Source organism: Anastrepha ludens, chromosome 5 (assembly GCF_028408465.1).
Source record: "Anastrepha ludens isolate Willacy chromosome 5, idAnaLude1.1, whole genome shotgun sequence".
NCBI lineage: Eukaryota > Metazoa > Arthropoda > Insecta > Diptera > Tephritidae > Anastrepha > Anastrepha ludens.
The window spans coordinates 102,351,943-102,468,347 of NC_071501.1; the positions used below are offsets into that span (position 1 = coordinate 102,351,943).

The window sequence follows — 116,405 nt, forward strand, 5'->3', positions numbered from 1 at the left end:
AAATTCGCAGAAATCCCCTTAGAAAGCAGAAAATCAGGTACAGGGAAATGAATGTATCGGCCAGAGCCATGTCAAGACTAATTACAGATGATCTCCACATGCAAGCCTTCCGTCGCTCAACTGGTTATCTTGAGAAGAAAATTAGGCTCGACAGATGCAAGCAGCTTCTTCGGTGGCACGCGGTCAACGGCTATGAAAATATTCCTTTCACAGATGAGCCAATTTTCACTGGTGAATAATTTTTTAATAAGCAAAACAACAAAATCTATGCTAAAACTTCTAAGGACGCAAGCCTTTATAATGGTTTGATGGGGAGTGTCTTGTAAAGGCGTTACATCTCCGAAAAAGAGGTGAAGGCCGAAGCAAAAGTGTACCTGGAGGATGTCTTAAAAAGCGTGAAGCGTACTATCTTCAAGCGTTGGATCTTCCAGCAAGATCACGCTTGAGCCCATAAGGCAAAAACCACCCCGCAGTGGCTAAAAAAACAATATTCCTGGGTTCACAGCCGGCGAATATTGGCCGTCTAGAAGTCCAGATCTGAATCCATTGGACTACAGTTTGTGGCCAGTATTGGAGAACACAGCCTATCGAAGACCTCAAAGAAATTTAGAGTGTCTCAAACAATCTTTGGTTAAGCAGCGACGTCAATATCCATGGAAATCGTGAGTGCTGCAATAGCTGAATGACTTAATATTCTGGAGCCTTGTGTAAAAGCAAATATGGGGATCATTTCGAATGAAAATTTAAATTTCTTTTTTTTAATATTTTCACGATTAAATAAAACCAACTTCATTAAAAAATGTATTATAATTTCATATATTGTAACCGAACTTATGGCCGGCCTAAGTATATACATTATAACAATAAAAAATAACAAATGACAAGTACTAGAGCGAATGGCAAGTCGTTGGCGATTCGTTCATATGTCGTATGTAATACAAACATGTAGAAACCTGCCAGCAGCACTCGGATTGGTGCGTTAGAGTATGACCACCGCACGCGAGCGCTGTTCAAAATCATTAAGGGGGCAGCTCCTCCAGACATATATCAATAAATAAAAAAAACAAAAAAAAATAAAAAATAAAAATAGTAACGCTACAGCTGCTCAAACGTAGCTCCTTTAATTTCACCGTGGAATGTACAGCCTCTTGCAATCAACTGAAATCAACCAGCAAAAATTTTTCATCAAAATAAGTTATTCCGTTTTGCACTTACCTATTTTTAACGAAAAAAATGAAAATGTGTAGTGAAAAAAAAATTACATTGTTTTTTATAAACAAATTGATTAAAACAATATTTTTAGCGATAATTAATATAAAATTTGAGGAAAGGCCAATATGTTAAAAAATAACTCAGTAAAATTTTAAGTGGTTATCTTGATTACTTTTTGAGTTATATTCGAAAGCGCGGAAAAAACGTATTTCGAGAAAAAACGCGATTTAAGTTTCGTTTCGTTCGACGCTCATCACTTCACTGACTTTATAGTGACTTTTTAGACTTTCTATTAAGCTTAAAACATTGAAAAGATATTCTTTAGATCGTAAATGAAATTTTAAAGCTAAGGTGAAAGTGCTGGAGGAACTGCCCCCCTTAAGCAGTTAATGAAAAATTTTTGAATTTTTGTACAATGTTTGAAACTTTGAGTTATATTGTTTTTATTGTTGTATGAACTATAAATACAGTCGAACTTCGATAACTCGAACTATGACATGCCACAAAAAAAAATCGAGCTATCAAGATTTCGAGTTAGCAAATATAATATACATATGTACATACATACATAAAAATCCATAAACAAAATAAAACCTGATGGAAAAATAAACAATCCATAAAACTCAAGGGTTAGCAAACAATTTTATTGATAAAACAGTACATGCTTCAAATTATGTATAGTTGCTATATAATATTGTATGTGTATATTTTAAAATTATATATATGTACATAATTAAGAACATTGGATGAATAGATGTATAGCTTTCACTCGTTTAAAGTAAAAAAGTCAGTTATTTGGGATTGACGAGAGGATTTTTTATTATGATCTTCAAAAAAAGCTTCAATATTATTTAAACCATTGCACAGAGAATCGGTTGTATGTTCATTGGTTTTTAAATATGACCGCAAAATCTTGAACTTTGCAACTAGCTCGTTTGAAACTGGTTGCAGCATATCATCTTGCAAATCATCTTCTATATCACTTTCGCTATCATGCTCAAATTCGGATTTAGATCCCAATTGCTCCACAATATCTTCATCTGTGGGAAACTCTGAAGTAACAATATCGTCATCCACATGCATAAAATCATTAAAGGTCACACCTTCTGTACTTTGATATTTTGCCAAGCTTCATATTCATTCTGCAGTTGAATTTCTTCCTTACTCCTTTCTTTTATGCGTTCGTTTATGAAAACCAAAGGAATGTCATCTTCTTCCTCCCATTCAGAATATTGACCGAAGCCGGCTTTTCTAAAACAATTAGAGATGGTTTCAGGCTTAACATCAATATTCCAAGCATTTTATTATATTATATTGCGGCAATCATCAACGTAACTCTTTATTTATTGTGCTTTCCCCCATGGCATTTCTGGTTTTTAAAAGTTAAGGTGTTATCTGGAAGACATTTAAAGAATAAGCCCGTCTCGTCTGTATTGAATATGTCCCGGGCTTGATAACCTTCTAATAAATGAGGTAAAACATCACGTTGCCATTTCATACAGTCTTCTTCGCTTACATCATTACTCTCACCACATGCCTTTTTATGACATATACCAGATCTTAGAAAAAAAAATAACTTTAGGTGCCAGCTTGCACATTTATTTTATGAATGCCTTCGTTTCCAATTATCGAGCTAACCAGTGCTTGCCTTGAAATTCGGTTGTTCTAAGTTTTGACTAAATTCCAATGCTTTTTCTTCAAGTAATCCTCCGGATATAGGCAAATTCCGTGTTCTTGCCGATTTAAACCATTCTAAAACTGATTTGTCCACATTTACGTATGTTGGGTTTTTTAGTCTCTTTGAACTCCCACTTGCACCACCACTTTCGATTGCAGTAATAACCGTTTGTTTATTTTTTAAAATAGTTGACACTGTATTTGCCAGAATAGCATACTTACAGCTACATCTTTTTTTCGCGCACCCATTTCTACTTCATTTATTAGTTTAAATTTTTCATCAATAGATAAAGTTTTTAAACAACGTTTTGATGGCATGTCAACAGAGTTTATTTTCGCGTAAGAACTACTAATGAAATACCTGTGGACTTAAACAGTGCAGCGACCCAACTGCTGACATCTGTTTGCTATAAAATAAGCAACACGTAATAAGGGGATTCCTCCGGAAATTCGACTTATCAAAGCTGGCGCCAAATATTCTGTTCGAGTTATCAAGATATTCGAGTAATAGAAGTTCGAGTTATCAAGTAAAATTACACACAATTCTCACTCTAAACGCCATTGCCAAGCAATTTGATTCGAGATATCAAATATTCGAGATATCGAAGTTCGACTTATTGAGGTTCGACTGTAGTTTTAAACAATTCTAATTTTATAAAAAATAAATATGAAGTCAAAAGTTTGCAATATGTCGCGCTGCTTTTTTGTGAACACAGGTGTATAAGTATTAACACATACGTCAAATTCGTTCTTCTATCTGTTTTGCAAAGACGTAAAAAAAATGTTTAACTTTCCTTCTACGAAATAAAGTATACGCAGTGGATACCGCTTTTTTACGATTCCCCCTTGAAATTTTAAAACCTTTAAAAAATTTAATTGAAAATCCGAGTATTCAGCATTACTACATAAAATCTATAGTTTCACCTATGAAATTTTTGCTGGCCAACAAGAAGAGTCGATATTTGTCGCACGGTGTAATAAGAAAAGTTTATAACAAAATAAAAAATATATTATTTATTTTTATATTTATTGTATTATTTAAATAAAAATAAAATTTGTGTTGCTTTCAATAGCTATACCTTGTATATGCCATTATATCGGGTGTGTTTTTAAGAGCTTGAGAACTTAAAATGATAGTACAAAACAGAAATATTTCTGGAATGATTTTTTTTATTATAATCTGGAAGATAATTTCATGGCATTTATTTTTTGACATATGTATGTCCGCCGCGGCTACGATTATTCCAATTTCCCATTCGATCAGTCCAATTGTTGACTACTTTTCCAATAAATCTGCCATATGGCATCAATAGTGGCTGGAATTTTGCAATAAATTGATTGTTCAGCGCGCTGTAGGGTCAGTTGCGCCGTCTTGTTGGAACCAAATATCGTGGCTGCTTAGCTTATTTGTTGGAAACAGAATTTCAATCAGCATGGCTCGATAGCGCTCGCCATTCAGCGTAACGACAGCTCCTTCCCCATTTCGAAAGAAATAAGGACCAATGATGCCGCCAGTCTCTATGAACTCTGCGAAAAGATTAATATTTATTTTATTTTAATTTTTATTTTTTTCAAAGTAAATTTCCACAATTTGGAAGCGTTTTTCTGCCATTAAACGATTCATAATGACTTGCCAAACCTTACTGAACAGAAATTTCTACACAGTTTGCCAATTTCAGCTATCAAACCAAAGTTATCGATATCGATAGCTCTTATGCAGCTAAAAAGAAAGCACCCGATACATGATCCTCTTAACCTAACGCGGAAGTAAAAATTAATTATTAATTAAATTAATTTTTAAATCCTTCTATTTATTATTACTTTCCCTTTGTGCGGGGGTGTTCTAAATGCGTTACAAATTCAATCAATAGTATAAACGAGCCTCACCACCACTCGAATTGCATTTCAAAAAGCGGCAATCGGCTTTACGCTATAAAAGCGCACAAAAGTAAAGTGCACATACATACATACGCATATTCCCAAAAACGTCACATACAATTGTAATTGCAATTGTAATGAAGAAAAAGCAAAGTAATGATTTGAACTATCAAGCCAGCGCTGACAGTGACTCATTAATTTGACGCACTACTTCCTTGGCGGAGGCCAAAACACAAGCCAAACACAACAAGCCACAAACATATGCACATATATTTACATACATACATAAGTACTCGCGTGTCTTACTACTTGTACATGCGGCCATAAAGTTTACGCTATAAACCTCAGTGGTTTGCCTGAGCGGCGGTTGTGTCATTAGCAGGCCAGGCGCAGCCGCTGTCTTGTGGGCTACTACATCAGCCACCACTCGTCCAGCCCACACACGTTTGACCACATGTGTTAATTTTTTTCTAATTTCTTTTTATTATATTTATTATTACTCTTTTTTAATTTGCAAAGTTTTTTGTCATTGCCTGATGGTGAGACTCTTCAGCGCAAGCCATGCGCCGTGATCAACAATAATGGGCACTGCGTAATTGGTTGGTGGCTGCATTTATTTAATGTTTTTACTGCTGCGAGGCTTTTTCCAGCAAATAATCGCTATTAAAATGACAACGAGGTTTTTAAAGTTTTTTTTACGTTACATATAACTTAGAGCTTTGATTGATGGTAGTCTTTGAATGATTTGATTTTTTGTTTCACTTTTGGTTACCTGCAGTCTCATTCACTTGTGGGTAGGCTTTGCTAACATAAGTATATAAATTTTTCAATTTAGTTAAATGCTCATAGGGAATACGACGAATTTTTCTATCTTCGAAACGATTCCAAAACTTATGGGGCAAAGAGAGTTTTCTCCATGAATATTATGAAGAGATGAAGAAGAAGAAGAAACAGTAGAGCACTTACATACTTTGCAATTGTCCAGCCTTAAATGAAATCAGAGCAGGTTGTCTAGGAAAAAATGTTTTCAAATCTCTCGACCAATCCTGCGCTTCATCAGGGCCACAAATTGGTTCCACGAGGAAAAATATATATAATTCACAACGGACCCGTAAGGTCTAAGTGAGTTGGACGTACATATCGACTACCACCATACCCTAAGCTGACCTAGTTCAATGTTTACGATTATTCACGTAAGTGCTTCTTACTTCACATCAGTCTACACTATTTGCAGAAACTATAAATATTATAACCCCTACACTAGTGACATTTGGTCTCGTATCAGACACAAAAATATATATTTTTATTCTTTATTAGCAGTTCAACCGAAGAAAAGGCCTAGAAAATATATTTGAATTCGATACCCTCGAACGGTCAAAAAATATCCAAGAACTTTCTTCAGTCACATACTGACATTTAAAAGTAGGCAGTAACTTGCTTAGTTGTAGGTTCTGCACTTCCTCCAATGCCAAGTGGCACACCCGAGGGCCATTTAAAAAGTCCATGCAAAAATAAACACTACCTAATTGTTTGGAGTAAACCTTTTTTATATTTCGTAGTCCTTCATAGTCGCCTTTTAGCCTTATAGACTTCATCCAACGCTGTTCTAGTTTGTTGATTCCTTCAGAATAATAGGATCTGAGAAATAGTCATTCGTTTCTGCCAGCACCTATTCGTTTGAATAAAATCGCTCTTCCGCCAGCCATTTCTCCAAATAAGGGAACAGATAGTAAGTCGTCTTAGGGATCCAAGAGAGCCAAGTCTGGAGAACAGGGGCCATGTGAAATGAGTTGGAACCCTATTTTCTTTAATTTTTTTACCTCAACTGCTGAGGCATAAGCTGGTGCGTTGTCGTGATGGAAAAAGAAAATAACTCAACTTCCTCAATTAAAACGAATGCCAACACACAAATAAATATACCGATCTGGCCAAAACTTAGAGCGTAATCTTCAAAGAGATGCTACTAACTAAACATAACCTCAATAAGCGCCTATAGTGCTAATCTCTCTGACTTTGCGCGAGCTTTTCAAACGACCCACGCACGTCATCCAATATGTGGGAAAACAGGCGAACGCCGCACAGTTGTATTTTGTTGGTCAAAATCAATATTTCGACCACTGAATTTAAAAAATCTAAACATGCAGTTTTAAAGAGAAATGTCTGACTAAGCTCTTTCACAATTTTTTGCTTTCAAAAACGGTATCTTATTTTTTATTAAAAAAATGTCAGTGAAGTTACTAAAAGATTGTACAGCGAAAACAAATGACATTTTTCATGCATTCCAGTGGCGTAAAATATTTTTTTTACCAAATTTGTTATGGCATTTTTATTACAAACACCCTTTTTGGGTGTTTGGCCGAGCTCCTCCTCCAAGTTGTAGTGTGCTCCTTGGTGGTGTTCCACAAAATGAAGGAATCTACAGTTTATGCGGAGGAAGATAAGATTTTTATAAGAGGTTTTCATAGCAAGAATTCCGCTGTTAAAAAAAATTTAGATATCAATTGGTGTGCGCCGTTAGAATGGAACCTGAACACTTCCAAATGGTAGTCACGCACCGACTATTTACGCTACGGCGCCCGCGAATTAAAATAGCATTACAAAATATAGCAATTCCAATTTTGTTAGGAAAAAAGTTGGCTCGGTCGGAACTAAATGAGAGGTTAGAGGCTGTTCTTTCGACTTAAGACATAAAAATCGTCATCTTTCGTCGGTCTCTGGACAAACTTATAACTCTTCTGACAAGAGTCACAAAAATTTGAATTCAAATTTGTTTTAAAAAATGTTGCATACTTTGAGGCTTGGACTTTTTCATTAAAGATAATATGGGCATTTTCACGGTAACGGACGCGACATTTGTACGCTTTTAAGTGCGTCCAAAACAATGAAGACAAAGTAAAAGTTTATATATATTGATATTGTTTTAACCCTTAACTGGTATCGTAAATTTGACTAACGAAACTAGTATCGTGGGGGCCGCGCGGCCCCCTATTAAAATTAGATTCTAGGATACAAATGTCTACAATTTTTTTCAAGAATTATTTTGATAGGACAAATAACAAGCTTGTTTTATGAAATTAATAAGTTTTTATTCATATACTTATTTTAACTTATTTACTACAAGAGATCACAAAATTTGGACAATTTTTTGGTATTTTTTTCTTACCACTATAAAAATAAAAAAAAATATTATTTCGAAAGTCTTTAGCTAACATATGTATGTTTTCTTACTTCTTATAAAAACAACTTTGAAAAAATAAACTAAAACATAAGTATTTCAACGTATAGTGGGGGTATAGTGGGGTCAGCACGGCCCCCGCAACGTACGTAGCTCCGCTCTGGTAAAAGCTTCAGCGCCGAACGTCCGACACCCGCCGCGTGTCGCGACGTAATGAGATTACCCAAAATGGCAGCCGCGTACTATGCGTAGTTTTTAAGAAATTCAAAAAAATAAAACGCGTGGGGCCTGCGCGGCCCCCACGATACCAGTTAAGGGTTAAATGGCTGACGGAGTGCTAGATTTTAATATATACGGGAAAGATCTCTTACAAATAAGTACGTAGTTATAAGCAATTATAAAGTGATACGGACGCGACAAAAAATAGAAGTTTTTTTGAGGCGCATTCAGAAATATACAAAATTCAGCAAATTAAGGATTTTTATATATATACAATATATATGTTAATAAATGCGAACAGATGACTGTTATTCGTAGGTTTATGAAATATGATAATTTTCTCTTCGTTTTTTTTAATTGAGTATAGAAGAAATACGGACGCGACATAGCGGACGCGACAAAATTTTCCATGAGCTAGGAAATAGAATTTTTTTCATTATAACACTTCAATTTTATTGAAAATAAAAACTCAAGTAATATTACAGTAAAAACGACTTAAAAAATTAAGAAGAAAGTTACTAGTTTTTATGATGGTCTATTTTAATTATTTTCTTTAATGAATAGACCGTCCGAGCAACTTCAATACATTTACTGTCGAAATATGAAAACCAATGCATGCTTTTAACTCCTTTGATATTTGGAACATTTTGCCATAACTCTGACAGTTGATTAGAAAAACTATCAATTTGTGTTCCAGAGATATACAAAATTTTAACTCCATCAATGTTGTTCTTAGCACATTCATAGAAGCATAAGGCATCACCGAGAATGATATTTCTTGCTTTAACGATTTGCCAAACTTTTCGTTTAACTAAGGCACCTATTCCGTGTACAGCACCTTTGCCATGTGAAGTGGTGAAAAAATTCCACTCTAAGATTCCGCAATGAAATTCAGCTGCAAGTCTTGAAATACTAGAAAGAATAAATTTATTTTTGAATTGGGAAGTGCTTCCATCAGAGAAAATATAAATGCTGGTAACTCCTTTGTACTGGTTTTGTAAGATATTGATAACTTTGGAAATAAAGCAGTAAATGTCGAATTTACTGTGAGTCATTCTATCACTGATAACAGCATAGGACTTGGTTTCACCAAGAACCTAAGCTACGCACGTAAACACTGTTACTTGGTTATAATTAAAGTGGGCATCTTGAATTTTGTTTTGGCATGTCAAGCGATAATTTTCAGCAAAATCAACTTGAATAACAATTTCATTAGCTGCTAAATTTTTCTTTTTAATCTTGTGCAATCTCTACGACTTTATTTAAAATTTAAGGTTCGCGGTAACGGACGCGACGAATTTCAAACACCAATAAATTTTATTAATCGTTTTTGTCGAGAGTCAATGGCTACTTTTCTTAAGTGAAATAAGTTATTTGCTTAAAGTCTGAAAGCAATTTATACTTCAACACTTTTTGCACTAATGAGAACAATAAATATTTTTCGGTAACGGACGCGACATACGAATATAAGCAGAAGTAATCAAAAAAAAACTACCGTTATTCGATCTCCACTAAGTCTCCCTGCTTGTTAAACAGTATGTTACTATCAGTAGAAGATTTTTAAATTATAAAAACATCATAGTATTGCTTTGAATAAGGGAATACTACAAGGAAAAAAGTTGGTATATTTGGTCAAAAGAGTTCGATTTTTGTAAATTTTGTATATTCGTTGTATATTTCGGCTCAAAATTAAAAGAAAAGAAAAATTCTTTTATATTTATAAAGTAAACACATTTGAGATTTATTATTCATCAACAAAAAGTTTTCAGGAACAGTTTGAGTTTTGCACTCGTGGTTGACCTTTTTGTGAAAATGCCCATATGTACAATAACACTGTGTGACAAAAAGAAAATTAAATATACCTTTATGGAGACCTAGCACAACTTGTGGGTATAGAAAAACTAAAAAAATGGTATAGGAGAAATTTCCAATACACCCCCAAAATCTCATTTTATGCCCATAAAACCGTTTTTCAGTAGGTTCATGTGAACAATTACTCCTAACTTCGCGAATTTTCACCCGATTTCGAATTTGTTTTTTTAGTTCGAAAGAACAAAAACAAACCTTTTTAACAGTGTGTTAACAATTTTTCTGAAATGACAAGTGACGAGACTGTAAACGGAAGTATTTGGAATTTATTTATTTTTTCTCTATTTTGTCAACTTTGACATAATTTTTACGATATTATCCGTTATTTGAGGATTTTTTTTAGTACACTAGTGTTATAGAAAATTTAATTTTGCGTCGAATGAGCTATATCTGACTGTAATTGAATTAAAATTAATAGAGTTGTGTGAGTTTTAAGATTTTATTTTTTTTTTTACTAATTTGGTATGTAGGTATAACTTACGCTAAATGGGAATAAGGACGTGTTTTGATGCGTTATTATATTGTAGATACGTAATATTTATTGGAGTATATATGTATACATAAGAGTAAAAGCATTGTTTGAAGTTACAGAGTAATAAAGCTCTGGTTGATGGCTACAACGATTTCTTTAAGCTTACATTTAATACTTCGGATCGCTGGTATGAACCGGAATTTGCTTGTACTGAGTGTTCATTGAAATTCAAGAGAAATAAATCAAAACGTTGCCAGAAAAGTCGAATTTCTTTATATTCTTCGATGATGTGGCATCATCAGCCTTATCATAAACCAGATGATTGTTATTTTTTTTGTACGGACGTAAACGGTCATCATTATAAAACTCGAAAGCACATAAAGTATGCTGATGTTGCAACTGTTAAGAACCCCGTCGTCTTGGACGATATGATTGACTCATCTGCAGGTCATGAACTGAAGGAAGTTAAACTCATTGCTGATGATGATCAAACTGATAACAATAAACCTGATGATGAAGAGTACTTTCCGTCTGGTTCTAAGTCTTCAGAACGACACTTTGTATCAAATTCAGATTTTCAGGATCTTTCTCGTGATTTACTTCTATGGGGAAGACAATCTGAAACGCTCGCTTCTCGATCTAAACAATGGAATTTAGTTGATGTCGACTTCAGATGAATGATGATGATCGAATTTCTTACAGAGAATTATTCAAAACTGTTGAAGAGAATGCCAAATGTACCGTACCATACTAAACTCCAAAGGGCCGTTTCCAATGCATTTTTAAGTTTGGAACCAGTTCCGTTGAGTACTGCACCGTACCGCACCGTACCGTACCGTACAGTGCTGCACTGCACAATACTCTAATAAATTGTATGTGTTTATAATGACACTTGTTATCATTTTCATGCTTCGAAACGCGCCCTGATTCCCATTTAGCATAAGTTATACCTACATACCACATTAGTAAAAACAAAAAAAAAAATCTTAAAACTCACACAACTCTATTAATTTTAATTCAATTACAGCTCATTCGACGCAAAATTAAATTTTCTGTAACAGTAGTGTACTAAAAAAAATCCTCAATAACGAATAATATCGTAAAAATTATGTCAAAGTTGAAAAAATAGAGAAAAAATAAATAAATTCCAAATACTTCCGTCTACAGTCTCGTCAGTTGTCATTTCAGAAAAATTGTCAACACACTGTCAAAAAGGTTTGGTTTTGTTCTTTCGAACTAAAAAAACAAATCCGAAATCGGATGGAAATTGGCGAATTTAGGAGTAATTGTTCACATGAACCTACTGAAAAACGGTTTAATGGTCATAAAATGAGAATTTGGGGTGTATTGGAAATTTCTCCTATACCATTTTTCTTAGTTTTACTATACCCACAAGTTGTGCTAGGTCTCCATAAAAGTATAATATCACTGTCGCACAGTGTAATTTATTAACAAACAATTTGCAGCAAGATTTGCAAAAGAATGCAATAAAACTTGAACCAATACTGATATTTTGAATCATCTGTGTGCAACATTTGATTTTTATGGTACATAAGAAATATAGGGCGTCAACCTCGAAAATATAACTGGAAATAAATAGAACCGCATTATGTAGTTTAAAGAAATGCTAGCTGATTAATAAAATGTTTCAATATTTTGAACTTTTTTCTTGTTTACTCGTATCAGTGTACGGTGCCAAATTTTGATACAGTCCTCAAAAGCCAATACAAGCATCGAATTTGTGCAATTTCTCCTTTTTAACCACTGATATTTCTCATATTTGTGTTTCTGAGAAATACTGCAATATGAGAAGAAGGCCTGGTTGTTGCCCGATTTCGCCCACTTTTAATATCGTCGTTATCTTTCATAACACTTTATGTTGAATTTCGTTCAGATATCTGCCTTATATTATTACAATATAATATATAATTAAAATATATGCTTAAAAAAATGATTATAGCTCCATGGGATGGGCCCTAGGGAGTGACCGATTTTAACCATTTCTGGAATTTCTGACGCTAAACTAAAGCATACAAAATTGTATTATCTTCAGAGAAATTCTTAAATTTTTTGCCAAAAAATGCCATTGTGCGCCGTAGCGCTAGATATTTACAAATTTTTCTCAATTCTTTCACCGAATTGAAACTATTCACCAATCGACCGTCGATATCCAGGCAAATAATTACTTTAAAAGGCTTTCTTCTGCTGGTTAACCATCCGAATATGGGGGAATTTTAAAGGGTCTCTTAGTAGAATTAATATCGCTTTCAGTCAAGCTACTTACAACAAAAATTGCTATCCACAATAGGATTCATGGTAATGCTGAGACCTACGTATTAGCAAAGTAAATTGCGTACTATTTTTATTTAATTTTTTTAATTACAGTTTTTTGTAGCTTTTGGCGAAATTCGCGAAAAGCTGGTTGATGAGTTAATTACTTTTTTATTAAATAAATAGCAACTTTTTTACACTACGCGCATTATTTTTATTACTTAAGTAGGCTTCAAAAAACGGCTTTGGTTGTGTGCCGTCAAGTTGTTTTATTATTTTTTTTCCCAAATGACAGGCAACGGGGAAGAAGGCGGCGTCGTTAAAAGAAAGGGGAGGCGGTGCACCTGCGTCAAAAGGTTTAGTTGTGGTTAGTTTTCTTATACGCATTTTGTCTATTTGTTATCTTTTTTCAGCATTTTATTGTCACAGCGCCGTTTATTGCATTTTGCACATTTCCCCCTTCCCGAAAAAAGTAAATAGTTTTCGTTTTTGCGACGCTCTTCTCGCAACACTCGTGAATTTTCCAATATTTTCTCCACTCTATCGCACACTTTTGCCACCTTTATGCTCATTTTACTCTCTCATATTTCCATCAGCGCGCTCTCGTTTCACTCTCGCCTACTCTTCGGGGTCTAACCACAATACTTGGCATCGCTGCTGAGCGCTCTTCTGCACATATTTTGCAACAACTTTTGCCGCCGTTACGGCCGCTACTACCGCCGCTGTGCATAGTGTTGGCGGCAAGGCGGCAGCAAATCAGTTGCAGTTCGTGCTGTTGCTGTTGCAGCTGCAGCCAGATAACCAACTAACCAGCCAGTCAGCCACTTTGGCATGGTGATTGTTGTACATGCATGCTAGTAGACTTATAGGCATTGTTATTGTTATGCATATGTCTGTATGTATGTAGGCATGTGGTTTTCTGTTTGTTTGGCTTTTTGTTGTTGTCCTTTCAGCTGCTTCAGTTATTGCTTTTGTATCCACTCACTCAAAAATTTATCGACTACTCGGTTGATATTTTTTATTTGTGTTTTTATTTTGCTGTTGCGTTTTGTTTTTGTTTGTTCAGTATTCGTCTCGGCTTTGAATTTTCCTTGTATCTCGCACTTTTCAGCCATAGCAACTCTTCACCTACCGCACACCTCCTCGTGCTGTACCATATGTCAAGTGTTGCTACTCACTCGCACGCTGCCAGCAATTTGCACACTTGTGGCGCGCCGCACTTCATAATTATTACAATTTCATTGGATTATCGTTCAGTTTCCACTGAGTTTTCCACGCGTTCGTATCGAGCGGCGCTCTGGTGTCGCGTTGACCCGCGTGACGCGCGCGCTGCCTTACACCATACGCCTCCTTTTTTTGATACACAAGTGCCATTCGAGTGACAAGCGGACGCATTGAAGTCCTTGAAAAATACATTTCAGGATTTTTAGTTTATGTTTTGGTTTTTTCAGTAAAATAAATCTGAATTATAATAAATTGTTGGGAATTACAAGTGTTCTCGCATTGGCTTTGTTTAAAGTGCGCATGTTTAAGTTTTTTCGCGCGCGTGCATCCTTTTTGCGGATAGTTTTTGTTTTAATCCTTTGTTAAGTGATAAATAGTGCCAGCAGTGCACTTTCACGAAAGCGTAATGGAAATATAAATTTTAGTTTTAGTTGTTTAAAAAAGGATCAAGCAGTTACATATGTTTTACAATTTTCAAAAAGGACAAATGAAATTAAAATTAAAATAAAAAAATAAATCTTGTGATTTCGGTTTTTTTTTTTTGGAGTTGGAATTAAAGAACAGAAAAATTTTAATATATATAAAAAAAAATTACGTATCAAATAAGAAACTGTTGCAACAAAGATTTTTAAATGCGTTAAAAAATGAAAAAACTTTAAATGAAATTAAAAATATGCAAGCAATAAATATAATATATACATTAGGGTGGATCTATAGTAGCACACAAAAAATATAGGTACTGTTTTTCCAGCGGAATTATAAAATTGATTATATTTTCAGGCTTCCGCCTTTGGAAAATATTAAGGTTTCTGCTTTTTGGAAAAATATGAAGAATTACGTGAGCTGTACAAATTTGAAAGTGTCTCCAAAAATTTCATTTTTTTCTACTCCGTTGATGGAATTTTTAAACCTCCTTTTGCAGACCTGTTAAGCTTAAACTCTTCTATCATCTGAGGTGATTTTTTGGAAAAAATGTAATTTGGAAAAATATTAAAATTTACGTGAAGCGTGCCGATTTGAAAATGCTTCCGAAAATTTCATTGTTTTGAATTCGTTGATAGAATTTTGATTTTTGGAAGTATTTTCAAATCAGTGTAGCTCACGTAAATCTTAATAATTCCTTATAATTCTGGTGGAGCAACCGCAACTTTTTTGTGGCTAACCCTAATGTATATACAAATGTAATTAAATGTTAGAACAAAATTTAATTTTAAAAATAATAAAAAAATATAATAATATAAAATAAAATAAAAAAGTACGGTACTTAAAATGATATGAAATAATTCAAGCAAAACCCGATAATTAAATAAAAATAAAAATATAAATATTTCATAAAACACTTCTCTTCAAGTACATGCAAACACTTTTATTCAAGTACATGTTATTGCTGCATTGTTTTTCTTTTCTGAATTTAAAACTTACAATAAATGAAAATATAAAACAGAATATAATGAAAAACAAGATACGCAATAGGAAACCGAAAATTAAATAGAAATAAATAATATAAATATTTGATTAAAGCAATAATATATATGGTCATACGAGTATTTTAGTTTATTTAATATATAAATTTTTTTTTTTTTTTTTTTATAAAATTTTTTATAAGTATTTTATTTTTTTATTTATTAATTGCTTTTATTTGATTATTTATTTTTATTTTTTTATTTTACAATATATAAAGCTTGAAACAAATAATCATTTAAAATATAATAAAAACAAAATAAAAATATGGAAATGAAATACAAATTTAAATTTAACTTAAAGAGATTAATAAATATAAAATAAGAAAATAAAACTAATAATAATTTAAAACGAAATTACAGAATTAAGGAAAAAATTATTACGAAGTTAAAAATTAAAACTAATATAATACACATTTATTAAAAATTAAAAAAAAAAATTTTTTCAACTTCTTATTAAAAAGAATAACAGCAAGCATTCACAAAAACTTGATACTAAATATGTATATTAAGAAAGTATTTAATTTGAATACCTTTGTTAAGGTAAACGAAATTTTAAAAATAGTAGTTTTAAATAACTACTGAGTTTCAGAATTTTTTTAAAACCAATAAATGCTGTGCAAACAAATAAGTCCATTAAAAGTTTGCAGATATGTGACCTGATAACTCGTTAACATTTTTCGAGCTAGAAATAATGATTCAGTTAACAAGTGTGAATCACGCTTGCACATTATAAAATAATGCACGTACATATATATTAGGGTGGTCCAAAAAAAAATTTGTATGCTGCCGCCCCCCAAAATAGTAAAGAATGAAAAATAAAAAGACCCGTATTTTTTTTTTTTTTAATCAGACCATATTTAATGGTGCCGCCGGGGCTTTGAAATATCCCATGTATTTTGCATGGGAAAAAATACTTTTTCGTAGATTTCATGTAAAAACCTGGAAAATGAATATATTTTAACCGGATAACTCAGTTTCTCTTCATAATTGGTCAGGGAATAACAACCAATTATGAAATAATTAATTTTTTTTGTATTAACTATTTTTTATAGAACCCCAAAAAGCCCCCATAAAACGAAAATCTAAGAAAAAATCGAAAAACAATATTTTATATTACTTTTATGATATTTTTTTGTGAGATTTGGTTGTTATTCCCTGACCAATTATGAAGAGAAACTGAGGTATCCGGTTAAAATATATTCATTTTCCAGGTTTTTACATGAAATCTACGAAAAAGTATTTTTTTCCCATGCAAAATACATGGGATATTTCAAAGCCCCGGCGGCACCATTAAATATGGTCTGATTAAAAAAAAAAAAAATACGGGTCTTTTTATTTTTCATTCTTTACCATTATGGGGGGTGGCAGCATAAAAATTTTAATATAAATTTTTTCCCATGCATTTTTGGACCACCCTAATATATATACATACATACACACGTGCTGGATGGCACATAAAAAAATGGTTTTCCTTGATTTGCTCATTGAACAAAAAAGTAAGGCTTGATTAAAAATGTTTCTGAGGCCCCCTGAATATTTTTTTTTAATATATATTTATTTTTTACATATTTTTTTTTGTAATTTAGGTTGGCCTTCAGGGCCTACAAAGGATCGCTCAAAAAAATTTTGTTTTAAATAAAGCATAGTGTATCATGTATTTTGACGTTTGTGAAGGAAATTAGAAGAGTAGATTAAATAATATCAACCTGTAAACATTTTCCCCGTGAGAATTAGGAACTTAGCCTATCTAGAAAACATTTCCAGCCCTCTCTGTTACGAGCCATGTATCGTATTTCGCTAAAGAATTTGGATGTTTCATTATTAACTGCACGCATCAATGTAGTTTTTGGTCGCCCTCTGCTTCTAGTACCGATCGGGTTCCATTCCAAAGCTGAATGTGCAATGTTGTTTGCATTTTATGTTAAGGGGTGGCCGATCCACCCGTATTTCTTGCGCTTAATGTCGTTATCTATGCCTTTTTGCTTCGTGATTCCCCATAGTCTTTGATTAGAAATTGTTGAAAGGGTTGGCTTAGCTGTCTGCCGTGAAGCACCCTGTAGGTAACTCTGTTGTACAAGTTTTAGTTAGCTTTAATGGGATACCGCGTGCTTCAAGTGTGGCTCATATCGCGTTCCTCCTAAGGGCATCAAAGGCCTTAAAATAGTCGACAAAGGTCATGTATGATACATTTTGTCAAAAAAATATCGGGAATTGTTCATTTAAAAAGCGCGCATAACACATATGTCTAATTTTTTTTTTGCTGGAATGTTGGTACAACTGTCCTCTGTAGTGTCGCAGAGTTGGAGCGTGATCAGTCAATTGCCTTGTTTTTGCCATTTAATTACATATATCAGTCAATCGCAGGTGTACTCTGTGATTTTCAGTATGGATAAAAATATGGAACAAAGAATTTGTCTTAAATTTTGTGTTTTGAATGGGATTTCGTTTGCCGAATCGTTGTAAATGTTGCAGAAAGCCTATGGCGAGTGTGCTTTATCAAAAACAGGGGTCTGCGAGTGGTATAAGGCTTTTGGGGCCGAGAAGTCGTGGAACATTTGCCATCTGGTCGCCATCAATGTCTTCAACGGATGAAAACGTCGACAAAGTCAAGGAAATGGTGTTGGAAAACCATCATTTAAGTTTGAAGATGTTAGCTTGTGACCTTAGCCAGTCTTACGAATCAGTTCGCAACATTTTACACCATCAATTGGGCATGAGACGAGTGGCTGCTCAACTCGTTCCAAGAGAGTTGAATTTATTTCAAAAAATTCATCGGAAGAAGGTGGCTGAAGACATGCTTGAGCAAGTGAATTCGGGCCCAACATTTATCCAGCGCTTCATAACAGGTGACGAGACGTGGGTATATGAGTTTGACTTGCAAACCAGTCAACAGGCGGCTGAATGGCGCTATCCACATGAGCCGAAACCCAAAAAACCACGTCAAAGCCGGTCGAAAGTGAAATTCATGCTACTCGCTTTCTTTAATTATCCTGTAGTTGTTCGGTAAATAAAGAAGATTATTTGAAAGTTATGCGTCATTTGATGAGAGAGTGTGCGTAGGAAACGGTCCAATTTGTGGAAAGAAAACTCATGGGTATCGCAACATGATAACGCACATGACCAAAAACTCGACAAATATCATTGAACAACCACCGGATTTAGCTCCATGTGACTTTTTCCTTTTCCCAAAACTTAAATTGCCACTCCGTGGACGCTGCTTTGATGACTGGAATACTCATTCGAATGAAGCCTATTTTTAAGGCGACAAAATAAATTTTGATGATTAAACAATGATTTTGCGTTTTATTGAACAATTCCCCGTACTTTTTTGACAAAATGTATGTATAGCGTAGCGTTGAGGTCACCAGTTTGTTTGATGATGAAGTCAATTGTACTAATATGAGTGATTACCTAATTGTACACGAGTGATTACGACGAAAGCCGAATTGATTTTTTGCAAAAGTGACATCAAGTGTATCTACTACCCGAACAAGTGTGAGGAGATTAAGAATTTTAGTTACAAGTGGTAGGATCGATATTCCACGTCAGTTCTAACATTTCTGTTTGTTACCCTCTTTAGAGACATTTACAGTTATTGATTCTTTCCACTCTGCTGGCAGGTTTTCCTCTTCCCAAATTCATTGAAATAGTGGAAGAAGTAAATCGGCCATACGTGGAATTTGCACTCTGAAATTCCATCGATTCCGGCGGCTTCGCCTGGTTTTGATAGTTAAATAGCGGTGCATATTTTTTGGCTGTATCCGGATAGTCAGAGCTGATTCGCCCGTGAGGCGGCACGGCGTAAAATTAAACATCCAATTTAGTTTTTGAATACCTTTTTTACTCAATAAATAAAAATGATTTTGAGTTTTGAGTGATGGAAATCTTTATTTTGACCTTTACGCGCTCCATTGCTTGTCTGTTTGTATACTGCAGCTGTCTAGTTGAGAAGTGTCAAATATGATTGACGCACAACGCCATTTGCAAAAATTAGAAATCTTCCGATAGGGTGACTATTTTTGCGCCACCTTGTGGTAAATAAAAAACATTTGTTGGGGTAGCATCAAATTTCATTTTTTCATCATCATCACCATTTTTTGGGGTAGCATCAAGAAACAATTTTTTTGTTTTGTTTGGACCATCCTAATATGAATCTCAACAATTAAAAAATTATCTAAAGGAAATATTAAAAAAATACATATTTAAACTAATAAACCTTTCAAGATGCATTGTAAAATATAATTCCCAACACGTTTACAAGCAATTCACTTGTGCACTTATAAGCTCAAGTAAAAGGAAAAATAATAGGAAAAACATATCAATTACTATAAAACTTAACATCTTCAACAATTAATTTGGTTTATCCTTTTAATCAACCCCATGTACACACGATGGCCTTCAAATCTGCTCATTAACCGGCTTGCAATTTATTTATTGTTGATTTTGTTGTTGCTTTGTTATTACTTTTGCTCTTGTTATTGCCCCATTCGTTCGTTCAGTTGCCTTTGCATTAGCCGCAGTCTCCAAATGTTGCCACTTGTTGCATGACTGCACAGCACGCCGCATTGCAGCATTTTTGCCACACATATATACACACATATTTACATACATGCATGGAAAAACAAAACACATGCCGCACTTAAACTCATCTGCACTCTTGGCTTACCTCAATTACGTACAATAAAAAGCCTTAAAGCTACATTTCTTTATGACACTTCATGAGCGGATTTATTATAGACTAACTACTGAAAACTCGTTTTGGCTAAATAATTTAGCTGAGCGAATGTTTTACCAATTACCAAGTTAGCTCTATAAAATCATCGCTTTATTTTTAAGCACGAAACATTTTTTACCCTTTAAAATATTTTTTTATTTATGTCTACAATTACTGTAAATTTATTGCCGAGAGACAATGCTTTTAGTTCCGTGATTAATGTTTTATAAAGGAAGTTTGTCGAGGGGTATGGATTATATAAAATATACGTTTAAATAAATGTCACGAGTCTTAAGATGAGTTAATATTTGCGTGCCACACTTACCTAAGGACTCTTCCGTTTAAAAGACATTGTCTATCCCCATATTATGTCTTGCACTCCTAATACCCAAGGCACCTTTAGAATCCATTAAGTGAAGGCTAAGTAAGAGATTCTTGGTATCTTCATTTCTAACTATCTTTAAAAATATTAATGTAGTTTCAGCCAACACCGGATGGCTTCACATAAAATGTGTTCAGACGTCCCATAGTCTTCCAGACATGCTTGGCATTCTGTTTCTGTAGACAGAGACCCATCCGCTGCAGATGCAGACGAAGTCGTTTATGATGAAGAAAAACACCAAGTGAACACTTCTACGTCAGCCCTACTCAAATAGTTTAATCATTCCTGCTAAAAAAGAATCTCACACAAGAATGTGACATACCAAAGTTGCTTTTTCTATTTTGCGGCCAATAATGAAAACACAGCGAAACAATAATGAAAAGAACTGTATTGTTTTTTAAAATATTCTCCTTGAAAGTCAATACACTTCGGGATGCGTTTGAACTTTCAAAGCACTTTTGCCACTCTGTAGTACCTCCAGAAAACGAACTGCCTAAGGGCTTCAACAGCTTCTTCAGGCGTTGAAAAACGTTGTTCTCGCATTTAAAAACTTCCGCCAAACAAACAGTTGCTCACCACTCAGAACTGACTGTTTTAACTCCCCGTTGGACACCTTTTTTAAAACCTTCGGTTGGGGTGTTTATACTTTTTTCGTCTTGTTCGAGGATCCTTTTTAAAACTTTATGTCCATAAATCGATACAAATATGTCAAAGCTGAAAAATCCAGTCTACCCAACGGAGGCCTAAGGTTTTCTAGAGGTACAGTTGCGATTTGACCAGATTTCTCGAAAAAACAGGCGAAGTGCAAATTCCGGTGAGGTGTGAATTCCGCGAACTACTTTTGTTGAATTAAGCTCGGCATGGAACACCCATACTGTAGATTGCTGTTTTGTTTTTGGATCATATGCATAGATCTAAAATACGTTACCTGTTACAATGTAACAGACGTGAACCAAGGGGCTGAATTTCTTCAACATTTACACCAGTTCACACGAGTCTTGCCGCTTTTTCTGGGCAATTGTCAAATTATGCAGTATCCAAAGAGTTCAAAGCTCTTTGATGACCAAATTTGTATGCAATATTGAATGTATGCTTATCCCACTAATGTCTAAAGATGCTTCGATCTCGCGATTTGTCACATGACGATATTGCGTTATCAGCACTCAGCCTTCATGAAATTCATCTTACAAGAATCAACGACCATGTTGGATGTCATTGTACCAGCGTTTCACAGTGGCTAAATGTGGTACATCGAAGCCGATGTAAGTTGATCAATGAGCTCCCTTCATGATAATCCACATCAAAAATCGTAAAAAATCATCGCACGAAATATTTCACTAATTAATTCCAACTTTTGGGCGAGATGAATTTTTCAACTCACTGAAAAAAAAACAAATGAAGCTAGTAAGTGAAAATATAGATAAATTTATGCTAAAACATACCAAGTACCGAAAAGCTAATGCCGGAGAAAAATATAACGGCGTCGAATATAATTAAAATTCGAAATAACTATGTTCGAAATTGACTCTTAAATTCATTCTCGACATATTTGTGTAGAGGTATGATCTGCAAGTTTATGCCAAACATTTGTGGACTACATATATTTTATGCGATTTCCATCTCTTTTCCCTTAAATAGTGGAACAAGTTTCATATTCGAAGCAGGAAGTTCCTAAAAGTATTTTTTTTTCTTGTAGTATTTCACATAAAATTATATATACTTTTGAATATCTTTTAGATCATTTATCCGGTGGCTCAAAATTATTCATCCTATCAGAATGGGTAGCCGAATAGGTTGTTGCGCACTACCATACGGAAGTGTTCAGGTTCGACTCCCGGAGCATGAAATACGAAATCAAAAAAAGTGTTTTCTAATAGCAGTCGCCCCTCGACAGGTAATGGCAAAGTTTGGAGTGTCATTTTGCCAGTAAAAAAACTCCTCGAGATTGAAAGCTCAGATTGAATTTTAAAAAATTGTACAATTTTTATGCACAATACCGTTATACCTTACTGCCTAGAGAATAGGAGCTAAAGGTGTCAAGGTACTCTAATCTGGATTGTCCAATGTGGGGAAGTTCCAGTAGATTACTAGTAAAATTTTGCCTAAAAGGAAAGAGTTAATGGTGGTATTAGACTTTTGGGCAGTCGGCTTTGGCATTAATGAAACCAAGTTTTTCCCAAAGGCTCGGTTATATGTACAAGGTGGGACATATAGCGTTTGCTTTTTGAACCACATATTTTTTTGAGAATGGTAACACAAATGACATGTCAAATGTGTTCATAGTTTACTTAAAGGTTTGACATTTACGAAATGGGACGCTATACGCTTGAACAAAATTGGGAAATATTGAAAACCTATTTCCAAAGTGGTGAGTCTTCTTCTTCTTTTCTGATGAAGCTCATTTTCACATCGGTGGATACGCCAATAAGCAAAATTGTCGGATTTGGGGCTCAGAAAATCCACACGTTACTGTAGAGAAGCAAATGCATCCACAACGTGTCACTGTTTGGTGCGGTTTTTGGTCTGGCGGCATCATCGGGCCATTTTTTTTCGAAAATGAGCGAGGAGCCGCGGTCACAGTAAATGGCGAGCGTTACCGTGACATGCTCAACGAGTTGTTTCCAAAAATTGAAGAGGATGACATGGACAACATTTGGTTTCAACAGGACGGTGCAACTTGTCACACTGCCAAAGTTTCAATCGAACTTTTGGCTACCGTTTTTGAAAACCGAATAATCAGCCGAAATTCCGATATCAATTGGCCGCCTCGGAGCTGTGATTTAAGCCCGTTGGACTAGTTTTTGTGGGGAGCCGTTAAGGACAAATGCTATGCGAACCATCCAGAGACTATTGATGCTTTAAAACACGAAATCGAAGTTGCCATTCATGAAATTGGAAATCGAAAATGTGCTTGAAAATTGGGTTGATCGAATGGCCTACTGTAAAGGCCGTCGTGGTAGTCATTTGAACGATATTATTTTTCATTCATAAATGGCAATGTTCAATCTTCAAAATAAAAAAAAAAAGTTTGAAAAAATATTGATTAGTTTGTTTTTATAGCCGATTCCAAAAGCAAATTTTACATGGCCCACCCTATATATCGGGTGTTTTTTAACAGCTTAAGAACTTAAAATGATAATACAAAACAAAAATATATATTTTTTTTATTATTATTATTATAACCTGGAAGTTAAATGCATGGCTTTTTTTTTTTTTTTTGTTGTTTTTGAATATAATATTGAATGGGCACGATTTGCCATTCAAAGCTGTCGAACCATAGTTATCGGCATCGCTAGTTCTCATCCAGCTAAAAAAAACACCCGATACAATTGAGCTTCACCACTTTTATTTTCCCATGCCTAAAACGAAAGTTGCTCATATTAAAAAGAGTGTGTATTCAAAACAAAAAACAATGCATTTAACTTTTCCAACTTTTTTATCGCCATAAACTGTTTTTTTCTATTACGTTTCCTTTTAATTTCATTTTTTATTTTCTATGCTCCCCTGAAAGTTTTGCTACCAAACTCCATTGATTCACTATTTTTCTGCCAATCCAATCAGCATTGGTTATTCAAATGTATTTCGCTTGCAGCAACAATAATTCTCATTTATTATTCTATTCAGCAATAACGGTGAACCAAATGTTACAATCGCCAATTTTCTTGACTGCGTATTTTATGCGAATTTTCTCACTGTGAATATTCCTAAAGTTAATTGCGTCTATTTTGGCGCCTCAAATGTTTAAAAAAAAAAACAACAGGCAATTGTAAATACAGCAGTAACAAATCATACGTAATTGAATATTTGAGTGTGAATGTGCTTTCACAGTTAATAAATAGCAGTGGCAGGCTGTCTTGTCTTGTTGTTTTCTCACTCTTTCTTTCATCTTCAATTATGTACTTATGCCTTTTAAACAGTTTTAGCCGATTTGAAAGATTTATGATGAAATTTGTCGGATTTAAAATGTTTTGTTTTTCTTTTATTTTCTGCATATTTTGAATTTTATAAGCAGCAACTACATGCTGTTTGTCTTAATTTTGTGTCTGGGAGTCAATGTGGTGAATTAAACATTTGTTCGTTTGAGTTTTTGTTTTGCTATCAATCGTGAATCAGTGTACGAATTTTTATCATATGAAGAATAGCTAGGAGCCAGAGCTGTTAATTTAATGGAGAATTGATTGATGCGATTTAGATTGGAGCACTGCTCCAGGCCGTCGAATAAAGGAGCACCCAGTGACCTTAATCGTCTAGCTGCCAAACCGGGACATTTACAGAGAAGGTGCTCATTAGTTTCCTCTACTCAAAGGTCCCCATAACTTCTTTAAATGGTAAGCCTAGCTTTTCTGCGTGTGTGCCGATCGTCCAATGACCGGTAAACCCAGCTGCGAGTTTGGAAATTGAATGGCGTAGAGTCCCCAGAGTGTTTGTTGACATATTCGATTGACGACTTTTCGGGTCATAAATTTTTCTTGTCAGGATTCCCACAAGTTTTCTATTAGAGCTTAAGCATTCATTCTGCCGGGCATAAAACGATTTCTGACCTTGACGATTTTCCTACTTGGGCTCCTTGTGGCATTATCCGCTTCTCTTTCCATAGATCGTGCCATTGGTAACTATATCCATCTGGATCAGTCAATTTGAATTTTGTTCATCACTGAACGTGGCCTGCTCCAAATGGTTCCTCTTTCTACGGATTGTTCCGCGAATATAAGTCTTGCTTCAATGTGTTTTTATTATAATGTGGTTAAATAGATTTTTTATATTTAAGGTTTCTAAAAAATGCTGTTCACTTTCTTAAGGTACTAGGAAGACAATTTAGATTCAGCCTGCTTACTACTGTAAATGGAAAAACTCCAACGACAGGCATTTCTCTAAGCACATCCCGGTTTTCGATCAGTTTGAGAGGACGCTTATTTTTGGCATAGCTTTCACGCTTTCACTTTCAGGGAATCGGAGGTGGGGTGGGTTTTTAATGGGTGAGTCGAAAGACAAATCTCCAACATTTCGGCGTAGAATGCCTTTTGTCACCTTCAAACAAAAAAAAAAACACACACTTTGATATATTCAATGGTTCAAATTGATGAGTTTTAATTGAGTAGAAACATAAAAAAACATTCCAAAAACAAAAATTTACCGTTACTGAATTCAACTGGTGTTCGAGTTAAGTACATCAGCACAAATTCATTGTTGAGCTTAAATAACGCGAAAATGTATGCGCATAATAGCTCCTCCTGTTTTTTTTTGCGCCATCCCATGTGATGTCGGCATCTGCTAGTTAGCGCAACATCGACTATCTTCAAGTAATCTTTGGAAAATACACCAAGTTTCAGCCAGATCAGTCTATTTCTCTGTGCTTTGCCTTCATTCGAATCGAAAAAATCGATTGATTTTCCTTTCCCATCACAACAATACACCACTTCCCGCCTCAGCAGTTGTGTGCACAAAATTAATTGAAATAAGCTTCTAACTCATTTCACATCCTCCCTATTCTCCAGACTCGTCTCCCTCCATTAATCCGAGGTTTATTTGTATTTTGTAATGTTTTCTTTATTAATTTTATGAGCAAAAAATAAATTCTAACATTAAAAAAAAGTATCGAAATTTTATTGCACAAGTTAAAAGTTCTGTTGATAACGAAGTATTCTCAAATTGTAACGGTAAATTGAAGCAATAAATGCATATTAAAAACAGTTGACAGTATTCTCATCAATTGACAGCATGTTTCGACATAATCCGTCTTGTCACTTCACACGTGCCATGCAACCGCTGCAGAAAAGTACTGTTGTCACGTCAGAGGTGGCTTAAGGCCGGCGGGCCAATTAGATGTCCTAAATTGAGTAGTTTTCGCGAAGCGTTGTAGGATGAGAAAAAAAAACAATTAGCCAAATGAAGTTTTGGGGAGAGTTTAATATATATTTGAACTAAAAAAAAATTTGTACAATCTCCAACAATATATTGTAAGCCGAGTTATCAATAGATACAATCATCATACAATACATCAGAAGATACAACTTGCAATTTTCATCTGAAAACAAAAAAAAAAAGATTATTAATTTTGATGTAATTATCTTCTATGTGAACTAGAAAACATCCAAAAACTTTTTTAAGCGACTTTTTTACCTAGTTGAAGAGTTTTTTTTTCCTTGAAAAACCACTTTTTTTTCTACCTTCCCCAAAAATTCGAATTTTACGTGTTTCTTAGTTCACATCGAAGATAATTACATCAAAATTAATAATCTTTTTTTGTTTTTGTTTTCAGATGAAAATTGCAAGTTGTATCTTGTACAGAAGTTGGATACAGGCGCTCTGGGAATCTATTGATAACACAGCTTACAATATATTGTTGGAGATTGTACAAACTTTTTTTTTTAGTTCAAATATATATTAAACTATCCCCAAAACTTCATTTGGCTAATTGTTTTTTTTCTCATCCTACAACGCTTCGCGAAAACTACTGAATTTAGGACATCTAATTGGCCCGCCGGCCTTAATACCGATAAGGGTTAATATTACATTGCGATTTTTTAATTAATATTAATTAGTAGTCTGTGTCACACTTTAGTGGGTCATCAGTGTGGTCTCATGACAGAAATCATGGTCTCATACAGAAAAGTAATTTCTATAAATGGACTTAAAATTGAAAGTAATATTTTCTAGAGTCATAAAATTAATACTGAAAGTAAAATTAATACTGAAGTTAAAATCGATCTCAAATTAATAGTTGCACAATCGATTTTTTTTAATTTTTTTTTTTTTATCATGCTTGATTCAATGTACGAATTTTTATCATATCAACGATAGATAGGATTTGATTTGCAAGGAAGCTACTGCTTTGTCCAGGTTGTCAAGAAAGTTTTTTTGTTTCAAGTAAACAATCTTTTTCCTTTTTTATTTGTTGGTTGATAGTTTAATAAAATAAATCTTTTTTTTTTAATTTTAGGTCTACGTTTTTTTTTCTTTGTTCACTCCACTCGGGAGCATAGGGCCTCGACAAGACTCAGTCTTGCGTTGGTTTCGTTAATCTATTTTGCTTTCTGGCAGGGTAGGGGATTAGCCTGCCGCTACCAGTGAGTGAAAATGCCCACCTGTCGTTGCTTGGCATCAACGCCTTCTAACTGTTTAGCGCGCCATCTGTGTTTCACATTTTTCTGTCAGGAGGAGCACACAGATGGTTGATTTCCCGCTTCCTCTAGCGCCACTGATGCAATGTGTAACTGTGTCTTTTTCTTTGTTTTTTGCTTGTTTTAGCATCCGCAATGCAAGTAATGAGGAATGAAATTTTGTTTGTTTTTTTTTTGTTTTAGAAACTAAGAAACTAGAAAGTAGGTAAGTTTGGAAAAGTGTGAGGACCGTGCTTTACGTGGGGTTCGAACCCACAACCTCTGGGATGGCAGGCTAGTGCACTTAGGCTAGACTACCGAGACCGCCAGGTATAAGTATAGGATATATGTATATTCAAACTACAATTTCAACGCGCGTTTTATATGTAGTTTGAATCTTGAATGAAATCTGTATACTGTCGTGAACAACATCAAGACACTCCCCACAAATTGGAGGTGAAGCGAAGCCAACTAGCCAACAAATTAATTCGTTCCCCTACGATTTCATATACACCCCGTTTCAAAATTATAAGCACACGCCAATTTTGTTTTTTTTTTTTTTATATAGTTCATACTACAACAAAAACCATATAATGCAAAGTTTAAACTTTGTACAAAACTTCATAAAATTCCAAAATTCAATATTTTAACCAGAAATATATACATTTTTATAGTACATACATACATTCAATTTTAATAGCGCACAGTGCAACTTTCAAGTGACTCCCAAATGCCATAAGCTTTTGAAAAAACAAAAAATTTTTCGTTGAGATATCACGCCTTTTCTTTCATGCAAAGCATAATTTTTTTATATGGAAAATGTACGTTTGCCGCAAAATTTAGAAAAGTCAGCTTATCTTTTTAATATACCTCGTATATATCCTTTCAGACTCGTCTCTGACTTCGTATTTCCTGAAAAACATGACATGAACGGCATTTGAGGAAACATCAAATTCATAATTTCCCATTTGTGTAATATTTTTACTGGAATTCGCATAAGAGCCAACCAATTTCAGATTCGAGGAAGTTATGTATTCGTTCAATACGCAATTCCACCATTTTATTCGATTGGAAGAAAAACACATTTGTGCATACATACATACATATATGCATAAGTACGCACATGCGTTCAGCTTTTGCTTAATGCTCCATTAAACGAAAGCGAAAGGTAGCTTTCCTGTAAATTAATTTAGCCACATTTTTTTAGGTCATTAATGATGCCATAAACTTTTTTTTCTACATAAATATAACTTGTCAATTAAAATTCTTTGAAGCAGTCATAAATTTTGCGCTTAAGCGTCTCAAAATCATATTATCCGATAATATTTGCATAAATGGTTCACCTTAACGTGGGCGATGGTAAAAGAAAATATTTAATAGCGTAATAAAGATTGGTCAACATTGAATTGAAAGTAAAAACTACCATTTTCACGGGCATCAATTCGTGCGACTGTGAATTTAATTGCAGTTGCAGTTATAGTTAAAGTTGTAGTCGAATTTAATTTGCAGTCATTAAAATGGCGAATGAAATTTTCACATAGCCTGCATACATATGTCGACGCCTGTGAGGATGTATGTATGTATGTGTAATTTCATTTGAACGTAGGTGGAAAATGCGAAGTACTAAATACCCTCGTTTCGATTTTATGTCAATATTTGAGCTTCATTTTCACCCGTATCCATAAAAACGAGCATAAATATTGAGTAGCTTAGATAACTTTTGTACTACTCATATGTATACATATATGTGTGTATGTATGTATGTATGCTAGTGTAGCATCGGCTAGATGCGGTAAGTGAAATCAAAACAAAGAATAATACCGTAACGAAGGACGTTCAAAGTAAAGGGTTTTCCAATAAGAGGTGTTATTCCCGTAAAAGATCAATGGTTTCGTTGATCCGTCTTGTTGAAAATAAACGTTGTCCAGATCAGTACCATCCGATTCCGGCCATAAAAAATCGTTAATCATCTCTCGATAGCGCAATCTATTCACCGTCACATTTGCTCCAGCTTCATTTTCGAAAAAGTAAGGTCCTATGATTCCGCCGGACCATAAACTGCACCAAACAGTCACAGAGGATAGAGAGGCTTTTCAACAATAAATAACTTTTGGATTTTCTGAACCCCAGATCTGACAATTTTGCTTGTTGACGAAGGCACCGAGATGGAAATTGGCCTCATCCCTCAAGAAGATTTTTCGATGGAATTCCGGATCATTTTCATGCATTTCAACGACCCAATCGGTAAAGACACAACGATGTTGATGATCGGCCGGCTTTAGTTCTTGTGTTAACTGGACTTTATAAGCCGTAAGACCCAAATCTTTATGCAAAATACGGTGTAACGACGTTTGTGGAATTCCTAATTCCTAAGAACGACGAGGAATGGGCAAGCCTGGATTTTCTTCAACACTTTCGGCTACAACAGCAATATTTCTTCTATGTTCTTCAGCGACGTGCACGGGTTTTATTCTTCACATCACTAACTTGTCCCAACAACTCAAATTTTTTCACCAATTTATGTATTGCGGTCCGACAAGGTGCTTCACGATGACCCAAAAATGTTCGAGTTTACGAACCGTCTCTGCTAAATGTTCACAATTTTTATAGTGAATTTTAATAATTTCAATGCGTTGTTTAAGCGTGCATCGTTCAATTTTTATTAATGACGTAAGTTTCTATTGGCAAATATCAAAAAATGACAGCTTCAAAAGTGACATCTACCGAAATAGCGGGCTAATTAAAATAACACCTGTTATTGGAAAACCCTTTACCATGAGCTTTTCCCCAGTTACGATAAGGCTAGAGTACCTCCCCACAGTATGTACAGAGGTATGCGCAATAAATTGACATACACATATGGTCATTAAACTAGGTACTCCCACGTTCATACGGAAAATGCAGGTTTTTTCATTAATAATAACAAATATTCAATTGTATTTTGTGTTATTTCATAGATTAATATAAAAGATATAAATAATAATTCAAGGATATTTCAAAACTTAAACTAATGACAATAGCAATAAAAAGGAAAAATGGAAATAAATAATAAGGAAATAGGCATGATATAGAAATACATACAATTCCAAAAGAAGTTAGTGATTTTATTAAAAATGTTGTTTAAATTATCGAAATATAATCAGCCGCTGTAGCCGAATAGGTTGGTGCGTGACTACCATTCGGAAGTGGAAATAGAAAAGTTGTTGTCGCCCCTCGGCAGGCAATAGCAAAGCTCCGAGTTTATCTCTGCCGTGAAAAAGCTGCTCTTAAAAACCATTTGCCGTTCGGAGTCGACTTACCACTCAAGGTCCCTCCACAAATAGGAAGAAGAGCTCGACCAAACAGCTAACAGAAGTGTTCTCGCCAATTGTTTATTTATTTATTATCAAGAACCACCATTATTGTCAATGACTTTTTATATTCGATTTGGCATAGAGTTAATAATCCTATAGCAGATTTCTGTGGGAGTGGAACACCATAGTTCTTTGATTTTTTACCATAAATCCCTGTTATTTTTGAATATTTCCTTCCCGATTCGCTTTTTAATGGAGGTTAGGTTAGGTGACGGGCTTGGCCATCCTTCACTATAACTTTACCTTTACCATAACTTTAACATTATTTTGTAAAATCCATTCACTGAACTAACATTGAGGAGTATTTTGGGCCATTATCTTGCATAAAAATCCACCGAAGTGGCATAATGGTAGAATCATTTCTTGAAGCATGCCCTTGTAAATGCCCATTTTATTAGTTATGAGATGAAGAGACTTGACTGTTTTTTTTTTTTTGTGAACCGCGGTGAGTACTTTTGTCCTTTATGGTATCTGACAATATTTCTTCCAAATCTCAGCATCATTTCCAAATAAATTCGTTATACTATTTTTCCATACTCTCTAGTCCACACCATAACTTCTGCTCTTGAGCAAAACGTTTTCTCTCCCTTAAATTAGCTTGTTTCAACAGAGGAACTTTACGAGCTATTCTGTCTGGAGGGTTCAAGTTGTACAATCGACGCCGTTATCGCGGATACTACGTTTTCAGCTGGAACGGCCTGAAATGAAAACAATGTCTCTTGTGCAAGTCGTTTTTTTTTTGCCGCCTCGTTGTTTTGGGGATTTTTGGGCTTGAGGGTAATTAGTTAAAATGTAAAAGTTATCCGGAAAGTACCTATTTCAGTGGAAAATTACACTTTATGAGAATAACCGAATCTGTGCAACCAATAACGCAACTTAATATAACGGGTATTTTAAATTGGCAGCGAAGCAGGATGCTATTTGTAAAAACAGCGAAATTTCAATAATAGCTTTACATTTTTCCAAGCGGTATTAGGAAATCGATAGATAAAGGCAGCGAACCTATCTTAATGGCCACAACTGTATATTGGACGATAATGAGATTTTAGTAAATTTATTATCAATGTTATATGAAGCACGACTATCCTTGTCTCAGAAAATCTGTAAGGCTCGAGTGCTAGTCATGCCTCAGTAAAATATAGCCTCGGCGCCTCGGACGCCTTTATTAAACACTATATTCAATGAGGATCGCATTTTAATTAATCATACCACGCGTGGTACTTAAACCTGCAGCAAATTGCAGTTTTCATTTGACCAGCACATGTCTGCAAATAGCTTATGAAATAATAAATTGAAAGCTTGGCTGAGTGCATCAGCAGCTTAAAAGCAAGACTCTTCCGCAGGCAGCAGGGCTTACCCAAATTTTGTAATTGTATATGGGTTGTTGTTGTAGTAGCATTACTAAATCTCACCCAGGAAAAGGTATCCCACTAAGGATTGTCGTCTATAATATCGAGACTGATTTTGACTAATGAAGATTCAGTTATTTTTTATAAGAAAATAGTTGCAAAAATTACGAAAATTCATCACAGTTACAACGAGGTGCCAAAGATTGAATTTATAATATTTTTGAAAGATTATAGTCTCGAGCTATTGATTAAAATGCCGCTTAAGTTCTGGACTTCAGAAAATGTTACATCTCCTTATCGAGACAGCAAATTGGATGGTTTTTTTTTAGTTTTGCCCATAGCCCAAAGGGTTTCTGCGTGACACCGAGCCGTTCGTGCCCAGGTTCGAAACACACTGTGGACATAAAACCTCAAATGATACATCTATTCTTTCTAATGGCGGCACCACGTACCACTTGGATATAGACGTTCAACAAAAGCTGAAATGAACTCCCTTGGTTTTACGTGAAACGAGCTGGGATATATATAGGGTTTCCCAAACAGAGGTGTTATTTTGATATTCAAAGAAAAAGGCTATTTATTAGGAGGAAGGTATGCCGTTAATAGTGGAAAATACATCGGACAAATGACCACCACGACCACGCTTACAGGACAATATCCTTTTCATGAAATTTTCCATAATCGAATTGCAAAATGGCTGCCCTATGTCCTCGATAGCCTCACGAATTCCATCTTTGAGGTCTTGAATCGACTCTGGCCTCAGTCATAGTAAAGGATATGCGCGCCAGTTATACAAGGCGGCGCAAAATTAATAATTCAATAATGTTTTTAAATAACTTTCTTACTAAAAAAACAATTATTTTACGTGATGAAAAATGTTTTTCCTAACCTTTACGCGTTCCATCGCTTGTCCGTTTGTATTCTGCAGCTGTCTAATTACAAGTGTCAAATATAATTGGCGTACGACGCCATTTGCAAACAACATAAGTCTTCAGATAGAGGGATTAATTTAGCGCCACCTGATATATACTATGTATATGTACGCATAAAAACTGGAATCCAAGTAATGAGACTTTTTTTGGAATTTTTTTGGAAGGTTTAAGGAAAACTTGAATAACTCAACAAAATATTGACCGATTTAGACTTTTAATGCATCATTGGAAAGATATTTGCTTACCCTTTTCATTCAAGTTCAAATTTTTCTATATATAATTGACGCTTTTTGCGTGTTTGTCTGAGTTTCTCCTCCAGTTTGTGGTGTGCGTTTTGGTGTTTTTCCACAAATGAAGGAACCTACAGTCTTATGCCGCCTCCCAAGGGAAGGTAGTCGTATATGAGAATCTTTTTCATGGCAAAAATACACTCAGAGGTTTGGCCACTGCCTGGCGAGGAGTTAGGACTATTAAAAAAAACCACTGATTTTTCATGGCCATAGTGGATTTCGAACCTAGCGAATTTTAATCATGCACCAACCCATTAATCATTTAATCATTTTGATTCCGATAGCACCGATTTTTTTTTTTTTAATGCGGACTGATTTATCCTAGTGTACATATGACCATAATTCACAGTTGTAGGTCATATTTGTCTTCTCCAGAAAATATATACCTAAAAATAGCAAAAAAATAACTTCTACATGGATTGACCCTCTTAAGCCTAAGTAGTTGTATAATTGTTTAATATTTCTTCTTGGGGAAATCAAGTACTAATTAAGCCTCACTCATCGCAGCGTGGTGTTGCCCTGCAGTTGTATTTATTAATGATCATTGTTTACCTCTGTTTGTTCAAATATTATCACGTCTTCAAAATCGAGGAGTTGACCACAGCGCCACAGGCTGCAGCAGTAGCTAGTATGTTTTCATATTAATGTCTCATATATCTACTAACCATCCTTACCAGGCACTACCAGTGTGTCTGTCCCGTCTAACTGTTGGCCACTCACTTTACACACTTCCCACCGGCAATTAAGTGAAGTTTGAGTTGTACCGTTTGAAGCGTTTCTTTAATAGTTTCTTAATTGTGGTAATAAAGGTATGCTTTCTGGCCCATTAATATCAAACCGTTTTATTACACTAGACGTTGCCGAGCGTTAGTGTGTTATTGTGTGTTTTTTACTGTTTTAGTATTTTTGTTCTTTTTTTTGTGTTTTTGTGTTTTGTCTGAGATGCAAAAACTTTTCCCGACTCTTTGAATCAGTTAGGCTTTTTTGTGCGCATTGTTTTTTATTTGTCCAATATTTTATTGATATGAGGCTTTTATAGTAAGCAGCTGTTATTTCTATCGTTGTTGTCGCACCCACTCACCATACGGCATCGTTACTCACAATCCTGATGCCAGTATGCCAGTAATAACATACTAAACTTGTGTGAAAGTGAATGTTAAGCACGCTTCGCAATTTTCGTAACGGTGAGGAAGAGGAGTGCGGGCCGTGGTATCCACTGTTAGCCCAAAGAGCTGTTGTTGCATTGTTATTGGGTGAGATCGCTATTAAATTTTTTTTCTCGTTTAAAAAAGTGCTTCACTTGATAGTTTGGCATACAAACAAACTGAAAAAATAATCCAAATACTTTTGTCTGGAATGTGGTACGATGTACCAATAGACAACAACAATAAAAAAACATATATGCAACACCGACATTCTTTCCAAACATGGTCCGCTAGGAAAAAAACCGAGTGATAGTGATAGATTCTTTAAAAAATATAAAGGTTTTTAAAGCAGTCAACCACGAATGGCGTTGGGCCAGTCCAAAGCTACATCAAGACTTATGCTGAGAATAGCTTAAGGATGATTAATTTAGGAAGCTCGTTTCAAATGCAGAGCAGTATAAAGAACGTCATCACTTTAAATTTTTGTCAATAGATTATGATGGGTTTGCTGAGCTGCTCTTAAAGAGCTCCATTAGTTCTGTGGCCTATTGTGGTGCTCAGAAAACATTTTTCGATGTCCACTCGTAGCATGACCCTAAACCATCTCGATTTATTGGCAAATTCATCTAGCCCTTGGAGCGAGGCTATGCCTAAACTGTCTAAACTCTTGAAGAGGTGCAGCGGATGGGACAGAATGTCGCGTTATGTTTAGAGAATGGGACGTCTCGGCATAATTTAGGTGAACATAGGTGAAGATGTATGTGCTTATGTCCTCCCTTGGTTGAAACTAGATTATTTTGGTTTTAATAGTCTAGATTACTGATACTTTGACTATTAGGAATGTGGCTACCTCTTAGCCGTCATTAGAGGCGCTGGATAATGAGGGATGGAATAATATCGTGATACAATTGATATTCTGGTAGTTCAGTATTTCATTTCATTTATTAAGTCTATGGCTATAGAACCTTACACACTAAAGGTGCTAAATGACTTAAGTACAATATTTGAAGATAAGACTCAAAATAATTGGCATCTTGACACCACAAGATCTACTCAGATTTCTTCGAAGAAGATGACAATGGACTTAATTAATGTATGAGTGTTGCACTTGCTAGTTGTTCCGCCAAAAACAAAAAAAAAATGGATTCCAGCTCAGATAAAAATAAAGATCTAGGAAGGACGAAATCAAGATCGGGACTAATATAAATTCTATTAATTTCATTCAGAAGCGTAGTAATGGGTGCATAACTTCAATAATTTGATTTACAAATTTTAACACGAAACGCAAAGTGCAAACGCAAACCTCTTTGGGGAATATTGAAGCTTAACAGTTAAGTTAATGTCACCACATGCAATGACATAGATAAACATCAGTGAGTGTAAATATAATATTATACGCCTTAAGGCAAGTGGAAGAAATAAGATGGGCGTGACTCGTTAAAATGAAGAGATTACATAGCAAAGCGGGCAAAGCAGCCATTGAGCTCTTTCGCTCCTTTGGGAATAAACTGTGTAAATTGGATTCCTAATTACTGAGACATCCCAACTTTGACCTCACTAAAAAGTATAAAACGTTTTGCTAGTAAAAGGATCCCATAGTCAAAAGATTTTTAGAGGAGTGGCCAAGATCAGTCCGTTAACCGGCTCTCATCGAGTTTGAAAAAATTAGCTGATTATGGTTGACGTTACCTGGTTCATAATAGCATCTTGTTTACGAAAAAAAGGTGAGATTGTGTTACTGATATGCGCATGAAATCAACACAGCCTCCGTTCATATTGTCTAAGCAACGCTTAATTGGGCGAGCGTGTGAAATTAGCAGCTGCCGATTCCCCAGTGACGTGGCAGCCGAAGTTACTCGCTCAATTTCGTTTTTCATCATAGCTGGTGGCCAACAAGGATGATAGATTTACAAGGTTTAGCCCGTAACAATGGTGAACAAGAAAATTGTGAAGTTAATTTCGGCTGCCACGTCACGAGGGATTCGGCAGCCGAACTCTGCCTGCTCATTTCACACGTATTCACACACTCGTTCAGTCAATCATTGTCCAGATGGCAATGAAGCAACATGAGCGGGGTTGTGTAGATTTTTTTCGTATTTCACTAACACAATCTTAGTTTTTTCGTAAGCAAACCGCTTCGGAACCCCAGTTATGTCGGCCTATCAGGTGATTCTGTCAAATACCCTGAGAGTCGGATAACGGTCTGTCATTGGCCACATCTTCTCCATTCTTTTCACCATGGACCAAACCTGGTAATCTATCATCCTTCTAACGATCTTTAAAATCTCTCACAAAAGTTCATTTTCTGTTGGCTAGCAGGCGTATCGAAGGGGATCGCATGTTTTTAATACTTCTGCTTATGGGAATATTTTCCTTGTTTCTGTTCTATTTTTTTAATTTTTTTTTATTCCATTGCTGCATTTTTTTCTCCTATAATTCTTTTTTTTTTTATTAACATTTTTTTTTTACAATTTTTTTCACTGTTTTTTTTTTAATTTTTTTTGTGTTTACAATTTTTTCATTTTTATTCTGTACCTGCTTATGAAATGTTCGTTAGACACTTTTCCGGCACGAATAACCATAGTTTTCCTCCAGCTTTTTGACCTCCTTTTGCCGTATCATTTGTGGTCCAGTCACACAGCTTGGCTGCTCGTATATGCCTTTTTACTATTGTCCTGTGCTCTAATCAGTTAGAAATTGACTACATACGCCGATAATGAATTTTTTGTCTGATGTGTGAAACTCTTTTGCTAAACCGCAATTGAGCCACTTTTACTCACTGACTTTTTTTTGCCTCAAATCAATCGTGAAATGAAGCTGCAGGTACAAAATCGAAGCGAGTGGCCTACCACCCACCTGTCATTTCTTTACTGTCATGAAGGTTAGAGGTAAAAGTGCATTTTCCATTTTCACAAATTATACCGCGTATTTATTAACAATGGTAAAATCTGTGCTTATATTTATTATATGCATAAATGTAGGTATGTATGTGTGTACTATTACTTTTCAATGGTAAATATTTCGAATACATTCCCACACATTTTTCATATTTTTATCTAAATAATAATGTCGTGCTTTGCCTGCACATTGCCTACACGTTTTCAAATTTATGATGCAATTTAGCTACTTCCTTGTATAGCAGCAGCAACAACAACAAAACAACTATCCAGTAGCGTTGGATCTGAGCACCAGACCAGACCACACACTTCAACTCATCTTTGTTGGTACATTATTGGATGTCGTTGGTATTGTTTTGGCTATTGTTGTTGTTCAACAAAAACTTGTTATTTACCATGAAGACTTTCTGACCCACTTAGCTGCTAGCCAACGACAACGGCTGTGAGATTGATTGGTCTGGGCCAGTCTGCATGCCGCTGCCGTAGTGCAGTGCCATGTCACAATATTGTCGCTATGTGATTTACATACGTACGAGTACATGCATACGCACCTATGTACTTCCTCGGATTGCAGAGCGCGTGTGCGTGCGCATGCGCATACGCAAAATATGCCGCTTGTGCGCAAACAACTCATGAGAATGTGCGAATATGTATGTATGTATGGGAGATACGGAGGTATTTGCATACCGGCGTATTTATGCACTTTCATGTGCGTACAAATACGTGTTGCTGCCACAGTGTCACATGTGAATGCTTCCAGTGGCGACGCTGCTAAAGTATTCATGCATCTGAAATATATGTAATTCGTTGTGTGTGCATATGTGAAGATTTATGTGCTTGTGGAGGTATGAAGTTGCAGTTGATAGTAATTTCGGTGGACGTGTCTCCCGCCCGCTGCTTTTCTTGTTCATTTTCGCTTTTATTCCAGCTATTCTCTTTTTAAGTTTTTCTTCTTTTGTAGAGTTTAATTAATTTTATAAAGGCTAGAAACTTACTTACGTTCCCACTTATGTAAAAATGCTTTAATGAAAGCTGGTCGATATTCGTGACAGTAATGTTATTAGAAAATGGGTTTTTTACCTTCGATTTACAATATTCTTAATCAGCTTTAATTAAAATGTATTCTGCACTACTTTCACTCTTCCTTCAATTCTTCCAAGCTTTTGTCGCCATAAAACACAGTATTCGATTTGTCCCAATAGGCTGTCGAATTTTTAAAAACTTTTATTTTTTTTTAACCCTCCATTGGGCACCCAAGTCTGGCCAGACCTTTTTCGACTTTGGACGTGAATTTAACATGTTTCTATTATAGCTAACGACTTGAGCTTCCAGGTAGTTTCCTTGAATTAAATGTTAAAATGCTAAAATATAAACGATAGGAGCTTTGTTCTGATAACTTGAAGTTTATTTATTCAAAATAGTCCCCTCTGGCCTCGATACACTGTTTTGCGCCATTTAAAACATTTCGAAAGAGTGTTTCAGGTCATTGACCGGAATGTCCTGCAGGATGTCGGTACAAGCCTTTTGGATGGCTTCTACGGACGCAAAATGTTTTCCTTTCATAACCAAATGCAATTTTTCGAATAGGCAAAAGTCACAGGAAGCCACATTAGGCGAATACGGTGAGTGTTTGATGGTTCAAATGCGATATCTAGTCAAAAAATCAGCCACAAGAGTAGATCGATGAGATGGTGCATTATCATGCAATAAGCGCCAGCTTCCTCCTTTACGGTAATCAGGGCGAATTCGACGAATGCGATGCAACAAATGATGCAAAACGCCAAGATAGAAAATTGCATTGACGGTTTGCCCGTTGACACGAACTTCTTGTGGACAATTCCCTTGGAATCGTAAACACAAATGACCATCGACTTGATTTTTGACTTCTCCAAATGCGATTTTTTGGGTGGTGGCTCGTCTATGGCCTTCCATTCGGCACTTTCACACTTAATTTCAGGTTCATGTTGGAAACACCACGTTTCATCACCAGTTGCAATGTGTATTAAAGGATGCTCTCGTCTTTTCTCGCCTCTTTAATAAGGTCTTTCGAATGTTGAATTCTGAGCAATTTTTGGTCCTCAGTTAACTTGTGCCTAATGAAACGTGCACAGACCTTTCGTAAGCCCAAATAATCAGTTAAAATGCGATAAACCGATGTTTTGCAGATATTCAACTCTGATTCCATGAATTTCAATAATGATTTTGGTTCATTTTTTCGGTGATTACTGATTTTGGGCGTGTAAACCACTCATGAACTCTGGCACGAGATAGTCAATCATCGCCATAAACTTTTTTCATTGATTCAAATGTTTCGATAAAGGTTTTACCGATTTTAAAACAAAATTTGATATTAGCTCTTTATTCTAAACTCATTTTTGTACCGATCGCACAAACACACTTTAAACGCAATAACTTCGCTTCCACTGGAAGTCAGCTAGAGATGTAACTTCCAAGGCACTAACTCATTAAAAAGATGGCGCCATCAAAAACATTTTTATTGATTATTCACACGATTTTCGATGTTAGCAAGAACCAATGTGTTCGATAAAGTCGTCAAAAAATTTCGTCTCGCATCATTTTTTCTGAACCCATTAGCTTCCTTGTAAATGCAAAACGTTGCCAATGCCATGATATCCAGTTGCAGAAGAAAGCAAAGGTCCATCCATTCTGCTTAACTATTGCCCAAACAATTTCTATAGCGATGACATCAGGCGGCTGCGAGGACCAATCCAGCATTTCAACTCCATTTTGCTGGAGAGGAAGATTCGTCCATTCATATTGCGTTTACCCAATTCCGTTCTGAATTTCCTGAATTTAACCCAGCCAAAGTTAGTCTTTTTTCATTGTGCTCTGGAATTTGGGGCTTTCTGCACGTAAACATCCTCGAATCGTGTCTTTGGATGTATAAACACCGCATTTCCTTAAAACTGCTTCAGCTTCACACAACGATAAATTCGACTTTGTCACAAAATTGTGATCTTCTGTTCTGACTTTGGAGAAGTATTTGTTTTGGGCTGCATTCGGCGACGTTTCAACGCTTTTTACTTCGGTATACCATTGCACCCATTTACTTATGAACGGCATCGACTTCTTTAAATATTTTTCTGCAGATACTCATGACGGAAAAGCAGAGGGTGATCTGCCATGAATAACGCTCTTGCAGAATCGGTACTCACACCATTAGGCGCAGTCAAGAGTACAATTTCCCAAAAATAGCTCCGAATCGCGGACTGTAGGTGGAAAGTCCAGACGAAATGCAAAATTAGCAGAACCGACAACCTCAAGCAATCGTCGGTATTAATAAGAATGAAACGACGGGACGCCTGGAGACTAACGGCGGTCATAACTGGCTTTTGGTCTATCGGAGAACAAGCAGCCAAAATGGGTATCCCTCACAATACATACTGTCACAGTTGCAAACAACCAGAGAAAAAGGAGACAATCTTCCATTTCCTCTGTGAATGCCCTGCCCTATGGAAGGACAGAATGTTAACCCTGGGCCAACCGCTGTTCGAGAATCTCGAAAAACTATCTGGCTTAGACGTTAACAACCTAATAAGGTTCCTTAACCGCACAGACTGGATATAGTTATGCAGTAAATAACCGTTAAACAAGTTGGTAACGAGGATGTGGCAACAAATTGGCGCGGAAGCGCTAGTTGGATTCTGGAAGAATCACCACTTTAACCAACCAGCCAACTCATGACATTTTTAGACCACCTTTTGGATACGCCTGTTTAGCAGCATTTAAATGTTTTTATAACGGAACTCTAAGTTTGAATTTCGCCGGTCACGCTATTAGACACACTGTACATAGTACTATATGCACACATGTAAAAATGTTTTTGTTATTTTTACAAGCATGAAATTAATGTAATTGAAACTTAGTACCTCTTTTGCTATTTTCTTAGAAAAACACTGGATGCTTAAAAACCGTGCTTGTTTATTACTTCGGCCCTTGAAAATGTTCGATTCGGCCTTAAATTCGATATTCGCTCGTTCTTTGGTAATCTGTATTATTGCGTATACACTCACGAACAATAAAATAGGTACGGTACGTGGTAGTTTGACCACTTTTGGTTATTTTACTTTTCTTCTTTAGTGTCTATTAATTCTTTATAAAAGCTTTACACATTATATAAAAAAAAAACATATACTTCGTGCAAAAATTACAAAAATTGTACAAATTTTCACCTAAATTTCATTCTTTTTAATTAATAAATAATTGGCGCGTACACTTTTTTTGGTGTTTGGCCGAGCTCCTCCTCCTATTTGTGTATGCAGTTTTACAGCTAATTAAATTTTAGTGGAATGAAGTGCAAGTTAAAAAATTTTATTTCTGACAGTGTCAAGCATTTTTTTCCATATAAAGTTAATAAGTTTTTATAATGTTTAGTTTTTTTGCATTAATATTTTCTCTTTAATACAAATAATATAATGTATTAAAAAAATGTTTTCTTGTAACTTTCATTTACTTAATTTATTTCGCTTTTTTCATTTTTTTTCCGCACATTTTTGCCCAATTTCAAAGATTCTACGATTTCTCAAGCTTTTTCGGTATGCGAGTCGCCTGTTGCCACCAACGACAAATCTATTCAAATATGTGTACCGCAATACTCGTATGCAGCGGCGGCGGCAGCAACTTATCTGTAGGCGTGCGCGCAGCTGTTGCTCTAAATAACTTAATTTTAGGTGCATTTGTGTCCCTCTAGCGCAGGCGTTCCATATTCCATAACCATATTCCACATGTTTACATACACACACAGGCATACATTTTCAAGCGCAGCTGCTCTATTACCGCTGCTGATTACTGCTTTGCTACGCAGCAATGCGCTACAGGCGCTAAAGAATTTCACGCGACCCACTCAACGATTCAGCTTTATCCGAATTTTTATCTCTAATCATGATTTCATGTTTTGAGGCATTTTTTACGCAAATTTTTTGCCACACATAGTTTACGCTAATTGTTTCCTCATTTACAGCTCGCTGCAAAGTAGCAGCGCATATTTCTTTTTGTCGATTTCGAACATTTTGAGGCAACAAATTTAATTGCTACATCAGTTTCGCCAGTTTCACCCGCATTTGTTGTGCCAATTTTATTGTCCACCCTTTGTCCGAAAGTTTCCCACAACCACAGCTACCTCGATTTCGTGAGGCTAGTGGCAGAATCGTTTTACGACGATGATGGGCTATACCATTTTGAACGGCACTTAGTTCAATAAAATTTAATAATAGTGGACATTTTATTGCTTACCAGTCAGTCACTCAGTTATTTGCCGGCTAGTCGCCGACGCTTGTTATGCAACACCAATTGTGTCGCTGTCTCCTCCAGAGACACCACCCCGTTCCGAGTCGAACAAATGTAGACAAATGTTTTCCCTGCTACTTACAGTTTCGTGCTTATTTCCAAGTGGAACATGGTACCGCACGATTAACATTTGCTGACTACTGATATTTTTAACCACTCAAATACCTGATTCCCGAAAGCATGGTACTACGATTTCGGGATTCCAAACCAACGCGTTTTTTTTCACGGGACAAACTTGAAATTAACGGTTGAAAAGGTGTGCTATTGACTTTGATGGGAAACTTTATTTTGAACACCTTCGTCCATGTGATAAATAGAAGTGCTGAAGATTTAGTAGAGCAGAATGTAGGGGAGGTGATAGAAGAGAAAAAGCACTAATAATCGAGCGGTAGCCAACTCAAGCTATCAAAGTCATTGCTGCAAGCCATTATCGAATAGTCAATAACTTGTGAAATTATTGAAACTCTCTCTGTTAAAGAAACTTTGAAATCTGAAAGTTAAAGAGTAGTTAAGTGAATAATCCACCCTGTGGAAAATCAATGCCTTGGAGCTAGGGAATTTGATCTCGAACAATTAAACACTGTGGGATCCCTAAGTCAATGCTTTGGAGCTTGAAGATTTGATCGCGAACAATTAAACACTGGAGCACATTGTAGAGCACATAAACTCGTCCGCTGACCACAATTTTTAGTTTTGGTGAGGAGGAGGAAATTACGTGGTTCGCTGCCAAGGCTGATTTCTCGCAAGACAGCGATACATCTGAATTTTGACGTTAACTAATTTGGTGGTGCTCAAAATTGACCAGTAGCCATACCGACGTATGTGTGACTCGTGTCTTATATTTCGTAACATACAGAAATTACTATACGGATAAATTTTTTGTTCGAACTCGTCACTATATGGAGAGGTGCTGAGTTGCTACTACTTGGCTACATTAAGCTCGGGAGGCCGTGGTGGTCCCTTGATAATGGTTTTGTATAGGCATTAGCGCAAAGCTTTTCGAGTCATGGATATAATAGGGCTCGAAAAGCTTTGCGTAATAATCTGCGCGCTACATAGAATCAGTACCTTGAAGGTCCTTGAGTCTAGTTGCTCTAGTAAGTTACAACGCAAAGCTTTTCGAGCCCAATTATATCCATTCGTGACGTACAGAAATTACTATCAGGATACAGTTTTTGTTCGAACTCGTCACAATATGAGGAGGTGCTGTGTTGCTACTTGGCTACTTTAATAGGGCTCGAAAAGCTTTGCGTAATAATCTGCGCGCTACATAGAATCAGTACCTTGAAGGTCCTTGAGTCTAGTTGCTCTAGTAAGTTACAATGAAAAATAAGACTCACAGATCTTAAGAAGGGCTTGAACGCAAACAAAAAGCCCTTGAAACAAAAGCGCTTGGTCGGGTAAACCCAAAATATTCGGGCAGGTAAAACCTTGATTGTTGGAATGGGTAGGGTGTGGTCTTCCTTTCGGTCTTATTGAGCACTTTTACATTTCCTGCTAGCGGTTTTGAGCCTAAACTTCGAGACAAAGCAGTAATAAATAAATAAAGCATAAACTAATATTTTAGGTACCATTTATCAGCTATGAGTTTTTCTTGGTCTCTTTTGTTGTATCATAAGAGTATTTAAAAATCCCGAAATTGTCTTAATAAAATATGTTAATCTAATACGGTATTGTTTGCTTTAGTATGTATAAGTAGCTACTTATTGTATGTGCCGCAAAGCAGCTCAACACTCAACCGCCGCCAGAAGCGCGGCCACTTTATTTTATGCCAATTGTTTTCCTAACACCAACGCAAATTGTTTACCACTTGCACTTGCGCCGTCTGTCTTTTGGTAAAATCAGATCAGATTACTCAGTCGGTTTGTGGTGGTGCAAAGTGGCACAGCCGCAACGCGGCACCCAGCGGCTATAAGCTAACAAAATACATCCAACCGCCAACTCCCCTCTCATTCATAGTTCAATTTCAAACTTTGCTTTACTCAATTTGTTTATTATGTTCCTTATTGCTTACCTCTTTGGCGCAATCGACTGCAATTTGCATACTACAGGTGGCTAAAATAATATTTACAAATACATTCACACGCTCACAAACACCAACACAACAACACTCCTGCGATGTTAAGCATTGACCAAAGTGTTGTACTTAGCGATTGATTCAGGCCTAGCGGGCTTTAACACGATTGTCGAATTGTTTTTGTTTATCATTTCCTTCTAATACATAAACATGCAAGTACATATGTATGTAGGTTGGTACAGGCAAAAGATATGCAAATATTTTTACACCGAAATTTATGTCCTATTTGCGGTGGTTGTCATGAATTGCCAAGAAATCTGGGCGTAAATCTGTAAATTAAAATATTTGAAGTTACTTATGTGGAATTTCTTATTTATTGACTTCAGCATGCGTAGATTTCTTGCTTCAGATAATGCATTCAATGACTTCACTAGACGTTTCTTAAAAAAAAAAAAAGTAGTGAATTGAAAAATAATCAAGCAAAAAGTGTTAAGCAATTTTTGATGTTATTTCGACGATGAAATTATCAAATTTAGTTACATAAGTTGATCTGATTTAGATTAAAAATGCACCGCTTTGTGCGATAAGATACTTTGAAGACAACTTCGCGATTGAAGTCCTCGTCGCCATGGTAAAAAATTTGGCTAGTTGATTTTCACTAGCATTTGTGTTGAAGCATCCAGAATATTTTGCAAATGCTTCAATAGGTAATAATAGCTTGGTGTTAGGTGTCGACTATGCGATGGTGGCAAAAGAACCTCTCAAATAATTGACGCGTACACTTCTGTTAGGTGTTTGGCCGAGCTCCTCCTCCCATTTGTGTTGTGCGTCTTGATGTTTTGCCACAAATGGAGTGATCAACCGTTTTAAGCCGATTCGGAACGGCAAATGGTTTTTATGAGGAAATACTCTCGGAGGCTTGCGATGGGCGGCCGCTATTAGGAAAAACTGTTTCTATTCTTTTCACGGAGATTCGAACCTGCGCACTCTCGAATCATCAGCTGTCGAAAATAACGGGCCACTTTGAGTGTTTTGACAGATGACAGTTGATAGTGAATGTTTTTCTTTCAATGCCATCAATTGTACATAAATTATTTAAAATATCATAATTAACTTTGGTTAAACGTAAAAATATAAAAATATATGGATGCACGGAAATCAAAGTATTCCCTTTGTATGAGAGGTGGGGTTGCTTGCTGCTTTCTTAGATTTATATTTTAATCACACCATATATGATACTTGTAATAGTTCTTGAGTTAAAGGCAATACCCCTATTATAAGGGGTCTTTCAAAAGTGATGCTTAGATTCTAGTACTGTAGTTTTTAATTGCTAGACGGTCCCTTTTTTATGTCATCTTTCACATTTGTCAAGTAGACAGATATACTATTTTACACGATGGAATAACGGGCTAAAATTATTGAAATTCATTATGAAAATGGTTTAGTGAAAATAATCGTATGAATGAGTCGACAATTTAAAGGTTGGAGGAAGAAATTTAAAGAAACTAGTTCTGTCGAAGATAGAAAAAGGAAACTGTACATTCTATTGAGAATATTCATGCTGGAGCGCAAAATGTTGCTGAGTAACCTCCAACTTCGATATCTCGGACGGTCCTGACTATGAGTTGAGTTTTCTTTCATATAAAGCACTTGAAGTATTTTTTTCAACAATTAACCCACCGGAAATTGCCTCAACTGTGGCGCCCATAATTTCAGAAGGAAACCATTTGAACAATTTTTTTTTTTTTGTTCTATTCTAAAACAATTCCATTACATGGAATCGCGCTTCGTTGCAGTTTCAGGCGAAACAAAAATACAATTCTAAAGAGAACGATGACTAGAAAGAACTAACCCGTTGAAAAATACATAAGATCGATATCCAGTTCTCCCCATTTGATCCTTTTTTTTTTTTTTTCAATGAAATCACCTAAATGTCTTGCAAATTAAGTTTTATTTTATAAATATAAATGTTTTCAATCTGTATCAGTCTTTTTGTCTAAGAAAAACAAACATTTTTTTCTTCATGTACAAAAGTTATTACAAATCGAAAATTATTTGAGAAAAATCCTTAAGAGCGAAGAAAAATAATAGTCAACTCATAAAAAATGCAGGCGAAGAGTTACATTAAAATTTTGTTGAAACTTCTTTATGCTTTAGTACTGCTACATAGCGCCTTTGCATTGACATTATTAAACCTCTAAAACTTTCGGCAGGAATGAATTCCCATGTTGCCTTGACCTTTTCTAAATAACTGATCCAAATTTGTGAATTTCTGCGTACTGAGTGCATTTTTTACGTGGTTCCAAAGATGTTCTATTGGATTTAAGTCAGCACTCAAAGATGCCCAACCAAGAACAGTGATAAAATTGTATTCGAAAATCTTTTTGGCCGCACGAGAAGAGTGTTTCGGTTGCTGAAATTTCCAATTTTCTTTCGCATAAGGTAGCATTACATTTTGAAGTATGTGAATGGACTGGACCGCATCGATATTACCAGGTGAACAAAAACCTGCCAGCAGTACTCTTCCTGAGAACCTGCTTCGACAACCTAACGATCATTCTATCAATCTGGTTAGCAGTCTTTCGCGCTTTGTTTTTTTCTGGGAACGTTTTCTGCTATTTTATACTCAAATAAATATTTCAAAACATTAAGTTATAATTGTGTTGAAATAGCAGTGTGGCATAATACGGTCTTTTGCAACTCTGTGATTGCTTTTCGGAGAGTTGGGGAGCAACTTTCCCCTTTGCACATTATTGAATCTTTTGAACTAAAGTAAAGTTGTGTAGAAGACTTCAGATACTTTTTCTACATACTTACTTACCAATCACTACATATTATAAAACAAAGTCGCTTTTTCTGTCCCTATGTCCCCTTATACGCTTAAATCTTTAAAACTACGCAACGGATTTTGATGCGGTTTTTTTTTAAAGATAGATTGATTGAAGAGGAAGGTTTATATCTATATAATGTGAAGAAATATATAAAGGGGGCGTGGCAATCGGTCAAAATGTGGCAAAAAAACATAATTTTTTTGTTTTCACGGCCATAAATCATAAACGAATCAACCAATTAAAATGAAACTTTCTTGAAGTTTAACTTTGCAATATTTACTTTCGTTCTGCATCAAAAAAAATAATTGATTTATTTGTTATTTAACCAAAATTGTTTAAACAAAAGCAGCTCTTTTTCCAAAAAAAGCTGTTTGTGTGTGTGTTCGCTGTCAACCGAATGAAGCAACAGGCGTTAAGCGATAATCTCACCACACCTCATTAATGTTGAATTACATCGTATGGTGACGTATGTATGTATGTATTTACGAATCGCTCGCATTATTTCATTTCGGACATATGTACATATGTATCTATGTATGTACTGAATTCCATGTAATTATATGTACATACAATTTTACAGCGAAATAAAACGCTATTTTCAGGTTCTATATTAGTAAATCGCACATAATTAAAATACAGTTTTTGAATAGTTTTTATTGATTCGGAGCGCGTTTAGTTTGCTATCAATTCCATACAATAACATTTTTTGTCATTTACTTTTTACGACAACTAATAGCTTATTTTCGAAGCGATTTCAACAAATGGGTACAACATTAATCCTTATCCAATTAAATACCTTAAATACATTGTTGTTTTCATATAGATCTATGTATATGGCTCTTTACAGCATATACAGTGCACTCGCGATAACTCGAACTAATTAAAACAGGCGCTGTTCGATTTATCGAATTTGTTCGACTTATCAATTGAGTGTGCTATGTTAAAAAAACAGTCTTCGATATCGATTTTTTTCAATTAAATTTATTTATTTATTTACATATGGACATGAACATGAATATGTTTAAAATAATTAATTCGTTTCAATATTTTTCATCAAATATTTGGCAGTCTTTGTGTCAGTTACACAAAAAAGTCAGCTTTAACAGAAAAGTTAGGCCGAAAAGAAAGTTGTAATGTGTGTTTGTCTTTTCTTGCCTGCAGCAATGTTGAATATGGCTTTTTCACGCAGCAATTGAAGAGTGTTACCCTTTGCGGGGCTTACTTGTTCAGTTGTGGCCCACTGAATTACCTTATTGATAGAGCTAACTGCCTCCTCAGATGATATCCGCTCACATGTCTCAGTTGTGTTGTTAAACTCAGACTCAGAATCACTAGTTTCAATTATTTCTTCTGTGTCGGTAAATTCGGCACCATCATTCCATTTGTTAACATCATGAAGCGTAAATTCGACCTGTAAATTATGTTTTTCATAAAGAAGTCAAAGTTTTAAAACATATATTCCAGTCAGAATACCTGTGGGGCTAAATTGTTAAGCTTATTAAGAATAGAGTCTGTTACTATCTGGTTTTCTTCCAACAATTGTTTTTTTAAAACGCTCAATGGAATATTATCTTCATCAGAGTCACCTAAGTTATCAAAACTCAAAATGTTTTTCCAACATTTGGATACAGTTTCCTTTTCTAACCGACTCCATTATCAATTAGAAGAAGAGCCTTCTCAGGTAGTCCCCCCTCTTTCAAATATTTTCTTACCTAAATATTAGAGACATTTAACTTGGTTAAAAAAATTGTTTTAATGAATCTGGATTTTACCTGCGGCACGAACGAATTATGAAACCAGTCTTTGAAAATCGCCGAAGTCATCCAGGCTGATTTGGAATTTTTGTACTCCACCGGACATCATCGTCTGGTGTTTTTAACGTGAGTATCTGCTGGCGACAGCCTGAACCCACGGTGCTCAAAAGCACAACGTATCAATACAATGCGTTGATCAGCGCCCCAAAAATGCCGAAGCATTTAAGGATACCGATTGGCAGTGTGGCATGGACACACTGACCACCTTGGTAGGGCTCGAGGTACTCCACCGGACATCATCGTCTGGTGTTTTTAACGTGAGTATCTGCTGGCGACAGCCTGAACCCACGGTGCTCAAAAGCACAACGTATCAATACAATGCGTTGATCAGCGCCCCAAAAATGCCGAAGCATTTAAGGATACCGATTGGCAGTGTGGCATGGACACACTGACCACCTTGGTAGGGCTCGAGGCCTACCCATACCTCTGCCGTTCTTTGGGTCCCGACACCCGGTTAATTGCAACACTACATCGAGCTAAAGCTCTACCCGCGCTTTAGGTCTCAACCACAGCCACCACGAAAACCTCCCCGAAGGGCCGTTCCCATAGAACAGGTCAGAGCGAACTCTGAGGGCTCCTGTTCCCCGTGGTACCGAGTTAAGGTCTCCGGTAAGACATCGAACCCGAAGACTCTGCCAGTTGAGCATCCATACTACTCAGGCACTGGCAAACCTAGATTTTAGTCGCCTTTTACGACAGGCATACCTTACCTCGGGCATATTCTAACCCCTGCACCGCTGGGGGGACTCCACCGGACAGTTAAAATTTTTGAAAACACGAGGATTTCTTGCTTTGCCAATAACGAGAAGTTTAAGCTTATGGTTGCCGGTAGCGTTAGTGCATGCCATAAATGTAAAACGCTGCTTTTCAGACTTTCTTACCGGTGCTTGTTTTTCCGACAACGAAACATAAGTTTTCTCAGGAAGAAGTTTCCAGTACAATCCGGACTCATCGGCGTTATAGATTTGGTCGGCACATATCTCCATTTCCTTTATTTTTTCTTGTAAAGCCATTTTGAAAGGGTCTACCAGCTCTGGCTGTGATGACAGTTTTTCTCCAGAAATTTTTAACAAGCGTACTCCATAACGTTTCTTAAAGTTTTGAAGCCACCCGTCACTGGCAAAAAATGTAGAATTTTCCCCACACAACTGGGTATGAAAAGCTTTCGCTTTTTCTTTCAAGATGAGTCCACTTATTGGGTAATTCTTTTTTCTTTGGGACAGAAACCATTTGTATAAAGCGGCTTCCATTTTAGGAAACTCAGAAGCTTTTAAAGTTCTCCTCTTCCCAAGACCCAAAAACGTGTTGTTTACTGCTTTTAAAATTGCCTTATCTTTCTTTTTTATAAGACTTATGGTGGACTTGGCTACCCCATATTCCTTCGCTAGAGAAGTAACAATACGTCCACGTTTAATTTTGTTAAGGACTTCAGCCCTCTCTTTTAATGTTAAACACTTCAACCTTTTACGATCCATTACTCACGTGCACTGTTACACTACAAATGACAAATTTAAAGCAATTTGGTCAATGCAAGATGTTGTTCCCATAAAACTAACGGGATATTAACGTCGAAATATTCATATGGACAATACACTAGTATAGATATAATTTATATACATATACTATTACATATGTATGTATGTACAAAATGTACATGTTTGAAAAGAATGTGTGTACAAATAAATTTGTTTTTTTGTTCGAGTTATAGCGCTTTAATATTGTTCGAGTTACAAAATAGTCAATAGGGGAAAAAATGTGTTCGAGTTAGCACGTCGTTCGACTTAGCGGCTATTCGAGTTACCGCGAGTGCACTGTAATTAAAAACAATATTTTTCAAGATATTACAACAGTAATTAGTAATTGAGATCTACCGGAAAAATTGCGTTAGCTGTTGCGTCATCCGGCATTGCCGCTACTCTTTTGGAAAGAGGCCGAACCACACACTCTACAATGAAGCACCCGCTGAAAATCGCCACCGATGATGATAACAGCGTCTGTAGTGTTTCTAGACAGAGCAATACAGGAAAATTGATGCGTGACTGCTCATTAATAGTCTGGGATGAAGCTACCATGTCAAACAAGACGTCTGTGGCAGCACTGGATAGGACAATGCGCGATTTGCGCAACAAAAATGCACCTATGGGTGGATATACAATTCTGTTCTCAGGAGATTTCCGTCAAATCCTACCAGTTGTGACTCGAGGAACACGTGCTGACGAAATAAATGCTTCGCTAAAAAGATCCCACCTTTAGTCGTGTGTCAATAAATTAGAGCTTAAAACTAATATGCGGATTTCGTCATCTTCACGTGAGAACAGGCTATTTCCAGAGATGCTGCTAAAAGTTGGCAATGGAGAATTAACACAAAGTGAGGGAAGGATTAACCTAGAAAACCTTTGTGTTTGGATAGACAACATCCAAGAGTTAGTCAACAATGTCTATCCAGACATTGATAACATAAGTTATAAGACAATATCTTGGTTTAAAGAAAGAGCTATTCTGTCACCAACTAACGAACAAGTAGATAAAGTAAATAACTTGATTATTTCAAAGATTGATGCGCCGACGAAAATATACTACTCGGTCGATACTGTTCTCGATTTGGAAGCAGCTGTTCAATTTGCTACAGAATTTCTAAATTCTTTGAAACCGTCTGGACTCCCTCCTCACAAAATGGAGCTGAAAATAGGTTGTCCTGTTATTTTATTAAGAAACCTAAGTCCACCTAAACTTTGCAATGGCACGCGTTTGATGGAAAATCACTGAAAACTTTCATAATAGAGTGCACAATACTCACAGGATGTGGTACCGGAGAAGATGTATTGATTCCCCGAATCCCTCTGATACCATCGGATCTACCATTCCAATTTAAACGCTTACAATTTCCGGTAAAGACATCTTTTGCAATGACCATTAATAAATCTCAGGGTCAAACCTTCAACGTTGCAGGCTTAGATTTGAGTGTTGACTGTTTTTCACATGGCCAACTGTATGTCGCTCTTTCAAGAGTAACCTCTAGAGAAAACATGTTTGTATTGTCTAATGACAAGAAGGCTATGAACGTTGTATATAAAGACATTCTGTAATATACAATAGTAATTGTTGTAAAAATAAAATAAATACATATGTAAAAATGCAAAAAGTTAATATGCAAAAATGTAGGGTATGAATTTAGATATCCCAAAGATAGCAGGAAATCTTCATGCTATAAAGAAAGGAGAATTGTTTTACTCCAAATTTAACGCGTGCGGGCCACGGGCAATAATGAATAAGCCAAAACTACTGGTTCGATTTTAATAATTTTTTCAGTGAGTGACATAGGGTATATATTTTATACCCGTGCGAAGCTGGGCGGGTTGCTAGTTACAATATAAAACAGAAAACAATTCACAAAATTTTAGACGAAGGCCGCGTTCTTAAGTATATTTCTCACAAAAATATCAGTGCTCCTACTACATAAATCGCAAAACTCCATGCGAATCCTTCAAGAGAAATAGATAAATGAACGCATTTCAAAAAATATGATCGCAGCAAATGTGTATATTCAAGCGCTTAAAGTATCATTACAGCACCGTACTCGAAAAAACATGCGCATATGTATATGGGGGCCAAGGCGTCGTTCTTAATTATTTTCCAACGGCTGCATGTGTCATTTTATAAGAAATTATAAACGTGGAACGACTATTTTTTCCCCCTTTTTTTGTGTTACTAAAAAGATCAAAGTCAAGAAAACAAACGTTGCCAAAACGTCATTTATCGCGGTTTTACGTTTTATTGTAGAAAAATACAACTTGTATATGTTTGCACATACATAAATACATACATACATGCTAAATTTAATTCATACAAACCAGCATATTACGCAATTATTTAAAATCAGCCAACAGCACACAAAAAATTACACCATTGCAGCAGTATACACTGAGTCAAAAAAGTTTTCGCACACTGAGTTTGCTTTTACATTAGCCTTATTTTTTTACGCGCTTTTGTGTTTGCGATTACAGCAAAAAAAACACACCACGCCCTTGTATTGTATTATATTATAATATATAATTCGTAAAAACATTTGGCATCTAATATTTACGGTCGATAAAGCAGATTGCAAAAAGCACTTGGAAGCCCTGACGTCATACGCAACTACGCGCTGCCGTAGCAGAATGGGTGCATAACTACTAAGGGTGGGATTATTTTCGAATAATATTCAAATAAAACGAATAATACTATTCGTTTCAAATAATTCGAATAGTTCATTATTCGAATACCTTACTATTCGAATACCTCACTATTCGAATAACTTACTATTCGAATACCTCACTATTCGAATACTTTACTATTCGAATACCTTACTATTCGAATATCCCACTATATATTCATTTATATCAGGGAGAAAATGATTTTAAAAATATAAAAATTACATTGGCCCTTCTCATGGTGCTAATCAGTTTTTCTCGATTTTTGAACATTGTGATTTTTTGATTTGACCGCTTCATGTTTCAATTAGCTAATATCATAAAATTTCTTTGATATTGTTCTTGATAAAACATCGACAGGTATACATACTTATATGTATGTGCATAACTAAATGTGCATAAAAACATCAGAGCGTTTCTAAAAAAATATTTGGTTTTCCCTCGTAACAATTCCTGTGTTTAGACGCCTTAATATTAATATTAGGGTGGCCCGCATCGCACTTTTCAAAAGCAAAAAACCTAAAAGAAAATAATTTCACGCTTCAAGCAAGAGTAGTCCGCTAATCTAAGTAAATATTTACCAAAAATATTCGAATAGTGAAGTATTCGAATAGTGATGTATTCGAATAGTAAGGTATTCGAATAGTAACGTATTCGAATAGTAAGGTATTCGAATAGTAAGGTATTCGAATAGTAAGGTATTCGAATAGTGAGGTATTCGAATAGCATTATTCGAATAAACGAATAAAAAATTCGAATAAATATTATTCGAATTACGAATACCTCTCGAATAAAAGATTTTATTATTCGAATAATTTTTATTCGAATAGTCCCACCCCTAATAACTACCATTCGGTAGTTCCTAGGCTCGAATCTCCGTGCATGAGGCACCAAATGACAGAAAACCATATTTTTCAATAGTAATCGCCCTTCCGTAGGCAAATTGGTAAACCTCCGAATGTATTTTTGCCATAAAAAAACTCCTCAAAAAAACCCCATCTATTGTTCGGAGTCGATTTAAAACTGTGGATCCCTCCATTTGCGGAACAACATCAACACGCGCGCCAACAATAGGAGGAGAAGCTGGGCCAAACACCAAAAATTATATATATATACAGTGTACTCTCTCCCAACGTACACCTCACTTAGCGGACACTTTTTTCAGTACATACAACAAAGAATTTTAAAAAATGTTTTTCTTAATCGAACAACCCTGCCATCACACCTTAACCCTTCCATAATATATTATTAACTTTTTAACTTTTCTCATAAGCGGATAAATTTTTCAACCTCGAGTTTCTACTTTTTATTTCACTGATTTTATTTAAAAATTTATTTCATACTACAACAAAAGCAACATACCTATAACTTTATGCAACATTCAAAAAATTCAACAAAATTGAAAGAATTTACTCAGAGTTTAAATTAAATCTTTTTCTGGTATACAGTTGTATAACTCATTTCATTCTAGCGTAACAAAATGTAAATTTGTGGTTATATTTTTTTTTGCAGTCTTATACGCACGAGTATTCTTGCATACAAAGTATGAACGCCGACAGTCGAAAAACTATGAAGAATGAACTGGAGTTTTCACCAATTCCAAATTTGCGCCTTGCTAAACTTAAATTATGAACTATAAATTTTAATGCCAGAAAAAAATTTTAAATTCTAAGTAAAAACTTAGAAACTCTTTTAAAAATACCAGGATTTTTTTTTATTTTAAACAAAGTTTGAAACTTCAATTTATGCTACAAACTATATTTTCACAAAGGTTAACGAAAAAAATTTACCATGAAAATCGATGTGGACATTGTAAAAAAAATCACTGTGCCAAAACATTTCTAACTCACTGTTTGTATACATACATAGCGTGAGGAAAAGCAGCAAAAAAAGCATGAAGAGACACGCGAAGCGTGTCATTAATCACCTTTCTGCACAAACGATCATTGGGGGAGACCCCATACAAGGTCCCGCCCTCATGACGCCAACTGCTGCTGTGCTGCCAATTTATATTTTTATTTGTGTGTTTCCTCATTTGTCTATATTTTATTTTTAATTTTATTGGGTGAATGCCCTTACTTTTGCTTACATACATACATATGTGCATATTTAAAAAAGCAAAAACAAAGAATGAGATAAAACCACATGGCAAGCGAGACTATGTTTACAAAAACAAGTCAAAACATAAACAGCCCACAAAAAATATGTTTTTATCACATCTGTTTTGCTTCGTAGTTTTCTTTTTGTTTTGTTTTTCTTTGCTTTGTTTTCATTTTGCGCGTTTTCCTTGCTGTCTATATTAGGGCTTGCATGAACAGGTGTGTATGTATGCATGCAATTTTATAGTGTGCGCTTTGTGCTTCCTATTTGGGTTGAGCCGCTTGCCGCCACATTGTCATTGAATGACGAATTGAAATACATACATATGTATGTATGCACTTATGAACATATAATAAAAGCGTTTTAAAAATTTTAAAATACTACTCAATTTAAAATGCCTTTTTTCAAATTGCAGTGAAAAGTAAAAATAATATTTTGGAAGCTCTAAAAAAAAGTTGTGATCCAGAAAGTTTTTTTTTTATTTTTTTTTAATTTTTTTTTATTATTTCTTCCATAAAATATTACACCTGTCGTTAGACAATAAGTAATTTGATTTACAAAAAGATGGAATGAGAGTGATATTGAAGGGTCAATGCCCCCAAGCTCATTTAGAAGAAATATATACATATTATTTAAAATAGAAAGTGATGGTCACTTCCAGTATAGTCTCCTACGACTTCCCACCAACCAGGCTATCAATCATCAGGGTGATATCCGGCGTGGTGTGTTCATATCTCGATCTTCTGAAAGTGGTGGTGTTGCCTGTATTTGCCACTACCAGCCCCAGTCTGGCAGACATGTTTAATATGTGTTGTAGGGTGGCCCCACTCGACAACTTTGGCGTTGAAATCTCCAACTATGATAAAGGGGCCACCTATTTCGCGAACCTTATTCTCAATAAGGTCCAGCTTCGTCCTGAACTATTCAATACTGTCACTTGGGGTGAGATAGCAGCTCAGCATTGTTAAACGTTCATTTCGAACAAATTTATGGGGCAGTAACATCCGATTCCGTACTGTGTGACGGCGACTTTACTGTCATTTCGTAACCAGAGCTCGGCCGCTCCGGTTGGGCCCTCGAGCCAAGTTCCCTTGGAAATCCGTTCGTACTGCTCACTGATTATGACTGCATCTAGCTCTTTTCGAACAGTTATCTGTTCGAGCAGAGTGTTTGCTGTGCAACTTCTATGCATGTTTGTTTAGAATACTCTCATCATTCTTAGCTAGAGGGTATCTCCTTGTACCTGTCACGTGATCGCAGTGGTCGGGTTTCACATTTACGCAAGGGATGCAAGTGGAAGCTGCTTTGCAATCTTTTATTTTGTACCCTGGTTTCCCGCATCTGATGCACGTATCCCTTATATCAGGGCCAGTGAATTTTGCTTGTGTATGCCCAATCCCAAGGCAGCGATAGCATCTCTTGATTTGTTCGCATGCTCGGATCCAACCGATTTTTATTTCACCGATCTCCATGAGCTTCGCAGCAACCTTTGCAGATAGTGTGAGGAATGCTCGCACTAATTCCTGCGCGCTCGGCGCGCTTTATCTGTTCTTCTGGGTTGGTGAACAGTTTCCGGATTACGGTTTCTTACAGAACTCGGAGGCAGCCGAACCGGTTTTAGCTCGCTTCAGGTTTGTTGTCATACGGGTGAGAATATCTGCTGTTGGCTGAGTAACAGACTTATTGCGGGAATTTGAGAGTACCCTTTCGTCTTCTACTGCCTTACACGAACGTCAGTTCAGCGTTACATCTAACAGTTCAGCCATTTTGGATGTTCTGATTTTGACGTCGTTGCTGGTGTTTTTTTGGCATATGAGTGCCCGCTGCATATCACTTATAACCAGCCTGCATTGGGAGATTGCATCTTCCTCCATCCTCCTAATTGTTTATTTTTTTTTTATCAGTCCAAGCCGAGGGGACATTTCAATTATTTCGTCGATTGGCGCATTCTCTTAGCATACGTTGTAGTACGATTTCGTAGATTGTAGGAAAAAGGCGCCACTGAGTTAGAATGGATGAGTCGTAATTCGCAAATCAGAGAGTGGCGTCTCAAATTTCATTCACAGCGGAATTTCGTATGTTTTTCAAAGAATTTGTTGGCATGCGAGAAAGGAAGACCTTCCTCTCCTACCATCAGCTGGTAAAGCACTGAAAGTATTCGAGTGCCGGAACGTTTTTACTAATTCGGACGACGTGACCTATGACTTGTTACCTCGGGTAAAAACACAAATAAATAAATTTCACAAACTTAAACATTTAACAGAAAAATGTTTTTTCTTAATTTTGGTGTTTCACCGAGATTCGAACGAACGTTCTCTCTGTGTATTCCGAATGGTAGTCACGCACCAACCCATTCGGCTACGGCGGCCGGCCTCCCCTACGTTGGAAAAATCAGGAAACGGATTTTGCTTAACTTGATGTGTCTAACTGGCGCCGGTTAGCACGAGAAAGAAATGACTGGGGCGCTTTGTTAAGCTCGACCGAAATAGCTTAAGCGGTTATCGCGCCAGTCAAGAGAAAGAGCAGGTTTTTTACGGATCATGCCAGAGGCGATGAAGGGATGGCAATGAGAATGGTCACGAAAAAATGGGAACAATAAACAAATGATGAATAATGAAAAGTAATTAACAACTTCGCTTGCTATATCTCGAAATCATGGCAAAAATTTAGTAACTAAAGAGTCATAAACATTTACTAGCATAAAAAATACTCACTTCTGGTATTTCCCTATTAATTTTGCTCTCCTTTTACCAAAATTTTGTGTCGTTGAGTGGTGAATTTCATTTGCTGACTAATAACAATAACTACTATCATGACAGAAATTTAGTTACTTAACGAATATTTTCTGCTGAATGATCGTGTGGTGAATTTCATTAGCTGTTATAGTGACAATGGTAATACATAATGGAACATAAGCTAAACAGAGATTCTTAAAAATAAATAAACATTTATAAGTCTAGAAAATACAAAATACTAACGTCTGGTATTTCGCTATTATTTTTCTCTCTTTTTACTAAAAATTGTATAAGCGTTGAGCAGCTTTTTCTATAGTCAAAAACTTGTCACCTCGTATGCTCAATTACGTAATCACCTGTCATAGCTTATGATTGAACAAATTCATGTTTTCTTATGTACATTATGATGTACCACGTCTTAGACTTTTTAAATTATCTTTTATTATTCAACAAACACTATTAATTATTCAAAGAGACTCTCCACTTAACCACTGACCACTCAAAAGAAAGTGGAAGACATTTTACATACTCCTTATTATATGTGTACGTTATCAGCCGTTTGCACTGTCAACTTTTCAACATGTTAATAACTTTACTAACAAATGCAAGTTAATTTGTAACGCTTTTGATTATCTCCAATATTTATCTATTTTAAACGGTTTTCAAAAAATATGCCACGTCATAAAGCATATCTATGCAAATATGCATAGAGTAAAAGCTATTAAAAATTGTAACACTAAATGTAAATGACAACCGCTGTGCTTAATTGGCGATGAGACGTCTTTGGCGAAGGCGTCGGCAACGACGGTGAATGCAATTAGCTGTGCGTGTTGGAAAAATCCTTTATCTCGCGTCTTTATCAAAATTAAATGCTGTCACGGCGCAGATACTGTGGATAGACAGACAAACAAACGGCATTCACTTGGTTTATGTGAAAATGCAAATTGTAAGCGAAGAAATGCAAAAATGTGCACAACTGCAAATATGACAAACTGTGTGTGAAGTGTGACTATAAAAAGTGAAGCTAAAGAAAAGTATATGAAATTCGTTAATGCACAGCAGGTGATATTTGTGGCGAATAGGAGAAAAATTTGCATATACATACGTACATATACCGTTGGAACACAAGTAACCAATCAGCTGGGGCATAAAACAAAGTGGTAAAAACTAGCAACACATAAAATTCATTGTCAAATGCAGCATGCGGACAATGATGACAAATTTCAAGGAAAAAAAAAACCAACTTACCACTTTTATTCGTTTCAAAGAAATTTAAACAAAACAAACGGTTTTGCTTTGACATTTAATGGGGCTGTGTGACCACATTATTATTATAAATTTTTTTTTTTTTTTTTGTTTTTGTTGATTATGACTGAAAATTTGCAAAATATGTAAAAGTCAAAGCGACATTGTGTGCGAAAAAAATGAAAAAATAGTATGTATATTAATTTTAAGTATATTTCTGCAGAATTGATGTGTGAAGGCAGCCAAAAAAATGTGTGCCAACATTATTTATGTGCATACAAAAATTCCTACATATATACATATGTATGTGTGTTTATATGTACGCACACTTATCTAGATAGTGCAAAAACTTTTGCACTTTTGCGACAGTCTATAAATAAAAAAAGAAATGTCTAACGCTGTGCGAAATATTGCGTGGGCGTACAAATGCAAGCACAAAGAATTTCGTTACATATTCGCATTTATTTTTAAACTAATTCATTATGCGAGGTTGGGTCAACAATAAGCCCCTGAAAATTTGTATGAAAATTACTGGTTGCTCCAATTTTCAGGGACTTTTTCATTTGCCCTCTCTTATGGAATGTGCTTGTACAAGGTGGCGCCAAAATAATCAACGCCAATCAGAATATTTATAATTTTTGCAAGTGGCGTCATACGTTAATCATATTTGACACTTCTCAACTAGACAGCTGCAGTATACAAACAGACAAACAATGGAGCACATGGATGAAAAATAAAGGTTCATCACTCAAAATTTTTTATAATGATAAAGTGTTATAGGTACTCAATAGACATCACCACGATTTTTTTACACAACATAAACGAAAATAGTTAAAATTTGATTTGATTTTTGTTTATTATATTTTTTTCGTTTTGTTTTTGTTTCATTACAGTTTTATTATTTTAATTTATGTATATTTGTTTATAATTTTATAATTTTAATTTTAACTTTTTTTATCATATCAGTATTCTCACAAATGTTGGTTATTGGCCCCATATTTTTTACCAAATTTTTGTTGCATGTTTCTGGTGAATCCGTTTGCCTGTAATTAGGCACAACTTTTGTGGCCTAAGGTATTTGAAATAAACTCAACACAATTCAAATAATGTTGCTTTCTTCTCAGTAATGCCAACTAAATGCAAAGCGGGTAGCAATAGAGATATAGAGGGTCTTATAATCTAGCTCACAGAGTAAACCTCAGGCTTTCTAGCTCTGTCTTTGCAGAAACCAGCAAATAGTGGAGTCACTGGCTCCCTTTTTTTAGTATTCCTGCTTATCGGTAGCTTAAGCACGCATTTTTCTGTTTTAATTGTTTAATTTATTGAAAGACGTCTGATCGAAGTCCTTTAGTTCTTTCATGGTAATTATTATTTTTTGTTTTTGGCTAGTGGCTAGTTCCAAGTCTAGCGCGTTGCTAAAAGTCTCCCTAGCCGTAACACTTCAGAATATTGCCGTAATAAAGGCAGCCACTAATACTTTCAAATAATTCACTTGTCAAGGAGTTCAAAGTGAATTGAAGCAAATTTTTATTTTGAAGAGGTGAAAACTGTGACGAACAGCTCGTGCTAATAGCCTCCTCTACTTTTCTAGAAATACATCTCAATTTTTTTTAGTAATTTTAGTTTTTTAGTAATGATAAAATTAATGTCAATAACACATCAAACAGCTGTTTTCACTGTTATTGTAAGGTGATAAGATAATACAAAAAACGAAAGCAGTTCAATAAATACATACATACATATGAGGAAAGAATGCAGGCTTTTTTAAATATGAAATTTCAATGGATTATTTATTTACTTATTTTGTAATAAAGAAAAGCTAAACAAACGGAGTCAATTTATTCTATTATTCTATAATAATATGAGTGTATTGGCATTGCAATCACATGCAAACATGTGCATATTTTGTCGGCGTTTTTTTTTTGTGCTGCAGTTTTTATTATCGTATACAAATACATGCTTAACACCGTGCGACAAAAACCAAAAACATAATATAATATTTGTATAAAAGTGAAAGTTCTCTGGAATAGAAAAAAAATTAATATTTTAGTACACTGTTGAAAATGCCGTTCTAAAACTTTATCATTCTATATTCTTTAAGATTTCTCATAGTGATTTATGTCAGTACGGTAATAAAAACGAGAGTATTATCCACAAATGAAGTCTTCATATACCTCGGACAGTCAAGCAGCAATAAAAGCGCTAGAATCTAAAATACACTCGCCAAAAACTCGCCAACTTCAAAATGACGTATCAAAATACTACAAAGTACACCTTATTTGGGTGCCAGGCCACAGAAATATGGCAGATGAACTTGCTCGAATCGGTGCAAGATAAGACGCTGATACCCATGCCTTTAGCCACTTGTAAACGACTGATAGATAGGGAGACCATCAATAAGGTAAATACAAGTTGGCAAAACCACTCAACATGCGAACTAAGCATACAGACATGACCGAAATGGAACAGCGGTTGTTCAAAAAGATTGTTAAGATTTAACAGAGAAAGTATAAGAAAAATGATTGTGGTATTAACTGGTTATTGTCTGGTAGCTACACTTTAAGGTTAGGACTCCCGAACTTCGATTTTTATAAAAGCTGTCTAAATACAGAAGAAGAGAAAACAGTCAGGCACCTTTTATGTGAGTGTGAAAGCTTAGCGACAAGGTGGCTCGGCACTCTTGACATGGCATTTTTAATTGATGTAGCGTACATAGCGCATCTGAAACTAACGAAGCTTTGCTCGTTTGTTAAAGCTACCGGATGGTTTGAAAAGGAACCAATAGGGTAAAGATAAGTTCCAGTGGTATCACAATGGACCTTTGAAAGGTCTAAGTGTGTCATTGCGACAGCCACCCCACCTACCTATTTATGTCAATATTTATTTTTGTTATTTATGTTTATATAAGTCAAGGACAAATATGTGCACAGTGACAGTCTCGAATTTTGTCGTTTTAACTTTCCAAATTTAAGATAAAAAAAAGGTTTAATATTTTTTTAATTCATTTATTGTATTGACTGAATAGCTGCCGGAGTATCTAAAAGCAATTCTAACGCACTCGTCTTATGTGACAGCTTATTTAAGGAATAAAAATCTCAAAGGGCAATTTTTACATGTCTTGAAAAGGATAATGGTAACAAAATTAATAAATATTATTTCTTTAGTAATACCCATATATTGTATGACCATACTTTTAGACCTCTATAAAAGTTTTTCGAATCTTGGCTCCTAACTGAAATGTCAAAGTTTTTTTCTAATTCTGATATGGCTAGCAGTGGAAAAATGCTGCTATTAATGCAATTGAGCTCAAATATCGGTTAACTTTACTGTGTTGAAAAAACGAACAAAACTGCTAACAAGATCTCATTTCTTGGGCGACTTTGATGCGATTTTTCCGTTCTTTGGTTTATTTTGGCATGAGGTCGGAACATAGAGCCAAGACTTATCTCCAGTTATGACGCGTTTCAAGACCTTCGCATATGCAAAAATAAACGCATTAAAGTGTTTAAAAGGTTGTTGTTGTATTTTTAAGAAATTAAGTGTATTTGGAACCTATTGAGATAAATGAAAGTAAATTTGCATATAATAAATTTTTTTTTATTTTAAGAAATTAGCTCTCTCGCGAAAGGGCGCTTTGGCCCCTTCTATAGAAAGTCCGAGAAAAGGAGCATTTTGAAGGTCGCTGGTGGGTTAAAATGTTCCAAAAAATTACTCCTCGTAAAATTTCACCAGGGGTCACTTCAGACAAAAATATTTGTATCTACAACCTTTATACTGTTGTATTAAGTGGCATAACAACATATCTCTCCAATTTTCCTTCTTTCATTTTTTCTAAACACACTTAAGCAAAATATTGCAAATTTAAAATGGTCATAGCAAAGAAATTTTACCACAGAATGCAAAACGATGTTGATGCTTTCCTGCGTTGCAATTATTGCCTCCTGGCAATTTTTGATTCTCGTATAATGTAAAAAAACTTGGACAAAGTCTAAGCGCCAAAGACATTATAGAAAGTCTCAACATTTCTGCAGCAGACATTTTTTTCCACAAACAAAATTGAATGCAACTCTGAAAAATCGGTCATATTTGACATTTGGGAAATAGGCAGCTGCAGTATACCTGTACAAACAGACAACCAATGGAGCGCGTAAAGGTTAAAATAAACATTTCACAATTTCTTTTATTTAGTAAAAAAGTTGTTTCAAAACAACATTGGATGATTAATTTTGTGCCATCTTCTATTTTTTACGCTATTCTTTTTCTCTTCGCCCTATTAGGCTTACTAACGTGAAATAAATGTAAATGGTATTCAAGAATTCGAGCAACTAGTCTGGTAGATTTTCTTTGGAACAGAATAGCTCAACAGTTCATGGACGCATTGCATAATAGCTAAGAAAATAGCTGGTTTTGACAAAGAAAATAGTAAATTATAAAAAAGTGTATGTTTGCTCTCCATCATTCGACCACTTTTTCAGTGTTTTTTTTTTCTGTAATTTTTCTTTCTTTAAATACTAAACAATTTTCACGCAACGGAAATATCATAAGTGAGATGTAGACAAACGTCATACTCAGGGCTGCATTTTCGCTGTGGTAATTACCGGTTTATGAACTCTACTCTCTAGTTTCATATGAAGCGAGGTGGGTCTCTTTTTTTTGGCCGTAGCTGAATGCATGTATGGAGCAGAGTATTTCACTGCTCTCCCTTTCTTAATTGTTTATTGTTTCTCCCATTCAAATTGAATTGATGTTACTTTTTTTGCAGCCGATAATACAAAATTTCCACGTATGTACCATACTTGAACAGAGAAATGAGGGGAAGAGCGTTAAATTGGCATAGTTATTTAATTTTTTATTTACTATTTACAAGCATGCATTTAAAAACACAACTAATTATAGTTGTAAATATTTATCTGAAAATTTGTTTAACATTGCCAGGTATTTGCAACAGCCTTTCCGTGGTTAGTGAAGCTTCAATTATTATCTTTTTTACGAATTGTTAAAACTGACTACTGACATTATTTTCGCCCCTTTGTAAAAATGTGCATGTATATAAACATACACATACAGAGTGCATATGTACGTACTGTGTTAACTCGAATTTTCGATTACTATGTAAATTCTTATCACTTCAGTATGTTGGCATTTAGTCTTTTATGCTGACGTGTTTTAAAATTGTTCGCACAGTCATCAGCGGCATATGCCAGAGCTGTTGAACGGGACATTTCATATAAATATTCTGTTTTACTTCGCCAAATTGATTGATTAATTTATTGAGTTATTTATACGACTTGTGTATTGCTTGTGCATTTTGCTGATAATAAAATATTTACATTTATTAAACTGAAATTTAACCATTTCTCTCCGCTTTTGCTAATATAAACTGCTAATTGATTTATTGCATTGTGATAGACTTGTTTGCCAACGTAGTGGTTGAATTTAATAAAAAAAAAAAAAATTTTTTTGTGTATTGTGGCGTTCGTAGAGACACAAGCGATCATCATGTCACAAATGCTACCAAACCAAGTGTTGTTGAGTTTTTGTTTCTTATTTTTAATCAACAAATATTTGCCTCCATCACTTCGTCGCTACATACATACATATGTAGCTGTTGAATAATTGTATGTATATGTGTTTATGTGTTTTTATTCAAAATATTTATTTATGTATAGAATTTGTGTGCAAAATAAAAATCGAATAATTACAAATAATGTTGCTGAAAATCGTAACGAATTTCGTTTGCGGTGAACTGAAGAAAGTCAAAACTAATTTGACTATGTTTTTGATCTTCTTCTGGGTGATTTGGTTCTCGCAGTTGATTGCCATCTCAACGATGTTTCTCAGGTAAATGCATAATATGAATTAGAAAAATTGTATGCACTTTATTATTATTCTTTTGGTGGAAATTATATAATTTTTTTTATTTTGGCGCTGTTTGGTAGTTTTTTTTTCTCCTTCGTGTTTGTGCAGACCCTGCTGGGTCTGATGAATAGCACAAAATAATACAATAAAAAATGTATAAGTAAAAAAGGAGTGGAAAGCTAAACACCACACATCTTAAGTTCTAAGTAAAACAAAAGTTAAAAACTGCGAAACAAGTTGCACAAAATTATTCACCCTATCGAAAGATTTATAATTTTTGCAAATTGCTACGCACGTCATTCATATTTGACACTTGTGAACCAGACAGCTCAAGTCTACAAACAGGCAAGCAATGGAGCGCATATATGTACATAAGACTAAATATAGCTTTCCAACACTCAAAATCATTTTGTTTTTATTTAGTAAAAAAGTTATACAAAAACAAAAGTGATGAATAATTTTGCACCACCTTGTGTGTACATATGTATGTATGTACAGTATCGGACAAAACATTTGCAACTGAATTAAGATAATGTAAATATCCTCGATTGCACGACAGTTAAATTTCTGTGGTCTCTACTTTTATTTTTATTATAAACAATGGATGTTTATTCACAAAAACAAAACGAGGTTTATTCATATCTTAAATCGAAATAAAAAAGGATGCAACACCTACATATATTCAATGAGGCAAAACAATTGCAACTTGAAGATCTTATCTTTAATAAATTAGGAAAATTAGAATTAGGAAAACTGAAAATTTCATGCAGATCCATTGCTCTCAATAAATGCCTTGCAACGCATTGGTATTGACGCTATCAAATTGTCGACGATAGTCTGGAGTATAATCTCCTTGCTTCCAGGATTCTTTGGAAAAATTTAATTCTCTTTTTTACATTTTCCCATAAGGTTTCTACAGGGTTAAAACTTTGATTAGTAGTGCCATAGCTTAGCCATACTGTTTATGGTTACGGCATGACTAATCATCAAATACTGTACTGTTGGCGCTAGCTATGGTTACAGTTACGGCTATGGCAATAATAATAATTGCAGCTTAAGATCTGGGAGCCACTCCATTACGTCCACTTTATTCTTCTGGAACAACCATATGCTTTGGGTCATTGTCCTGTTGGACGACCCACTCTAGCGGCTTTTCCCACTCGGCATATGACAGCATTACGGATTCCATAATGCCTCTGTAGACATATTGATCCATTGTACCATTAATACGATGAAGTCACACCAAACTGAAAGAGGAAAAACATCCCCAGACTAAAGCCACTACGTTTTACTGTCGTACCACAGTATGATTTTTGAAGAAGTTTGCTTCGTAGTCGTCGGTCCTAGCATATACCATCACTTCCTTCCAAATTGAATTTGGACTCGCCGCTGAAAAGGAGAGATTTCCACTTGCTTACAGACTATTTTGAGTGATCGTTAGCGAACTACAACCGTTTTTGCTGGTTACGTTTACTAACACTAGTCTACAAGGAAAAGTATCCGAAATAATTTAAACTAATATCTGCTTCTCTGTCCATGCAAAATTCGGATTGATAACTAAAATTAATTTATTAGTTTGAGTTTTCGAGATATCCTAACCTAAAAGTGCAAAAAACCCCATTTTTGCCCATATTTGAGGTTATGTAGCCTTGCAGATGTTTTCTTTCACCAAAATTAAAGGATGGCATCTTTAAATACAATCCTTCTTTTTTCAAATGGCGTTTTGTTTGCTCAAATATCATTTTTTTTCGCAGAGATATCGCATTTTGAAATTTTCATGTTTCGAAATTTTCCTACACCTGAAAATCGATTAAGATAACATAGACATGATATAGTCGATTACTAATTTTCTTGGGTTTGAGGGCCTGAAATATATGGATTAATAGTATGTAAATTTGGAGTTTGTGGGTAAGCCTGCTTGCGGTTAAGTGGGTTAGCCTGCTCGCGGTATGATAGAGCAATTCTGAGGCCAGATTTGGATTCAGCGCATCATAAACCTTCGGAAATATATAGTCTGGTTTCTGGGTCTGAATGTTGGTTAAATTTTGTCGGCCTGTGTAATCAGCGGCATCTTTGCGGTTCGGTGACTACGCAAATCAGCCTCGGCCAGGCAACGAGCGATAGTTCTTGAACAGATTGGTAACTCAAGCTCTTGTGCCAACTGTGGAGCACTTGAAGAATGGAAATTTCTTTATCGCTCTTGCTGTCCCAACATCAGTTTTTTGTGATCGGCCTCCACTACTGCGAAAGTTTTATTTGTTTTATAAAATTCCCAATAATTCGTGAAGTCGACGACTTATAAATATTAAATTTTAACTTTATCTTTTTGAGAAGTTCCGTTATTTTATAGTAATCAATAATACGCATGCACAAATTTCTCAATTTTCTCAAAAATTTCTCAATTAAAGCGTATTGTCACAAGAAATTCCTGCGCACATATGATGCTCAGCAAATATCTCGATCAAAATAACGCAATACAGTTAGAAAATGAAACAAGGGATCGGTCGTTATATATATTAGTAAAGCAAATGAAGTTGCAATTGTTTTGTCGCGGACTTTCACGTATTTTAAACTTTTTTGGAATATAACCGAAAAAAGATGTCATTAATCATTTTAAAATATGTTTCCGATTTCTCAATAAAAATAGGGCTTTATTAGAAAAAAAAATTGAAGTTTGCGCTTCAGTTGCAAATAAATTGTCCGATACTGTATATAAAATCTATTGTTTCACGTGCATATGAAATATTTTTCACGGTATAATAATGCCCGCTTACATATTGAACAGCCTTGTAGGTAATCTCGGTTACATATCTAAATTTCAAGTTTTTCCTTGATTTTCGTTACCTCATAATGAGCTCCAATTAAAACCCTTTTAAATATTACCATAAGATATTCACTTCGGTTTATCCGTTTTAAAATGTAACATACTTTTTTTTTGTTTCTTTGCAGCTTGCCCGATATCACGGAGATTCCCACAATCACAGTGACAGAGTTGCCATTGGAGATTTTGGAGCCAACACGTGGCAACATTGATGCACTAGTCATCGATGCGGCGAAAGAGACCATAGCGCGCGAGCATGAAAATCATACGATGGAGATGTTGGAGAATAGCAGTGAGGTGATAAGAAAAGGTACTTAGTAATTAAATGTAAAAGAATTTTAAACCCACAATAGAAAACTTGCTACGGTACCGAGTTGAAAGTAACTTTCTGATATTGCAATCCATCGTAGGAAGTTTCTTCGTCGAAATTGATTAAAAGTTGATAAGAATTCTCCAAAGCTACTTTTCTTTATTTATTTATTTATTTATTTATTGTCTTTGAATGGATACATTCTTACAGACTATATTAAGCTAATGTACAATAGTTTATTAGTTACTAAGAAAAGAACGATTTAAGATGATTGACTAAGATGCCATACGGCCATGTAAAATCAGCACCAGAAGAATTGAAAAACATATTTAAATCTGAACATGCCCTAGGAATCGGAGCATTCATCCCATAGTTGGTTCTCGAGAAGCCAATTTTAAAGGTTTCGTACTGTCGGAGCCTCATATTGGGTATATTAAATTGAATTTTACTTAAGAGGGAAGGACAATCAATAGATCCAGAAATAATACGAATAATAAATGAGCACGATAGAATAGACCGTCTGCTATCAAGTGGTTTTAAGTCAATTAGTAAACATCGAGAGCGGTACGATGGTACAGGTTCAGAAAAGTTTAAAGATCGGAGCGCAAAACGAAGAAAGACTTTCTGCACTCTCTCAATCCGATTAGACAGACCTATTTGGTACGGTCTCCAAATAATAGCGGCATACTCTAATCTTGATCTAACAAAAGCACAATACAATGTTTTGAGAGTGTGTGGGTTGGTAAATGCAGAACAATTTCGGCGAACGAATGCTAGCATCGCATATGATCGTCTTATGACGTGGTTAACATGGCTGGTGAAATTCAGCTTAGAGTCGAAAATAACGCCTAAGTCTTTAATTTCCTCAACGGATTGCAAGGGTAAGCCAGCAATATTATACGAAGTATGCAAAGTGTTGTTTGATTTAGCATATTTTACGTGAAAGCATTTGCTAATATTTAGTGACAGATGGTTTAAATAGCACCAGTTCCGGACATTGTGCAAGTCGGTTTGCAACTTTTCAGAGTCCCTAACACTGTTAATCACCGCAAATATTTTAAGATCATCAGCATACAACAAGTGTTCTGCAAATGAAAAGCAAGAACCAATATCGTTAATAAAGAGTATAAAGAGGAGGGGTCCTAGAATACTTCCCTGTGGGACACCGGAGGATGCAATAAATGCACGGGATGTCGTATTATCGACGGCTACAACGCAGTGTCTGTTGGACAAATATGATTTGATCCAAGACAAAAAAGTGGAGTGTATACCCAATGATGCAAGCTTCGACAAGAGTATTCGGTGCGATACTTTGTCAAACGCTTTAGAGAAGTCTGTATAAATTGCATCAACTTGAGATCTGTTCTGGAAGGCTGAAATGCAGTAATCATTGAAAATAGACAAGTTAGTGACAGTGGAGCGACTTGCAACGAAACCATGTTGGTTGGTAGATATTAGGCCTTTGACAGCAAAATATAACTTATCATTTACTGTTATCTCAAAAAGTCTCGGGTGTTCACATCGGAAAGTGAAAATTTCTAGGCATCAAAATTAAGTTAGGTTAGGTTGGAATGGTTGCCCAAGGAATGGGCACACGGAGTCGTCGTTTGTGATACCATTTTGAAGGAGGTAAGGTGAAAGAGAAAACCGATGGGATGAAGGGAAAGGGCGAGGAGAGGTGGTGGTGGGATGGTTAGGAGGATGGGTTTAGAGTGTGTAGATTATGAACGATGACTGTGCTGCATTTGCGTCAACCGCCTTGTGCTGCTGATGAGATGCGTCAGATTTTTAATGTCAACGCCAGCTATATCAGTAGGCGTAGCAAAGAAGAAAGAGACAAGATGCCTAGATCATGACCCCGCCAGAGCAAGGTAGCTAAGGAGAAGCTGCTGAGATGATACCAACTCATCCTCCATACATCCGACGCAAAAAGAAGCATCAAAATTAGTTGAAAAAAGAATTTCGTTGCATGTCGAAACGCACTTTATATGCGACATAAAGAAGGCTCATTCAATAGTCGTAGAAGAGAATTGCGGAGTCATGCACACGTCGTAAAATTAGAAAGGTGTTGGTAAGCTCGCAGCAGAGTTTAAGTAACTCAATAGGCAATCCAACTGCTCTTCGCTGGATTTGCCCCTCTGCAACGCTTCCAGCGTAGCTCACTGATGCCCTCTCCATTATTGGTGCTCCATTATTAACTTGTTATATTTCTTGGGTTCTACTTGCCTGCACTCCTTTTTATCTACTTCAATTAATTCTTTTCAGATGAAGAAATCATCAAATTTGACGATTCTGGTGGTGGTGAAAAACCGCAGCCTTCGCAATTTGACTCAGATCTCACTTCAAGTGAAATTCCACAAAACATTCCAAACGAAAATGTCACGAATGTGGCAGCACCTGCAGCGGCAATAACGCCTACGTTACCTACGCAAAATGAGGGTGCCAGCCCTACACCCTCCACCACGCTCACAACTGCCACAGAAACTGCTGGAGGCGATAGCAATGCGGGCAACAATCTCACGGCAGAAGAGGTACCCATTCCCGTTTTCTCGGAGTGGGCACAAAAGCAAATGGAAGCGGCCGAGAAGCAGCAGGCGAAAGAGCAAGAAGTGGTGAATACATCGACACAGAAAAAGAATCACACCAATGGCGATGGTAAACGGCCGCCGCCGCTTAAAATGCGCAACAAAAACTATGCGGCACCCGATTGTGGTGCCAAAATAATCACCTCCAATCCAGATGCAAGCAACACGGGTGCTGTGTTAAGTTCGTCTAAAGATGAATATATGTTGAGCCCTTGCGGTAATCGCATTTGGTTTGTGGTTGAACTCTGCGAAGCGATACAGGCACAGAAAGTTGAATTGGCCAATTTTGAATTGTTCTCATCTTCACCAAAAAATTTCACCGTGGCTGTTTCGAATCGTTTTCCCACACGCGATTGGTCGAATGTGGGACGTTTTATAGCGGAGGATAAACGAAATGTACAGAGTTTCGATTTGCATCCGCATTTATTTGGTAAATTTGTGCGCGTCGACATACATTCGCACTACTCCAAAGAGCACTTCTGCCCCGTCTCACTTTTTCGCGTTTTCGGCACATCAGAATTTGAAGCTTTCGAAACGGAGAATACACCACATGGCGACCTGGAGGACTTCGATGATGAATTTGGGCAAGAACAAGTGCACGCAATGAGCCCAGATATGAATCTTTTCAAATCCGCCTCTGACGCAGTGCTCTCAATAGTCAAGAAAGCCGCCGAAGTGCTTGTCAAACCGGTCCATCAACAGAATACAACGTTGACGCGCGTGCAGACGCCTTCGTCTCAGTGCCGTACCCCTGCGACGGGGCAATACATTTGCACCACCAACTGTAATCAGCCGTTGGTAGCGCGCATCAATAATGCGCTCTCTTGTGAATACCAACAATTGCAAGCGTTGCTCAAAGTGCCTTGGCTGTTGAAAGATCTACTTAATACGCAAATATGCGCCAGGCATTATGGCATTGAACTGAAAGCAAAAATTGCCAATGAAGAGTGTACGAATGAGCCATATAGCCATGCTTTGGAAAGGAATGTGAAACACAGCTACTACCTGAATATGTTGCCGGTGGAATATGTGGGCGCGCTCTGCCAACTGTTAGCGGCGCAAAATAAAATTAAGTCGACTGCATCCGCTTCACAGGACACGCAAGGCGAAAATGTCTTAACGGAACCGCCACTGAATCTCACCATCGACAAGAAATTGAAAAAAGATGACATCAGAATAATCGATAGCACGCAAAAGAAATTAGTAACGCAAGATACGACAAACATAGGTAGCGGCATTACAACTGAGAGCGTTGAAGCTACGTTTAGCGGTGAAGGCGCTGTACCGAGCACAGCAAGCACTCCTAGCAGTGGCGTTGATGACGAACAGCTGGTACGTCCACCACCAATGGGCGAAGTCGAAGCAATAGAAACAACTACCAATGCACCGCTCAATAATGGTGGAAAGGAACCAACAGCCGATGTAAATATATTCAATGTACCTACACCTACAGAACCGCAAGAAAAAAATCAGCCGCAATTCAATGAACCAACCACAGAAGAGGTGAGTAGTAGTGGTGAATATATTGAAGATGGAGGTAGTAGCAGTATCAGCACCACCACCACAACTTCTTTACCACCTGCAAGTATGGACGCCAACAAAATACCCGCTGACGACGTAAGCACCGACGATACGCTGCCATTGCATCCTACGCCGTCAACAACAGCAACACCCACACTGGGGACGCGCAGTGAGGAGGATAACGCCTCTTGGGAGAATATCGATAACCTGATCACCTCGACAACAGCAGCGCCGGTAATGGCAGCTGGTGGCTTATCTACTGATGGCAGTGTACACGGCAATCAACCGGGTGTGAATCTACAGCAAAAAATACCCAGTGGCCCACAGTCGGAGAGTGTGTTTATACGCCTTTCGAACCGCATCAAAGTGAGTATTAAACGTATTTGTTCTTTTTTTTTAAATTTAATTTATAATCACCGTGATGGAATAATGTGAGGCACACCCACATTTCATTATCAATTAAAGTAAAACCTCGAATCTCGAATATTTTGTTTCTTAATCATTTTAAACCGCTTCATATGTATGCTAACAGTACTACCACTGACACGTGCTCTACAATATTATTTCATATTTATCTCTTCAACTAACACTCTAGTTGTTTGAGGCAAAGACAGTTCCCGGCTCAATTGCTTATCTTCGCTTCTGCTCGCGTGGCTGCAAACTGGATAATAGAGTTAGGAGTAATATCTCAGAACAATCAGGAATAAAGAAGTCATTGTCAATGAAGAAAGTTATTGAATGCCTTCGATCAGAAAGGGTCGCATACCTATCACAACGTCCTTATATTTTCAGTCAGACATGCAGCTCTGAAAGCGGCTTATACTAACTTCTATCGATTAACCTGGTATTCCGCTTTTCGCTAAGCGAAAAATTTGTGTACCAAAGCTGCAACAATTTGGCGATGATCAAGCGACTTTGTTTTTAGGCACTTAGCGGAATCCTATACGTGATTATGGGATTACATAACTGGTTGTCAAAACGAAAGTAATGCAGTACTATCAAATCTTTTGCAACGTTGTTTTATTCACTACTCGCTAAATGGTTGGTGAATTGAATGCAGCTACTTTCACAAAAAACCCCAAACTGTAGTAAATTACCGCAGACCTCTTAAGACAATAGTTTAGCAGATTTCTCTTCAGCTTGTATGGCTACTGGAATACAGCAATAGACCTGGCAATGAACCAACAAACAACCTCTTAAGCTAGCGCTCGCTACCTGTAAACTAATTACAAGAAAAAATTTTATCAAATATGTGACTACACTAAACTCATGAGGTCAGAATTGAATATGAGACGCTCGCCAGTACTCCTCAGACTGGGCAGAAAAGAGTTTTCCACAGCCATGCCGCTGCTAACAGCTCACACCATTATCAGAAGGAATCAGAGCTATATGTCTTACCCCTTGAACACAATTGCAGTGGACAGCGGGTAAAGGGTTGACGGATATCCGCTGTCAAAATTAGCACACATTTAATAGCATGAAATTGCACAGAAATGCGTCGGGGACGAACTGAAGCTGTCAGTTATTTTTACGGTGTCAAAATAATTAGATTCATTTCTATTTTCTCCGATGGGTTGAAGACTCAGGGTTGCTTTTCTGATTGCTTGATGGCAAATTATCAATAATTTGGAAATAAGTTATTTTTGTGTAACAATGGGCTTCAACGAGGTGTTTCATAAATATATGAAACGAAAACATTCCATTACAAAATCAATGTTATTATAACCACAAAATATCAGCTGAAAACCGGGCCGTCACAACAGTGTTTTCCGTCCCCGACCGAATATTTCGACGGAAATGGATCAGCTAATCACCAACCGTCAACCCGCTGTCCCTCTGTAATTCTCTTCCGGGGCTTAACAAACCTGCTTTACGCATGTCGTGCACTCTGGAGAAAGAGACGAAATTCATGAGTCCCGAATATTTTGAGAATCTGAGTGATACAGCTTTATTAAGAGATATCCGTCACAGTAAAAAATCTCCCACAAAGTGCGTTTATGTCAACTTTTTTTCTCCAGTATCGAACAGGTTTTTCCGATTGTCGAAACATTCTTCAGTTAACCTTGAATTTCTTACATGGACTCGAAACGATGCCCAGAGTGGTATAGCCAGCGCCACATAGAACGGCGGTATATCCTACCGGCCACATTCACCTAAGTTACCTCTTTGATGCGCCGGTGCAAGAAAGTTAGATAAAAACAAGAAAACGAGCTATTGATTAACTTCGTTGCTGTGGCTGTCAGTGAAATTAACCACCTCGTTACTTCGTTGCTACCCTAACACACTTCTTCGTTCAGGTTCTACGTATTAAGGCTTATTTTTTTAGCTCTTTTTTACATTCTCCTTGGTGGCTCATTGAACTAGCTGTTATCGATGCATTTACTTAATCCTTACGTATATCTATAAGTATGTTTGTGTGTATATATAGTTAGTTCTCCTTTGCCGCCTTGTGTTACTGGTTGTTGCGATTGGGCGGGTATTAATAATGGCAAATTTGCGTGTTTGAAATTGTTACTCCATTTAGTTTAACTAACGCAAGGCTCTTTGGTTTCTTCACGTAATGCCGCTTTTTATTAGACACCATATGATTTGTGTTGTAGGTGAATATTTTTTGTTGGCGTTACGCAGGTCTAGAATCCAGTTGAAATTAGAACAGTATGATAAAATGATAAGATATTAAGGAAAAAAATTGCAATTTTTGCAAATTTATTTTACACTTCTCTAATTTGTGTTCAAAACTACCTACATTCTATCAGAAATTTGTATTTTTAACTTTAAAAAAACTCTATAGCGTTTCTTCGACAAGCATCAACGAACTGGTATTTTTCATTTTGGTACACTCACGAGCTAATTTTTTTTAGACTTCCATGTTTGAAGCATTATTAATATGTATTTATTTCTGCCGAACAGTTTGATTTTCTACTCAGTGCACGAAAATATTTACAATCTGCTAAGCGACCCACCCGAGAAAGCAAAAAGCACCTTAAATGCATAACCCCGAACATGCCGATACTTTCAGCTTTGAAACCGAGAGAGTTATATTTCAACTCCCAGACTAAAATTTACTTTTTTTATGTTTTTTTTTTTTGTGTGCTTGCTAATAATGCATAATGCTTCCTCCGTCGCCTTTTATTTTTAACATAGCCTGGGGTATCTGACAACGAATAGATAAAGCGAAAAAAAAACTCGCTCGGTAGGTTTATTTAAATTTTGAACTCGCGAGCGTGTACTTGAAAAATTTTAATTTTTATATTTGCTCTTTATTTACTTATTTAGCTCGCGAGAGTGTGCTTGAAAAGGCTTGGGAAAGATGTATTAGGTGATTTAAAAGCTTTTCTTTCGCTTTATTTTGGCGGTGAAATTAACTTAGCTGCAATTATTTTGGTTCCAAACAGTTTTCTAATATTTTCTAATATCCAATCCATGGCAAAAGAATAATTGCTCACATGTCGACCGGACTCGTCGATTCCGATCATTTTACCAACATTTTAAACGATTGGCCTACAAAAGCCAACCTAACCCTAACTGTATTGAGTCCTTAAAGAGAGCAAAGTTTTTGTTTTGCTGCTCTGGCTTTTCGCCTCAATTACCTCGAAGCTTCTCTTTTTTACCCTTATTTTGGAATGTTGAGACACACGACTGGCTTTATCTAACACAAAGCTGTCAAAAAAAAACCAGCTTAATGTCACCTTCAAATCGCCGACGACTTTCGATAAAATCGGTTTTCCCGCTTCTATTTCCGAATAAATTTTTTTGTTCCTGTAACTGTTTCTATCTCAGGAAAAATTTCCATAATTTCGGCTTTCTGAAAAGATTTTAAAATTATCATCACTTCAGGTATAACGTCTTTTATTGGGAATTTTTGTTTTAAATAATGATAATGATGGAGAGTATCATCAATTCCTCTTCCAAAAAAAAAATCGTTCCTGATTCGGGAAAGAACTTTATTTCGGCGTTTTTTTTTATTTTTATTGTGTGTATTTCAAATATGGAAGTCCAGTTTTTCTCTCAGCTCGCATTACCCATCAAACATTTACCATTCCTGTAGTGTCGGTTTTGGAAACGGAAAATTTCTCTTTTTACGTTAACTTTTAATTTTACCAAATTTAATTTCTCATTACTGACTATTACTTTTGAAACAAAACCTGATATTTGTTAACTTCGCTTCACTGTGCGTTTCACTGTGCTACTGCACTTGCACTTGGCTAACTTTATCCTTTTCCTTTCAGTTTCAATTCGACTTCATTCAGGTGCCTTTGTACAAAATTTATACATGGCTACATACATATGCTTGTTTCTATCGCTTATTTAATTAATGTGGTGTTCGTCATTTTTATCCTGCAGGCGCTGGAGCGAAATATGTCCCTGTCCGGGCAATATCTGGAAGAGTTATCACGACGCTACAAGAAGCAAGTGGAAGAACTACAACTCACACTCACCCAAACAGTACAAACCGTACGCACGCTGGAGGAGCATAGTCGGCGACAAAACGAATTGTATCAGTTGCTCGCCCAACGCAATTCCCAGCTGAAGGAGGAGCTGGACGATTTGTCGTTGCAGGTGCATGCCTGTATTGTGGTTATAATCTTTGTGGGTGCCTTTGTTTTTCTTGTGCTCATGGTGAGTATACTCTTCTATCGTGCGATGCGACGCGAAACCAAGGAGGTGTTGGCGCTCTACTCAAATGCGAACAGAAAGAAGGCATCCAGTGCGATGGCAGCAATACAGAAAAAACTAAATCGGCGCAAATCCTTTGAAGATTTCTCGGATCATCAGCAGAGCAGCGAAAAAATGCGACGTCCCAGTGAAGAGGCGCTAATGATACTTAAGGAACGCAGTGGTGCAGGTAGTGGCGGTGAGCATGAAGCCATTGAATCTGTGGGCGATGCGGCAAGAAATGTGTCACAGCGCGAGCGTAAAATCTCGATTTGTTATACAAGTGATTCGGGCGCCACACTTAATGGCAGTCACGGTGCCCAAAACATCAAACAGCGACGCAAAGGTGAGAAGCACTCTTGGCCGAATACGGAGCATACGCAGCAGCAAGCACGTCGTCATCTAGCACAGCTGCAAGCAACAAATGAAGCTGCAGAATCAATGGAGAGCTTCGAAAGAACGAATAATGGCCGTCCACCACGAGCGCCGGTGTTAAATGGTAATGAAAACTTTAACAAACCCGCTGGAAACAAGTCGAGGCGAAAATCACTACTACCACGTCGACAAACCTCGGTATCGCATGAGTTTATGGGCAGTGCGAGCTTGAATAGTACAGCGCCAGAGGAAATCAGCGCCGCTGAATATGATGAAAGCTTACGACTCGAAGAAGATGACCTCGACAATTTCATACCAACCTCCGATTTGGCGTACAACGAGTTCATGCCCGAAGGACCGTCTGGTTATCAGGTAAACAATGGTGTGGAGGTGAATACTGATAGTAAGAAATCAGGCAAAAAGCTAACTCGTCTCACAACACCTGGTTTCTTTAAATCGCCCTTCGGCAAAAGTCGCAACAAATTGCGTGGATCAAAATCGACTAAACATCCCCATGAGTCAACTTCTTGGGAATGGTATCGTTCAAAAAATGCAGAATCCAAACCATTAAGTGGCTCGGCGTCAGCGAGTGGTGGGTTTATGCGCGCCTCACCAACAGTTAGTTTGGATTCATCATCGCTCTCGGAGATATTGCTACCCAATAGCCGAACAGAGAATTCATTTCGCATACTCGAAGAGGCCATACTGTCGTCAGGCGAGAGCATAGCGGCAAGCAGTGTGGCGACGACTGGCACCAATGCCACAGACAATGGTAATGGTAATGGTAACGCAAATAGTAATGGCAATTATAGTAATGGCAGTAGCATCGCTAGCAATAGTAATCGCAGTTCCACTTCATCCACATCGACGAAAAAGAAAAATCGCAGCTTCAATAAGATATTTCGCAAAGTATTTTAGATTGCTTGGAAGTATTTAAAAATCAACCAATTTTCTTTCGGAGTAACTGAAGAATTTCTTCGTTAGATGCTTTGCGCAAACTTCAGAATTCTTTTGAAATTTAAGAACCGCTCAGAAAATATTTGTACAGCCGTTTGTGTGATCAATGCGTTCGAGAACGCAATACTTAAATGTCCACAAATTAAGAGTAGAATATAATAGTCTGAGTTCAGTTCTTGTTGCTTGCACACGGTGAGCGTAAAATAAATGGCAAATTAAATATATTTTTTTCGCATCGCATTTGTACAATAATTAACAGAAATTGTTCGCCATTTTTTTTTTTAATTTTTGGAATTTTTTAGGTTTTCCAATAAACCTAAACTTTAAAGTCTGAAAAAAACTACAAAAGAAATACATTGATTAAAAAAAACTATGTACTTACACGTAACATCTCTTTTGGCGCTTACTGTATTTAAAAATGCGTTTCTAGCATATTTAAGAGGACGAGTCGATTTGTATAAACGAGAATTTTTTTTGCCGCACAATTTCTGCTTTAAACAGAATTTGAGTTAAAATGTGTAGAACCGTAAATTTTTGGAAAAAATTTTTTTTACCACAGTAATCATTATTTTTTTTAATCTTTCAAATAACTATTATAGATATACCATATTTTCCCGTATATTGACCCCTGTAGGTTCGAATCTCCGTGCATGAAACACCAAAATTATAGAAAACGTTTTTTGTAATATAGTAGCGGTCGCCTCTTGGCAGGCAATGGCAGACCTCCGAATGTATTTCTGCCATGAAAAAGCTCCTCATAAAAAACCATCTGCCGTTCGGAGTCGACCCAAAACTGTAACCGTTTGTAAAACAACATCAAAATTAACACCACAATGGGAATAGGAGCCCGGCTAAACACCCAGAAAGGTGTATGTATGTATATATATATATATTATATTTTCCCGTGGTGTTCCTAGGTGGTACTTAGGTCCTCATTATTATTACTCATAATATTAAAGAGTATGGAGATATATTTTTCAACACCGCCAAGTTGCTTTTTTGATTACAAATACAGTTGGTTTTTATTGTTTGAAAAAAATTCAAAAATTTTGGACTATAAGGCCTGGAACAATGAACTAAAATGTTTGTAAATGGTTGGAAATTCATACCCTAAGTAAGTGCTTTTTTCTAATAAAATAGCAACAATATTTTGTACGTTTGATTGTCAAAGCAAGGTATTGGAGAAGTAGAAAACAAAAAATGAACTCGCCTTGATTTATTCTGGGCTGACAGCCACATGAACACGGCGAAAGAAAAAAAACAACAAATCAGCTGATTTGTCAATACCACCTTTAATAGATTCACCTTGGTTTCAATAATAGAATGACTGTGTTTTTTTTTCAAATAAAGTGTAATTACAAAGCTACTTGCAAATTTGTAAATCAATCCGTACTACAATCTTCAAGTAACCTCTCCGCTCTGTTAGAAAAAAACAAGGCGCTATCGGTAAAAACGCTTTTAAAATCTTACAAGCATCTTTGGCGGAATTGAGCCTTTTAAAACAGGTTAAGAATATTACCAGTTTAATATTGTCTGTACGACCTTAAACTGTTGTTAAACCTAAAAATAGATTTTTTCTAAATCCTGCACGACTTAAGAGACTTGCGAATTTCTTTAATTGGGTTTGAACGTATATGTGAATTTCATGAAGCTTAACATCCGCGTGATCTAAAGTAGGTTAAAAAGATTTTATGCAGCACAAAGAAAATTTTAATTGGGCAAATTTTCGCTAACATTTTTAATACCAAAAGGAAAACGACTATCTGACTTTAACATTTTTTTTTGTTTTTTGTAACCTAATATTATTATTATTATAAGGGTAACCTATAATTAATTATTATTTTTGGTAACATATTTCCACTAAGAACTTATGTAACTGCAGCTTAGAGTTGTGATAATTTTCAGAAATATCAAATGTTTCCAATACTAATTCAAGCTTCTGATTTTTGTTTACATGTCTGCCATTTCTTGTAAAGAGGCTCATTTGCAAGTTTCATGTTTTTGAAGGAGTATTTCCTTTTATCATAGAATTTACATATTCAAGCTTCAAAGTAGGAAGAATTCTCATATACGTAGAATTCTCTCGGAATATGGAATAGTAATTCTATTTTATATACAATAATGGTTGTATGCATTTATCCGCAAAATAAATTGGAAGATCTGGAAGTGATTCTCAAATTTTGGCGACAATAATTTTTTTTTAGTTTTATTAAATAGATTTTTTGAAAATAACCTGCAAAGAAAAGTGGGTTTGGATACTTTTCCTTTTTTTTGTTTTTGCTTTTTTTTTTTGCCTATCTCTTTCTGAGGCTAACTTATATTTCATTGCAAAAAGTAGGGCTCCGTTGTCACCCCACTGAAGCTAAACTAAACTTTACTCTCTTTCATTGGCTCTTAACTCCAATAAGATGATCCATAGGTGGCCTTAAATGAAAAAAAAATGTTTGACAATAATCTTAAAATTTTTTCATTAAAAAAAAACAAAGTTTCTTTGATCAACAAATGAAGCGATTTAAGCGTCTGACAAAGAACATACAAACTGTGAGTGAAGCAAAGTGAGTGTCATTTTTGACGTACTGCCTATGAACAACCTTCAAAATTTGAAATTATAAATGCTATTCGAGGTAATTTCAGTAGTAGTAAAAAAGAAGACCTTGATTTTTTTTTCGATCTGAAAAGGTTATATCTGATTCGAGCTGTAACAATTCTAGCAGACCACGTACTGGTTATGCAATTATTCTATCTTCGGTTAACAAAATATAATTTTGCATCTGCAGAAAAGGGCTACTAAAATTGTTCATTAATTTTAATTTACTCTAAATGGCGCTGAGAATCGATTTTTTGCATGGTTTAATTTTTTATAAAAAATATAGTTTGTATTTAATATTTTTATAAAAGCAGTATAAATAGAATTCTCATCTTTTTTAAATTTTTCCAATATTTTATTACAATTTTTTAGAATTTCTCCGGCTATGAAGGCCTTTTTATATTAAATGAAATATACTTTGTTGCAAATTTACAATAACGCATTGACTTGTTTATTTTTATGTATGAAGAAAAAGCGCAAAACTCACTGGGAAGCGCTGTATAAATGTTAATAGTAGCCAGTTCAAACTTGTAGTAGTCAAAAATTGAAGAAGCTACAAATTAAAAAAGCAAAGTTAAAAAGTTTGAAATTAGCCGATCTTTTTTAAATTTTCTAAAAACTTTTAAAAAATGTTGTTCAAATATTTGAAAAGTTAAGGTTATTTTATTCAGTTTTCGCAAGTTCTTAAACAATTTTTAAAAATTGTATAAAAACCGTGACACTTTAATTCTAATATGAATAAATTTTTTAGACTAAAATACCTAACACGAGTTTGTAGCAAAAATTGGGAAAATTGTAAAAAGAAAAACAAAATTAATTGTATGATTTTTAGTGACGTTCACTATAAATCTAATGAGTCGAATTTCACAGTTGTCGAACTTCTTCTTGTTTGTGCAGTTAAGGGGTTAGGGGTAGTCAGAGGTCCGAAAAAATTATGATTTTCAATAATTTTTTTTTGCTTGTCAGTTGCTTTATTTAATTTAATTGCATTAATACATCGTGTTTCGGCTTGACTTTAAAAATAAAAAATAATAATAATAATTGTAAATGTTATCGCTGTTTGTGTGGAGCCCGTTTCTCCTGAGGTCCCTTGCGGTGATCATCACAAGTCCTTGGAGATTCATTTAAAATCAATCGGACAAGAGAAATTAGTTTTATTAATAGATAATCTTGTGCCTGATCGACGTTTTTTTTTTTCAAAATTAACAATATGGCGGCCTCAGAAACAAATTTTCAGATTTTCAAGAAAAAACTGACAACTAGTTGTTTAAAAAAATTCTAAAAATGTTTTGATCAGGCACGAGTTTTTTATGTTTTTCAAAAGCAGTATACATTTTATTGAAATCTACCAAGCGGTTTTTAAGTTACAGTGATCACCAGTTCAAAAAACATTTACGCATTTAAAGTTTTGCTTTCGAGCTTCGGAGCGCCCGAGCGCCCTTTGTTAATTGTTGAATAACTCGAAAAGTATTTGTCAGATTCTCTTCAAATTTTCGCACAATATTTTTAAGATATTATACTTTAAGAAAAAGCAAAACAAAAATCAAATTTTTTGAAAATTCTGACTACCCCGAACCCCTTAAGTTGAAACTTAACCGTGCATTTACCACTTAAGACAATTCTGTTTTTGTTTGTTCAAATGTAATTGATTACGTGAAAATACTAGAAAAATATTTTTAAAAAATTATCACCCCGATAATAAGCTCGACGATGCTATATTTGAACAACTTTTTTTAAAATCCCATCCCATGCATTGGAAGCATAAAATCGTTTTACACTGACCGTACATTATTATGCACTAAGCATAGCATGCTTATAGGCGCAGTTAATATTATATATTGACCATTTTAGTAACGGTAATGAATTAAATGAAATTGATAATTGATATTATATTACGATACATATTTGGCTGTATTCATATTAGCCATTAAATTGTGGGCTTAAACAAAAATTATTTAATTAAAAAAAGTTTGTGTTAAAAATAGTTGCTACTTAAATTAACTCAACTTAATTTTTTCATTCGGCCTGTTCCCTTAATTGAATATATATTTTTTTTATTCAAATTCTATATTTCATACATACATACATATGACATGTGCTTAATTTTTGTTTAATCCTGCTAAAATTATGCCATTACATCATGCCGATATCACTGAGCCCATCTTCACTAACGCTTCTTTTGAATTGAACGTTATTTTTTGAAAATTTTCATAATTTAATGGACGCTATCACATGCTTGCCTACGTATGCCCTTGTTCAAAAACTTTATTTTACTTGTTACTCCATGACAAATAAATATAACTTCATTTTTAATTTAGTTTTTAGTTAAAAGGCACGGCGAAAATGAACAAAAAGCAACGCAAAATAAAGAGTAATTGGCACGAGCACAGTCAACAGTTTTGCCATATCGATACATAAAAAACAGAAAAACTTACACTATTGATTTACTTTGAAAGAGACAAAGAAAGAAAGAAAGAGAAGGAAAGCATAAAAGGTGAACTACATAAAAGAGCAGTTTTCTTAATATCCATTACATTTGATTGCAATGTAAAATCTAGTAATGTAAAATTTTGTTAAAAATTATGAAGAATGTAATTATCTGACGACATGTAAATTATAATTTGTATTATCGCAAATATCTTTTACTCAAATTTTGTAAAATATCGTTATATCTAAATGATTGATGATTGATTGTATATTCTATATGAGTCAATAGTTATTTAGGCTAAATTGTTGTAACGACGAGTTGAGGTCAAAAATTGTTAATAATGTAAAAAGAATATTACACTTTTGGAAGTTGAAAAAAGCCAATCGCCTAGCTATTGTTATTTATAAGCATAAGCAAATGTATGTACATGCAATTATGTACCTGTATTGTATGTAAAGTTGTATGGAGTGCGCTGCAAATACTTGTACTATATTGAATATCTGAAGGCTGTTTAGACACGAATTCGAAAATACCCGCTGCACGAAGACTTATATAATTACAAGTATATAAGTATGCCTTTTTGAGCCCTTATGTATGTAAGTAGATATGAAGATGTACTGCGGGAGCGAAAATATAATTAAATTTTGAATTTTAAGCACTCCAAACCAAAATCTCAATATACTCAAGCATAACCTGAAAAACTGTTTTCTAATATCGATCACCGCTCGGGAAACTAAACATTTTTGAGAATTTTTTATGTTGTCAACTGTCAAGAATATGCTAGAAAAGTTTGACTAAAAATAACAGAACATACCTTAGCATTTTTGATGTTAAAATTGTCACTAAAAATAACTAAAGTGTTACGTCTTTATTTTATTTTATTATTATTATTATTTTTTAAATTAAATTAAATTAAAATGTGCTAAAACGATCTACGGCGTGGTATAGAAAAATAACTAAAGTGTTACGTAGACTTACTTATTTTATTTTTTTTTTTTTTTAATTAAACTAAAATGTTTTCAAAATATGTCACCGATCTGCGGCATGGTATAGAAATATAAATTTCTTCACCAGGTGTTTTATGAACTCTTAAAATGAAGATTGATTATATTTTCGCTCCACTCACATTTTTCTAGCTATTTTGGTTACCTTATTTGTTAATTACAATTTAACATTAAATTCAGTTTGCATAATTGCAAACTTTTCATACTATTCCTAAGTTCCTTTAATTCATTATTTCATTCAATCATAAAAAAATTGTTATAATATTTCATCGTAACTTAAATACTTCATCTATTTACTAGTTTTGTAAAATAAATTTCAATCTTATTTATAGGAAGTGTTATTTTTTAATGTAATTATTCTACAGACTTTATAAGAATTTTTAAAAATTTTGTGGGAAATTTCTTTTTATTTAATTTTTTTTGTTTGACTAAATCTATTGTTGAAACTTCTTAAATATTTTACACATATGTATGCACATATGTATATACACATAACCTATATATTTCTAGTTTGTAGTCGTATAAGTTCATTCATTTGCAAAAAATATTGCGTTTAATACATACATAAACATACTTATATAAAAAAGGGCAAAAGAGCGCTATGGCACTGTTTATGTATAGGATTTATTTATTTAAAGTAAAAGTTAGTATTTTAGGTAAAATAAAATATACACTGGAATACACGAAATTGCCACATTATTGTAAGAAAATAAAAAATTAATAAACAGTGAAATCTTGATTTATTTCATTTATTGAAAACACAGAATGTACATTAGGATCATATGTGTCATCCTGTTACTAGAGGTCTAGAAGAAATTCGCTCACAATTAGCACGAATTTTTTGAAAAGTCCACTTAATCCAAACTAAACTGCAATTTGACGACTACAGTCTCCTACCCTCACTATTTGGTCCCAACCAGCATTCTTTCAAGCTAGAGAGGAGCTAGAATTTTGTAAAAAACATACTAAAAAATTACGTCACCCAATCCTATCTTCGCCCACCTTCAATGATATTTTTTGCGTAAAATCAAGCATTAAAATCCTAAATTATATCCACCCCTTAGAGATTTCGACAAACTGAGCCTTCCTACCTTACAGCATGATGGGTAATGTATTTTATGAGAATAATACTGAGACAGTCTGCTACAACCCTTCCTCCTGTAATTGTACATATATCTAGCGGAATCTCAACTTAAAAACTTAACTGTCTTACCACCTTCGTAATACAGAGAGCGTCATCATCTAACTCATCTAACGGTAGGCCCATAAAACGTGCTATTTCAACAGGTTTGGTCCAAAGGAGGATTGGGTTAAACCCACTTGACGGCGGGTCTGGTATTCCACTATCCGACAGACTGGTATTGAAAACGGGCGAAATCGGTGGAACTTGCATATAACGGTAATTTTTTAAAAAGAAAAAAAGTATGTGAGCAAAGCAGATCACTTTGACAATCAAACCACCCAAACGAAAAAATCATCAGCTGGTCTAGTGATAACTTATATGAGTTCACCTTATGTAAAATCAAGACGAGCCTAGAAAAGGTGATAGCAGTAGTACAACATTAAAATTTAATACATTTTTTTCTGGAATTTTGGTGCAAGACATTCTTTTGAAAGTCAAAATTTCAATGAGAATGCAAACAAGCAAACGAAGCAACAGAAAAAACCACAGATCACTAGGACAAACCGTCGTAGCCGAATGAATTGCAGGTGAATGGTATACTTTGTCCCGTAAACAACCTTAACATTAACTTGTTCTCTAAATTTAGATAATGAACCAGGATAATAAATGAAAAATTAAAAAATTATGCGAACGGTTTAATATATAAAATGCGAAAGTCAACTTAAAAGGCTACAGACGACGGACATGTCCGCCAACATATTCGCTGAACTTTGCCACCGACGGCGAGCGGCTCATACGTGATTTTGTGTTGATAGCGTAAAGGGAGATAGCAAAAACGCGGAAGATGCGATTGCAATGTTTGTTATTTATGCCTGTTTAAAAAGAAAAAGGGAAAGAGACCAAAAACGAAAGGCAAATCGCAGAAAAGTATGATAAATAATTGAATAATAGAAGAAAGATACCATGTAAATCTATTAAATTGTCTTGAATTGTCGGATTCTAGAAATAATAAACTTTTTTACATATTGAAGTGGAAACTTATAGCTGCATTCTCCAATCGGTTATCCGCTACGTTAAGATTCCTTACGAGGACGTGAAATTCTTGACAAATATTTCACCCAGTCCCTCGGTTTGATAATAGTTGAAACATGTTCAGCAATTATTTCTGCATTAAAGTCATTTAAACCAGCTCCGGTTTTTCGATTTTTTTAATTTAGGTATATTTTAATTTTATACTTCCATAATGCTAACTCGTGTTTAGGCACTCAATTAACGGCACTATTGATTTCTGGCTCAAACTCATTTTTTTCTGCACTCCATCCGGTTCCTTGCGTGTCACATGCCCTGCCCATCTAATCTCTTGAGACGTTATACATCGTCTCTTTGTATCAGATTCTTATGCTGAAAACAGTGAACACCGTAAACGCAATCCCGACTCAGCTGTTTCGATCAAACTAATGAGAACCCCATGTAAACGAAAAGTTCCTGCGTTCCGTATCGTAGTACCGTAGATTTTATTTCAGGATTGTTAAAAAAATCCCGTAATACCGACCCAGCTGATTGCTCTCTCACCACACAGTGCTGCCAAGCAGTACATTTCGAAATCATTTACAAAATAAACTTAGAAAAATGATAATTTTTGTTAAAATAGCTTAAAAATACTGTTGAATAATGTTAATTATAGATAAATGAACCATTTGCATTTGTTGGTTTTTGGCTTTGGTTTATTAAACAATGAAAAATTGTAACTAATAACGCGGAGGTGTGAAAAAGTGTGTAAGCAAAAATATCAATCGCAACATTGTGTAGATACAATCAAACATATACACACACAAACCGATGTATTGTGTAAATATGTAATTAAAAGAACGTAGTTGTTCTCGGGGGTGAGTTTTTGTGCACGGTAAGGGACTACGGTAAGGGATTCCGTGCGGTCTTCACTGTTTTCAGCATTAAACTCGTAATTACGTACTTCGCCGTACAAAATTTTGAGAACAGATTATCTTGTAAGAAATTCAGTCTCATTTACTCTCCGAATTACGAGCACAACGTTGACTTCCCTAATTTTTATCGGATGTTTATTGAAATTTCCAGTCAAACAAAAGTGGAAAAGTAAAGAAATACAAAGGAAAAAAGGGAAAAATCATTAAATAATGACCATAAAAAATAATTTTATAATGAAAACAATACAAGAAATTGATAAAAAAAGTATTATCTCGAGTGGGTTGTAAAATACCTTAAGAATGACGGCAGAGATCTAATTGCTAGAACAACGGCTGTAAAATTTCGAAAAGTATGCGAAGAAATTATTATTCCCATTTCTCTATCAATGTCTTATGACCGGCATGCCTCCATTTTATGGTACTTTTTTCATTGCTGGAAAATGGAAAGGAATAAACTAATACAATATTCCCTATATAATAAAATATCTTAGTTATAACTTACTTTTTTCCACTACAAGAAGGATAGCTTTCAAAATGAATTACGAATTCAAAGAAGAAATGCGTGTTGTGTAACTTATAATACGTTCACATATAAGATGATCTACTTTTGCGTGCTTACATAAATACAAAATTTCTCTCCCAAAATCTGAGATTATAAAATAATCCTAAATAAAACCATACTTTTTGACATACAACTCTGTGTTTTCTGTTTTATCGATCATTATTTTTCCAAATTTCAAGAAAAACGTTAAAGTAAAAACTAAATAAAAGGGATGCCGGCAAAGAAAACAGGTTTGTAGACACAATTCTAATAAAATGTTTCTTAGGTGTTATTAACTATACATTCATATAATAGAAATAGCGTCCATAAACTCCTTGTCCTCTTATTACTTTTTATAAAATGTAATATCGAATTTCGAATGCGTATTTTCATCACTGCCATAATTACATCAGTAAACGTCGTTTACGGATTTCCTATAACTGTGTATTGCAGCAGCCCGTTGCGCAATTAAATTAGCTGCACCTTCTTCTTGTCTTTTCTTCATATTGTGAATTATATGATAATTAAAGAAACCAAAATATTCCACCAAAGCGATTTCTATGAAGAAAAAACTCTTAAAGCAGTATTCACAGCTGATTGTCAATTTTGCAGATTATCTGCCATGCCATATGTGAAAGGTTAGATTAATTTTGTAGATTTATTGCTAATTAACGTATATGTAAACGTAGGTTTAGCTTAAATATAATTTTTCAACAGATTATTTGGGTACTCTGTAGTCGATAACAATTTTCAGCCAAGTAAATGGCCGCACTTCAATTTGACGTCGACTTTATCATCTTTTGTCACTAAAAACTTGAAGGGAAATTAATTCGCTGTATTTCTTAAATTTTGTCAAAAGAAATAATTTTTTTCGGAAATGGGTGATCAGGTATGTATTTGCAATTCAGTTAGTCAAATAATATAAATTTCGATGTCAATTGTGTAGCCTCCACAAATGTCTATGCCACCTGGTCCTATGTCGGGGGGCCCGCCACCATTGCTAGGTATGCGGCCGCCACCAGGTTTATTGCCCGGACCTCCGGTACCACCAATGTTTCCTCCCGGTCTCAATATTAATCCGCATCAACAAATGCCGCCACCACCACAACAAATGCAGCCCCCGCCACAACAATTGCCTCCACCACCCCAACAAATGAACCCTCAACAGATGGCACCACAACAAATGAACCCTCAACAGATGGCACCACAACAAATGAACCCCCAACAAATGCCACCACTCACAACAATGCCGCCTCAGAGGCTACCGCCGCCACATCAACAAATACCTCCACCACATCAACAAATACCTCCACCACAACAATGGAATCACGGACCACCACCACCGAGAGTTGAGGTACCTAACGTTGATCAAGTTTCGCGTCCCATGCCACTCATGTCAATGCCGGTAGAAAAGCCAATACCCGGTAACGACTCCAATGGGACTGGAACTTCTGCTTCCGCGGATGGTGCTGGAGATGGAGCTGTATCTGGAGAAAATTCTGATAGCGAAGATAAGAACAAGAAGCCCGCCGAAGTGGTGCTTCCAAAAGCTTTGGAAGATGTTTTAGCGCTGAAAGATCAACGCGCAGCAGAATTCCATATAAATGCTGAAGATTTTACTTCAAACGACATGAATAATGTTGGCATTGAAGCTGTTGGAGGTGGTGTTATTGGGACCGACTATGGCGATGCAGGCGAAGATTCTGATGATGAAGGCGACTCTCAAATGAATGGTAGTTTAGCGGCAAAAGGCGTCAAGCAAAGTCGTGCAGAAAAAAATAAAAAGAAGAAGCGAAGAAAGAAGCAAAATCGTAAGTTGAGACAGCAACGAGAGCAAGAACGGACCAATGGAACCGGTGGTGACATGGAAAATGAACCCCCAACCGGAGGTGATAGTAAAGCAGATGACGAAGATATAAATGATGAATCAAATAAAGCAGCAAAAAGTTCAGATGATGAAGAAGAGGAGAAGCATGCAAAGGATAAACAGAAAGGCAAAAATAAAACTAGCAAGGAAAGTAAGAGCAAAAAGAATAAGAGCAAGGATAAAGAGAAAGAGAAAAAAATAGAAAAGGAGAACTCTGCTGACAGTAAAGGAAAATCTTTAGAGGCCGTTGAGGAAGATGTAACCATAGAATATGTGCCGGAGCGTATTACTATCGCTGACTTGGCACCAATGTATCGGCAATTTTACCGCGTTTTCGAAATATTCAAATTAGAGAATAAACCCAAAGCGGTTGAAAAAGATAAAAAAGCTACTGAAACCGAAGGCGCAGCCGTGCAAAAGAAGCCAATTGATAAAATGCAAGATGATGACGACGATGACGAAAATGAGGTACTGTATAAAAAAGTTGCAAGCTAACATTTCTCTTAGTTGTAATTGCTTATTTTGTATTTTAGGAAACAAAAGAAGACAAAGAAAAACTATCAAAGCGTAAACTCAAAAAACTTACACGCCTTAGTGTCGCCGAACTGAAGCAATTGGTCTCACGCCCTGACGTTGTGGAAATGCACGACGTCACTGCCCGTGATCCAAAATTACTTGTTCAATTGAAAGCCTATCGCAATACTGTACAAGTGCCACGGCACTGGTGTTTCAAGCGCAAATATTTGCAAGGTAAGCGGGGTATTGAGAAACCACCGTTTGACTTACCGGCCTTCATTAAGAAGACCGGCATTATGGAAATGCGCGAATCTCTGCAGGAAAAGGACGATGCCAAATCACTAAAATCCAAAATGCGCGAGCGTGTTCGTCCGAAAATGGGAAAAATCGATATAGATTATCAGAAGTTACACGATGCATTTTTCAAGTGGCAAACAAAGCCACGCATGACTATACACGGCGATCTGTACTACGAAGGCAAAGAATATGAGACACGTTTGAAAGAGAAGAAGCCGGGTGATTTGTCCGAAGAGTTGCGCATAGCACTTGGTATGCCAGTGGGACCTAATTCACATAAGATTCCACCACCATGGTTAATTGCGCAACAGCGTTATGGACCACCGCCATCGTATCCGAATCTAAAAATACCCGGATTAAATGCCCCGATACCAGAGGGTACGTCATTTGGCTATCACGCCGGCGGTTGGGGCAAACCACCTGTAGATGAAAATGGCAAACCGTTGTATGGCGACGTATTTGGAACCAATATAATGGATTTGGACGTAAGTCATTTAAGCAAATAATTGGTAGATGTCTCTATTTGTTTTCATTGTAACATTCGTAGAGTGGCATTGACGAAGGCGATATTGAACGCAATCAATGGGGTGAACTCGAGTCTGAGTCTGAGGAGTCGTCCGAAGAAGAGGAGGAGGATGGCGAAGATCTTGGTAATCAACCGGACGATAGTGGACTTGTTACTCCAGCAGAAGGATTGGTAACACCATCTGGCCTAACAAGTGTGCCCGCCGGCATGGAGACGCCTGAAACGATTGAGTTGCGCAAAAAGAAAATTGAAGCCGAAATGGAAGAGTAAATAATATTTGTAAACAAGTCATACTTTTTAAACTTTAAATTTTCTTTCTCATTGCAGCAACGACACTCCCGTCTTATATCAAGTACTGCCCGAAAAGCGCACCGATCGCGTTGGTGCTTCTATGATGGGATCCACACACGTCTACGACATTAGTGGCGTAAGTAAGCCAGCAGCGCGTGCTGCTGTTACGGTTGATCGTGAAGGTACCGTCGAATTGGCTTTGGATCCGTCTGAATTGGACTTGGACAATGAAGCCATGGCACAACGCTATGAACAACAAATGCGGGAGCAACAAAGCCATCTGCAGAAAGAAGATCTCTCAGATATGTTAGCGGAGCACGTAGCACGTCAAAAGTCGAAACGTAAACGGCAGCAAGCCGACACGACAAGCAAGACAACCAAGAAATATAAGGAGTTTAAATTTTGAATTTTTGCTAGCAATAATTTGCATAACAGTAAATATCTGTCAATGGCATTTGTATTTGGCACTTAAAACACAATAAACACGGTATTACAAATCGTAGCAAATAAAAATGTAGAAGAAAAAATTTAAAATGTCTCAAATCATGCGCTGGATTCTTCAGAAGGGTGGCGGGGGAAAATGTAAATCAAGCCGAAGCAGCAGCTACTTCATATATAAAATATTCGCATACATCCGTTATTAGGTGTTGCGCAGAGCTACGCATATTCTTCTCTTCGCTTTGTTTTAACGGTTTAGGTTTGAGTGGTTTATAATTTCACTTAAATGGAGGCTCCAAATTTTTCTTATACTTGCAAATAACTCAACAGTAGTAATTCATATTAGCTGAATTCGAAAACTGTATCAAATTTCAGCTTCAATATTCACTTTAGTCATCAATAGGTAAACGATTAGTGAAGAGGTACAATTTCTTTTAAATATTTAATTCATTTATAAACTCCGTGACTTCCAACATATCATCCTTTTGTAACTTCTGCTCTTTCACCGAGTTATTCAAACGTCTCGCTGCCGCTCCCAAATCTTTCTTCCACTCTGCTATGCTTTTGTACTTTTCACTATTCGAACAATAAATAACTTCATTAATGTCCTCATCCAATTTATAACTGCAAACAGCTTTGAAGGCAGCGCGCAGTTGTTGTAAGGATTCATCTCGAAGCGCTTCGTCGCGACACACCAAATTCAATACAAATAGACCTTTGTCCCCAATAATATATTTGATGTTGTCGAGTACGACCGGTTCAAGAAAGCTTTTGGGCGGACAACTCATGCCGAGTGAAAGATCTTTGCTGTCAACGTCAAATAGCACTGCGTTGAATTTTATTTCTATGTATATAACAAATATGTTAAGACCCGTTACACATGTCATGCCAATGGTATTATTACCTTCTTTTTTGCAAACATCTAAAAACGACAAGCCATCATCGATAACTACATGAAAGTGTTTATCCTGCTTTAATTCGAAATACTGCTCAGCCACCTCCAGCATAATAGGGTCTATTTCCACAGCAGTAAGGCGTATATCGCTAGAAGTTTAAAATAAAATATATTTTATAACAGCTGCCATTTTAAATTAGAAAAATGGCGAACTTACGGCAAAGCGGAGTGCAGAAAACTGCAAAGGCCACCTCCACCCAAACCCACCACTACCACGTCCTTAAACTCATTGGCGTTGGTTTTTGGACCAGTTGCTAAATGTACACCAGCGGACATGTATAGATGATGCTGACAGGCCAAATAACCGAAATCAATTTTTTTACGTTCCTTTTTACCCTTTAATTTAACTAAAAAATAATAGTTAATCAATATATAATCTTCTTTATCAATTTTTTAACATACTCGTTTTCACTAAGGCTTCCGATTGTACTACAAATTGATTATTCAGGAAGATCAAACGTCGGAACACTTTTCCTTCGTTTCCTTCCACTTCTTCAATGCGAAATTCGCCGGATATTTTTGATAGGCCGCTTACCAAAGTTTCACGCTTGCCAACATCGGCGCCCAATGAAAGGAAAGGTATCTAGAAAAAACAAACTTTGGCTTGCATTTGTGCGTTTTACTTGAATAGTTATAGTCCACCTGTTCTGTTAATCCCATAGGAGCAAGACACTTTATGCTGTCCCCCAATTCGCATTTAACACTATCCAAAGATAAATATTGCTGGTCACGATGAAGCGTCACTACAGCCAGACGTTGGAATTTCGCTGAATTTTGTAACTTCTTACGTCCCTGAGTTGTGGCAAAAAGCCATTCGATTTCTCTGAAAAAAAAATTATATAATTCTGTTTATGCAAGCTTTCTAACCAAAGAGGACAAATTATAAACATTTTCTATACAAAAATAGCCAGATAAGCTCACCTGCCCTGTGGTACTATAAACGCCGCAAATTTACCCAATCCTCTTGCTGGTGCTTGATCCAATATGTGTACTGTGTAGCGAGGAATGGATTCGCCCGGTTGGCATAAGTCCATCACAACCTCGTTGTGACCTTATACAAAAAAATTTAATTTCATTTCATTTAGTCAATTAAACTTAGTTCTACTCGTATTAACCTGAAATATTTGTACGCGCAAGACCATTGCAAATCAACGCTGCTTTTTGCACGGTAACTACTGCATTTATAAGCTCCTCAGCGGTTTGTACACGTTGCATTTTGTCTTTACCCAAACTAAACTCTAGAATCTAAAAAATATATATTAGCAGTAAAATATGTGCAACTTTCTTTAGAAAAAGCTCACTGGCATTGGTAATGCTTTAAATTTGGTAGCAACAACAATGAAAACTGGCATTGTCACAACATCTGGATTATCAGCATTCTTTTCCTGATTCGCTCGGTCAGCATCGGCACAATGTACCACGCGCAACATGAAACCATTACGGGGAAAGTAATTTAAAATATAACTCAAAATGTGTTCTTGTAAAAGTGTTATGCATAAGTAACGTCCACCATTGCTAGAAAAAGTAAAACATTTCGAATTTAACATATTTATTAATGCTCAATGTGATTTATGTGTTATATCTACCGCATTGTACGCTTAATTTCATTGAAATAGCGCTCCACTGTTGCATGTACCTCGGCTGTATCATCGACAAAAAGCGCATCCAAGGTGCCTTTATCTAGTGCTACTGAGAAGTACTCATCATCAAATGTCATTTGTGTGGCATCCATTTGCAAGAATTTCATACTTGCGCGCTTACGCTCATTCAATTCCAACATTTTTCGTATCGCCACCGTTGATATATCGATGTTTGTGATATTTCTAAAAAATAAGAGACAATTGGAATCCATTGTTTACAATGCCGTTCGATGTACTTACCTATAACCTGAGTCGTACATATCCATGCTGAGTTGAGAATTACCGCAACCAAGCATTAGTATTTGGTCGGTGTTTTTTACATATTTGTGTATATGCTCGCATAATTCCAAGTACTCGCCATACCTAAATATGGGATATTGAAAAAAGTATTAGGATTAATGTAACAAATAGCGGCGAAATGCAACTCATGTAAACCGACCATTCAAAGGACTTCTCTCCGCGCTTTGTAAAGAACGAATTCCAGTATTCCGGCTGCGCGAACTCTTCATGTGATTTAGGCAATAAATTCATAGCGAAATTGCTAAAATTATAAAATTTGAAATTGTTTATTTCAGGTCGCACAAAAAAATATCAAAAACTTAGATAGACAAATGTGACCAAACAGCTGTTTCTAGAGCTGTGAGCAAACCGATAACATGCCGAGTAAACGCAGGGTGAGATAGTGTATAGATATAAGAAGTTAATGTATTGCCCGGATTATAATTTCTCAGTTTATTTAATACACTGCGTTCATTTGAAAATATGTAATGAATAATTATTTATATTTAATTTTTAAATATAGCTAATGAGTGAGTATAATCGTACCGTCTACTTGATCAGTTATAAAGTTCTCAGTTTTAGCACGCCCTGTGTTTGCTGGCCGAACGAACTATCAAATTGAAGAAAGAAACGAATTCACATACAACAAATATTTGACGTTGATTGGCAGCGTATAAAAAATACTGATTATCTTAATAAATAATAGTTTCATTTAAATTTAACAATTTTATCAACGATTAATAGCATTCCCATAAAAATTTGTACAATTTGTTTATTTAAGAGAAAAGTTTATGGCAAAAACTGACGTATACCACGAAAACATTACTTTGTCCAAGTGAAAGTGTTGGGGCGTAGGTGCATGTGTGCGTTTTATGGAAGAAGCACTTTGCTCAAGTGAAAACTGGCAACCATTCATTTTGTAAACTCTTCGCGAATTTAGAAGAAATTTTATTGGGGTTGAACATCGGATTCAACAGTTACTTTAAATTCCTACATAATTCATATATCACTATCCTGCCGCCCATACAAATGATTTCGGTATCGCATAGAACTCCAAGTAACAAAGGATAAATGCGTGCGAATGTCGGACTGATGTTGTCGCATGGGGCCAGCGAAACCATTATGTCGCGACCTGACTACGAGCAAAATGCGCTACATCATGGTTGTTTATTGGTGCTGCTGCGAGGCGTAGGGCCATCCAAACCACGTTCGCTACAGAAAGCGTTTGATAAGGTTCGCCGCGTCAGCAATGTGAAAATAAATGGTAACCTATTGCCATTATCAAAATGAATATTTGAAATTTGAATAATTTGTTTTTTTTTTTATATTTTAGATTCCTCAGGTATTACTCGTGACATTTGGGTACGCTACATACACGACCATCCAGTAGAAAATAATGATTGGGGTGATTTTCAAACTCATCGTCGTCTAATCGGGTTGATAACTATTGGCAAATTCGACAGTCAAACGGAGTTAAATGAGCTTTGTAGGCAGCATGAATCTCTGAAAGTGCGCTACAGTGGAACACTATATGACTCGCGTGCAATATTCTTTGGTCCATCACCAGCAAACGATGCTGATAAAGTAAATTCGGCTGGCGGCGACCAGCACAGCGAAGATTCTTCTTCTCCGCGATTAAGTGATAACGTCAATGTAAATTGTAATGTTGTTACAAAACCTTATCGCCGACTGCAAGATGAATTTACTACACCCTCTAATTTTAAGGCTCAAGCATTTTTCTACCGAGAACAGGATTCTTGTAGCGATTTGGAGTCGCATATAGCTGAGTTCATACATTCGCTGTTTTGGGTATTGGAATCGAAACGTTTGGATAGATCACGCGAAAAGGTAGAAAAAGTTAGTTTACTGCTTGCACCTATCGAGAAACGCGACTTTGTCGGACTCGATATGGATTCGCGCAGTAATCGGAAACGCTGTGTTGGACGAGTCACGAAAAATTTGGCCGATTTATCGCTTCAAGCAGGACTCGTTGAAGATGCATTAGGGTTATACCATAGTGCTTGCGAAACTTTGCGTGCCATAGGCGATTCATTGTGGGTGGGAGCATCCGAAGAAGGTTTATGTTCAGCGTCAGCAATACTCTTATATCCACATTTGCGTGAAAATGAAACGCTTCATCGAAACTCGTCACTGCAAGATGGTAAGTTATCGAATTTTTATAAAGTTTTATTTATTTATTAAAGTCAAACAAATGACCAAAGGTTATTTTTACAATTATTGACTTTAAAAATAGCCTACTAGAACAGAATAGACAATAAAATAAAAATTATAATTATAGTTAGTAGTAAAGAATTTGAAGTTGTAGAAGCTTTGGGTATTTCAAATAATATTTTTATATCTTAGGGTCATCGCCCTTGCGTAGCACACCGGAAAAGTGGCGGGCTAGTGATATGACAGTAAAAGTACATTCGCTCGAGCAACAGCACAATTCCCACACTGACGTTCATGCCGTCACCCCGACAGTGCAAATGGCATCCGCATCTTCATCCTGCTCTTCGGTATCTTCCATATTAACGAACTCATCGCCATCCGGTACGCCGACATCATCCTCTTCTACATCAACTATATCGGCAGCACAGCATGGTGCGCGTAGTACGGAATTACCTGGCAACATACTAAAACCAGATGAACTCCATGGCTACTATAGACGTGCAATTATTAATTACAGTAAATACCGTCATGCAGCTGTAATAGAGACGGAGGCAGCGTTGAAAGCGGCACGCATTTGCATAGAACAGAATCGACCTCTAGATGTCGCCATGTTTTTGCAAAACATACTCTATTTAAATGTGAGCTTAAGTGAGCCAGAGCGTGTGAAACGTTTCGAGGTGATTACAGAGCTGTATCATCAAATCGGCTATCGACGCAAGGCAGCCTTCTTTCAACGCCTAGCAGCACTCAAATATGTACAGCAAGGCAATCCGAATCCCGATTGGTCGCAGACATACCGCTTAATGTTGGAGAGTTTTTCTGGTTACCTACTTTCGCTAGACCCAATGGAGGTGATCGATAATGCTGCAGGGTGGCCTGCGCTGCAAATAGATTTATTGCAAGGTGTGATAGCAGCGGCCCGTCGTTTAGGGCATTCGGCGCTAGCTACGCGCCATATGACTTTCTTGCTGCAGACACAATGGGCGCATATGTCACCGACGGAGCAAAGTGAAATGTCTGTGCAATTACAAAACTTAAGTGCGCAGTGTGAAGGCTCACCAGTGCCTTTAGTGCTAGAAAATGGCACTGTTATACCGCCAGCCAATCTGACAGATTTGCCGTATTGCATTGATTTGGTGGTGCGAGATTTGCCGGCACATTTGCGGCCGCAGCGAATAAAAATCGCCAAGGCGGACAGTGGACCTTTCCTATTCACACCGATACACCTAAATTCGATGGATAGGCGGGAAAAGAAACGCGAGAAGCATAAAATTGGTAAACGCAAAAGTTAACTTTGCATATTTTTTTATTTATTATTAGTATTAATATATTTAATACGTTTGCAGGGTTTTTCTGGGTACAAAACAATTTAAGCGAAGTAGCGTTACGACTACGTAATCCACTACCATTCGAGTTGACTGTTAGCGATATGCGTTTATTGACCAATGGTATCGTCTTTGAATCGTTGCCACAAACTGTGATTCTACAACCGCACGTGCCAACTACTGTCACCCTACATGGCACACCCATCGAGGTCGGCCAGTTGGAGATTCAGGGTTATAGCACGCATGCGCTTGGAGTCAAGTCGAATTGTCGTTTGAAAAACATGCGTGGTCGCAAATTTCCGCCCAACTACTTAGTGGATGTGATACCGGCTCTACCACGGATTTCTGTCAAGACTTCATTACCACAAACAGCTACATTCAGTCAACTGGCTAGCTCAGACATTGTCATTACGTCCGCCAGCTTAACGTTATATAACGGTGAGTCGTCGTCTTGCATTATAAACATCACAAATGAGAGTCCACTGCCAGTGGAACACTTAGAGATAAGCATCAATTCGAACGTAGAGCAAGAAGTACAGAAGAAAATCTTCAGAATTGATGAGAAAGAATTGCAAGTGAGTATTGGTTTTCGTAATAAAAAGGCTCAATTTGGTAATTTGTACTTTTTTCTTTAGTCAAAACTCCCCATTCAACCTAATAGCTCAATTGACTTCACGGCACATATTTATGGCGAAGCCGACTTCGTTTGTCCCATAGTGAGTCAGCGCGCCGCATCGGTGCATTCTAGTAGTACAGTAACGGCTGCATTGCAAGCAGATTATCCCGGTGCTACGATTGGTGGTGGCCCACATTCTTTACAGTATTCTAATCTATCATCGGGTCACGCCAGTTTGCCTTCGCGCGTTAGTTCACCTAACCAACAACAATCGTCACACAACCGACGCCATGATCCAAATAATCTAAGCTTTCGATCATCAACATCAGGTGGCACCAATACCGGTGGAACGCCATCATTAGCAGCGCTTAGTTTGCCAGTGGCTGGTTCACAAGGTACTCAGGGCTATGGTCAACATGTTGAAGCACAGTTTCGAATAAAATATTCAGGCGGCGAGGGTATGCAGGAAGGCTATTGTCGTCAATGTGCAATATCGTTTAATCTGGAATTGTTGCCAAGTGCACAGATAACGAGCTGGGATGTACTACCAGCTGAAATGTAAGTGATTTTTAAGAATATATTAGGGGCAAATACAAAATATTTCTCCTTCTAAATATTTTTGAATACTATTTTTAACGATTTTTTTGAGTTCAGAATACACTTTTTACATAGGTGGCCTAAACTAATTAATCAATGCCAATGTATACCTTATTTTTTCTTCCACGAATTTTTAATTAAATTATATTTTAATAGAGGTTTTTTATAAGTCATATTAGAAGTTGAGCATATGCATCTGAAATTGGAAAAGCGCCTCCTTTCTTGTTGTTGTTGTTTTAACAGCATAGTTAGCCCTGTCAGTGTAGGTATATCATCTGTCGTCTTCGTCTAGCTCATCTAGGGGTAGGCCCAGGAAACATGCTGTTTCGACGGGTTGGGTCCAGAGGGAGAGGGGGGTTAGATGAGTCTGATTAAGGGGGCATGTGAAGAGGTGGTTAGTGTCGTGCGGGGTACCTTCACATGCCGGACATGTGTTTGGTATGTCGGGGTCAATTCTGGATAAGTAGGAGTTTAACCTGCTACAATATCCAGAACGTAATTGTGCCAATGTTACACGAGTCTCACGCCTCCTTTCTCTTAGTTACTGGGTGGAAAGGAATCTTTAATTCAATCTGCAGAAGATTTAGACTACACAATGAACTATAAAGGAAGCCAAAGATTTCTTTTCGAAACATGGCAGTATGCAGTAACAGATGTTGGCCTACAAATATCCCTCATGCAACGTGGCTTGTGACTGTTTTCGGATCGAAGAACTCGAATCCAACTTGTGATAAATTAATATGAAGGCAGCCAATAAATTTGCCAAGAGTTGGCTTTTAACGTTAAAAATGAAGCTCGGCTTCTGAAAGAGGAATTGAAACAGATTTGCAGCTCAATCCCCCTCTCAACATAGGGTCGCGTTTGAGTAATAAAATCATTATTCCTGCGTATTAACCTATTCTTTCGAGCTTAAAAAAACATTTGGTGCTATAAGAAATGCGACACTGCAGCAGAAAACTGTGAGATGAATTATCTTGGATTGAGAATGAGGAGAGATCGGAAGAAGATGAGCTTGATATACAGGAAAAGAGTGCGAAACCTTTCTCGCAAACTTCGATATTTTAAAGCCGAGTTGATTTCCGAAGAATAACTTGCGGCTTATATAAATATATAAACATAATTGGCGCTTACACCCGTTTTGGGTGTTTGGCCTAGCTCCTCCTCTTATTTGTGGCGTTGCATCTTGATATTTTTCTATAAATGAAGGAACCTACTGTTTTAAGCCGACTCCAAACGGCAGATATTTTTTATGAGGTGCTTTTCCAAAGCAGAAATACTATCGCAGGCTTGCCATTGCCTGCCGAGGGGCGACGGCTATTAGAAAAACATTTTTCTTCATTTTAGTAATTCAAGGAGATTCGTACCTACGTACTCCGAATGGTAGTCACGCACCAACCCATTTTTCGATTTAGAATCTGATAATCGAAGTATATTTAAATTATGGATGGAGTAGACCTGCTCGTTGCTGAATAGCAAAAGTTGCGAATGTCCATAAAAAAGGTAAAGGCTATCACGAAGTACGCATAGCAATAACGCGATTAAAACTGTCCAAGCGACCAGATTACATCCCCATAGCAGCCTGTTCTATGTTACCGGAATGACTCTGGTTTTTCCCGACCAGGGGTTGTCGCCCCAGCAAAGTAACCCGGACTTTCAAGTCTTGACATTAAACAAAAATATAATCAAATTAAAACTCGAAGAGGGTTTAGAAATTTGGTACCGGTAGACCATGGTTTTAACTCGAGGGCAGGTATTCTACACTGAACATATTTGTATTTACATACATACATATGTGCATACGTATGCTTATGTACATATATGGCGATTGCGTTAGATTGCTCCAAACAACCGTTAAATGAAAAAAATTAGAATATTCTTGCGCAGAAGTGCCATCGGCTATAAAAATAAAAAAATTAAAAAATATATGCAGATGTCAGTATCGTCCTAACTGATAATTAAGTACAAACCAGCCCGCTTTGTAATACCATTATTTTCATACCCATAAAAAGTTCCCACCTTCATTAAATGTACAGTAACGCCGCAATTACATTTCTTTTTTAGTCCCTCGCAATTCTATTTGGTGCTGGATGTATCCAATTTGACTGCTCAAGAAATGTCGCTTAACTACACCAACAACAAGAGCATACTGATCGAGGCCAAAGAGAGTTGCCGTGTACCGATACCAGTCGATCGTTGTTCGCTAGAACAAGTGGTAGCGGCGCGTGAAGCGGAATATGCTGAAAATATGGAAAAAGGTATTAAAATGTGTCTGCATTGGCTGAATTGTAATATACATAGATATATATATATGTAACTGAGCGAATATCTTGTGTATATATTCTCCAGACCTATGTTACCGCACACAACTACTTTCATTTAGCGACAGTATTAGTAAACTATGCTCGGAACACATAGCAGAACGTGTAAAAATTAGTTGGCTGCTCACGGGTACTGATATACAGGGTATAGCGTCATTGCACGGTATCGTACTGACATCTGCTATGATTGATTTAACAACCGTATCGCCCCTTCAATGGAGTAAGAGTTATTTAAAGAAAAAAAAATCGAACATTTGCTAAATATTTTTTTCATTTTTTTTTTTTTAATTTATTTTATATTTTAGTTGTCTCCTTCCAAAATACACCCGTCCAGCCGCAATCGGAAATTGTATGCGCCGCTGGCCAAAGCGCCGTGCTCAATGTAAGCGTTTGCAATCAGTCAGCACAACCGTTGCGCAATCTCGTGCTCACCATCAAGTTCTATCAGGACTACTTGAATGGCATGGAAAATTACAATTTGGATACGCGCGTTGCAATATCCGGGCCTAATAGGTAATATAAAAATACACCTATATATTTTTACGCGTGCATACGTATAAACATTTTTGCCCTTCTCACATACAGAGTTTCCATACCGCTTCTTCAGAAACACGCACAAATTCAACACGAATGCACGGTGATCTTCTTTACGCCCGGTCGCTTTAAGGCAAGTATACAGTGCTGTTCTAAGCCCCAACCTCCAGCAGTGCAGCCAGCTGGCGTTCAAACGCTTGATAGTGCTGCTGCACCAGCTTTGCAAATTAATGAAATTGTTGGCAGCACGGCAAGCTATCATGAACAACAAGAGCATGTGTGGAAATTTATACCGCCCATTGAGGTTACCGTAATTGAGCAATAATGCGAAATATGCATGGTTATAAGTTATCTTGTAAGCGCAGGCAAGAAAAAGGTTTGCATAGGTTCTGTACAACGCTTTGCTGCGGCGTGGTTGGCTAGTGTTGCGCATTGGTGCTTTGGAACAGCTTTCACATTTCTACGCAAACACCAATTGAATCAGTACTATTTCGACGTTCGATTAATTAAATTGCGCTTACATTTGATATGGATTAATTTTTTGAAGTGTATTTAGTCCAATATATGTAGATGCAGTTTTTTATTAGTTCGAGTAGCTGATAGAAATAAATGTGCTGTACGATTAGACGATGGCGGGGATATTTGTTAACTTTTGGGATATTTGAGGATTTTAAAAATACTGCTCGTTTTTCCATGTTTTTGCCATATAGAAATACAGCAAAAAGAGCAATTAAAATATAACCTTTATCAGCCTCTATTTTAAAAACATCCAAATATGATTTTTCTAATAACGAATTAAACATGTTTTAGCTGAAATTTCAGACTTGGAAAAAATTATTAATTTAAAATCTGTTAATCGTCCAATAATATACTGAACTAATAATCGAAAAACTGCGTAGCTCGTTTATATGAAGAAAAACTCTCCAGCATAAGTGGTTTACAGAGCAAACAAAAACAAAATTATAAATATACAAATATTGAAACCATGAAGGTCGTAAATAATCGAAACTTATGTATCTAAACAAAGTAGTTATGTTACTATAAAAAATGATTTGTTATTTTTTTACCAAATAATGCACATAAATTCATCTGTGATATGCTGATATCTGCAGCCTCATTCCAGACGGGTTTAATGTGCTCGTGTTACTGAAAAAAAACTATAAAAAAATATTACCGCTTACTATAATTTCGTTCTTTTTTTTGCGTTATTACATCGCTATCTTTATGTACGCTTGTACTCGAAATTCATAAATATATATATGTATATGCATCTGTTGCTGTGAAAAGTATAAGCAAATTCTAAAAGCAATTGTTACTACAGGCATAAAAGTTTATGAAAGCAACTAGAAAACGTAAATAAATAGAAAATTAACTGCAAAGTTTTACAAGCAAACAAGTAATTTGTATGTGTGTTTACGCTTAATACATAAAGTATAACTAGTTGCAAAATAAATAAAATGAAACTATTATTTAGTAAATATTGCATTAATCAAATAAACACCTACAAACAAAATCGACTGATGTAATTTTGCTGATATTCAGTAATTTATAACAGTCGTTAAGTCATCAGATTTGAAATTTTATGCTAGAGTTAATTTTTGTTACACACTAGAAGTTCACCAAATTTAGTGGTGGAAACCAATAGAGGCAATCAGCTGATAGGAAGCATGGTGAAAAGATTTTTAGAGGTGTACGTAGCAGGCCGCTATTCGTCTCTGTGAATTTGACAGAATTAGTTAATGGGTCATCTATGGTTGATGGGTTGACGTCACTTGGGTCACCAAGTGGCTTCTTTATGAAAAAACTGAGATTGTGTTAGTGATATTCGCATGGGAAAATATCAATAGTCACACCATCGATGGTTTTCGCAATTCCTGGAATTACTATCGTAATAGTATCGTTGTTATCAGACTATTAATCGATTAGTAATTTTCCGAAAAACTATCGATAGTATCGAAAAATTGGCCAAATGAAAAGTATGTTATAAAAGTTTGTTTTAAATTTTATTCTATTCGGTGTAAATATTTTTAACTCAAATACATACTCCATATATTCAGACTTTGCAAAAATGAATTGTATTCATGTTAAACGCTAACAAAAAATTGTTTGCGAAATGTTTGCTGTGCAAACAAATTAATTAAATTTTTTAACAGAAATTCCTACATACCAATGTAGAAATACATATGAGGGAGACTGAGAAGTGTTCGTTATTTTTTTTCACAACATTCCAAATGTTTTGCATTATAAATCTTTTCCGTTAATTTTTATTTAAAATCGCCAAAAACTATGCATGCCAGAAAAAAATTACGAGCAAATTGGCGAAATCTTATAAAAAGTTCGGTACTAAATGGCAGTGTAATAGACTTAACCCTAAATTTTTTAAAAATTAAGAAATGTGGTCGTAGTCCGCGTAATATTTTATTTTTTCTACGAAAGCAAACCGTACATTTGTTTTCAAACGAATTGTTCTTTGCACGGAAATTCCAAGGCGAATGCAATAAAAACTATCTTACCTATAATACGTTCACATATAAATAGATGATCTACTTTTTCGTGCTTAGCTCTCAATCCGTAATTAAAAAGCGAGATTTCCCATACAAAACTTCTCTCCCAAGACCTGAGATTATAAAATAATCCTAGATAATAACTATACTTTTTGGAATGCAACCCTTTGTTTCTTGTGTGTTATTATTTTTACGCGTGTAATTCTTCACAAACGTCAAAGTAAAAACTAAATAAAATGGATGCCGGCAAAGAAAACATTTGTGGGAATAATTCTAATAAAATGTTTTTTAGATATTATTAACTATGCATTCATATAACAGAAAAAAATCGTGTGTCCTCTTATTACTTATTATAAAATGTAATATCGAATTTCGAAAGCGTATTGCTGCCATAATTTTTTTAAACCTCACTCAACGTCGTTTACGGATTTCCTCCAACTGCTTATTATTAGCAGCATTAGCCGCCAATTGTGCAATTAAATTAGCTATTCCTTCTCCTTGTATTTTCTTCATATCGTTAGTAATAATTAAACAAACCAAAAACACCGAAATATTCCACCAAAATAATTTTTTTGAGGAAAAACCTTTCACATCAGTATTGACAGCTAATTGTCAATTTTGCTGGTAATCTGCCATATGTGAACGGGTAGACTAATTTTGTGGATTTAAGGGTAATTCATGCATATGTGAACGTACTTTTAACGTCAGACATTAGAAATATAATTGTGAAGTGAATTACGAATGAGAGAGGGAATTACGTGCTATGGAAACAGAGCATTATTTTGATCGAGTTTCTAGTATGGCATCGCTGACCACACGTGTTGGTTAACACCGACAAGTTGTTTTGTTTACCAAATAGAAACACGTATTTCCACAAAATCTTGTTGGGATAACCGGATTTTATTTACAAAATGTTTAAATTTGCTTTTAATGTTGATATTGATAATGACAATCCTTTCAGTGGAAAAAGTAATGAAAAGGAATTGAACTTAATACCTACTACGAGGTATGTATGTGTAACCAAAGCATTGTTCGCCTGTTTATTCAAAAGTTTGATTCCAGTCAAAATGAGCTGAGCAATGAACCTGAAGAATGGTACGAAGCAGAAAATGTACCTATAAGCATTGAAACACTAGAAAACTTAGATGTATATAAATTAAATGCGAGAATATTAAATATTGGCGATATTTCCATAAAGCACATTATGACAAAATTTCTATTAGATCACATAACTGGCAATAGTGAAGACAATAAAGGTATTAGCAAAGCCGAGCAAAAACACTCTGACCTCATTCCAGGCATTTATGAAGGTAAAGACATTCTAGAAATTATTAATATTAAAGGAAAATGTACAGATATAAACTTAAATTCATAGGTGGTGCGAAAATCTGGGAATGCACAGAAGACCTTCTGCAATACTTAGTAAAAACTTTTAAGCCACAAGAGTGGCGCGGAAAACGGGTGTTGGATCTAGGCTGTGGCGCTGGTTTGCTTGGTATTTATGCGTACAAGTGTGGTTCAACAGTGCACTTTCAAGATTATGTGAGTACAATTAAAAAAAGAAAATTAACTTGCTAAAATAAAATCTTTCATAGAATAAAGATGTTTTGACACGAATTACCATACCAAATGTTCTGTTAAATGTAGCCAGGGTGAAATCTGATGTTGATAAATCAGATATATCGAATGCAGAACAAATTCAACGGAATGAAATTGACGCATTGAGTAAAAGTTTGCAATTTTACTCTGGTGATTGGCGAAAATACTCGGAGCTAACTTCACAAGGCGCAGAATGCACAACGGATAAGTTCGATTTTATACTAACATCAGAGACAATTTACAATCCTAAAAATCAGCAAAAGCTGTTGGAGACATTATACAGAAAGCTAAGTCCAGGCGGTGTAGTGCTAGTTGCCGCAAAAATATACTATTTTGGTGTTGGTGGAGGACTAAGGCAATTTGAGGACTTGATTACAGCAGATAAACGATTCCAATGCAAAATAGTCTGGACTAGTACGGATGGCGTAGGTCGTGAGATATTAGAATTAAGTTTAAACAAACAATAACTTATTTAATTTTTTATGGTCTACGAAGTACACGAGCATGTAATTAAAGAAAAAAATAATTTAAATTATAATCGTTTGTTGGTACATTTTAATAAGCACATGAAACAATTCCCTTTAATCAATTCATTCACTAAGCATCCGTTCAGCTTGTTTTTTTTTAATTCATATATTGTGATAATAGTTACTCCTCTTATTCTCGTAAAATATTTTTCATAGCATCACTTTGAAATAATCAATAATATCTCTGTACACTTTGCTCGGCGATCCAGCGAATACAACATCAAAGTCGCAGTTCATCTCGACAAACAACATGGCTTTTCCTTCCGATGAGTGCATTTCCGACATTTTTGGTTTGATTTTTAGCGCATCCAGTAAATCCATTACCTGGTCCTCCTCGTTCTCGTATGTAGTACTAGAAAGTATTTTATACGCTGCGTTTTTTAATTCGGTATAAAAATTCTTGAAATAATTGTGTCGATCACAGAGTAAGACCCCTGGTATTTCACCGGTACTGGATTCAGTCATTTCACGATAACTTTTAAATTTTTTATAACGCTCTGCTTCAATATCTTCTTGTGCATCTTGTAACGTAGCTACTTGCATTTGATGCTCCAATCTAGACACATCCTATATATACAATAATAATGAATATAAAACCTGCATATAATTAACCCACTTACATCAACAATTATACGTAGCATTTCATAAGCGGCTTTCTGTCGTGCATCCTTTTTCTTTTCTGAAACTCCATAACGACGTATTGAAGCAACTGTGCATAACGCTGTGAATTCTGGCGCATCTGGTGTGCCGGCCTGTTGTACAATTTCGATTGTGGGTAGCGGCATTTGGTGTTGTACGCAATAATCCCGCAACTGGACTATGACGTCAGTAGTTGGTATGTCAGCATCGAAATCTTCGACGAGTTGTGGCATGTTGCTGAGCCGCAAACGTTTTATGACTGAAGCGGCGGCCTGGTGTTTTGCATCTCGCTTAGACCGACCTCTACCCTCCGCGACGGTGTCCATAAAGGAAATCTTTTAATAGATCAGATGTGATTTTTCGAACTTAATAATGCACTACATATAGTAGTTCGTGTTGTACGGCAGCGTAAATATTACCTGGCAGGTAAAACTACCGTCTTCCTCATCAACGTACTCGTAGGTTGGTGGTTGTACCTTGTTTTTAGCACAATATTCCTGTAGTGCCGAAACGGAGGACTTACCAACCATTTTGGTATAAATTGTACACTTTCGAAATTGCGGTGATTCCCCTAATAAAGATGCAGGGATAAGAAATATGTGCCCTTCCGTGTTAACTTAACGTTTCGACATTAGATTTTTGATTATTTTCAATGGTCAATTTCAATGAAATTGCCAATCGCGACAGCAAATTGAATGAAGTTGGCAATTCATGTTGTGAAATATATTAAGTCATATATTGACAACATCTGTGAAGCAATATTTGACAACCATCTGATACTTTTTTGTGGTGTTCGCATTGGCAGTATCTTCGACAATTTTAATTTTCCAAATTGTGTATTTCCCTTCTTTGCAAACCAGGATTCAACAAAGACTCTCATGATCTGCAAACGTCTAGCAGGAAAATCCTGGGACAGAATCATGAAATGGATGTGTACATCATGATAATAAGACCAATGAGAGCATATGGAGCGGTCGCTGGGGATCAAGAACCAAACTCTCGCTGCTTCAGATAGTTATTCAGCAATCAGCCAAGCGTACCCTGTTGAATATTGCCAGGAAAGGTTTCGGGAGAGGAAAAGTGATGTCATCTAAAAACATGGAACTGCTGAGGCTGCAGCTTTCACTTTCCCAGCTAACCAGAGATGATATCACTAAAGGCAACAAATTCGAAAAGAAGTTCAGAATTGAACTGGATGATAAGTTAAACTGGAGTAGACTTACATCTGAAAGGAAACTCCACGAGTGTACCCGGTGCTGGTACACAGATGGCTTGAAGACCCCAGAAGATATAGGCGCTGGAACATACGGCACTAAAACCATGGGTTTTGTGCCGATGCGTAGATTTCCAGGCATCTTCCAAACGGAGGTGTATGCTATCGGGATCGAAATAGTGGACGCATTGGCGAGAGAGACTAAGCCGCAGCATTAATAGAACCCGACCCCTTCCTTGCTGTGGGACAACACACCATCAAGGAGAAGCTTAGGAGTGAAGAGCTAAGGCTTAGGAAGGTTAGCTGGCACCAAACTATAGAGCTACGCCAGACGAAATCCTTCATGAAGGGGTACAACCAAAAGAGGTTTAAAAAACTCATAACTTTCCCTAAGGGTAAACTGAGAATGTCACGGGCATTCTCACAGACCATTGCAGACTGCACAGCCTTCTGTACGTGATCGGAATATGGTCCACTGACTCTTGTTGTTTCTGCGACCAATCCTAGGAGGCTTCAATGCAAGGTACAGCGCTATAGCGCGGAGTAGGTTGGGACATATCCGGTTGGCCAATTGCAGCCAGAAGAAAGGCTTGCACGCTCAGTCCAACCCAGCTCTATATTAAGTTTTATAAGGGAACTGGGTCTGGATGAGGTACTGTGATGAGTAGAGAGTACAAAAGGCCATGAGATCGAGGTGCAAATCTGATAGAAAATCTAATCTAATCTAAACAAGGATTCATCGTATAAATCAAACAATGCTTTCAAACAATCAAAACCCGCAATCACTTGATACAAAGGTATGGCAAAATGTCATCAGCAACCAATCAATTTGATTACTTATATATATATATATATATATAATTGGCGCCTACACCCTTTTTGGGTGTTTGGCCGAGCTCCTCCTATTTGTGGTGTGCGTCTTGATGTTGTTCCATAAATGGAGGGACCTACAGTATCAAGCCGACTCCGAACGGCAGATATTTTTATGAGGATCTTTTTCATGGCAGAAATACACTCGGAGGTTTGCCATTGCCTGCCGAGGGGCGACCGCTATTAGAAAAATGTTTTTCTTAATTTTGGTGTTTAACCGAGATTCCCGAATGGTAATCACGTATCAACCCATTCGGCTACGGCGGCCGCCTTACAGAAGCTAAAAACCGTGACAAAGCAATACCATGATTCATGAATCATGAGAGCAATATACAATAGTCAGAACAAACTATTTTTATATTTTTTCGTTTGTTTACATTCTCATTGGAATTTTAACAATTGAACCAAAGAAGTTACCAAACTACCAAATTGAGTAAACAAAATTCTGCTGGTGCCCTAGCGAATTCACCTTCTACGAATTCACCTCATGAATTATCGATAACATTTGTTTACTAGTTGCTTCCGTGACTGTTTCCATATTTGTTTTCATTAATAAACGCTGATAACAATAAACAGTGCGTCAGAAGAGAATCTTTTAATATTCTCTTGGTGCGTTTTCTTTTTGCGTGTTTATTTTCTTATTGCGATGAAGCGAAATTTCGATTTAGCGTTGCAATATTCTTTTAATAAAAATACTTTGCATTTGGAACATTAAAACCTGAACGATGCAGGCGATTGCATACGCGACAAATTTTCTTAATATTGACAACAATTTTTAACAACACAAAGGAAGAACTTGATTCCTGCAATTTGCAATTTTGCAAGAAATTTGGACGCTATTGAAATTTAAGGCAGCTTCATTAACTCAAAGATGCCTCCAACTTCTGAGTCGGCAGCTACCGGCAACAGCATTCGTGGTCGGGAGCGTGAAAAGGCACATATTGTGCAGCAAAGCAACAAGTGTTATGAGCATCGCGAACTGCAGGCCACCGCTATGTCTGTAGACTACACGGGACAATGGGTTTTGTTAGCCGGGCGACGTCATTTGGCATTACAGCGGCTCGGACAAGATGATGGTACTCTACATGAATTTCAAAGAAATTCGAAGTATGAAGTGTCTGCGGCGGAATTTGCTACACTACCAAATCGGCAGGAGTATTGTGCTATAGCGGCAAGTGGGACTGATAATAAAAAATATTACAGATATCAGTTTTGTTTAATTTAATTTTTATTCCTTTTTTGGCTTGTAGACCAGTGAACACATTGACGTGGTGACTTGGGGTGCAGCAGATATGCAGCACTACCATTCGTTGCGGGGTCATACCCGCATGGTGACCGATATTGATTGGCATAGCAAAAACAGCAATTTGCTGGTGAGCTGTTCTGTTGATACTTTCTCCCACATTTGGGATTTGCGCGATCCTCGAAAGCCGACTTTATCACTCAGCGCAGTCTGCATGTGTAAGTATAGCTGTGTAAGATCGTACATATGTATATGGTACTTTTTATTTTTATTTTATGTGATATATATCACTAGCTGGTGCAACACAGGTTGGATTTAATCGTGTCTCTGGCCATTTGCTAGCGGCGGCACATGATGGCGATCTCCGTATATGGGATATGCGAAAGGGTTCTTGTCCTGTACATTATATCACTGCGCATTTGAATAGGTAGGCTTCAAATTGCACTTATATACATATTTAGGTATGTTTTTGTAATCATATATATGAATATATATATGTATCACTTGCAGGGTACACGGCATCAATTGGAGTCATTTGCGTGAAACTTGTTTGGCTACAGCGAGTCAAGATGGCACAGTGAAATACTTTGATGTGAATAATCCGCGTCGTGCAGAGAAAATTATAACGATGTCCTCTCCAGTGTGGCGGGCGCGTTATACAGTATGTAACTTTTATTGTTGTTCTCTAAAATTTGTAAATTTATGAATTTAATTTGCTTATAGCCCATTGGTAATGGATTGGTTAGCATCGTTGTGCCTGCCATGGGACGCGGTGAGAACAGTTTACTCTTATGGAGCAATAGTAAGCAAACAGATCCTGTATGCTCATTTGTCGGACACACTGATGTCATACTTGATTTTGAGTGGCGCCCAAATCGTGAAAATATCTCAGAGATTGTAAGTTCAAACCGGAGCATTTGTTTGCGTAGAAAAAACAAAATTCATTCTTTTGTGGAAAAAAACTATTAATAATATGCTTGTTTACGCAAATTATAACCATAAATCATTTATATTCAGGAACTGGTCACATGGTCACGTGATCGTAGTTTGCGCGTGTGGAAAATCGATCCTACGATGCTTAAACTTTGCGAACCGGATTTCGATTGCAATGAAGTGTGTGATACGCCTGACTCCTTTGCGGAAACCCCCACAAAATTTCAGCCAATACACTCGTCATCCTTATATCAGCCCACTTTGAGTTTGACACGCGCTGGTGCCGCATCGCTGCCGACCGAAACCTCGGACAGCCTAATAATACCAACTATATCACGATCACCACCGCCACCATTGCGAAAAGAGGATGCACATATAGCGCGTTCACTGACTGATCAGCCGACTTGCTCGCTGCATCATGAATTTTCGCTGCTTAATAGGAATATGCCACATGTGGAGGTTGATGTATTGGATGCGATTAAGCGATATGCCGTTTTTAAGATTTCAGCTGGTGGTCACATAGTGGTGTTGCAGGTGCGTACAAAGAGTAATGGTTCATGTGCTTTATTTTCAGGTGTTTTTGTTTTATAGACTATCTTTCCAACCGAGTATCCGAGTCCCAATGTAGGCCCTGAATTCTCTTTTTGCGAGGGTACTACACTTCACGAACAACTATCATCGATTTTGCTTAAGACTCTCAAGACTAACGCTCTACAGCGCGTTAAAAAATCACGCACCTGCTTGGAGCAATGCTTGCGTGCCTTAGTGGCTGCCATGAAAAAGGTTTGTTTAAATCTGAATGCCGATTATGGGCTATTGGCTGTCATTGCTATCTTACCCGTATCTTCATTTCTCCCGTATATAGTCCGTTGGTGGTGTCACTGATAAATCTCAACTGCGCTTACAATCTCCTCGCTTGGAAGGCGCTTTAAGTGGCGCTTTGCATGATGCCTGCATTCCTTATCCCCGCACTTCGAGTGTTAATTTCAACGCTACCGGACTTTTGGTTACTTTCGCACAAGCCCCCCATTCCAAACGCTTAACTCTGCGTCATCAAAACACAACTCCACGCACATTTTCGGCCATTAGTGGTGGTGTTCTGCTGGGCAATGTACTCTACACGCACCGCGACTCAAATTCATCCTTCTATTTGCAAGACCGGATGAGCGCCAAGCACTCGAAGAATCGTTCAATGCAAAAACAAACTAATGCCACGCCTATCGTGCATATTTACGAAGCCTGTAAGCTGCTGAATATTAATTGTGAAATGGCAAAAGAATTTTCATTGGACAAACGCGATTTACGGGCAACTTGTCGCCGTAATCGGCACGTTTGCGAAACACACGATCGCTATGATCTGGTGCCGATTTGGACGCTTGCCGAGCTGATAGCTACGCCAAATATACCGAATGAAACGAAGTATGAAACGCTTTTCTATAAGGATCCCTTCAAGAAATTTCTTCTTGAGGCATTAATCATGCATTTCGCTGGTGCTGGTGATCTGCAGACGGCTGTAATGCTGGCATGCCTCTTTCACAAGTGCCCCTCAACGTCAGGAGAATTGGGTGAATTCATGTCGACTCCTCCACGAGGCTTCCAACACAATAAATTACAGCAATTGTCCAACACGTCGCCTTACCACACAGTGTTGCCAATTGATTACCATGCATCTCATCCGAAATGCAGCACAGCACTAACTGTTAATGTGCATTTGAAGCAGCTGCGTAGCAACTCATGGTCGGATTCGCTGGACTGGGTCGACTCAAAGCATTGTAACTCTGACTCGTACTCCTGCTCGCTTATAAGACGCACAAAGATGCCGCTTTTTGACCATCTCAAGAAAGTGTATGCGGATATATTGTTCGGCTGGCAATTGCTGACCAAACGTTCGCTGGTATAATAAATATGGAATACATGATTTTTCTTAAAAATTCTTAAATAATCGTCTCTTTATAGATTCTAAAGCACACAATGTTCTCACAAACGCAGCCACACGGTGTTGAATTCGTCACGGAATGTACAGGCTGTAATAAAATCAAGCGTACGCCCTCATGCGCCAGTTGCCAGCGACCAGTACTTTTCTGCCAGCTTTGCAATCTGCCAGTGAAAGGTGCAGCCAATGCGTGTCTAGCATGTGGTCATGGTGGCCACATGGCGCATATGATGCAATGGTTCAATGTGCGTGAACATAATAGAGCTAAAGATCTAAATAATTCTTTATGATTAATTCTTACAGAAACATAACATTTGCGCATCCGGTTGTGGATGCCATTGCTTGAAGCAGACGGCAGCGCTGTTAGAGCTTATGAACTGATTCACTGCCTTATTTATTTCGACGGGTGTCTACGAAAGAATACAAGTTAAAAAAGAGAGAGTACAGATTTTTAATGACTGTAAGACGTAGGGGGTAGGACAACACGATTACCATGAGAAGAATGACATCTACAGCGCCTATTAATTGTGTATCTGTAATATGGATGCCGAGGTTTTATTTTACTGATATTCTGAATAAAATTAAAATTAAGAAAAAAATATTTGTTAAATTATTAAACTCACAACTCATTTTGCTCGCGATCCGATTGGCTCAATGTTAATTTTTTTAATTTGCTCACTTTCTCAATCTATAAATGGTTGGAGCGAAGTATTTGGCATATTCAGCTAGGTAACTAAATGGTCTTTCAAAAGACGCGACAAAGTGTTGTTTTAAATAAAATATTTAAAAAGTTAGATTTTTTCAGGTCTCACTATTTTTATTCAAAATACGACACTCAACAATATGTGAAAAATGGCATCATTTAAATGTCCAACATAACAGGTGGACTACAGGTAAAATTCACCAAGCAGTTGATTCATGAATGTCTAATTGTTCAGAACGTCGAGATATCGATGTTGAATGTTTTTTAGTAACCTTTGCGCTACAACAACAATATTCTCAGTTTTTGGTCTGCCAATCCTTTTTCTATCCTCGACAGAACCAGTTTCTTGAAATTTTTTCACCAACCTTTGAATTGCCAACTTTTTCGAGCGATTGTTTCAACAAAAAAACTACGAATTTTACGATATGTTGTTCTTAAAAATCGAGCATTTTTGTAATAAGTTTTAATAACTTGGATGCGTTGTTCTACTGCTTAAAATTGAAGTACATCTGTCTACTTGACAAATTCCAAAGATAACATAAAATGAGGTACCGTATAGGAAATATTCATCACTAACATTTAGGCGTCACTTTTGAAAGATCCTTTACTTCTGTGTCTTTTATTTCGCTCCTCAACTATTCATAAAAAGTATAAATTTGGGACAGAATTGCAATTTTTGCCCATTTTTGTTTTTTTTTTGGACGGAATTTCAATTTGTGCATGTTTTTAATTTTTTGTTTTTTGGGGACAGAATTTAAATTTGTGCATGTTTTTAATTTTTTTCTTTTATTTGGGGACAGAATTACAATTTTTCCTATTTCTAAGTTTTTTTTTTATTTGGGAGCAGAATTGCAATTTGTGCCTATTCTTGAGCTGTTTTTAGGGGGACAGAATAGCAAGTTTTGCCATTTGTAAGCTTTCTTTTTTAGGGAAAGAATGGCAATTTTTACCTATTTTTAATTTTTATTTCTTGAGGGCAGAATTGTAATTTTTGCCAATTTTTAAGTTTTTCATTTGGAGACAGAAATTCAATTTGTGCCTAATTTTAACTATTTTTAATCGGGTCCAGAATTGCAATTTATGCCTATTTTTAATTTTTTTTCATTTAGGGGTAGAAATGCAATCGTGCCTATCTAAGATTTTTTTGTATTCTATTAGAAATAACATTCAAATAATAAAAAATCAAATTTTTTTTTAAATATTTATCGGAAAAACACAATTTTATGCTCTCTTTGCCTTTATTTCGTAGCAATTTTAAAATAAGTCGCCCGCACACAACAATTCTATGACTTAAAATAC

General features: G+C 36.2%; 7 protein-coding genes across 7 annotated transcripts; 5 read left to right on the forward strand and 2 right to left on the reverse strand.

The window, feature by feature from the left end:
- The first annotated feature begins 14,047 nt into the window (after positions 1 to 14,047).
- On the forward strand, positions 14,048 to 81,151 carry LOC128865270 (SUN domain-containing ossification factor). The gene is made up of 5 exons (XM_054105425.1): positions 14,048 to 14,400; positions 65,531 to 65,702; positions 68,670 to 68,851; positions 71,117 to 73,323; positions 77,302 to 81,151. Exons 2-5 carry the CDS (start codon positions 65,569 to 65,571, stop codon positions 78,904 to 78,906), a joined length of 4,128 nt encoding a protein of 1,375 aa, XP_053961400.1. The 5' UTR covers positions 14,048 to 14,400; positions 65,531 to 65,568; the 3' UTR covers positions 78,907 to 81,151.
- Positions 81,152 to 89,341: 8,190 nt separating this feature from the next.
- On the forward strand, positions 89,342 to 92,500 carry LOC128862914 (splicing factor 3B subunit 2). Its single transcript, XM_054101738.1, has 5 exons — positions 89,342 to 89,460; positions 89,518 to 90,906; positions 90,972 to 91,736; positions 91,799 to 92,043; positions 92,105 to 92,500. The coding sequence occupies exons 1-5, from the start codon at positions 89,449 to 89,451 to the stop codon at positions 92,472 to 92,474; spliced, it is 2,781 nt and encodes a 926-aa protein (XP_053957713.1). The 5' UTR covers positions 89,342 to 89,448; the 3' UTR covers positions 92,475 to 92,500.
- A 342-nt stretch (positions 92,501 to 92,842) lies between these two features.
- LOC128862915 (eEF1A lysine and N-terminal methyltransferase homolog) lies at positions 92,843 to 95,736 on the reverse strand. Its single transcript, XM_054101739.1, has 11 exons — positions 95,541 to 95,736; positions 95,342 to 95,464; positions 95,048 to 95,284; positions 94,763 to 94,976; positions 94,577 to 94,706; positions 94,383 to 94,512; positions 94,104 to 94,284; positions 93,864 to 94,044; positions 93,619 to 93,808; positions 93,411 to 93,550; positions 92,843 to 93,350 (listed from the first exon to the last, which is right to left on the reverse strand). Exons 1-11 carry the CDS (start codon positions 95,630 to 95,632, stop codon positions 92,941 to 92,943), a joined length of 2,028 nt encoding a protein of 675 aa, XP_053957714.1. The 5' UTR covers positions 95,633 to 95,736; the 3' UTR covers positions 92,843 to 92,940.
- Positions 95,737 to 96,011: 275 nt separating this feature from the next.
- On the forward strand, positions 96,012 to 103,569 carry LOC128863154 (protein brunelleschi). The gene is made up of 9 exons (XM_054102129.1): positions 96,012 to 96,644; positions 96,714 to 97,541; positions 97,745 to 98,827; positions 98,899 to 99,452; positions 99,513 to 100,051; positions 102,152 to 102,345; positions 102,437 to 102,628; positions 102,714 to 102,921; positions 102,994 to 103,569. The coding sequence occupies exons 1-9, from the start codon at positions 96,452 to 96,454 to the stop codon at positions 103,265 to 103,267; spliced, it is 4,065 nt and encodes a 1,354-aa protein (XP_053958104.1). The 5' UTR covers positions 96,012 to 96,451; the 3' UTR covers positions 103,268 to 103,569.
- A 2,680-nt stretch (positions 103,570 to 106,249) lies between these two features.
- On the forward strand, positions 106,250 to 107,557 carry LOC128864000 (histidine protein methyltransferase 1 homolog). The gene is made up of 4 exons (XM_054103458.1): positions 106,250 to 106,452; positions 106,509 to 106,756; positions 106,822 to 106,988; positions 107,042 to 107,557. The coding sequence occupies exons 1-4, from the start codon at positions 106,358 to 106,360 to the stop codon at positions 107,510 to 107,512; spliced, it is 981 nt and encodes a 326-aa protein (XP_053959433.1). The 5' UTR covers positions 106,250 to 106,357; the 3' UTR covers positions 107,513 to 107,557.
- Positions 107,558 to 107,659: 102 nt separating this feature from the next.
- On the reverse strand, positions 107,660 to 108,891 carry LOC128864001 (interferon-inducible double-stranded RNA-dependent protein kinase activator A homolog). Its single transcript, XM_054103459.1, has 3 exons — positions 108,631 to 108,891; positions 108,193 to 108,546; positions 107,660 to 108,139 (listed from the first exon to the last, which is right to left on the reverse strand). Exons 1-3 carry the CDS (start codon positions 108,739 to 108,741, stop codon positions 107,723 to 107,725), a joined length of 882 nt encoding a protein of 293 aa, XP_053959434.1. The 5' UTR covers positions 108,742 to 108,891; the 3' UTR covers positions 107,660 to 107,722.
- Positions 108,892 to 110,824: 1,933 nt separating this feature from the next.
- LOC128865366 (GATOR complex protein Wdr59) lies at positions 110,825 to 115,119 on the forward strand. Its single transcript, XM_054105651.1, has 10 exons — positions 110,825 to 111,465; positions 111,545 to 111,755; positions 111,832 to 111,964; positions 112,048 to 112,198; positions 112,261 to 112,434; positions 112,555 to 113,004; positions 113,062 to 113,253; positions 113,336 to 114,364; positions 114,427 to 114,648; positions 114,707 to 115,119. The coding sequence occupies exons 1-10, from the start codon at positions 111,166 to 111,168 to the stop codon at positions 114,782 to 114,784; spliced, it is 2,940 nt and encodes a 979-aa protein (XP_053961626.1). The 5' UTR covers positions 110,825 to 111,165; the 3' UTR covers positions 114,785 to 115,119.
- The last annotated feature ends 1,286 nt before the right edge of the window (positions 115,120 to 116,405 follow it).

Excerpts from the sequence above, each read along its gene's own strand:
- LOC128863154 (XM_054102129.1), top strand. The coding sequence starts at position 96,452 with ATGCGTGCGAATGTCGGACTGATGTTGTCGCATGGGGCCAGCGAAACC. Across the intron at positions 96,645-96,713 it reads CAGCAATGTGAAAATAAATG|ATTCCTCAGGTATTACTCGT; the intron begins GTAACCTATTGC and ends TTTATATTTTAG. Across the intron at positions 102,922-102,993 it reads GCAATATCCGGGCCTAATAG|AGTTTCCATACCGCTTCTTC; the intron begins GTAATATAAAAA and ends TCTCACATACAG.
- LOC128864001 (XM_054103459.1), bottom strand. The coding sequence starts at position 108,741 with ATGGTTGGTAAGTCCTCCGTTTCGGCACTACAGGAATATTGTGCTAAA. Across the intron at positions 108,547-108,630 it reads ACGGTAGTTTTACCTGCCAG|ATTTCCTTTATGGACACCGT; the intron begins GTAATATTTACG and ends ATCTATTAAAAG. Across the intron at positions 108,140-108,192 it reads TGCTACGTATAATTGTTGAT|GATGTGTCTAGATTGGAGCA; the intron begins GTAAGTGGGTTA and ends TTGTATATATAG.
- LOC128865366 (XM_054105651.1), top strand. The coding sequence starts at position 111,166 with ATGCCTCCAACTTCTGAGTCGGCAGCTACCGGCAACAGCATTCGTGGT. Across the intron at positions 113,005-113,061 it reads GTCACATAGTGGTGTTGCAG|ACTATCTTTCCAACCGAGTA; the intron begins GTGCGTACAAAG and ends TTTGTTTTATAG. Across the intron at positions 114,365-114,426 it reads TGCTGACCAAACGTTCGCTG|ATTCTAAAGCACACAATGTT; the intron begins GTATAATAAATA and ends GTCTCTTTATAG.
- LOC128862914 (XM_054101738.1), top strand. Across the intron at positions 91,737-91,798 it reads CCAATATAATGGATTTGGAC|AGTGGCATTGACGAAGGCGA; the intron begins GTAAGTCATTTA and ends TAACATTCGTAG. Across the intron at positions 92,044-92,104 it reads ATTGAAGCCGAAATGGAAGA|CAACGACACTCCCGTCTTAT; the intron begins GTAAATAATATT and ends TTCTCATTGCAG.
- LOC128865270 (XM_054105425.1), top strand. The coding sequence starts at position 65,569 with ATGTTGCTGAAAATCGTAACGAATTTCGTTTGCGGTGAACTGAAGAAA. Across the intron at positions 65,703-68,669 it reads ATCTCAACGATGTTTCTCAG|CTTGCCCGATATCACGGAGA; the intron begins GTAAATGCATAA and ends GTTTCTTTGCAG. Across the intron at positions 68,852-71,116 it reads CAGTGAGGTGATAAGAAAAG|ATGAAGAAATCATCAAATTT; the intron begins GTACTTAGTAAT and ends AATTCTTTTCAG.
- LOC128862915 (XM_054101739.1), bottom strand. The coding sequence starts at position 95,632 with ATGAATTTATTGCCTAAATCACATGAAGAGTTCGCGCAGCCGGAATAC. Across the intron at positions 95,465-95,540 it reads GGAGAGAAGTCCTTTGAATG|GTATGGCGAGTACTTGGAAT; the intron begins GTCGGTTTACAT and ends TCCCATATTTAG. Across the intron at positions 93,809-93,863 it reads GGAAGCCTTAGTGAAAACGA|TTAAATTAAAGGGTAAAAAG; the intron begins GTATGTTAAAAA and ends ATTATTTTTTAG.
- LOC128864000 (XM_054103458.1), top strand. The coding sequence starts at position 106,358 with ATGTTTAAATTTGCTTTTAATGTTGATATTGATAATGACAATCCTTTC. Across the intron at positions 106,453-106,508 it reads AACTTAATACCTACTACGAG|TCAAAATGAGCTGAGCAATG; the intron begins GTATGTATGTGT and ends GTTTGATTCCAG. Across the intron at positions 106,757-106,821 it reads CATTCCAGGCATTTATGAAG|GTGGTGCGAAAATCTGGGAA; the intron begins GTAAAGACATTC and ends TTAAATTCATAG.